The sequence below is a fragment of the Taudactylus pleione genome, unplaced genomic scaffold (genome assembly GCF_031769625.1).
Source record: "Taudactylus pleione unplaced genomic scaffold, aTauple2 ptg000012l, whole genome shotgun sequence".
Taxonomy (NCBI): Eukaryota; Metazoa; Chordata; class Amphibia; order Anura; family Myobatrachidae; genus Taudactylus; species Taudactylus pleione.
The window spans coordinates 19,614,806-19,758,984 of NW_028284415.1; the positions used below are offsets into that span (position 1 = coordinate 19,614,806).

The 144,179-nt window shown below is 43.2% G+C and overlaps 2 protein-coding genes across 4 annotated transcripts; one reads left to right on the top strand and one right to left on the bottom strand.

The window, feature by feature from the left end:
- Nucleotides 1-12,015: 12,015 nt before the first annotated feature.
- On the top strand, nt 12,016-15,021 carry LOC148542513 (E3 ubiquitin-protein ligase TRIM39-like). Its single transcript, XM_088468477.1, has one exon. It carries the CDS (start codon nt 12,016-12,018, stop codon nt 13,519-13,521), a length of 1,506 nt encoding a protein of 501 aa, XP_088324603.1. The 3' UTR covers nt 13,522-15,021.
- Nucleotides 15,022-34,880: 19,859 nt separating this feature from the next.
- Nucleotides 34,881-84,188, bottom strand: NDEL1 (nudE neurodevelopment protein 1 like 1). 3 transcript variants are annotated; one of them, XM_088468862.1, is made up of 10 exons: nt 84,002-84,186; nt 61,569-61,663; nt 60,784-60,937; nt 60,542-60,690; nt 52,847-52,983; nt 48,852-49,025; nt 48,204-48,295; nt 47,101-47,258; nt 44,860-44,894; nt 34,881-36,861 (listed from the first exon to the last, which is right to left on the bottom strand). In XM_088468862.1, exons 1-10 carry the CDS (start codon nt 84,158-84,160, stop codon nt 36,854-36,856), a joined length of 1,161 nt encoding a protein of 386 aa, XP_088324988.1. In that variant the 5' UTR covers nt 84,161-84,186; the 3' UTR covers nt 34,881-36,853. The 3 variants fall into 3 exon arrangements, with proteins under 3 accessions (XP_088324988.1, XP_088324980.1, XP_088324996.1); XM_088468870.1 differs by having other exon boundaries at nt 36,775-40,197; nt 84,002-84,188; XM_088468854.1 differs by lacking the exon at nt 44,860-44,894 and having other exon boundaries at nt 84,002-84,185.
- Nucleotides 84,189-144,179: the final 59,991 nt, after the last annotated feature.

Below are 144,179 nucleotides of genomic sequence, written 5' to 3' on the forward strand. Positions count from 1 at the left end.
GGAAGGTAAGTATAAACTAACCTATTCTACCCCCTAACCCTCCCTTAGGGGTGCCTAACCCTAACCTCCCACCCAAGTGCCTAACTCTAATCCCCCCTCTATGTGCCTAAACCTAACCCTTCTTCCCTGCCGCCTAAACCTAAGTCCCCGGGGGGGTGCCTAATCCTAACCCCCCCCCGGGGGTGACAACCCTAACCCCCCTTCCCCTAGCCTGACCCTAACTTCCCAGGGGGGACCCTAAACCTAAATCCCCCCCGGGAGCCCTAAACCTAACCTTCCCCACCCCGCGGCTGTCCGCGGCCAGCACCCGGCATCCCTTCAATCGGGATGCCGGGGGCGCTGGTCTCCCGGCGTAGGTAAAGTGACAGGCGTCGAGATTTCGATGCCTGTCATTTAACCCTTGCTGGGATTCAGCAGTCAGGAGGCCAGCGGTCGGCATTGCGTCCGCCGGCTTCCCGTCCCGTTCCATAATAATGCTGTACTTATAGAGTGCTAGATAATAATTATAATCATGAATATATATGTATACAGGTTATTAGCAGGTAAAATATCAAAGGTAGTATGTAGAATATAAAGTATCAGAAATAGCAATGGAATATATAAATTGCAGTAATTAGTAATCATATCTAACGGCATTCCCATTCGTTTCTAAGTAACAGAGTTAACAATACCTGCAACAAATATCTATAAATACAAGAGAAATGGCTTCATTTTATTCCCTGAATAAAGAACTATATATATGGGTTGTGGAGTGAGGAATATGTTATACACTTGTCTGATTATATATTTCAATTAAATCCTGGCTGTTAATACATATTTATGATTATAGACTAACATGAAGGACCGTGAAATTATAATGCCTTCACAACTAAGTGGGGGGAAAAAAAGCCACTCTTGCATGAAGCATGATACATTACTTGCAGAGATAAGATACAACTGTTTCAAAGTGTACACGTAGCTCTGAATATGAAACAATGTATCTCATTATAGGTCTGCTGCTGTGATATACACCACTGATTATAAAGTCAGTGAGGATGTTTGCTTAATAAAATAATTTTTATTTAACCTGAAACATATATTCCATTGCTATTTCTGATACTTTATATTCTACATACTACCTTTGATATTTTCCGTGCTAATAACTTGTATACATATACATGATTATAATTATTATCTAGCACTCTATAAGTACAGCATTATAATAGAACGGGACACTGAGACATATCGCAGACTTATTAAAAAAAAATGTCCTACTGACCACAACCTAACCCTAAACCCCCCGTGGTGCCTAAATCTAAACCTCACCCCCCCCTGCACTCAAAGCTAACCCGGCCCGCTATACTCACATTCGGGATGTCGGCTGTTGGAATTCCGGTGTCAGCATCTCAACTGATGTCAGGATTTTGGCGCCGGTGTTCTGGTCGCAGGTCGGGATTCCGGCATTGGGATTTCAACAGACGGCACCCTGTGCGGAGGTAAATTAACTACATCCCATACAAAAAACTGTATATTTAGTGCAATTACCTTCACAAAGTACAATTTCCTATTTGTATAGTGGAGTGAACGCCATACACACATCAAGCATATAGTTTGTTAACACACTTCCTTTTGTTGGTACTTTTAACTTAGATATTTCTATCAAACATGTGAGACTACACAGATTTTAGCTATTTTATCAAAACGTTTAACAGTTCTGGCAGTTTAAATATAAGGAAATGAGAGTTATCAAAAACAAGTATTCAAGCAACCAGACTATGCACTTAATTTACCTTATCTGAATTCGGTGTATCAACACAGATGGTTTAAGATATCGAACAAATTGTTCTTACCTTTTTTGATGCATCTTTCCACCCTTGTTGACACTCTGAAATCAGTGTGTCTATGAAAGAGGGATGAGAATGTTTTCCCCAAGACCCCAATAATTCGAATTGTCTGATCAGCTAACTTGGGGTCTGATTCAGTACCGATCGCAGCTGCGAATTTGCACATAATGCAGTTGCAGAAATATGCCGGCATAAAGACGCTCACTACTGCTTTCTCATATCCGTCCAATATCGTAACCATTGGTACCATCGACACCACATCAGCCACACAGCATTTACAACAGATCTGTCCAACCACAGACACTTCAAGTCTACACGCACGCAGTGAGCTTTCATGTTGCGTATGAATCACAGTGGCTAATTTATGCACACCCAGTAAATGGCATTCAAATGGACCGACACGCCCCTGTCACCACCCCCAAATGCTGTCACTCACTTTGCGATGCATTCCATTGTGCATCCATAGTCCAGGGGCTAGGTATCTATAATGGGTGCAGGGTGTGCGGGGTACATGGGCCCTTGGGGGCCCACACCACACACCCTGCACCCATTAGTCTTGTCAAAGTCAAATAATTGGATATGATCGCTGTACAATTATTATCTGACGATATAGTCGTCTATGGTCGGATGATGTGTTACAAGGAAGCTACTTTGCATCGGTGCAATCCAATGCGCACAAATGCGAATCCACAATACACATACACTGACGCACATAACGCACACACACACACACATATATATATACACACATAGAGATTCATATGTATACGTACATACATACACATAGACGCTCATATGCATATTCACATACATACAGACACATATTCGCTATTTCAATACACAGACACAGATATGCGATTGCATACAAATAAAATGGTTCCCACACATTATAGTTAATAACCAGAGTTATTAAAAGGTATTGTTAGCTAATAATTATGATGTGAGATGTACTTAAAAGAGATCTAAGGTTCAGAATACAGTGGACATGTCATGTTTGGTATTATACTAAATCCCTGTTTATTTGCAGACATACGCTTCTATCAGCAAAGTAGTCGCATCATGTGTCCGCTAGTTATGGATGATAGGGAGTTATTGAGTAGAATGTTATAACTTGTATGCAGTGTTGTAGCCAGTTTTAGCCAGTTGTTCGGCGGGAAGCTACACAATGTGACCGTTGGGACTGAGTCATACCCCTGATGACACCATATAAATTGACCAATGACCAGAAGCAAGAACCAATGAGAACCTGTCAATTTGTCCCTTTGTTAACTCTGAAACCTGTAAGGTATATAGGCTGTGTCCTGAGCTCAGTGTACAGACATTTTCTTGCGACCGCAGACTTCTGGATTGATGACTGTATACTGGGACCAGTGCGCATGCGTATGTATCGGGCTGTACTGTTTTCATTGCTTTTTACTCTAATTGTTAAATCTTACATCGTGTTACCCCTTTTTACATAAATAACTTTTTGTGCTTTGGAACCACACGATTGTACTGGAAAGCAATTCTTTCTTAAGCAACTTGCAGTGCTAAATAGCAACTTATAGGAATCAATAGTCTTATACTTACATGTCCGTAGTTCTGTGCTGCAGCGCCAAGCTGTTGCTGCAGAGCAGCAAAAATCACTGGGAAAATGGTGGCAGACATTTTCTTGGTGACCCGCGCATGCGCAGTACTGCTGTCCCCGGGAAAATGGAGCAAGTGCCATTTTCCCGGAGAGCCACACATGCACAGTAGATTCTGACACTAAGATAGAATCTACTGCACCCGGGGCACAGCAGCACCGTCGGAGATATGAGGGGAACCGCACTGAGGGCCTGATTCAGAGTTGGGAATAGAGAGAGATATCTCTCTCAACTGGTCATCTTGGTGAAACCATGCTGCACTGCAGGTGGGGCAGATTTAAAATGTGCAGAGAGATTTAGATTTGGGAGGAGTGTTTCCAAACTGACATCTACATTGTAGAGTAATAATAAAGCTGTGCAGTATTTGTGGGCTACATGCAAAATCAGCCAGTATTTACCTCACATGTAAAAAATGTATGTATTTACACCCCTTGCATTGCAATATGGTTTGTTCAGGTTCACAGTTGAGAGAGATATCTCACTCTGGGCCTGATTCAGAGCCGGACGCTATTTGCGGACGCTCGTTCAGAAAAAGGGGCTGGCTATTTAAATTGAGCGCTCGCTCTTTGCGGTCTGTTGACGCCTCTATGTCTGTACGAGCGAACGAAACATGCGCTCGCTATTTTGAAAAAACGCCCCCCGGACCGCTCGCATCATACGTCATCTCCGCTATTTATTAGATTAATCGAGTACATCGAAAGGTGTATGAACTGCTTGCTATTCTTGTGGTAGCATTTTCCTACCGCAATCATGCGAGCAGTTCAGGCTAAAAGACAACCAACTGACGTGGTCGATGACGCTGCTTTGTTAATTATGCACACCCTTAAAACGCCCGTTTTGACCGTTTGGCACACCTGCGTTCGGATCTCCACTCCCCGTTTTCAAGCACCTTCCCCTGTTACCACCCACAAACGCCTCATTCTGTCACTCAAATTAGCAGGCATTCGCTATTTTGCGAACACACGAATTCTGACCGCACTGACTGGTTCGTGCATGCGTATTACAACCCATAGGCATGAGCAGATAAGCGAACATCGCTCGGAACGAACGAGCGGCCGCTTACGAGCGGCTCTGAATCAGGTCCTCTATTCCCAACTCTGAATCAGGCCCTAAGTATGCACACGGACCCCCTCCTCTGTTAAAATGCCCGTTTGCAAACCAATCACTGCGCACGTGCAGTGTGGCTTATAGGCATGTGTGATAATAAACAATTGCTCAATGTGCATCCGTAATCGCACTTGCGTACGCTACTGAATCAAACCCTTGGAGTTCCAAAGTCCAAAAGATTTATTCGTACAAATAAATACAAAGAGTACCGCCAATACAATGCGCGGTTGGTACAAACACAAGGCTTCTAGTCTGAATGCACTGACTTGCAGAGTCAGTGTGGTACAATTTATACACAGAAAACTATATAGGAGTAACATTAGAAATACACAGTACAAGTAAGATAACCTGGTCACTACACAATAGGTTACAGTTAAAAACAATGCATTTGGTCAAGCTTCCAACTTCCTTCCCGAGTCATGTAACTTCTTGCATGTAATTATTATCCATGTGTGCTTATGTCCTCAGGCGATCGCCACTCAGAGTAGAAAAGTGGCAGGTACATCAGTTTACAGTTAAACACAGGTTCTTATTGGAAGCATATGCATTTAACAAACAAGCCATAACTACAGGCCGCCTTGAACAATTAAATGTTCACATATCTGTGATCACCTACAAAATCAAATATATTTCCATACATGAAATTGCGGTGCAATATTTACACAGTGTTATGCGGGAAATTGTACAACGATCATAAAGAATGCAAACATTAATATACAACAATGTGTGATATTGAAAAGGAATGTTCAAGTATATGGAAAAGAGGGGATGTAATTAGATAGGGAAGCTTATGTGGGCGGTTCTGGAATCTGATAAGCTTGGCTAAAGAGGTGAGTTTTCATGGAATGCTAGAAGGTTTGGAGACTAGAGGAAAGTGTTAGGGGTATATTTACTAAAGTGAGCATTTTTAGAAATGGAGTTGTTGCCCATAGCAACCTATCAGATTAACTAGCACCTTCTAGAAGATAATAGCTAGATCTGATTGGTTGCTATGAGCAACATCTCCAATTCTAAAAACTCTCATCTTAGTAAATATACCCTTTATTGTGTGTGGGAGGGCCTTCCACAGAGTGGGTGCAGCCCAGTAAAAGTCCTGTAACCATGAAAGGAAGTTTGAAAATATAGCCTCTGCAATAATTTGAATGAGATTAAATGTCTTATTCAATACTCAAGAAATAGTCTGAGGAATTAAACCTCCTATTTGAGAATAGGTGCATTTTAATACATTTTGTTATATATATGATATATGTGTGCATTTTGTCTTGTTATTTTCTCAGCTTTGAAGGGTCACTACCAGACTGTTTATAAAGCCTTTAGTACATGATCCCTCATTACACTTCATGATTTTTCAGCACATACTTTCACATATTTGTGGGTTTACTGAGTAATTATTGTTTTATAAGTGATATTTTATAATTACTGCTTTAATATTAATAAAAGTTATATTTTAGATACACTTGGCAAGTGTGCCCCTTCTGGTGAGTCTTTTCTCTACCCATATGTACGAAATGGGTATGATATCCCGGCTGTCGGGATGCCGCTGGTCACAATACCGACAGCGGCATCCCGACAGCCAGAACCAAGTAATGGTGAGTATTTTCCCTACCCCTACCCTAACCCTCCCTCCCCGGTGCCTAAACCTAATCCTCCCTTCCTAGTGCCTAAACCTAACCTACCCATCCCCGCACCCTAATCCTAACCTAACCCTCCCCCTAATGCCTAAACCTAACACCACTACCTAATGCTACCGTCCCCCTGTAGCCTGATACTTACCCTTCGGGATCCCGACTTGTCTGGATTTCTGTGCCGGTAATTAAACTGATGGCATCCCACACGCCGGGATGTCGACTACATCCCATATGTACTAACATGTTTACTCATTGCACCGCACCGCGCACGCACGCACGCACGCACGCACAGCATATATATATATATATATATATATATATATATAGGGCCCTTAATTCCTTTTATATTATATCAGTGGTATCTATTTTGTATGACTATATTGCTACTGTATTAGTCTCCTCTCTTTTTAAACACATTTATACATTTGTCATGTCTCTTGTTTATTTTGTTCATTGTGTTTATGTATGTGTAACTTTCAAAATGTTATAAACACAATAACAAAAAAAAACTTGAATTGTGGATAGCACCAATAACATCTAAGGCAGTGGTTCCCAAACTGTGTGCCGTGGCACCCTGTGGTGCCTTGGGACACTTGCAGGGGTGTTTCAGGTTGGTGGTCCAGCAACAAATCAAATTATTTCTTGTCAATTAAATGTAAATATGTGGACAAACAGAAGCGCAAACCTGTCCACCACCATATAATTGAACTTATGAATTAAAGGTCAGCACTGAATTTCTCAATAACAAACTCTGGGCTTAGGGGGTGCCGTGGTTCAATAAAGTTTGGTAACCACTGAGTTAAGGTTAACTAGGGAAAAAGGTCTCTTTATATGAACTGCAGGAATATTGAAAAAACAAATTGCAACACTGTTTATAAAGGTGTTGAATAATGACAATATGTATCCAAATGCTTGTTTAGCGATAGTGTCCAGTTTCAGAATAACACTGTATCAGTTCATTGTCAGATGCCATAAATGATCCCAGTACTGCAGCCAATAGTATACAATAGGTATAATATATAGAATAAAGTCTGTGATAGTGTTTTTCTTTGTTATTGCAGTTTTAAAGAAGCAGTGGGTGTATTTCAGTAATGACACGTTTTCCGGTTGTAAAGCATTATAAGAGCAGTACCTTTATTAGTCTCCCTTGTTAATGTATTGTGCCTCTCTCTTGGCTGCCCAGCTGTCCGCAGGTTGAAGCTGCATTGCATAATAGTAATAATAATAATAATAACTGAAAGCTGAGATTTAATTTTCAGCTTCCGTTAATTACAAATAAGAAAAAAAGTTTAAAAATAGATACATTTAAAAAAAAAGTAAAACAAAAAATATGAAAACCTTAATATTAACAAAAAAACATGCTTTATTCGAAGAATAAAGTTTTTTTTAAATGATTTTAATCTGTTACTGCCATCCTGACACAGTTTAAATAAGCTTCTCATTTTTGCAGGTAATAGGACTTAGTAAATCTACACTAATAAAATAAGAATGTTGTGTCTGTCGGATTGTTCCAAATTGGTGCAGAATCTACTGAACAGATTTAATGAACACTGCATCACTTTGTAGTGGACAGTCCTGGAAATAATCTGCACTTTGTTTTATCTCCATCCGTAAAGTTAAAGCTGTGCAATAACAAAAACAAGATTTATAGACATCATCAATGTAAGAGATAGGTGTGGCACCATGCTCGCAGCCGGTAAGGGGTGGGGGGAGAGGTGCTTTGGGCCTCGGTCACTTGAATAGGATAGGCTACATAGCAGTCTGTGCACAGGGCTGTGAACATTGGTGTGAGTGGTGGGTGAATAGGAGAGGCTACATAGCAGTCTGTGCCCAGGGCACACAGTGACATTGGTGTGAGTGGTGGGTGAATAGGAGAGGCTACATAGCAGTCTGTGCCCAGGGCACACAGTGACATTGGTGTGAGTGGTGGGTGAATAGGATAGGCTACATAGCAGTCTGTGCACAGGGCACACAGTGACATTGGTGTGAGTGGTGGATGAATAGGATAGGCTACATAGCAGTCTGCGTACAGGGCACACAGTGACATTGGTGTGAGTGGTGGATGAATAGGATAGGCTACATAGCAGTCTGTGCATAGGGCACACAGTGACAGTGGTGTGAGTGGTGGGTGAATAGGATAGGCTACATAGCAGTCTGTGCACAAGGCACACAGTGACATTGGTGTGAGTGGTGGATACATAGGATAGGCTACATAGCAGTCTGCACAGGGCACACAGTGACATTGGTGTGAGTGGTGGATAAATAGGATAGGCTACATAGCAGTCTGTGCACAGGGCACACATTGACAGTGGTGTGAGTGGTGGGTGAATAGGATAGGTTACATAGCAGTCTGTGCACAGGGCACACAGTGACATTGGTGTGAGTGGTGGATAAATAGGATAGGCTACATAGCAGTCTGCACAGGGCACACAGTGACATTGGTGTGAGTGGTGGATGAATAGGATAGGATACATAGCAGTCTGCACAGGGCATACAGTGACACTGGTGTGAGAGGTGGGTGACTAGGATAGGCTACATAGCAGTCTGTGCACAGGGCACACAGTGACATTGGTGTGAGTGGTGGATGAATAGGATAGGCTACATAGCAGTCTGTGCACAGGTCACACAGTGACATTGGTGTGAGTGGTGGGTGAATAGGATAGGCTACATAGCAGTCTGTGCACAGGGCGCACAGTGACATTGGTGTGAGTGGTGGGTGACTAGGATAGGCTACATAGCAGTCTGTGCACAGGGCACACAGTGACATTGGTGTGAGTGGTGGGTGAATAGGATAGGCTACATAGCAGTCTGTGCACAGGGCACACATTGACAGTGGTGTGAGTGGTGGGTGAATAGGATAGGTTACATAGCAGTCTGTGCACAGGGCACACAGTGACATTGGTGTGAGTGGTGGGTGAAGGCATTGCTGCCACCAGTCTGTATAGCACTAATGTCACATGGGCCACTCCCACAACAGGGCCACTATGCAAAGCAATACAACTAGAACACCTCAAATAAAAAATGTTGGCAGCAGTGATTTCATTGAGGGCGAAGCCGTGGGCAACACCTAGTACAATATAGAAATGTAAAAAGCGTGAGTATAAAATAGCACTTGAATAAATGAGTCAATATAGCCATCTACTGATACAAGTTGTTATTGCAGCTAATGCAACAATTACTGCATGAAAATTGCTGGCTAGAGAGTAAATTGTTTGCGATACACACTATCTGTAAGGTAACATGGAGGATGATTTATGAACTGTAATACTTACACGGCATAGCACATTTCCTATATTACTACAGGTTTCTACATCCATTTCTCTATACATCTGCTGTAATTTTGAAGGAACATTTAAAAAAATAAAGGAATAAGTAACAATTTATGCTCAGCCATCAGCTCCTTCCCTACCTGTACAGACAGAAGGAGGGTGACATTGGACCCACTTCATAATGCTTCCAAGGACAGCTTGTAAAAACAGGTGATAGTTCCCAAAAACAGGGGACAATTGTGCACTCTAAACTCCATGCCACAAATACCCCCAACAGGTCATGTTTACAGGATTTGTGTCTGTGGTAGCAGGTGGGATAATTAGTGACCCAGACAAATAGATGAACTCACTTGTGCATTATAACCTTTGGGGGTACTTGAGGACTGAAGTTGAGAATCACTACTCTAAACCAAACTGGTCACTTGAGTATGGTCTCTGGAGGATGCAGAGAAAGCATACAGCAACACTGGGCACATGCCTGAAGAGTCTGTGTGGCACATTTCACTCTGCATGCAAATTTGGATACTGGAATTTGGAATTCTCTGCAATATATAAGTAAAATGGTTATTTTAGCTGTGCATCAGCTATTCTTGATAGAAAGCCTTATGTATATATTGTTCACAGGGGCAGAACTATGGGAGACAATGGAGGCGCCTGCCGCCGGGCTCCAGCTCTGAAGGGGGCACCTCCTCCATTGTCCACAATATGTTCACCCCACTTAGGGATGTAACTATGTACTATGTAACATCATGGCCCTTCACGGCACCTGAGTAACCACCATACACTAGTGGAGAGCTCCATGTCAGACCATCAGCTGCTGTCTTTGTCTATCTATAGCCTTGTCTTCATGCAAATTGCTACATTACAGTGTCAGCGGCTGTGACAGGGGGTGCACCAAATTATAACTTGCCTCCGGGCGTCTGGGATGAACTTACGCCACTGATTGTTCACTTAGTGGAAGAACAGGCACTTAGCCCACTGTATTTACCCATCATTGTTCACTGTTGCCTTAGTGTGTCTGCTACAACTGACAGTTACCACAGTGGATGACCTGTTTCAGAGATGAGACAGACAAAACACAGTTTTTCTTCCAGGGTACAGAACATGTGAATTACACTGTGTTTGTGCAGTTCTGAATGCACAGATAGGCCCATATCTGGCACTGTACTATTTTTGGCATCAGAACTGGCTGCCGGAAAGCAGGTGACCTGTTTCATGGGTTGCAACAGGCAAAACATATGCGCTATGGACTATGGGACTGATTCAAAGCTGCGACTTTGTACGTAGCGACTGCAATAATCTGCATATGCGCAGTACAGATCTTCAAACATCGGAGTTGTATGAAAACCATCAAGTTTGTGTACAACTCTAAATCATGCTCTATGTATTCTATTCCTTTAGCCACAACAGGCAAGTTACACAAGCATTTCCGAATATTTTTTCTGCAGAGGGCGATTTTGATATATATAACATTATTCTCGGGCCCAGTGCAGGCCATGTCCCCTCCATGTGATGTCACACGGGGGCGGGGCCACAATTGCTGGTGATTACAGCAATGCCCGAAGCATACTGAGGATGCTCCGGGGAGCTGTAAGGGCAGCGGTGTGACTGTCTGAAGCATCCTAAGGACACTCCAGGTGGCACTGCTGCATAGATTCTTGCTGCAGTGTGCCATTCTAGGCACCCTTCTAGCTATATGAGGCTAACAGAAAAAATCTCAGAGGGCCAAACCAAATGATTCCGGGGGCCTTATACAGCCCCCGGACCTGAGGTTTCCCATCCCGGAGCTACAGGAATGGGCACCTCGTGTTGTTATTGCTCAGGTCAGAGTCTTGGCGCTATGGGTTACCGATTTCAGATGATGGAAAAAAGCAAATGGTGGAACCGTAATATAGTAAGAAGTGCGCTTTGCAGGAGAAAGGTGACAGATTGTGTCAATACATTTATATAATTGCAAATAAGGACTGGGCTGGGGGGTAAAATGTTGGAGATGTGAATAAAGCTACTGAATGTATGTTCATCAAAGATAGAGATGGTTTAGAATATATATTTCAATAATTGTTAACTGTGTGCTGCTACACACTAATACATTATACACACAGAGTTGTCACCAAGCCATCAAGTAGGGGGCTACAAGGTGACAGCCAGCATGGGACACTGCATTTCAGGGCAACAAATGTCCCAAAGTGGGTGGTGCAAGGCAAAACAACCTGATATTTAACCTCTATATTGTGTATCAGTCAATAGAAAGCATTTTGTACTATACAGAGGTCCCTATTGTAGAATAGTATTGTAGTCACCATGATCTACTGTATGTTATGTACAGAGAATATTAGATTGCTTTCTGAATGTTATATCCAACCTTCTAGAACACAGTTATTGTGACTTTTAAATGTAGTTGCATTAATACTGTATGTACTACAAAAGGGACATTTCTGGTGAAATATAATTCATGAAGGTGAGGTCTGACTGACAGGTCAGACTCACCCAGATTTGGAATAAGGTAAAACTAGCTCCACTAGATATTTGAGATACTTCCAGTTTGTCTGCAATATTTCTAGTGATGGCGTCTGCTGATGTGAGAGAAAAGCTGATCTGCTCCATTTGCCTAAACGTCTGTTCGGATCCTATACACCTGGACTGTGAGCATTACTTCTGCTGGGCCTGTATTAAGAATGTGTTGGATAAGCAGGATGAGCCTGGAATGTATACCTGTCCTGACTGCAGAGCAGAGATTCAGGAGTATCCAGCATTGGAGAGAAGCTACTCCGTGTGTGACGAGACTGATATGTTCTGTACTTACTGCATTCACTCTCCTGTACCTGCTGTTATATCCTGTCTGCACTGCAAAGCTCATCTGTGTGATAATCACCTAGGAGTACACGAAACGTCAGAAGAACATGTCTTAACTGAACTGAATGTTTTATGCTGTAAGGAAGTCAGCATGAATTACTGCTCGGGAGATGCTGCCTCTATCTATGTAAACTGCAGCCTGTCAGAAGAACATGAAGTACACCAGGGAGAACAGCTCAATCAGGCATCAGAGGGGCAGCAGAAAATACTGAGACATGTCCTGGAGAAACTGACCACAAAGAGAGAGGAGACTGAGAAAAGAGTCCAGAATCTACAGGAGCGCAGGAGGGAAGTACAAGAAAAAGCAGCCGGTGTGACAGAGAGAGTCGCTGGACTGTTCACAGACACCAGAGCACAACTGGATGACCTAGAGAAGAGAGTACTGAGTGACATATCCCGGCAGGAGGAGCAGATTTCACTCTCATTCTCTGATCAGATCCAGCAGTTGGAAATAAAGAAGAATGACCTGTGTAGAAAGATGCGTCTCATTGAGGAACTGTGTAACATGACTGATCCAATGACTGCCTTCCAGGGATGGAAGTTAATCAAAGATGAATTTGTTGAGACAGAGAAAGGACATAATGACGACACTGAGATAAATGCTATAAGAGATCTGGATGAGGGTCTGATATCAGTGACTTTACACTCTGCTTTATCTGACATGGTCACTGGTGTGAAAAGGGGGTTTTATGTCCAGCAGACACCAGACATCGTAATGAATGAAAACACAGCTTCTAATGATATATATCTGTCGGGTGACTTGAAAACTGCACTAGGATCAACGATAAACCAGAATCGACCCAAAACAGCAGAAAGATTTCAGTATACTCAAGTTTTAAGCACCAGGAGTTTCTCCTCAGGACATTATTACTGGGAATTAGAGACTTGTGACACTGGGAACTGGAGAGTAGGTGTGTCCTATCCCAGTATCGCTAGGAAAGGTTATCACTCAGTCATTGGATACAGTACTAAATCCTGGGGCCTGTGCAGATATTTTAATCTATATTTTGCTATTCATGACCGAAAAGTAATCCCTGTACATCAAAAGCCATCGTGTCAGAGATTAGGCATATATCTGGACTATAATGCTGGCCTACTAAGTTTTTATGAGATCCATCACCCAATAACACACTTACACACCTACAATGCCACCTTCATAGAGCCTCTTCATCTTGCACTTAGTGTATATGCAGGATGGGTAAGAATACGTAGTTAGTGCTTTTACTCTGCATAGAGAATTGGGAAGTAACTATGTTTACTTCAAATGGACTTTACAATATTTGTTTTAATTTAAGCAACAAAAAACAAATTGGAATAGTGAAGTTGTTGCAGAAGCAAATATCAGACGGATAGTTTGTTTAGAAAGGACTCTGATGTCTCTTGTTATATTACTGTTCCATGGTGAACTGATAGGCATAAAAATTCTTCTGAATATTGGCTCAGGCTACAGAATAGTCACATCCTCTGTCTGTAGAAGATGAGTAAATGTTACATGTTATTGTCATGTTACAAGTGTTCTACCATTTTTCATACAGATTTAATTACTAGGGCACTTTTGAAGACTATAGGTGCATACACACGTAACGATTTTTTGAAAGATTTAATGATAACAATGTCGTTATCGTTCAGTCGTTCAAAAAATTGTTCAGTTTCTGAGTTGTAACGATGAATGATAATTGTTCAAGCGCGCTCTGGTTTGTAATTTGTAGTTTGTAGTTCATCGTCCATTTCAGACTGTCCAACTTAATGATTTTTATTAAGGGAAGGAACATTTTTCGTTCATCATTGAAAAAATCGTTAAAAAAATCATTTACTTTTTCAAGTGTGTATGCAGCATATTAGATACAGTGCGTTACGTGTGCATGCAGCATATTAGATACAGTGCGCTACGTGTGTATGCAGCATATTAGATACAGTGTGTTACATGTGCATGCAGCATATTAGATACAGTGCCTTTACATGTGTATGCAGCATATTAGATACAGTGCGTTACGTGTGTATGCAGCATATTAGATACAGTGCATTACGTGTGTATGCAGCATATTAGATACAGTGCGTTACATGTGTATGCAGCATATTAGATACAGTGCGTTACGTGTGCATGCAGCATATTAGATACAGTGCGTTACATGTGTATGCAGCATATTAGATACAGTGCGTTACATGTGTATGCAGCATATTAGATACAGTGCGTTACGTGTGTATGCAGCATATTAGATACAGTGCGTTACATGTGTATGCAGCATATTAGATACAGAGCTGGCAGAAAGGCAGGATACCTGAGGCAACTGCAATTAGTCCAATAAGCATCTCCCATGGTACAACATGGACTGTGTTATTTACAACTGGTTCTCATCCACCACTAACCATGATGACAAATGATCATTTACTTTAGGGTGTTTTTGTTTACTTACATTCCACTTAAAGGGTCTGGAGATACTTTGGAGGAGATGTATCAAACCTTGGAAAGAGATAAAGTGGAGACAGTGTAGCAAACAATCAGCTTTTAACTTTCCTTTATCTAGCACAGTCTATTAAGTGACAGAATGACAGAAGCTGGTTGGTTGCTATGGGCAACTTCTAAGCTTTATCTCTCTCCAAGGTTTGATACATCTCCCCTTTATAAGTTATGGATCAGAACAATATTAACATTTTTGTTACATCTAAATTAATTTGAAAATGACTTATTTTTGTAATGGCATCAAAATAAACAACATTTTACCATCCTCCTCTTCCTCCTACTTTTTCTTCTTCACCTTTACTGCTTTGATAAAAAGTTGAGGTAAATGGTTTTACCTCAAGCCAGAGATTGAGTAAAACTAGAAATCAGTAATGGGAAACCGCCTTATTGCTTATCCAGAAAGAATGATAACATAAAATGCAGCTTGCAAAGTGTTAAGTTAGCGTTGTATACAGTAGTATAGAAAGACTGTAGAAATACACAGTATATACATCAGGTAACCAATAAATACTTTGCTGCAAGTAGATTCAACAGTTCAACTTTGTGGTGCTGTAAATACAGAAGACAATGGGTTTGATTGGAAGACTCCACAGCCACACTTTGTTTCTCTACTTTCTGGATCTGTGGGGCCTATTGGGCACAAATGTCACTGCTGTGAGATCTCTGCTGTGTAGCTTCTCCATCACCACTTTATGTGAATGTGCTAATGTTGTCTAGTGCAGTTCCCTCTGCTGGGCGTCTCTTAGCGTTATTAGGCTGTGCAATCTCACAATCACCACTGGTTTGGATTTACCATTTCACATGTGCAGCTTCACCATCATCACTAACTATTACTTATCTGTTCAGATGCACAACTATTTCATTGTGGGGTTAGTATTATTGATTTACAGAATCACTTCTGCATTTGTCGAGACAATGGGGCTCTACAGCAGTTTGCATTGTATATTTTGTTAAAATGTATTTATGTAGCACTAGCATATTTAGTGCTTTACAATTGCGATCAACAGTAATAAAACAAGACAAGGTATTAGCAGACAGACAATGGAGGTAAGATAATCCTGCTTGCAAGTGCTCAGGGGATTATAGGAGCCAGTCACAAAACAATGCTAATATGGGGTCACAGGGTTGTTTGAGCATAGAAAGAGAAAACATACTTCATCAGGGCCAAACACTGTCACACAATCCCATAAAAATGAGACACTCTTAAATTACACAGGTTCTGGGGCTGAAGTGCTGACTTCATACACACACTGTCACACTCTGGTAGGCTCATGAGCAGCTCAGCACTTGATAAATTCCACTCGATACAATCAAACTGTTTCAGACAACATAATCAATCCACAATCTTTCATCCTGGTAAAGCTTAGCATATGGAGATTACAAACAGCAGAAGAGGACCCTGCCACTATGGGCAGGCCGCCTTCTGTCCGGGAATGGGACTTCAGTACCGGCACCCCTTCCCCGATGGCAGCCCTGCTAGACATGGTCTTCAATGTTGGTCTGCAGACTGATTTCAGGGAGTGATACAGCGGCGAACGCAGTGACAGGGAACAATCAGATTCCTGATTATTGCAAATATGCTCATGCACCCGACTCATACTGTGCATGTGCAGTATGGGTGTGCGATCTTGCTGCATTACCACATTACTAGTGATTTTGGAAGCTATACTGAATTCTGTTCTGTAAGTTAGTCTGCTCCTGATATACTCCATTCCAAACAGTATGAGAATATGCCTGCCTGCATTGTCATTTACTCCTAATTTTCATAGTTACCCGACCGAAAGTCTTCCTCAGAGCAGTGGTGTATGGATGCCGTGTGCATACATTATGGAGAGGGACTGGGGTTATCCAGCAGCTTGGGAAGCACTGGGCATGCCCCCAGTGTGATAAAAAAAAAATTGGGGTGTGCCCAGGTGCGTAGGGAGACTCCACTGGAGCGCGAGCTCCGGGCGCTGAAGGTGTCAGAGGGCATCGAGCACTCCACCCGCTGGCTGAGGTTGGACTCCGTAAGAAGCTGTCAAATAGCAGACAGCCTGCCGGGTGCCATGCTCGTGTGTGTGACGTCAAAAACATCACACACAGGGAGAGAAGAGCTGGGATGCACCCAGGGGGGAAAAAAAGGAAAAGAGGTGTGTGCTGGCTGTCTAATTGTTGTGCACAGCACTATATAAACATAGCGGTTATATTACAGAAAACATACATATATAGTGCTGTGCACAACAATTATACTACGAGGAGCAGGAAAAGGAGCATGCAGGCCGAAGAGAAGAATGTAAGGGGTTGGCTGGAGTGATGGTTGAGGATAGATCCCCTTCAGTAAATGTACCCTGTCATCAGTTAATATGCACGTGGACATTGATTGGAAATTTGGTGAGCGACGCAACATAGCTTTAAGGGCATAGAACTGCACTTCTGCCCTCACTCCACGTCATGTCCAGGTACATTAACTGAAGGGGATCTACACACAACTCTGGTGTGACAGGGGGCTGAAGAGAAAGGAGGCCTGTGTGACAGGGTGCTGGTGTGACAAGGGGCTCAATAAAACATGGGCCTGGTGTGACAGGCAGGAGGCTGGAAAGATAAGGCAGGAGGCTGGAGAGACAGGGCAGGAGGCTGTAGGGGGGCACGAGTCTGGGTGAACCTCTGTTGTATGATGACATTGGTTACATTCCTACACAAACAGGCATCTTCCGGACCATGTGATTTTCTAAATAAAGAGTGAGTACCAACTAAAGACTGTTTGCCCAGAGAGGTTAAATTTATTTAGAGGTTCCCCATTGCAGAGAAACCACCATATAGGTAAGGTGTATTTTTATTGAGTACACACAAAACTGGATTTTATTAGCTGAATGACTTGGTTGGTTGGAATATATTTAGCTCTCTATGCCCCAGTTCAATGCTGCCCCTAATGCTATTTTTATTTCCCGTATATTTATCCCCACATGCTGGACACGCCTCTTCCCTGGCACACTTGGGGGGGTACCATAGCACGCACGTGCTCCGGGAGCCCTAGCCACACACTACACCTCTGGGTGTGGGGCACGCCCAGGCTTTGGACAGCCAGACAGGCTACACCTCGGGTTATGCAGCAACGACCCTTTTGCATGGCATGTGCACAATGCCCCACTTCCAATCTCACCTATGTTGGGAGGTATGTGAACATACTTTATATCTTCATTACTCATTTACCCTGTCAATATACTTGGGCAGCTGCATCATTCATTGATACAATATTAGGCTACGGGGCTCTCATAGCCAGGGCTGGATTAAGGTTTGTGAGACCCCCGTACACCACCTTCTAAAAATCCATCCACTACTATGCTGTGCCAAAGTTTGTCATCCTGACTCAGGGCCTGATTCAGAGCCGCTCATAAGCGGCCGCTCGTTCGTCCCGAGCGATGTTTGCCCAACTGCACATGCGTACGGATCATAATACGCATGCTCGAGCCAGTCAGTGTGGCCGAAAATCGTTTGTTCGCTAAATAGCAAATGCCTGCTAATATGAGTGACAGGAGGAGGCGTATGTGGGTGGTAACAGGGGAAGGTGCTTGAAAACGGGGAGTGGAGATCAGAACGCAGGCGTGCTTAAAGGTCAAAACGGGCGTTTTATGGGTGTGCATAATTAATACAGCAGCGTCACTGACCACGTCACTGAATTATTTTATAGTCAGAACTGCTCGCAAATTTGTGGTAGCAAAAACCAACCATAAGAATAGCGAGCAGTTCATACGCTGGTCGATGTACTCGATTAATCTAATAAATAGCGGACATGACGTATGATGTGAGCGGCCAGGGGGCGTTTTTATAAAAAAAACGACCGCATGTTTTGTTCGCTCGTTCAGACATAGAGGCGGCAACAGACCGCAAAGAGCGAACGGTTCATTTGAATAGCCACCCCCTTTTTCTGAACGAGCGAGCGCTAATAGCGACCGGCTCTGAATCAGGCCCTCAGTGCATACTGCATACTGCACAGTCACACTGACAAGTGTCACAGCATTATTACTTGACATCTGCAAATTTGAAATGCAGGGGCTCTGACTCAGGCAGGGGGCACTTATTTTTCTGTCCCAATAGGGTAGAGGTGCTATTTGTGGAGGAGGAACCCTGCATGTTAGAGTCCATTGACGATCACCACATCTGCCGTGCTGATAACCCTGTACTGCCCATAATCTATTAGAGCCCTGTAGGATTAATAGTGTGATTGTGAGTGACACGACTGAATAGGCCACAACTGATGCAATGTCATTTGGCTGATGTAATGTGTGGGTGAATGTGCCACTCAATGTCCTCCTTTCCCACCTGCAGTGCCCCTATCATTTAAATATTAAATGGAAGCCTCATTCGTAATAGGAGGCTTTTGTTAAATAATAGTGCCCCTAAACTGATGACTATCGCTAACTGTACCACTAAGCCACCAGGGAGGCAGGAGGCACTCCAGTCTAGACAGTCCCTGGTTCACTCTCCCCTGTAAATGAGGTCAAGTGCTCTACTTTCCGCTCATCTACTCACAACCTACCCCCTTGCAGCTACTTCCTCTTAATTTATCTGCTTTCTTTTCCCCACTGCATGCCTACCTTTAACCTACATCTTCATCCTTTATTTCCCCACTGCATGCCTACATTTATCCCACATCTTCACCCTTTATTTCCCCACTGCATGCCTACCTTTATCCCACATCTTCACCCTTTATTTCCCCACTGCATGCCTACCTTTATCCCACATCTTCACCCTTTATTTCCCCACTGCATGCCTACCTTTATCCCACATCTTCACCTTTAATTTCCCCACTGCATGCCTACCTTTATCCCACATCTTCACCCTTTATTTCCCCACTGCAGCACTATCTTGGCCCAGCCCATTTCTCATATCATCCTATTTCATTAACCCAATTGTGATTCAACACCTAACTAAAGTGGGTTACACACTGTGCAAGCCAATAATAGAGCCCATCAACCAATTCTCGGTTGCTTGGTCCAATCACCTCACAGCATGTAATGTAAGGTACATACCTCAACGATCCCATGCAGTATCCAGGGGTTATTGTCGCGTGCAAAGTAGTCGGATCCAGTGCTCGTATAGGACCTGCTACACAACATTTTAAGGCCGGGCGTTACTTACATTGTTGAGGTATGTATCTGGCATTACTTCCTCATGCCCTTCTCAGCTGGATATTCCGCTCCTAGCCTTCCACTGAGCCTGCCCTACTATCTCCTGTGACCAAACTTCTCTTCTATTCCAACATGGATATGTCAATGTTTAACATCTCCTAACCACAGATTATCTTCCCTCTGCCCAGTCACCACCTCCATATCCAGTCACTCTTGCAAACCAGTCACCTTTGGTCATAAAATATTGCTAGAATATGACCTTTATTAAAAAAAACATTTTGGTTGTATTTAAGGTTAAAAATACAGCATAGCAATCATCAGGTTAATCTTTATAGAATAATAATACATGTGTATATTTAGTTTAGGACTAGACAGAAAGGGAAGACATTTAGGTGAGTTGGTCAATTTAACATGTTTTGCAGTCTGTGGAACTAACATTCCCATGTTTTGAATGCAGATTATAGCTTTAATACAGGTTAAATACCATTAATAATGCCTCAGGTGAGTGCTGAGGATCCTATGTTTTTTGTTTATACAATGAGGTCACATTCAGTGCTGTTCTGCATAGTGAATGGGCAGCCACACATACCTGTCACGGTGTGCCCAGCATTGTAAGGGGGCATCTAGGGGAGGGAAATAGCACAGGGGTAATTCAATGTGTTTGGGGTGCTGAACACATGTATGTGATGCATGACCATGCCCCCTTTTCGTGTTCACAGTTGTGATGTGTTTGTCCACTAGACTGTTGGGCAATATGTGCTGGCAATGTCACGTGCATGTACATAATGATGTGCGTGTATCCACTCATCTTCATTGCTGCCCCCAGGTACCATGTCACCTTGTTACGCCTCCATACAAAACCAGTTTGTAAAACCAATAAATTAAATAATATGAGATATGGTAAGAACTTACCCTTGTTATCTCTATTTCTACGAAGTCCATAGGGTTCCACAGGATACCTTGGGGTATAGGTGTGACGTCAGTCGCAGGACACCAAAGAGTTAAGCTTTCAGCCTCCCAGGATGCACTAGGTCCCCCTCCTATACCCCGCCCCCGGGCCAAGGCACCTCAGTTAGTTACCAAGCCATAGGCCGGAGGAGGAGAAGGAAGAGAGAGAACAAAGATCTGGACACATACAAGAATCACATTCTCACCAGAGGGAGACGGAAAACCGGTGACCAGAGCAAAGCCCATCTGCAGCACAGGTGCGACAGGGCGGGAGTCCTGTGGAACCCTATGGACTTCGTAGAAATAGAGATAACAAGGGTAAGTTCTTACCATATCTCATATTTTCTACTTCAGGGTCCATAGGGTATCCACAGGATACCTTGGGGATGTCCCAAAGCAGTATCCTTTAAGGGTGGGGACGCTCCTGTGCAGAAAGGAGAATCCGCCGCCCGAAGGAAGCATCCTGAGAGGCGAAGGTGTCAAACCTGTAATACCTCACGAAGGTATGGACAGAAGACCACGTAGCAGCCTTGCAGATCTGAACTGCCGAGGCACCACGTCAAGCTGCCCACGAAGGACCCACAGACCTAGTGGAATGAGCCTTCAGAGAAGGAGGGACCGGTAGGCCTTCATGAAGATAAGCTTCAGAAATAGCCATACGGATCCAGGCTGCCAAAGTTTGCTTTGAAGCAGGCCAACCCTTTTTACAGAAGCCATAGAGGACAACAAAGCGTCCGACTTCCTAAACAAAGAAGTGCGGTCCACATAAGTCCTTAAGGCCCGCACAACATCCAAAGAGGCCTCACCCACGGAAAGACCCGGTGAGTTAAAGGCCGGAACAACTATTTCCTCGTTAACCTGAAACTGGGAAACAACTTTGGGGAGAAACTCGGGCCGAGTGCGGAGCACTGCCCTGTTCCCATGAAAAACCAAGAAAGGGGGTCTACAAGAAAGAGCCCCTAACTCAGAAACACGTCTGGCTGAAGCAACGGCCAGAAGGAAAACAGTCTTAGCTGTTAGCCATTTAATATCCACTGAGCCCAGTGGTTCAAACGGCGGTCCTTGGAGAGTCCTCAGGACCACAGCCAAATCCCAAGGCGCCACAGGTGGAACAAAGGGCGGCTGAATACGGAGAACACCTTGCATAAAGGTGCGCACATCCGGGATTGTAGCAATCCTACGGTGAAACCAGACAGATAGGGCCGAAACCTGTACCTTCAAAGAAGCAAGGCGAAGCCCATGATCTAGTCCCGCTTGCAGGAAGGCGAGAATCCGAGACAGACGAAACTCCAGCGGTGCATAACCTCTCGGTCGACACCACTGGAAGAACGTATGCCACAAGCGATGGTATATCCTCGCGGAAGACGGTTTCCGAGCTCGTAACATGGTACGCACCACAGAGCTGGCAAACCCCCAGGACCTCAGCATGGCCGTCTCAACAGCCACGCCGCCAAAGACAGCCGAGTCAGGTCCGGGTGAAGACAAGGACCCTGAGACAGAAGGTCCGGTCATAGCGGCAACCGCAGAGGACTGTCCACGGACAGACCCTGAAGGTCTGAGAACCAGTGCCGTCTGGGCCACGCGGGAGCTATCAACAGGAGCGTCCCTCCTTCCTGTTTGAATTTCCGGATTACCCGTGGAAGAAGGGAGACCGGAGGGAACAGGTATGCGAACCTGAACGTCCACCGGACGGACAGAGCATCCACCAGAGACGCCCCTTCGTCTCTTGTGCGAGACCCGTACACCGGCAACTTGTTGTTGTGCCGGGACGCCATGAGGTCGATTTCTGGAAGACCCCACCTGTCCACCAGTAGTTGAAAAACGTCCGGGTGCAGGGACCATTCCCCTGGATGAACGTCCTGGCGACTTAGAAAGTCCGCCTCCCAATTTAGCACTCCCGGGATGAAGACCGCTGATATGGCCGGAAGATTGCGCTCCGCCCAAACCAGGATCCGAGAGACCTCTACGAGAGCCGCCCGACTGCGAGTTCCTCCTTGCCTGTTTATGTAGGCCACGGTGGTAGCATTGTCCGACTGGACCTGCACCGGGTGACCCTGGAGAAACCGCTGTGCCTGCAGGAGAGCATTGAAGACCGCACGGAGTTCCAAGATATTTATTGGAAGCTCCGCTTCTGTCGGTGTCCACCTGCCCTGGAACAAGTGTGGACCCGAAACTGCTCCCCAGCCCCGAAGACTGGCGTCCGTTGTCAACAGGACCCAATTTGGAACCCAGAACGGACGTCCCTTGTTGAGGTGGGTCATCTTTAACCACCACGCAAGGGACAGGCGAACCTCCGGGGTGAGCACAATCGTCTGGAACTTCAGAGACTGAGGCAGCCCGTTCCACTTGGACAGGATCAGGTGCTGCAGAGGTCTAGAGTGAAACTGGGCGTATTCCACCATGTCGAACACCGACACCATGGAGCCCAGTAACCTCATCGCCGAGTGTAAGGACACCCGGCGGCTGTGCAGACAACTGCGCACCCTTGACTGTAAAGCAGAGATCTTGTCCTCCGTCACGAAGATCCTTTGCTGTCCCGAGTCCAATAAGGCTCCAAGATGCAGAATCCTCCGAGACGGGATTAGAGTGGACTTCTGCCAGTTAATTAGCCAGCCGTGCCGTTGCAGCAGTGCAATGGTCAGGTCCAAGTGGTGTAACAGGAGCTCTGGAGATCCTGCCACCAATAACAGGTCGTCCAAGTACGGCAACATGCGGACTCCTTGCAGCCGCAGAGAAGCCGCCATGACCGCCATAGCGTCCTGTATGTCCAATGACACCATGTAGTCCCCAGGTTCCAGCGCCAGAATGATGGACCGTAGGGTCTCCATCCGAAACTTCGGGACCCGCAAAGACTTGTTGAGTGCTTTGAGGTTGAGAATCGGACGATATGACCCATTGGGTTTCTGTACCAAAAATAGATTTGAATAGAAACCCTGGCCCCTCTGGGAGAATGGAACAGGCACTATAACTCCAGCCTGGAGCATAGTGTGCAATACCTTCCGCAGCTCCGTAGCCTTGTTCCGGTCTGATGGTAGACCCGTGGTGAAGAATCGAGCCGGGGGTCTGTGCCGGAAGGAGAGGGCGTACCCGTGAGAGACCACCTCCAGAACCCAAGTGTCTGTCGTAGTGAAAGACCAACACCGGGAGAACTGCAGCAGGCGGCCTCCCACCCTGGGATCCCCCAAGGGGAGACCCGGACCGTCAGGCCGCAGGCTTGTCATCTGGCTTGGGGGCCGGACGTCTGGTACTCCATGCCTGTTTCCGGGGCTTGACCGATTTCTTAGGGCCAGCCTGTCGAGGGAACGACTGTGGTTTGGGCCTGCCCTGGGCCCTAGATGACCGAAAGGACGATGGTCCAGAACCAGAAGGAGCAGCGGCCGACGGGAGACAAGCAGATTTGGCTGCCGCCAGCGTGGCCACAATCTTATCCAGATCCGGACCGAAGAGAACTTCTCCGGTAAATGGCAATGCTTCCAGACCTTTCTTGGATCTGCGTCCGCCTTCCAGGATCGCAGCCACAAGGTGCGACGAGCAGCTACCGCTGCTGAAGAAATTCTAGACACCAGAGTACTAATGTCTAGAGCCGCCTCGTTGATGTAGGTGGCCGAATCACGGAGATTGCCAATCAACTCCGCTTGTTCGGCCGGACAGTCGGATTCAAAAGAAGCCTCTAATGAATCCGCCCAGTGCTCCATCGCTCTGGCAACCCAGCAAATGGCCATAGCCGGCCGTGCTGCCCCCCCTGCAAGGGAATAAGCGGACTTCAGGCAGATTTCTACCTTGCGGTCCGTAGCATCCTTAAGGGAGGACATGGATGGCATCGGCAATGTGGCACTACGGACAAGACGGGTCACGTGAGAATCCACCTGTGGAGGGGATTCACACTTAGCAAAATAATTATCCTCGAACGGATAAACCACCGCCAGGCGTCTCTGCGGCTGGTATCTTTTGCCAGGTTGTTTCCACGCCTCCTCTAAATGGTCCACCAACTGACCCGAAAGAGGAAAGACTGTGGCATCGCCCTTCACATCTTTGAAAAAGGCATACTTAGATTTAGCCGCTGGGGGAACTTCGTCCTCAATCACCAAGGCTGTGCGGACCGCCCGAATAAGTCCAGGTATATATACTTTGGACTTAGCATCAGCGTCCTTAGTATGGAAAGGTTCCTGATCGTAAGGATCCAGAATCTCCCCATCATCAGACGTCCCTTCGTCATCCTCATAAGGAGCGGACAGAGACGCCACCGGCCTTTTATGAGGCCGCATCACAGACTCCCCTTGCAATACATCCGACAAGTGCTGTAAAGAACTCGTCAGGGAGTTAACCCACGCTGGCTCCTGAGAACCCGGGAGCGGGGAAATAGGGAGACTGTGGGGTACCACCAATTGTCGTGGGAACCCCTGCATGGGTGACGACACCACAGACTGCTGGGACAAACCCATCGGAGTAAACGCGGGCTGCGGAGCTAACTGGCCCACTAAAGCTGTTAACGCCTGAGCGAAACAAGCCCAGGACGGCTCCTGTACCGGTGCTGTAACCGTAATAGGCCGCGCCATGGACAACACTGCCGGCAAAGGCCCTCCGCGCTACCCTCCCCCTCCGCTAACGGTACTTTGCACGTGGTACACTGTAGCCGGAGGGGAAAATCACTTTCAGACATGATGGCACCACGTATGTGACCTCTCTCACCAATTAAGTATTAAATAGGCGAGAGACCACCCTGCAGCACCGCACCGCAAGGGCTTTAGCAGAAAGAACAGGGACAGTAATAAAGCTGACAGTTTAGAGAAGAATAGTTACAGGCAGCGCTAGCACAGTCACATACAATGCAGAGAAATAACAATTCCTGCACTAACAGCGCTGATCACTCAACTACACAGACACAGGGCCTGGTAGGACACAGCGCTGCATACACAGACCTGAGCCACAGCGGAGGAGAGGTATGCGGGGGGACCCAGACCACGATGCTTCCTTCCAGACTTCCCGCAGCGTTCACCATGCGCTGCAGAGAAGATGGCCGCCGAGGAGCAGAGAGAAGCTGGCCTGGGGGAGGAGCGCTGACACAGGACCAGTCAGCACAGTGCAGAGAGGGCTGTGTGCAGCGGGGGAGGCGCCGGCTGTGAGACAGGGAAGGCGCGCTCCCCTGGCATGCATTTAACCCCTGGGACGCCGCAGCGCTACCGCTCTGCTGCGGTCCGCTGTCCCAGGGGGTAGTGGAAGCGCAGGTTGGTCGCCTGGCTCCACGCTGCAGCCAGTCCCCAGGGAGCCCCCTGCCTGGGTACTTAGGACCATGTGATCAGCGGGGACCCACCGCGGGACCCCGCTGCTTACCTCTGTCCCCCTTGAATCCGGCCATGGTCCGGAGCATCTGGGGTCACCGCTAGCTGTGACCCCAGACGCCCACCAGCATCCCCGGATCAGTACCGGCGTTCTGGTACCGGCGGGGTGTAGGGAAGACAGCATGGACGTCAGGACTGACTGTCCATGCTGTTCATCCAGATGTGCAGCCACAGCTGCATGAAGAAAAAGCTTCAGGGGCTCTTCTAGCCCCCACTCCAACAGGTGCACCCGACTCCGGCCGGGCACCAAACTAAACTGAGGTGCCTTGGCCCGGGGGCGGGGTATAGGAGGGGGACCTAGTGCATCCTGGGAGGCTGAAAGCTTAACTCTTTGGTGCCCTGCGACTGACGTCACACCTATACCCCAAGGTATCCTGTGGATACCCTATGGACCCTGAAGTAGAAAAATGTTTTTCATACCTGGGAAATATTTTTTGGACTAGATCACAGTTAACCCTTCTTGCTATGGAAGACAGATTATTTTTTAAGGGCTATATTTCACCCATATGGCGGATGAAGAAATAATAACATTGATTTTTTTTTATCATATTCTGGCTGTCTGATATGAATAAAAAATTGTCGTTGAGCTTATTTTTTTTAAGGTTAGATTTAGGGAGTGTATCGGGTTTAGGATTAGGTTTTTGGGGGAAAGGTTAGGGACCCCGCCGGGAGGGTTAGGTTTAGGGTGCAGGAAGGGGGGCTTAGGTTTAGGCACCCCCGGGGGGGACTTAGTGCTAGGCGGCACCCTGGGAGTTTTAGGGTTAGGCACCCCTAAGGGAGGGCTAGGGTACTTACCAGGCGGAATCAGGATCTCCTGCTGTCAGGCTTCTCATGTTGGGATTTGAACAGGCACTGCTATTACATACTGATTCCATGATGAATATCAAGTGCACACGCACACGCACACACGTTATTGTACAATGGAAATTTTAAGTAAATGGCCAGGGGCCACCCAGGTCCCAAGAAGCTTTACGGATATAGATTGTGTGACATACAGTTTAGATGATATTTTTTTTTATTTTAACACTTCTGCCATCAGCTGAGATAAAATGTTAGGCCAATCTGATTTTTTTTTTTAATCTGTAGCCCTGTTCAATGGACAAATGTTCTGATCTGACCCTTGGTAGCCACTTTCCAATCCAGCCCCAGGATCTGTATAGTATATGGCATTATCGCAGTAATTTTTAGCTCAAACAATGCTGGGGGTTCTGCTGATTTGCAGCTGACGGAGCAAAGCCAATTAATTCTCACTCCTGCCGAGCAATTCAGAACCTCTAAGCAAACAACAAAAGGAAGAAAGTGCAAATTAATATTGACTATCAATAATATGACTATTAATAATACTTATCAATATTACACCTGATATATATTTCTACTCTGAAAGAAGAATCAGCTACCATTTCCATTACAGAATGAGCAGTAGCAGTTATTAAATAAAGAATATTACTCCTGTAATGGTTCCTCTTTAAAAAAACACATAGAATTGTAGCATATAAATTGCCAGGCAACCACTTTATATACAGTTTAGTGTCAGTCTAGTGACCAATATACAATACAGAGAGCATTCTAGTGACTACCGTACTATACAGAGACTAGGGGCAATATTTAGAAAGCGCCAGCTTTTGTAAGCAGATGCTTTTTAGGTTAGTTGGAGCTGATAATGTAAAATGGCACTAACATTCAGTGTAAAGCACCCTGGGCTTTACACCAAATGTTAGTACAGCTTTACCTTTTCAGCTCCAACCTGCAGAGAAGGGGTAGTTTACAAAAGCCACCGCTTTGTAAATATAGCCCTAAGAGTTCTGTAGCTCATGCTATGCAATGAAACAGTGTGGTAGCAAATCAGAATGCAGCTATCTCCCCGATTTTCTGCCATGCTGCCTGTATAAATGCTCGCTGGTGGTAAGATTAAAATAAGGATTTGTAGAAGGGGAAATTTTGGGGTGTGGTATCATCATGGACTGTGATCATCTGTTAAATCCCATGGGCCGCTAGCCAATGAGCAGCCGCTACATTGGCTGGTTACACGAGGGTCCCAGCCAATGAGCGGCCGCTACATGTAAATCAGCCACTCAATGGCTAGCGCCCCATGGGAACTAACAGATGATCCCGGTCATCAGTTATTTCGCGACGTGTAAGTATTATGTCACAACATATACTTGCACCTGTTTGTATGGTTAGTGTAAGTCGTTTTCTTATTTTGCCAAGTACGTGGATGCTATGGCGAGCAGCGCAAGGATGGAGGTGAGTATGGGATCTTTTTACCAGGTACACCCGTGGAATCTACATGGGACAAGATGACAGACCAGCTGGTACAATAAGTATGTGAGTGGGTTAGGTGTATGTAATACAGTTTTACTGTATACGGTGTGTACTGTGGTTTTTTAACTATTTATTTTACAGTGGGGGTACGGGTGCCGTCCACCTGTTGGCACTTGTAGTTCCACAAGTGCCAAAGGGCAAGCATGCTGGCACCTGTAGTTCTACTGTAAAATACAATAGTTTTCTACTATTTGACATTATTACCCTCGTACCCACAGCCCAGGGGCGTGGGGAAGAGCTCCAGGCTTCAGCCGAAACCTGGGGTTTTCGGGAGAAAGGGGACCCTTGGCCATGGAGACCCGGTAATAGGGTCTCCTGGCTGTGGCATTACACCCCGGTCGGTTTGGGTCCAGTGCTGGTTTTAAATATAGGGGGACCCCTACACATTTCCCTCCCCCCCTATATTTAAAACCAGCACTGGCCCTGCAGCCAGGTGCTGGTTCCTAAATTACAGGGGAACCCTTCTCGTTTTGTTCCCCATAATTTTTGGAACCAGGACTGGCTGACCAGTCCAGGGCTGGTTATGCTTTTGGGGGGACCCACGTATTTTTTTTTTTTTTTTTTTAAGATTTAACCCTTCTTTAACAGGTATAACAGACAAGCAGCCTTCACATATCTCACTGATATGTGCAGGTTGCTTGCTTGGGATAGTTTTGCAGAGAAAAAACACTGCAATCTCAGGAGAGTAATCTCATCTAAACTTGCAACTCGGGGGAGATTTCTCGATCTGCTTCACCATCGGAAAACTGACTTTCAGCTAAACTCACTTCTTAGTAAATTTGCGAGTTTAAGAGCGGGAAAATCACCCGAGTTTCGGCAATGCGAATAGAGATTTAAAAAAAAAAAAAAAAAAAAAAAAGAACACAACTCGAATCTTAGTAGATTTACCCTCAGATGTTGGACAGTCAAATAGGTCGAGAGGGACAAAAGGTCGACACTAAATGTCGACATGAAAGAAGGTCAACAGGTACAAATGGCCGACATTAAAATAGTCAACACGTGATTTCTTTTTACACTTTTTTTTTAGGGTTAGGCACCTGGAGGGAGGGTTAGGCACTTACTGGAGGGTTAGGTATTAGAAGGAACAGTTAAGGTTAGGCACCAAGGGGAGGGTTAGGGTGAAGATTAGGGTTAGAAAAAAAGAAAAAAAAAAACACGTCGACCCTTTGACACGGTCAACCATTTGTACCTGTCGACCTTTAGCGTGTCGACCTATTGACTGTCTAACATCTGGTGTCTATCTAGACATAGTCTACCTTTTTACTGTAGATCTTTTAATCCACACCCGTATGGACGTAGGTTCCCTGGAACTCTTATGGCACGATCACTGAATAAACAATGTCTCTCCCACAGACCAGCTATACACAGCAAACTGCATCTCAGATACGAACATACAGGGGTCTATTTACTAAGCTGTGTTAGGAGATAAAGTGAACGGTGATAAGGTGCCAACCAACCATTTTTTCAAACACAGCAGTTAGGAGCTAATTGGCTGGTACCTTATTACCGTTCATTTTATCTCCTAACACAGCTTAGTAAATAGACCCCACACTCTCTTAAATTTACTAGACCATGGCTTTTGCAAGTCTATGCTTATTGGCATGTTTAAGCCAAAAATTTCAAGCAAAAATTAAATTAAAAGCAAAGCATGCCATATTTTGCTTTTAATATTATTGCCATTTTAAATGTCAGGCTTTAACACGCTGAGAAACAGTGGCTTGCAAAAGTAAATTTATCCTTTAAGCTTTATCCCCAGGGAAAAAAAAATAAAAATGCTGGCCCTTCAAGTCACTGACTGGCTAAATGCGGTGGATGACGGAGATGTAAGGCAAGCACTGATAGTATAGATAGGATATGCCTTTTAAGTCTGGCACTTTTATCCCAATTACACCCAGCAGGCGCCTAACGGCTTGTAGTGTCTGCCAAATCAGGACCCCACCTTGGCGCCCAAGGCACCTGCTCCACCCTTATTAACCCACTGACTATAGTACCAAGACGTAGTAACAGATTTTTGTAAAACACACATCTGACAGTTTTCTTCATTGGAAGCAGAGCTGTAACTAGACCTTTTTGTGCCCTGTGCCAGAAAGAGCATTGGCGCCCCCCTCCTATTTTTTTAAATAGGGACATCAGATTGTACACCTGAAAAAGGGCCATGGCATCCTGAGAAAGGGCCAGGGAAGAGATAGAGGAGGCCAGGAGATGCTGGGGATAAAATAAGTGGAAGCTACAAGAGAGAATGATAATAAACAAGAAAACTGACAGGCTCAAACAGCACCCCCTGCCCTGCGGTGCCCTGCGGGGAGTGGTAATTTACTGGTGGACAAGGCCGCCTACCAGGTTAGTTGGAAGAGTAGCTTTGTTTAGTTCTGAGGTCATAGTTCTTGGCACGCTTATGTAAATCTCCAATGACGTATCCATGTGATGTCTTCCAGCAGACTATACAAACATCATCTCGCTAAATGTCTGCATGTACTTGATATGATTGAAATAATGACCTGGATGTGGAACACTTTGTTATTTTGATTAGACGGCCACTATGAAAGATAATCTGTGCAGTGTGTAGGTACAAGAACAAGATCTTTCCTTCGGATCAATAGGACAGAAAAATCGTAGGATCACAAGAAACAATTGTTTTATGCTATATAGTGAGCACGGAGGTTTTCCTCACAAGAACAAATCATGAGTTCATCACATCTAAAGTAAAAATTGTAGTGTGTACCCAGCTTTATTCCCCGTGCAAATGAACAGTCAATGTTTTTAAAGATTGCTATAATCGTAGATCAGATACAAGGAAAGAGCAATGTATTTTTAATAATGTTTATGTTCTGCAATGCTCTGTATTGTATGTAATTTTTGTGCACACTTCTGTACAGCACTGTAGACCCCTTGTGGCGCCATATAACTAGGGGCTAACAATTTAAAGAAATGTGCATGATATTTAAATCAAACACAAACTTTAAAGGTGCATTATATATTATACTCAATAATTGCTATTTGTATAATCTAGTATACGCACCTCTGTTCCTTTATAAACATGTAATATCAAACTTACACAGAACAGAAGTGGTGATTCTGCAGTTGTACACGAGAGGACAAGCTATAACTTGAAAACAGACTTTGCTGTTAAAAGTTATAGTGTATTAATCAATATAAGTGATTATTATGTATTAATGCTGCCACTAAATTACCTGTAATCAGTCAACTTAGAAATCCAATGAAAACAATTAAACAGATCAGTGTCTAAAACACATTTTTCTTATAACACCAGTGACAGCATGTAATAATATAATATCCATAAATATTTACATTGCAGGTCATTCTGCCATTTTAAATCAAACTATGGGCCTGATTCCAAGATTTACACAATGTAAATATTTATGGATATTGAGAGATTGTTGGCCATTGCGCATAAGCCACACTGCGCACGTGCATCGATTGCATTGCAATTACGCTCACCAAGAGGATTCACTTGGCAGTCTGACCATTTAAACACCGTTCCATGGGCATGTATAAATAAGCCATTGTGATCTCCTTCGTTATAGCGTGTCAGGAGAGACAGAGTGTTTGAGAAAGGTCAGACTAAGTGGCTGCCCGATGTGCATTAAGGTTACCGATGTTTACGCTGTTGTAGGTGATCAGACGTATATGAGAAGGCAGCAGTGGGTGTCCCTATGCTCGGCCGTGCTTTGGAAGGCATTAGCATATTTTAGCAATTGTGATCCATGAGAGATCTCAGGTGTGATTGCATTAGGGTAAATCTCGGAATCAAGCTTTAAATACATAAATTAATATAGAATAAAAGTAATGCTGGTAACACATTACTCTGCTGCTCAATCAGAGCGATAGGATCAGTTTCCTATATGGTTATATTACTTATGAGTGTGGCCTAATTACTACGATCCAGACATTTGGGCCAAACAGGAAGAAGTTTCCTGTGTCAACCGGAGCTCCATTCCCCTTGGGGAGAGCACAGAATAATACGGTGCACCACAGGCGAGGTACAGTCCTAATGGTTACTGGTTAGATACAAATTTTAACATCCATAGAATGAGGAATCAGATGAGTTTTCCAAACATGGGGGCTCATGATAACAGGTCTGTGTGTAAACAATAGGCCCCTCACTGACTGAATGGAACTCCTCTTCAGAGTTTTCTGAGATCCCGCAGGACACGGAATTCTCACAGTGTGACATCTGCCAGGCCTGAATAGCTGAGGGACGTACCACACACTGAACCATTGTGACATTACAGAATAATGTTCTGACTGATCTGTGACCCTCACAGAGCTAAACCACGTTAGTCAAACAAACAGACTACTGGACTCAATAGCACATATAAACAATAATAAACTGTACCCTGTCTAATCAGCAGACAAGATACGAAGCCTAAATTCTAGTGTAGGTGTTTTCAGTGAGATACAGTACTTACAATATCACGTGTGTAGTGGATGAACACTGTTCCCTTCTCATCTGGAAATTGTATTATTAAAAGCTGGACTGGACAGGAAAATACAAATGTAATTGTTTATTTCATTTTCAGATTGCTCGCTTTAGAATGAAGATTAGTGGTTCGGTATTAAAGTTCCATTTGTACATCTCAAAAGTAATTTTATTAACAAAGAAAAGGAAAAAATAGCTAAGTGCTGGGACTATTGCATTCAGATGTGGTTGTAATTACAAGAAATAACCAGTGTGACAAGAATAAAAAAAGTATTCATATTAGGTAGATCAAATTAAATATCAAATGTTTAATATTACAGCTCTGAATAATGACATACTTCCCTACTCTTCCAGAAGCTCCTGATATATCAGGTAGTACTCCGGACTTTCATTAGAGGTGAATCTCCCTCATCCTGACCATTTCCTAGTGAAGTGAGCAGAATGGGGAGAGAATACCAGGAATTGTGGTTCTGTTTGGAGAGGCCAATGACCCAATTTGCATAATTTTAGCCCCCATCTCACGATTCAGAGCATTTTTCCACGACAGTGGCAGGGCCTGATGACATTAAGAGCCCCAGAGTGGTCATCTGCATCTCAGATCGTTATAAAGTGAATGGCAAGTGAATTACCCAAGGTTCCCAGGTATGTGAAAGCAATTTTGCAGAATTGTTTAAAACAGTGTTTCTCAAATCCAGTCCTCACAGTGCATGTTTTCCATATCTACTTGTTGGAGCACAGCTATATTCATTACTGTCTTACAGTTGAAATGATCCACATGTGGTACTAATCATTTCACTTGTGATTCTGAGGAGACCTGGAAAACATGCACTTAGTGTGTCACAAGGACTGGATTTAAGAAACACTGGTTTAAAATAGTGGTGACATATATTCCATTTGTTAGATAGATGGTAGAACCCATATTCTTCTAACACTCACACTGAAACTGTGGAACTGGGAGTTCCATTCTACTGCAAATTGGCAGATGGCAGCCATGATAAAGTGGCATATAAGCTTGGTTTAATAGATTACGGTCTCAGGGGGACTTTTTGTAGCCGGTATTACTTATGCTGGGCATACATTATACAATTATCTGGATGATCTGCCTGATTGCTCAGATAATTCTACTATGTATTTGCACAACCACTCTCAAAATATGAATCAGTTGGACATGTCTAGCATGCCCGACGCGATACAATATTTTTGGAGTTGAAAGTGCTGCGACCGGCCAGACATTTGGTCTCCTCCTCAGGTGAGGAAACCAGATATTGTTTGGCCATCCCATGTGAAATATTTTACATTATGTGGCCATATTATATGCAGGGTTACAGGCAGTCACATAAAATGTATTAGCCGGTCTGACAGGCTTTTCATCTGATCGTATATATCCAGTATTAGGTGTGAAAGATGACCATATTATTATTACAATACTGCTGATAAATCATTTACAAGACTCAGCAACCTGTGATGTGAGGTGCACTTCATAGTGAACAAAATGGTTCTTGCATACAAAATGGCAAAATGCACCCCACCAACAACGCATTTGTATGGTTTAGCTCCATTCTACACCTGCATTATGAATTGTGAAGTGAACATATTCTGTAACTAAGCTGCAGAAAATATTGATGGTAAGTAAAAGAATTATTAACTTTACCCCACACACCATAGGACCCACCTAGTCATCAGAAATAAAGCACATCCTTTGCCAGCTGAAAGTAGTAGCAGCATCCAGCACTGTAGTGATTGACAACAGTTTAGAATCAGCTAAGATTGGAAAGGAGATGTGAATGTGTCAGCAACATTAAACATGGGATTTCTACGAGAGCATTAGTGCGCTTACCATATTTCCATATGCAGGTGCTGCTTTGCCATCATGGAGATTTTATATGGACTAACAGTTTTACAGAAGAATGATGGGATCACGGAAACTTACAATAACTACTCAGATAAGATTTTTTTTTTACATTGGTTTTTATTCCTTTCTAAAATTGCCACCGTTTCAGACAGACAGCTGCAAACCATGATAGACCGTTTTTGATTTCATTTGCACTATGTAACAGCTGTGAAACACCTACCCCTTCTTTAAACATGCCTTATAGAATCTTCAATAAATATATAGCTACATAGCCCAAGTTATGTACAAATATCTTAGGCAAAAAAATATTATGTTTACAAATTTATATACAATAAAAACAAACAGGAAAAAAAAATGTAAACAGTCATATCACAACTTCAACAATAAGAACATTGGGAAGGAGGAGGAGGGAATATAATCTTACCAGAATTTGGGTGGAGGGGAGACTGGGGGTGTTCGAATTAAGTGTGCTTCTAAATTATATGCATGACCATTTCATGTTACTACACAGTGAGAGAAAAACGCTTTCTCAGCAGTGGCTTTTAATTGAGAAAAGTATCCATATTTTAAACCGAAGCCCATTTCATAAGTGGGGTTGGGCATGCCCCCTAAAAGTGCTCATTGCCTATTATATCAGACAGCTGAAACTGCCTGCTCCACTCTGCTGCCAGTAAAAATGCAAGCATCCCTAACCCTTGCAGAATACTATAGAAACCAACAGAAAACGTGCAGTGATGTGCTGTAACCAAAGGCAACCAATCAGCTTCTAGAGCTTTGCTAACACTAGACTGTTAAACAGATATCTGGTTGGTTGCAGTGGATTAGCAGATCACTGCTCTTTGAATCATGTTCCTGAATTTTCTCTAGTAAAATCACCAATTCCCAATCTTACAAAAGGTCCTAGTCTGAGCTTTACATTACACAGCAAGGATTGGAGGGTGACCGGCACAACAGAAGTATTCATTTTGAGGGATAAACTAATATTGAGAATGCAGCCAATCAATTCTCTATGAACCAGTGTCTCACCAATATTTGCCCTTAAAGTGCCCAAGTGATGTCACTGGATCCCAGTGGAGAGAGTGGCTGCATGCTGAGAAATACTGGACCAGCACACAAAATGGCTGCCGCCACTGTCTAGGTAACAGGCACCCCTTGAACAAATGCCAGTGCCCAGTTCGATGGCACTGGGTAAAATAATGGTATGCTTTTTTTTTTTTTTTTTTAAGTGAACAGGCAAAAAAATCATGTGAAATACCGATGTACATATTAGGACTATTGTTGTGTATTGTGGTTCTTACATGTAGGAAGGGATTCACTTTCAGTTTTCACAAAAGGGGGCGTCCACAGGAATTGAGGTACAGAACAACAAGTGAGAGTTTGGGGATTTTAACACAAACATGTAGCTTTTCCGTTTCACAATGTACCACAGCCTTGCTGACACAGCAGAAGTTACATTGTCAACACTGCTTAGTTTAAAAAGGTGGTGAGGAGGGAACAGGGAACCAAGAAAATAAAAACATTCTGATTGATGCCAGCTCAGCTGCAACCCTGTAAAATAGATTAGAGGAAAAAGGAGAATATTCGGACTGGGTATCCCAGCCTGGTGCATCCTTGGCAGGTGAGTGACCTTATTAAATGTCCACTTTCTTCACCTGCTGCGTCAAAAAAACAAGGCGTTAGGGGTGTCTGCCGCAGTCATGTATCAAGGTGATGCCACAGCCAGTTCACAGTACTACAGCAAACCAGGACACAAGAGGAGGAACGTCTTAGAAGCGGTGTTACGAAGCGTCCAAAATGGTGGCGGCAGCAGAGAGTATATTGCGCAGCCTCATTTCCAGCTGATCTAAATATAATTTAACCCCTTCCCTGTATCGGGGGTCTGCTGTGGCATCCTTCCCCCAGGCAGTGAACAGGTTAAAGTGAAGCGTGTTTTGTTCTTTTGTAACTTTTCGCAGAGAAACCCTGAAGAATAAAGAACAGAGTCTGTCCTCTGCCTCCGATGCTCATACACTGAGAGGGAGCATGCCAGGCGGGGACGGAGGTCGTGATCCTAAAATACCTGGGGGGTCATAGCCGTTCACTGCCCTGCAGACACAAAACACAACATTACTACATTTATAACAATTCAATATTCTGCATTAAAAATAAAAATTTTCAAAACTGATAAATTGATTAAAGTTGGGGATAAGCAACTCCATACCATTACCGCCCCCACAAACATGCCAATTTAATAAGCAAAACTACATCTATAAGAATGAAAAAAATAAAATAAAATCACCATTTACATTTTTTATATTAACAGATTTACAATAATATTGAAAATTTACAAAGGATTCTGTCAGCATTGGAAACAGATGAATGAATTGGCGCTCCAGCACACGATATAGGATCCTGCCACTTGGGACAGCGTCAGAGCTCTATCACAGAGGTTAGAAGATCTCACACTACTGACTTATGGCCGCATTAATCAACATGTCCATTAATGGCTCCATCATTTTTGATGAAATGACTGTCTGTGGGGGTATTTCTGGGAGGGCACATGCTGTGGTGTCTGCTTAGTAATTCCAGTTTGTAAATGCCTATGTTTGAGCCCAGTCTAGTTTCTGTTATAATATTTTCTTAATGCAGCCAGAGAGTCTAGTAGACACAAAATAAACATTCTTACAGAAAATCTGGATCAATAAAACAAGCACATACTGTAACATCAATGTTTGTAACTCCAATATATATTATGCATTGTTGCAAGTTTCTACCACCAAACACTTTACAAGATCGATCAGAACTACACAGAGAGCAGCAGTTTGAATTTGAGCATAAATAACAATTACAAATTTGTAAAGAGGGTGACAGTCGTCTTAGAGTGCGCCTATATTTACACCAAGCAGTGCAAGTACTTGGTATGTGTTGTGAATGCCCCTTATTGATATATTACATACTACATGCAAATGATGCCGGTAACATGGGAGGGGAATTTACAAAAGTTTTGCCAGTTTGAAGAGAGAGAAACTAGCAGATAAGACAGCAGCATGGGCAGCTGGAGGCCTCGGGTACCAAGCAGATCGGTACGCTCCACATTCAATATACGCTTGGCATAAAAAAAAGAGAAAAATTATAGGTGTAGGCACATTCTAAAATTTGAAACCGGGCAAGTTGATCATAACAGTTGCTTATCCACAATATTAGCAACAGCAGTATATAAAACACCAATAAGTGAAAACAGATTTGCATAATAAACACCAAAATAAAATAGGTCAAGGTAAACCATATTTCTTTCTGGAATTCTGTAGTTTCACCATAACAGAGCTGTCTGTACATCGTACATAACTACATTTCTGTAAGTCAGTAATAGCAGGACAAGGATTCACAGTATAAATGGACAGTCACACTTAGCCAGTTATGTAAACTGAGCAGTGATTACAAGGGATGGGAGGAGGGGACTGTACGTATATCAGTACATCCTTGAGACAGTACCAGCCTAATCTGAACACAGAACGGGAGGGGGTGCTCTGTTAGAATGAAGTTACAGAACAGTGTGCATTATTAGGCACCACAAAGAGTACAGGAAATTAGTACGCCAGACTATCATCAGCCTACTACTTCTTAACAAAATGTAGAACATAGACCTAGAACGTAGGCAGCTATTTTGTTGGTTAAGTCACTAAACATGAGACAGCTGTCCCATCAATGCACTAGGCCAGTGATGGCACGGATGCAGCACACATTTTGGCATACAGTCACTAATTTCAAGTAAATTAATGACTATTTAATAACTACACTATGCCTGGGTGACCAGTATACATTTAGGATCATAATTTATTTTCTGTAAAAAGTTAATTTTTGAAATTACTTTTTGAAAATATATACAAGTTCCAGGAACTTGTTGGAAGTAAACAGGTTGCAATAAACCTTGGAAACAATTGAGGAGGTGACTGGATGAATGTGTTATGTTACGTTTAGAGGAAACAGAGATATTTACAGATAAAGATAAGTTATGAGAACGTAAGAATTGTACATAGCACTTTTAGCCACAAAATATAGTTATAGGTTACACCAGTGGTTCACAAACTTTTTTGAATCACGGCACCCTAGACTACCAGCATTATTTTCTTGGCACCCCTAATCCAAAAGTTTGTTATTGAGAATTCAGGAACAAATGTAGGAAAACCGTAAAGTGAAGTAAATTGTGCTTACCTGTCCTCCTGAGGTTCAGTTATGTGGTGTTGGACAGGTTTATGCTTCTGTTTGTCCACATATTTACATTACACTGACCATAAATAATTTGATTTGGTGCTGTACCACCAACCTGAGGCACTCCTGCATGTGTCCCGAGGCATCCCAGGGTGCCACGGCGCAGTGTGGGAACCTCTGGGTTACACATTGACTCAACCAGTATTCACTAATACCCTTCAGCCACTGTATCTCTTGCCAAACATCAATTATAAAGCTTTCACTAGGCATAATCGTAGCCAAAATATTAATGTAACTGGGCTCAACCAAAATTTTTATACATACCCCCTAGGCATTACCGTATGTTGATTTCTTACCTCTAAAATACCAGAAAGCTATTTTCAAGTGTTTCATTTGTTTTAGAATTTACTTGGAAACATTTTATATAGTCTTTAAACCTCCCCTTATGTTAGCCATTTCCTCACCAACGACACCAACGTATCTAACCACTAAACTGACGTGCTCCTATGGGATGCGAACGCAGCCAGCTGTGCTTCAGCTGATAAGGTGTGACCGCCTCGTCCCACTGTGTTTTTTTAAGAGGAAATTTGTTCTACACATGTGCAGAACGGATCTCCCGGACTCTTCTGCAGACCCGGCTATCGTCACTTAAATGGTTAATACAATTATGCAACACTTAAGGGGATAAAACAAGCGATAGAAGCAAAGGTGGGGCCAGGCTCTAAGCAGACAGCCAGCTGTCACATGTATAAATCATGCTCAACGTTACCAACACTTCTGCTGAATTTATAAACCCTTATGTTACAGCACGGTCACATTGCAAGCACTCCACTGTCTGAATTCTCAGGCCTTGTTTAAACTTGATAATCCTATTAAAATAACTGCTGCAGAACACAAGAGCTGCCAGACTGAGCCTAAATGTTCACAATTTGCATGCAGAAGGGTAATATAATGCTCAGCAGCAAATTACACACTTGGGAAGGACGCCAACACCCTGCGGAGCTTACACTCTACACTTCCTCTATTACTACTTCCAGCTACTGTCTAAGAACCAGTACATTTGAAATTAATGTGCTCTCATCAGCTGTTAATGACAATGAAAATGAAGACAAAGACATACCCTTTCCTAAAATGTACTGTAGGTTCCATTTATGGCTCTGGTGTTTAATGGATATGGTACAGTACAAGTAAAGGGCTGCTCCACTGACAGTGTAACTGCTGCTCTGTAATCAACTACATACATACATGAGAGAAGGGAATATAGGGGACAATATTTATACAATGACCCAAATGTGGGCAGAGAGCACCAGTTACCATTGTACAGCTTCTTCCCCATGCTTAATACTTTGATGACCGTGCCACATCTCTAAAGGAGATATTAATACCATTTGGATGTAACTGTCAAAATTGTAAAAATTAGCAGCGCTTCCAACACACCCATGAGGAAATTTCTGCCCGTCGCACTCTGCCGTGACGTGTGACCAAGACCCCAACCACTCCAGTAGGCATCCCGAAGCAATTGCAACCCCTATGTGAAGTTTTCCTCAAAATCCATCCAGTGGAAGGCTTAGAACAGGCTCCCCGGGACTAAGTTCTGCCCAGCATACACCAACTGGAGGTCTGGCCGGGACCCTAACCCCCTAAAATCTGCCCAGGATTCAACTGGACCACCTCACGTTGGTTTCATCCCAATCGGTGCAGGGGGGTCAGAATGCATTACCAGATAAACAAGCCAATGAATTGATAAAATGTCAGTCTGCAATATTTCTGATACATAAACTCCGTCATGTAGGTTCTCTTTCTTGTTGTCCATAATACGGTTTACCACATAGCAGCACATGGATGTGCCTGCACACATACATCGAGGAATACTCAAAGTGATGATCAACAACTCCTCGACCAAAGTATCTCAGAGCAAGAGATTTCATTCCCTACCAAATGTTGCCACTGCTTTGTCTCCCTCATTAACAGAGGCTCGGAGACAGACACCGGTCACCCTTACTAACACACACACAGGATGGATGGTACTCAACAGGAAAATGGCAGAACATTGATTTCTTATCTTAAAAGAGGAAAGTGGGACTTGTTTGTAAGTTAAATATATTGTAAGTTTATATTTCTAAAAATGTTTAGTAAAGGTTCAAGTTATTTTGCATAGATAACCTGTTTACTCTGAATACTGGAACTTAATGAAGATATTTTTTACATACAGTACATGCAATGGATTAAATTCCCTAGGAAATAGGGACATTTTTAGTTTGCAAGGAAAACTTGATAGAGCATGGACTACTGTAAAAAGTATTTAAAAAAAAAAAATATTGCATGTCCTGTGACCCCTGCTTAATACGTACTTGCTTGTCAGGTGTATAGTGAGGGTGGTTCCATTGGATCATGAGCTCCGGGCACCAAAATGGACAGAGGGCACCATCCAGGGTTCCGGAATTCATGGGGCGCTGCACAGTACGACGGCCGCCTGTTAGTTTTATCTTGGTTTGTTTGCTCTATATCCTAAATAAGTTACGGATCTGAGATCCATTTCTACATTTCATGCTCCCTCAAACTGCCCAGATTGCCTCCCCTCCGGCCCTCCCTCCTCTATGATCATCTTCTGTCACCTCCCCTTTCCTGTCAGATTGATTACATTCACTTCTCACCTCTTTATTTCCCTCCCCCCCCATGCATGACCACAAAGTGTAATTTGAAAGATCTATTAAAAAATATTAGAAGACCTGAAATAATAATAATGGTGGTAGACAGAACATGATTAGTAGTAATCACATTAATATAGGTGCAATGTATATTTGCGAAGTAGGAGCATAACTGAGAAGGGAGCTTCCCATAGGTGTTCCCACTCCAGGAAAATGCTGCTTGGGGCAGTAATTGCAGTAATAAGCTGTGCACCCTGTGGAATCTCACTCTAGCACATGTATTCTGTCAATTTAAGTTAAATGATCAGAATATACAGTGCATCCGGAAGGTATTCACAGCGCTTCACTTTTTCCACATTGTTACGTTACAGCCTTATTGCAAAATGGAATAAATTAATTTTTGGCCTCAAAATTCTACACACAATAAACCATAATGACCACGTGTAAAAAGTTTGATATTTTTGCAAATGTAATTAAAATAAAAAACTAAGAAATCACATGTACATAAGTATTCACAGCCTTTGCCATGAAGCTCAAAATTGAACTCAGGTGCATACTGTTACCACTGATCATCCTTGAGATGTTCCTACAGCTTAATTGGAGTCCACCTGTGGTAAATTCAGTTGTTTGGACATGATTTTGAAAGGCATACATCTGTCTATATAAGGTCCCACACTTGACAGTGCATGTCAGAGCACAAACCAAGCATGGAGTCCAAGCAATTGTCTGTAGACCTTCGAGTCAGGATTGTCTCGAGGCACAAATCTGGGGAAGGGTACAGAAAAATATCTGCTGCTTTGAAGGTCCCAATGAGCACAGTGGCCTCCATCATCCGTAAATGGAAGAAGTTTGGAACCACCAGGACTCTTCCTAGAGTTGGCCGGGCGTCTAAACTGAGTGATCGTGGGAGAAGGGCCCTAGTCAGGGAGATGACCAAGAACCTGATGGTCACTGTCAGAGCTACAGCATTCCTCTGTGGAGAAAGGAGAACCTTCCAGAAGGAAACAATCTCTGCAGCAATCCACCAATCAGGCCTGTATGGTAGAGTGGCCAGACGGAAGCCACTCCTTAGTAAAAAGCACATGGCAGCCCACCTGGAGTTTACCAAAATGCACCTGAAGGACACTTAGACCATGAGAAACAGAAGATTGAACTCTTTGGCGTCAATGCCAGGCGTTATGTTTGGAGGAAACCAGGCAACGCTCATCACCAGGCCAATACCATCCCTACAGTGAAGCATGGTGGTGGTAGCATCATGCTGTGGGGATATTTTTCAGCGGCAGGAACTGGGAGACTAGTCAGGATAGAAGGAAAGATGAATGTAGCAATGTACAGACATATCCTGGATGAAAACCTGCTCCAGACCGTTCTTGACCTCAGATTTGGGCGACTGTTCATCTTTCAGCAGGACAACGACCCTAAGCACACAGCCAAGATATCAAAGGAGTGGCTTCAAGACAACTCTGTGAATGTCCTTGAGTGGCCCAGCCAGAGACCAGACTTGAATCCAATTGAACATCTCTGGAGAAATCTGAAAATGGCTGTGCACAGACGCTTCCCATCCAACCTGATGGAGCTTGAGAGGTGCTGCAAAGAGGAATGGGTGAAACTGCCCAAAGATAGGTGTGCCAAGCTTGTTCATAAAGACTTGAGGCTGTAATTGGTGCCAAAGGAGCATGAGAGACTTGAGGCTGTAATTGGTGCCAAAGGAGCATAAACAAAGTATTGAGCAAAGGCTGTGAATACTTATGTGCATGTGATTTCTTAGGTTTTGTTTTTTTGTTTTTTAAATTAAATTTGCAAAAATCTCAAAAAAACTTTTTACATGTTGTCATTATGGGGTATTGTGTGTAGAATTTATTCCATTTTGGAATAAGGCTGTAACATAACAAAATGTGGAAGAAGTGAAGTGTTGTGAATACTTTCCGGATGCACTGTATACTACAATCTCCTCTATTGACTAAGAACAATGATTCAAAGGAGATCAAAGTCAGATCCTCTGTAAAGTAATGCCAAAAGGAGCTACCCCTTAATGCCAGATGCATCACCAAAGAATTCTATTCCCCCAATGGGACCACAATGCCCAGCGTGATACTGACACAGTCTGACGTTTTTCTCTTCACTTCAGTATTCCCCCCACAGGCTGGCCATACCGCAATGGCACAGTTCAGTACAGGGGGCTGACATGCACTTTCTCCGGGCGCCATGGTTCCATGCTACTCCTCTATCGCTTGTGTGTGGCCTCAAGGCTTTTGGCAAACCTCGTGTAGAATTCACATCAAACGTGTCATGTTCACAGGAGATACTGATTGCGCAAATTCACTGCAACCATGTACAAAACAAGTCATTTGCTGGACTTGTCACACTGCCAATCAACGCATTTCAATTTATTCCCAGAATAGGTATGTAACGCCGATGGCTGAATAGCCGCTGGATCAAATATCGAAAGGCCAACGGATTGAAATCCCTACGGGGGTGGTAAGTACCCTAACCCACCCCTCTCCCTACCCTAACCCTCCTTTAGTGGTGCCTAACCTTAACCTTCCCCCCGTTGGTGCCTAAACCTAACCCACCCCCCTTCCCGCACCCTAAAACCAACCCTCCCAGGGAGGTGCCTAAACCTAACCTCCTCCCAGGGGTGCCTAACCCTCCCTTCCCCTAGCCTAACACTCAGTCCCCCCGGGGGTTACTAAATCTAACCCACCCCCCTGTGACTAGAACCTAAAACACCCGGCTTACCTTCGTTCGGTATGCCGGGTGTCGGGATTTCGTCGTGGGGCTAATGATAGGCGTCAGAATTTCTACACCTATCTTTAGTCCTATGTCGGGCTTTTAGTGTCGGGATTTCCTGGCCGCCGGTATCCTGACTACAACCCGTCCTAGTCATCATCTATACTGTGTGTATCTATCCATGAAAGTGCTTCAGAATGATATGCAAAATGGCTTGCATAACAGAGAAGCTAACTACATTCACATGCTAAATATGTAATGTTTCAGGAATTTCTGCACCTCTACAACACACCAAATACCATACTATCATACTGACTGGCTGCTGCCTCTATACCGCTACAACCATGGTGCAAACAGAGTCCCTGACCGCTGTTGGATAAGCTGTAAAAAGAGCTATGAACATAATGTCTACAGAGAGCCATCCCATGCGGTTAGTCTGGACACACTAAAGAGGGGTTATTAATATGCCACCCAGAGGTAAACAGTAGCATGCAGCCTTATTACTATGTTAAATTACCCATGAACAACGTGGGAAAAATGACCTTTTCCTGCCTAATTGGGGGAAAAGAAAGACAAATTATTCCAGCCATCTGGATAAAGTTAAAATGCTGCACACCTCCACCTTATGGCCACTTACCTGTACTGGGAGACAGGTCTGAAAGGTAAAATACTTAAACAAAACACTTCTACTGACAATCTACCAGTTAACCAAGTACATTACAAGACAAAGAGGGGAAAATGTATGTCAGATAGTAAGGATACAACGTAAGGACATACCTATGCGTTATTCTTCATAGAAGAAAGGCTATACTTTTACTTTTAAGTGAAGTTCAGTCAGGCAGCAGTTTTGTCAATAGGGAAAGGGGCTGCGACAACCCCTCTATTTTTTAATAAACCACATTAGCTGTGCATCACTAGAACACTGGAGCCCCCCAGGGGAAAGCAGGAACATGGTCAAGTAAAATTGTGTATTATAGTTATAGGATTTGAGTACACAACCGTAGTTAATTCAGTATCTTCTCCATTCTGCATTTTTACTGGAACGAAGACCGAGGGGGAAAATTCAATCAGCCGCGGTAATTTATTGCGGCTAATAGATCCCCCAGGGGCTATTCAATTAGGCATGAAGCTGGCGGTCCTCAGGAATTTTTTTCAGCTGCTGAGGCAGGTGAAAAAAAAAAATCCCTGATAAGCAGCAGCCCCGTTTTCACGATCACAGCGGTAAAAACACATAGGACCCATAATAAGGTCACGGACCTACTGTATGTGTATTTGCCCGTAAACGCATAATTTGTCTGGCGAATAAATTCCCCCCTGAATCTGATACAGAGTCCATTTGTCTCTATGGCGAGCACATGGCTATCTTTTTAAAGTTGATGACCGAATAGGAAAAAAGAAAGGATTAAAGTCACAGGTGCTTAATAGGATAAGATATGTTAAAACTGTGTTTCCATTGAAAGAGGATTTATGAGATGGTGGGGGTCCCATAAGCCAGATCACTCCATCTAATTGTGGTGATTCATGACTACAACAGAAACAGTGTTTCAATATGATTTATTGCAACTGAAAGAAACAGAGCTGATAATTGATTTTCAATATCTGATCTTATGCTGAAACACACTACATTTAGACATCGAGACAGACACCTGTCTATTTGAATTATTTATTTTTTAATGTTTATTTTCATTTGTATATGTTATATAAATATATAGAATATCAGTAATAAAAATATGAGTATTGAATGTTTTATTTAAATAAATATAAACATTTTCTACTTTGAATCTGTAACTCTTTGTATATATTTTTTGGAAATCAGATTATGCACTGTGTGTCATAGCGATGTTAATTTCTTTATTTGATAACCGAATAGGGCCTGTGCAAAGGAAAGCATGTTCTATTCCCACCCCCACAGCAGTTCGGGCAATGATTTTGGGGAGATAGCTGTACGCGCTGTATTAGTGACTTTCCATAGAGAACAATGATTTCTGTATCAGGTTATGTCTCTTCTCCAGGCAAAAAATTTAATTAAACGCATATATGAAAAAAGCACTTCTTGTTTGGTTGAATACTCAGAAGCACACTGTCACAACCATACTGATGGCAGTTTGTGGAAAATGGATTCCTTAAACATATAGCCATGAACATATTCATGTCCAGCCACCTTTTCTTAGGCCCTAACCATTCCAATTACAGCAGTGAAGTCCTGAGTTGTTGAAACACCCGAAAGTGGCAGTGCCAGTATTTGTCCCAAATCATATTCCCTCCAATGCTAGGCAGTAAGGTTTGAATGGTTATTGATGTTGCTTTGGAAGGCAGAAATATTGTGTTTCTGAGTATTCAACAAGCAATTTCAGGCAGAAGTGTTATTTGAAGTGTTCAAGAACTATTCCTGTTATTGGTAACACCCAGTAAGGTAATTTTGAGTGAGGTTCTGTTTAACTAACGGTCATGTGCACAATCTTCGACTTAATGACCTTCTTACCAAACCGAAATAAATAAATATTTGGTTAGAACAATTCTGTATGCTTGTTGTACAGAGTACACTATCGCTTTACATCTTTGACTTTTCTGACGGGTGTTTTGATTTAAAAAAGCAACTTATTTACAGACAAAACTGCATAAACAGGAAGTGACAGAGCTATAGTGGTTTCATGGAAGTAGTGCTCCGCTATATCATGTTACATACAGAATAGTAATGAAAGAAGAAACTTGAGGATAAACGGACCATCACAATCAATACACATGCTTAAAAACGTACCCTTTATCGAAGTATGTTGTGTGCCCCGGATAGGTATACTTTGTTCCATTGTTTAATATGCTGCTACTGCTGCTGTTCAAGCTCGCAGGGACGTAGGATTTCCGGGAGGCCTGGTCCTTTGCAAAGTTCCTGCATGCTGCTAGCTTGGATTCTAAGGCCTGCAGAAAAGTGCAGGAAGAGAGGTAGGAATAATTAAAGGTTGCACATATTAGGAATGTTCTTTAACATAGCCCTTGACTGGTCTTACCAAACAAGCACCTTTAAATGTTGCCTATACATGGGTTGGGTACGGGATGCCGGCATTCAGGATCCCGGCGGTCAGAATCTTGACAGGGTTAAGATACAGACATCTGTTGGTAAGTATCCTAACCCTGTCCCTTCCTGCCAACAGCCTAAGCCTTCCCCCTCACGCAGCCTAACCCTTACTCCCCCCACCCCCCAGGCCTAAACTTAACCCTCCCCTCCGGACTGCCTGACCCTCTCCCTAGTGCAGAGGCTCCCAAACACGTTCCTCAAGGCAATCAACAGTTCAGGTTTTAGAGATATTCATGGTTGAGCATAGGTAGTTAAATTAAATTGACAGGCACTAATTAAGTCACCTGTGGTCAAGCATAGATATCCCTAAAACCTTGACTGTCAGCGTGCCTTGAGGACTGAGTTTGGGGAAATGTGCCTTAGTGTCTAACCCTCCACCTAACCCCAATAACAGGATGCTAGCAGTCGGTATGCTGGAGCCCCGACCACCGGGATCCTAACTACATCCCCTTATACACAGTGGAAACAGCTATATCATGGGGGAACCATAAATGTCTCAGTGATGATAGCCTGGGAGGTCATGAATACTGGGTCAGTCCATAAAATAGCTGCATTTCCTGTGTTTGCGACACCATAAAGATTTGATACTACCAGCAATAGGCTCTGCTCCATTAAATAAGGACCATAAAAACCTAAGCAAGCAAATTACTGCTTTGCAATGACCTGGCATTATTAAAATACCAGAAAACTAAAAAAAAAAATAATTTTGAAAACAAACGTAACTTACTTTATTGTATGATGCAAAGTTTAAATAATCACTCTCGAAAAATAAGATCTAGAATACTTACACCCACTTTTCTCAAGAGGTCCCCCACAATGTTAAGTGCAGATATTCTGGCGGACGGAGTAAGTGGGGTGGTACCAAAGCCATTTGGTATACCTAAGAGAAGACAAAAATGCCATTTCATCTGCAAAACGTGTATATTGTTGAGCAATCGGATTTCAATAACATAGCACAACTTTGTCTAGAAGACTTATTTTCATGAAACCTGATAGCTGCAGTCTATTAGAGTATGTTTATTTCTGACAACTGTAAAATGAGTAAATATTGTAGCCAAGTAACAAGATAAGGCTAGAAGCATTCTTGGCTAAAGAGGCAGAAGGATCAGCAGGAGGAAGTCTTCATTCTATTACTGTATGCAAATCTTATACTGGTTTTACCGCATTATGTTTCATTTTGGACAACTCACCCTTGGGACTTTTCTATTATCAATGACATAAAGGCTAGCTACATAACAAACAGAACTGTGCAAGTTCTGAAGGACAGAAGTTACAACCAAAGGCTTGTCAATTAAGGGACATATTTTGACAATGGGGACTGTAGTCTGAACCCTATGTACTAAAATGTGAATCTTGGTCCTGAAGGCTACCGCTTAAAGATCAAACAAGACATAAAAGAAAAAGAAATGAGGTGAATGTGCATGGGGAAGACCTACCTTTCATAGAGGTAAAATTGTTGTCTGAGAATTTGCCCACAGGAGTGGCCGGTAGAGAGAGCGAGGCCTGGACGGCAGAGTCTGTCTTCTCACAATCTAATGTCGGGGAGCTAGGGGCGGATTTTCTTGTTCCATCTGTCTGTCTTTCTCGTACTGCCAATTCTTGCCTTAAATCTAATTACAAAACACAAATTATTAAAATGACACACGTATAGTCTGTACCATGCTTATGGTAATTACATGGAAACATTTCATACAATCACTCTTTTGGAAATGGTTTCATAATGTAAGAGCCATTTATTAACTTTTTCCTAAATACCCAAAAACTCCAGTACTGTGGTCACTGCCCTTCCCCACCACTTACAGCTATACTGCAGGCGAGTCCAGGAGAATGGTATGCTATTTCTATCCATATTAATAAACTGTAGCCAAAATAACTAGCATATATTGAAAAATAATTATATTGCTGTCCAGATTCTGGTTTGTCTTTTGTAACCATAAATCTCATGCATTGCAGGTATGGTATGTTCAGTAAACTACAGATGTGTCTACATACATCTATCGCCCGTGCGCTACAAGTTGTGTTACATATAATGTGTCTTGTGACGCGGTAGCGCTGAGCGTCTTTTTACCTTCAGATGAGTCTTCTTTGCACAGAGATGCGAATAGAACGCATTGGCATGGCGCGATTAGAAGGGCTGTTTAATGCGCAAGGTGGCTAGAAGTATGTGCACCCATTTGTATAGGAGACCAGATAAATTGTGCAACGTAGCAATTCCAGTTATAGGTTTTAATTTTCTGGGCTAAATAATAGATTTAAAGGGGAGGCCCACTCTCAGAGAACCAATTCTCTAAATTATCAATACCTTCCAGAGTATTCACTAGTGAGGGAACCCTGTCACTGCCTTATTGCAGCAATCGGTGCAACCCAAATCTAGGCCTTTGATTTGTTTAAACATGCACAGGTGATTTATGTCTCTTTGTAAAATCCCCCACTGCTGACCACACCCCGACTGCTCCACACCCATATCGCTATTGCCAACTGTGCGCTTTACATTAACTACCTGGGACTTGTATGAAGCTGTATCATCTACGCTCCTTCCACCCTTTATTGTTCCCTCTTTGGACCAACCCCGCTTTAGCCCCAGGCCTTGACCACTGACCATTTTATTAGTGGACCCGTGAAAAAATTATTTTTCCACTCGATATTGCACCACTTCACACATGCCTGACTTCCACAGCCCACAGTCAGGCACTCTCCCCCATATAAGGTTTTCTTCCAATACTTACAGATAAGGCACATTTACCACTGCCATCACCAAAACTCTGCTCTTACCACATTTACATCAATAGGAACCCAGACGACGAATGGACTCTCTTCCATCTATCAAGTATTACTCTCCCATAACCAGCCCCAAAATGAGGAGCATGCATTGGCTTGGGAGCAAGATGCGGGTGAGACTGAGCCCAGAGGCGTGTTCTAAATTTAGATTAGCAGTGGCTAAGAGTTCCATTTCCATCAGCGGTAAAGAAAACTCCTATTTACCCTTCTCCATTTGATCTATTCTGCTACTATATTTGCAGTTATGCTGGCAACGAGGAACCCTGCTGCATATTTGCTGGTCCTGTCCCCTTATCCAGCCTTTTTGGATGGGGGCTCAAGATTTAATCAAGACAATCATAGGACTACAAATGCCAACCTCCCGCCTGTTTTCTGTCAACCTAACCTATTCCACACACTTCCCGCCCATTACAAAAATTAACTAACACATAAGTATGTGCTGCAAAATGTCACATAGCAGCACAGTGGAAGTCACCCAAACCCCCTTCACTATCAGCCATGATCAATGTGATTGGCCTACCTATCTAACTGAAAGAATAACTTCCATATTATTCGACACCAATTCCAACTTGGACGCCATGGATGACCGCTCTTACCACGATATATAGCTCATACCAATCTTGGCGACAGGCACAGACTGGTCCCCTCCCCCAATCCCCCCTCCTCTTTTCCCCTTGCATCTATCTTTCTTTCTCCCTCCCACCAACTTCTTACTTCATATACAGATTACCCCTACACTTTTGTTAGATATGAGTCCTGTTAAACAGCCATTCTCAGGAGATTTGCCACCACAACTCAGCGTGTCATTCTAATCCAGATAGTCTTTCGTCTTCCACTCTACATGACTATATTTAACCTAGTTTCATCTGATTGTAATGTCTTACTGACATGCCATTATCTGTTTTTCCTGTTTTATTTGTTCTTCTGTTGTAATCTATGCCTATGTAATTTGCTAATATGTCTAAAAAATACCAATAAACAGGTTTTTTTTTAAAAAAAAAATTATAATAAAAATAAAATCCGCCACTGCTTAGTCTACCTGTCTGTATCCGTAATTATCCTGAAAACATGAGCTGTTGGGGCTACATGAGTACTGGATTTGGGTCAATGGGTGGAGCAGAGGCATTTTGCACAGACCATTCTATGCAATTAAACAGCTAGGATGGCAGGCATGTACTGACTAGATGGACACGGCTCCTGCTCAATCCAGGGGCACATTTAGTACACATCCAACATCCATACTATTTGGAATCTCACAGCTCAGGCACAAGCTATGACAGGGTTCATATACATTGAAGTAACAAAAGCCATGGGATAGCAGTTTGTAAAGGTAATGGTAGGTGGCGTCACCGTCCTGTGACGTCTTGGAAATGCTCAGACGTGCACCAGTCGTAATCCGACATTTCGTGAGTCAGTTTAAACAGCGGCTCATTGCAAGGTGACGCAAATTATCAGAGTCCAAACGGTGCATGACAGTGGGTGCCTGGCAAACAGGACATTCCATTTCCGAAGTTGTGCAGACATTCAACATTCCTTGATCTACGGTGCCACATGTACTGGGAATACTTCATGGAATGCCATTACGACTCACCGTACACAGCGCAGTGGGCTTAATGATCTCGATGACCAGCGGCGTCTGGCCAGAATTGTCCATGGTAACAGACAAGCAACAGTGGCTAAAAATCACATCCACATTCAATGCAGGAGGTACCAGATGCATATCCAGCAGGTCAGTGCAGCATTCTTTAGCTTCCACGGGATATGGGAGCAGAAGACCTACTAAAGTGCCCCTGTAAACACAACGACACAGGACAGCACCTCACCCAGGCTCGTCACGTCACTAATTGGACCATGGAGGACTGACAACTTGGGGCATGGTCCAATGAGTCACGGTTCCAGTTGTTTTGGGCTGACTGTAGGGTTCAAGAGTGGTACAGACCATATGAGGCCATGGACCCCAGTTGTCAACAAGGCACTTTGCAGACTGTTGGTGGTTCCATAATGGTGTGTTCGAGGAGCATTCTGGAGAGTTCCGATGAATGGTGTGGCCACCACAATAGCTTGACATGAACCCAATCGAGTATTTATGGGATACTGTGGAGAGGTTCATCCGCACCCAAGATCCTACACCTACAAATATCAGGGAGCTGTTGGAAGCTATCAAGACGGCATGGGCCAACATCTCTCCAGGTCGTCTTCAATCCACTTGAGGAATCAATGCCACGTCGAGTTGCTCCACTTCACCATGTTAGAGGGGGTCCTACACGATACTAGACTTCCCTCTCATGACTTTTGGCACTTCAGTGCATGGAGTGTGAAGGATTAGTTCACGTAATAAGATACCATTCAAACCTTCATACAAATTTACATTTGCTGGTAGGCAACACGAGCACCAGTATGGCTGAACACAGCGGGGCAAATTTTGTCATTATCCTTCAATACTGACTTTATGGTACTTATGAAAAAAGGGAAAAAGAAAAAACAAATAAACCCCAGTAACAATCTATATTTATCCACTTTGTTTGAGGATAATATATCCCTTTAAATAGACTCTGGCAACATATTTGGGTGTGTGCATGAAAAGAATAACATACAAAAAAACATTTTGTCCACAATGAGAAAAGGGTAATTATGATTCATTGTAAAATTATACCTCGTGCCTCATCCTTTAATCTCTGTACAGACACCATCAAAGACTCCTTTTCATCAAGTTCACTCTCTAAGAAAGCGTTTCTTTCAATCGCCTGATTCAGCCTTTGCTCAAAGTCTTCCAATGACACGATTGTGGCCCTGCACACAGGTGGATAAAAGGTTTCGTCAGCAGTTTGCACCTTCAGAAATGTTCTATACAATAGGAAAGGAAGAGACTTATGCTGCCCATCCACTACACGACATAGAAACGACAGCACGATTACGACATTGTAATCGTGCAGTCGGTTCTATGTCTGTGATGTGCCTACACTGAATGAACAGTCGTTCAGTGCAGGCGCAACCAATCATCTGGTAACATGCTGAACCTGACGTTATCGTCAGGTTGACCAGCATGTTTGCCCGATGATAGATGTCCAATACGACCAGCGTGCACCCGCATCGCTGGTCGTATTAGACATTAAACTGCACGATTTGCGGGCGATTACCAAGCGATTGAGCGATAACGGCGGTCGTTATCGCTCAATCGCTAGGTTTAATTGCCTAGTGGATGGGCAGCATAAGATGTGTTCCTACGTACATCTTTTTTATGCCCATAAACTTTTAAGACTTAATTTGACATCTCAGGGTGAAGGTCTAACCTCACTTTCTGATGTTATTAATCACAGAACCCGCAATGCGTTGTGAGCCAAACAACGACATTACTAACTTAATAGCAAATGACTAGCTCACATTATGCTGCTTCCTGGTAACTGGACCTCATCTATCCAAATACAGCTTCTAGGGACATAATGTAAATTTGCTACATGCTAAATGAGGGACCAGTAGACCTAAATAATTGATTCCTATCACCTTAGTCAATAGACACTAATGACCCCTCTCTCCAGTTTGGGCAAGGTCTCAGAGAGAAGCCTTGCTGGGGAAAGGTTAGCTTCTTAATAACAGAGGTTCCACCTTTGGATGTCCCAGGTTTCTTACACAGCTATCGGCAAAATCCTGCAGTGTAACAATAAGTGATTAGAATATAATAAAAAAGGGCCTTTCGGCAAGGTGACTAGATAAACAACATTACCCTTTGGTAGCCAAGGCAATTAATATAATTTATATTTTTGCTCCTACTGGAGTGGGAATAGCAGGGTCTCACATACGGGTGCATTAAAAGAAATGTTTCAGCTCTGCATAACGTAAAGGCATTCTACAGGAGAGTTCAATAGAACACACTTCTAATATTCTGTTACAGGAATGACTACAGCACAAATCACCAAGGCTTTTAACGTTTGCGTGAGAGAGCCCTAAAACTTTAGACTGCTTTTTGTAGTATGAATCCCTCCCCACACACTGCACAAGGCCTGTTATAAACGGCATCGCTACTAGGAGCGCACTAGTGAACAGCAATAGGATAACACTAAAGCCTAGCACATATTAACACACCTATTCTTTCTACCTTTATCTCTCCTAGTTCTATTTACAAGAACCATAAAAGTGCATATACTTATTTCTTTAACATTTATTCATATAGCGTCAGAATATTCTGCAGCGCTATAACGTGAACAAACACTAATAAAACAAGACTGGGTAGTAACACTAACAGACACAGAGCTAAGAGGTCCTGCTAACAAGCTTACACTCTACAAGAGAACAGAACATTAATATAGGAGGTTAATGCTACAAATTGCATATTGGGCCAGACAGATTGCAATGGTATAGCGTGCTTAGAATGGGATTAGCATAGGAGACAGGAACAACAGATTTGTGAAGGTATAGAATCAAGAGGAGTGGTAGTAGAGTAGGAAGATAAGAAGACTATATACTGTATCTTCATTTGTGGGTTCAAATAAAGAAAATGCACCAAAGGAAAGGAATTGAGCAAGCCGCTGTTAGAGTATACTATTTCATGAATGATTTTTTCTCAATCAATCTAGTCCTTAAAGTAGGAAGCAAGATCTTGGGCACTGACAGTGATGAGAGACAAAGTATGATTCTCCAGAGCATTTTTGATAGGAGTGGTAGATAACCTTATATGTGAGGACGTCATTAGAAGTACAAGATTTATGCCAATGACATCCTACTTTGCAACAAAGTTTCTGAAGATGTCATGTTACTTTGGTGCGTCACAGCTGACATCGAAGGTGATGGAGAGTGAACAGCAGCTGGAGCCACTTTATCAAGGGTACTGCAAGGGTTTGGTTGCTAAAAAGTGAACTCTGCAAAATATCTACTATCTATTAGAGATGAGCGGTTCGGTTTTGGCTCAGATCTTCCCGCCAAGTTCTGACCTCAGATTGAGGCAAAAGCGTCATCTTTCATGGATATCTGTACTGTCGTGTCCGTGAAAGATGGAGTTTTGCCTCGTTCCGAACTTGACGAGAAAATCCGAGCCAAAACCGAACCGCTCATCTCTACGATCAAAGAAACTATGTAAAGTCCGTAAGAGCATTCATTACTTGATAAGTACAGTATATTAGCAAATACAAACAAACATACACAGGATTAAATCACCTTTCATAACCTATTTTTAACCATAACCTGCGGTCGACCAACAGTCACATATCACAGGAAGAAACAGAAAAGATAAAGGCCACAATAATTTATACACCACCTCAGATTATTTTGCTTGTGTTTAGGTCTTGCCAATGGTAAATCCTAATCTACAGAACATAACTATATACTATTGTAGTATTTTCTATACATCAAGAGTATATATAAAATAGTTAATATATCCATATAAGAATTCTGAAGGAATTGGCTTAAAATGTCAGGAAAGGTGATTCTATGTATGTTTAGATGTTTATTTACTGTAATGACACAAATGGCACTCGTGTTGTTCAGTTTTTTTTTTTTTAAGGGGGGGGGGGGAAATTGTATTTGGATTTATTTATTACCAGTTATTTATATAGCGCACACATATTCCGCAGCGCTTTACAGAGAATATCTGGCCATTCACAACAGTCCCTGACTCAATGGAGCTTACAATCTATACGATCTATAGCAGGAGCAGGCATTGATCAGCCTCTACTCAACTAATATTTGATGTATGAATAAACTCTGAATTGGGATATTTTTCATGAGAATATTGGAAATCTGAATGTGTTTTAGCAAATGGTTCTTTTAAGATTCCTTAAATACGGTAGTCATTTTGAATTCTATTGCTGTAAACTGCAACTTTGCAACTAATGACACTGAATTGAAGGATTGATCACGATATGTGATACTATGGTCATTTTTGAATTTGTATGGATGTAAACTGCAACTATTGCAATGATGTATACATACTGTGCTGGAAGCACTTTTATTTATATTTTGAGACTTTAGTGTATATCAAGAGAACACAAGTTATAACACTGTGCCAATTGGAGCTTATACTCCTGTGTATATAGATTCATCAATATTAAAAATATACACAAAAATATACAGTTTTTTCTTAGTAAAGAACATGTGTTTTTCATTTTATGGGTAAAACAGTTTTTATTAAAATTGAACTTAATCAGTTTAGATCTTAAATGGGCCCCATAAAACAGCCTACGGTCCTGGCTGTAACATATTTCACTTACAGCACTGACTAATATAGCTGTATTCCCTACAGTCCTGGCTGTAACCTATTTCACTTACAGCACTGACTAATATAGCTGTAGCCCCTGCGGTCCTGCCTGTAACCCATTTCACTTACAGCACTGACTAATATAGCTGTAGCCCCTGCAGTCCTGGCTGTAACCTATTTCACTTACAGCACTGACTAATATAGCTGTAGCCCCTACAGTCCTGGCTATAACCTATGTCACTTACAGCACTGACTAATATAGCTGTAGCCCCTACAGTCCTGGCTGTAACCTATGTCACTTACAGCACTGACTAATATAGCTGTAGCCCCTACAGTCCTGGCTGTAACCTATGTCACTTACAGCACTGACTAATATAGCTGTAGCCCCAGCAGTCCTGGCTGTAACCTATGTCACTTACAGCACTGACCAATATAGCTGTAGCCCCTACAGTCCTGGCTATAACCTATGTCACTTACAGCACTGACTAATATAGCTGTAGCCCCTACAGTCCTGGCTGTAACCTATGTCACTTACAGCACTGACTAATATAGCTGTAGCCCCTACAGTCCTGGCTGTAACCTATGTCACTTACAGCACTGACTAATATAGCTGTAGCCCCAGCAGTCCAGGCTGTAACCTATGTCACTTACAGCACTGACCAATATAGCTGTAGCCCCTACAGTCCTGGCTATAACCTATGTCACTTACAGCACTGACTAATATAGCTGTAGCCCCTGCAGTCCTGGCTGTAACCTATTTCACTTACAGCACTGACTAATATAGCTGTAGCCCCTGCAGTCCTGCCTGTAACCTATGTCACTTACAGCACTGACCAATATAGCTGTAACCTATGTCACTTACAGCACTGACTAATATAGCTGTAGCCCCTACAGTCCTGGCTGTAACCTATGTCACTTACAGCACTGACTAATATAGCTGTAGCCTATTTCACTTACAGCACTGACTAATATAGCTGTAGCCCCTACAGTCCTGCCTGTAACCTATTTCACTTACAGCACTGACTAATATAGCTGTAGCCCCTACAGTCCTGCCTGTAACCTATGTCACTTACAACAATGACCAATATAGCTGCAGTCCTAGCTGTAACCTATTTCACTTACAGCACTGACTAATATAGCTGTAGCCCCTACAGTCCTGCCTGTAACCTATGTCACTTACAGCACTGACTAATATAGCTGTAGCCCCAGCAGTCCAGGCTGTAACCTATGTCACTTACAGCACTGACCAATATAGCTGTAGCCCCTACAGTCCTGGCTATAACCTATGTCACTTACAGCACTGACTAATATAGCTGTAGCCCCTGCAGTCCTGGCTGTAACCTATGTCACTTACAGCACTGACTAATATAGCTGTAGCCCCTACAGTCCTGGCTGTAACCTATGTCACTTACAGCACTGACTAATATAGCTGTAGCCCCTACAGTCCTGCCTGTAACCTATTTCACTTACAGCACTGACTAATATAGCTGTAGCCCCTACAGTCCTGCCTGTAACCTATGTCACTTACAACAATGACCAATATAGCTACAGTCCTGGCTGTAACCTATGTCACTTACAGCACTGACTAATATAGCTGTAGCCCCTACAGTCCTGGCTGTAACCTATGTCACTTACAGCACTGACTAATATAGCTGTAGCCCCAGCAGTCCAGGCTGTAACCTATGTCACTTACAGCACTGACCAATATAGCTGTAGCCCCTACAGTCCTGGCTATAACCTATGTCACTTACAGCACTGACTAATATAGCTGTAGCCCCTGCAGTCCTGGCTGTAACCTATTTCACTTACAGCACTGACTAATATAGCTGTAGCCCCTGCAGTCCTGCCTGTAACCTATGTCACTTACAGCACTGACCAATATAGCTGTAACCTATGTCACTTACAGCACTGACTAATATAGCTGTAGCCCCTACAGTCCTGGCTGTAACCTATGTCACTTACAGCACTGACTAATATAGCTGTAGCCTATTTCACTTACAGCACTGACTAATATAGCTGTAGCCCCTACAGTCCTGCCTGTAACCTATTTCACTTACAGCACTGACTAATATAGCTGTAGCCCCTACAGTCCTGCCTGTAACCTATGTCACTTACAACAATGACCAATATAGCTGCAGTCCTAGCTGTAACCTATTTCACTTACAGCACTGACTAATATAGCTGTAGCCCCTACAGTCCTGCCTGTAACCTATTTCACTTACAACAATGACCAATATAGCTGCAGTCCTAGCTGTAACCTATGTCACTTACAGCACCGACTAATATAGCTGTAGCCCCTACAGTCCTGGCTATAACCTATGTCACTTACAGCACTGACTAATATAGCTGTAGCCCCAGCAGTCCTGGCTGTAACCTATGTCACTTACAGCACTGACTAATATAGCTGTAGCCCCAGCAGTCCTGGCTGTAACCTATGTCACTTACAACAATAACCAATATAGCTGTAGCCCCTGCAGTCCTGGCTGTAACCTATGTCACTTACAGCACTGACTAATATAGCTGTAGCCCCCGCAGTCCTGCCTGTAACCTATTTCACTTACAGCACTGACTAATATAGCTGTAGCCCCTGCAGTCCTGCCTGTAACCTATTTCACTTACAACAATGACCAATATAGCTGCAGTCCTGGCTGTAACCTATGTCACTTACAGCACTGACTAATATAGCTGTAGCCCCTACAGTCCTGGCTGTAACCTATGTCACTTACAGCACTGACTAATATAGCTGTAGCCCCTACAGTCCTGGCTGTAACCTAGTTTACTTACAGCACTGACTAATATAGCTGTAACCCCTACAGTCCTGCCTGTAACCTATTTCACTTACAGCACTGACTAATATAGCTGTAGCCCCTACAGTCCTGCCTGTAACCTATGTCACTTACAACAATGACCAATATAGCTGCAGTCCTAGCTGTAACCTATTTCACTTACAACAATGACCAATATAGCTGTAGCCCCTGCAGTCCTGCCTGTAACCTATTTCACTTACAGCACTGACTAATATAGCTGTAGCCCCTACAGTCCTGCCTGTAACCTATGTCACTTACAACAATGACCAATATAGCTGCAGTCCTAGCTGTAACCTATTTCACTTACAACAATGACCAATATAGCTGTAGCCCCTGCAGTCCTGCCTGTAACCTATTTCACTTACAGCACTGACTAATATAGCTGTAGCCCCTGCAGTCCTGCCTGTAACCTATTTCACTTACAACAATGACCAATATAGCTGCAGTCCTAGCTGTAACCTATGTCACTTACAGCACCGACTAATATAGCTGTAGCCCCTACAGTCCTGGCTATAACCTATGTCACTTACAGCACTGACTAATATAGCTGTAGCCCCTGCAGTCCTGGCTGTAACCTATTTCACTTACAACAATGACCAATATAGCTGCAGTCCTGGCTGTAACCTATGTCACTTACAGCACTGACCAATATAGCTGTAGCCCCTGCGGTCCTGGCTGTAAATAGTTATACTCACAGCTTCACAGAGTTCCTGGGTTGTGTTTACTGGTACCTACAGTATAATGGAATGTGTGTGTTGTGGTATACCATGAGAGCTCATTGTATGTAAGTTCATATTTATGTATTTTAATTAACTAAAGGTGGCCGAGATACCTAAACACATGGAAAAATAATGCTAGCATAAAGGCTCACAATCAGAGTCTGCATCCTAGCATGACCACAGTAGTAAATTAAGTATGCCCGCCAGATCATAAAATATGGTAAATAAGGTAGTCTGTAAATTGGGATGAATAGGTAAAATAAAAGTATTAGGTTGTGATTCTCTATATACACACACATCTTTACTACACAAGGACTAGAATTTCAACCCTGGCAGCAGAGCACAATTATTATTCCAGCAGTTTCAGGAATCCTGAATAACAGTTATTGTAAGATGACAACCTGTACAAAATAGACTGTCCTGAAACTATAACTTCCAATATATATCTTAAAGCAGTTCCAAATGTGACCAGACTTTCGCAGAGAAGGGAAGTGTTACTGAGGGACAGTTGTTATTCACACCACCTAAATAGCATCAAATTTAGGTTGCTTTAATCACACAATTTCACAATAAACATTCAACCTTCGCTGAAGCTCAAACTCTCTTAACACAGACCAGCACAGAGTGTAACTCACCGTTTGGCTCTTTCCAAGTCATCGTTGGCCTGTTCAAGCTCCCTGACGTACTTGTGGAGCTGGTCTTTGATACTCCGAGCCCGGCCCAGCTCATCCTCCAGAAGAGAGACTTGTTTGTAGCTCTGCGAGTAGTGATGTTCAAGCTTCTCCTGTCGAGTGGGATAGTACCAAAATGTTTTTAGTTTGGCAAGATCAGCAAGAAAGAAAACAAAAGAACACAACAGACACAGTCAGGTTCACACCTTTAAGGTTTCCACCTCGAGTTTAAGTCTTTGGTTATCCGATAGCAATTCTCTGTTCCTCTGTTCTGCCTGCACCAGCTGAGTCTCCAGCTCTGCCTCCAACTCTCTGCTCCCTTCCTGAAATTCCACCAGTTCGTCACGGGCTTCCTGGTAACTAAGAATGAAACAGCTATTTGATGGCATGCTTACAATAAATTAAACTGCAAGGAGAGGAAAGAAATTTACATAGAGCCAAACAATGACATGTGTAGTTGGCAGTAATATGTAATTAAGGGATGCAATTTCGTACCCATGAAAAAGTGTGGCCTAAATAGAACATTGCACAACTGAGCTCCAAACAGCTAACAATAGTTACTTCTGCCTGTCACTCTCTGCCATGACGTGCGATGTCCTACAGGCCATATCTGTATTTAAGGAAAATGTTATGTGTACAAACTAATTTGCTTATTCAAGAGTCTTTCATTTATAAACAAACCTCTACAGAAAAACTCTGCATTGCTGATAAGTGTTTAACTCTCCTCCGAGCACAATTTACAGCCATGGGAGCCCTTTCAGAGGTTTGTGATTGGGCTGATGAAAGGAGAAAGATGACTGGCCTTTGGCTACTGTAGAGATATTACAGCAGCATGCAATCACATGGCTCAGAGACCATGACGTCCAGAATTACTCTGAAAGCTGGTGTATCCTATCGCACTATTTTGATAGGTATCAATAATCTTTTTCCATTGCTGATGAAGCGTCCATATATACACAGTGTTGCAGAGAGTACATTAATACAGACATACCTCTGTTTAAAAGTCTTAGACAGATCTCTCCAGTAGATTATTTCTTCCTTGGGGCTCAGAAACTCCGGGACTTCATTGTCCATGTTTAGGAGAATCTAGAGAGAAGAAACCTGTATTTTTAATGTAGAAATAGATGCGTGTGGACATGAATGAACACGAGAATAACAAGAACACAAAGCTGAATCCCCATGATGCCGAGAAACTTTTTTTGTTATGTGGAAATAAAGTTTTGCTTCTTTATTATTAATGAAAAAGACTTAGCAGGATGTACTTGAGCCGGAAAGACACACATGAACAAAAAAACAAACAAAACATCCCAATTAGGAATACCGCCTGCTTCTCTAGCCTGTGGTAGACACACAACGTGTTGAGAAGTCAGAAACCTTTTGCTTAAGTTCACTTCCATTGCGAGCTTCAGCCTCTGCCCTTCTTTTTTCTTCTAAGTGGTTTTTATAGGAGCATAAAAGGAATAAAAATATCAATATAACTTAAAAAGTGTTGCTTGCAGAAAAGTAAATGGCAAAAGAAAAAAAGTATGTGATGGAGCTGCCAATGGTATGCAGAGGTTAGCTTTTTTCACCAATAAGTGAACAGTGCGGTTTTGGACCTAAAAATAGTGATGTATAGAGAGGAAAGGATGGCACTGCCAGTATTCGCTTAGGATACCAAGGGGACCAGTTATATAGTGACAAACACGTTAATGATGCAGCTGGCAGTGCGTTTAGTAATGTAAGTACCGACAGCGCAGTTCTCATAGTGAACAGATCATTATTTTGAGAAGCACTATGGCTCTAGTGAACGTAGCGCATGGCAACATAATGCAGGCAGGCCTGTAACCAACAGCGAGAACAAGCTCTCACTTGTTTTAATGTAAAAGTAAAACACAGAAGATATCGGTCCTTTAAGCATCACTTAATGCTTTAACCTGGTTAATGGTTTGTGTTTCAAACCTACATCTTATGGACACCATAGTATTAAAAAAACACTAGAGATATAGTCATGAATAGGGACATTTAATGCAACATTTAGAAAGCAGAACTTGAATAAAGGGGGCATACCCAGCTCAATTTAATTTAAATCAAAATATTAATAGAAAATATATATTTTCTGCAGTTGCTCATGGTATGCTCCAATATGTACGCAGAGCACGATACACATGTACAGCAGCCATTGTGCTAACATGTACAGATGTGTCTTGCTACATCTTTGCCGATCGTGCTACAAACATACACACGCATTGCCTGCAGCAGCACACACTACAGTACGCTATGGCGCGCACTGCGATCGTACCAAGCAATCCTATGGAGGCGCAGGTGTGAACGCAGTGCGGTATCCGCTCGCGGGCACACACCTCGCGCCATTCGTGGTGCAATTTGCTACGTACACAGCAACGATGTAACAGGACACATCTGTAAATGCCCTATTAGACAAATCACTGTCTAAGGCAGTGGTTCCCAAGCTGGGTACCACAGGTCACTTGCAGGGGTGCCATGGTTTGGAAGGCCATCACCAACTGAAGTTATTTTATTTTATAGTCAGAGTGATTGGCAGCCACCAGTACTAGTTGCTGCCAATCATAAAATATGTGGCCAAACAAACGCACAACCCTGTCCACCAACATATGATTGAACCTAAGTGTGACAGATAAGCACAATTTATTTAATTTAATAATCTTTGCAGAATTGGTCAATAAGAAACTTTTGGTCCGTGGGTGCAATGAAAAACATTCTGATACACTAAGGGGGCCATGATTCAAGAAAGTCTGAGAACCACTGATCTAAGGAATAATCATTTTAGATTACAGTTCTACAAGCTAGCAATCAGCAACCTTCCAAAGCAGATCCAAGGACGATCACGAAGGTCAAGTAGACTTTACCCTATAAATAAATCCTTTGCAACCAGATGCTCTTTAGAGGAGAATTCTAAAAATCCTCACATGGAGACTTATCCCCCTAGAGAATCATGAAAGCCATAGCCAGGAATTACGGAACTCCCAACTTTCACATAAGCATAGGCAGTAGGAACAAGTGTTAGAAGGCATTGTATAAGCCACATATAATAATTTCTTAGGCATGGGGCTACACAACTGCACAGCATAATAATAAAGCAGCTCATACATAACAATGACAGCATTTAAGCTTCGATAACTTGACATTAAACTTTAAAAATCTGTGTTGACATGAGGACATAAAATCGTCTATACTCACCAATTCCTAAAATGTTATAAAACAATGCTAACAAACAACACCTAATAGATTACATGCACAATCATCATTTATTCAACAGAAACTAAGCCAACACGTAGAATCCTTGGGGGACACAATTAAGTACAGGAGTAATACACCAGTCTGGAGGGGGGATTTCATGCCAACACACCCTTGTCTAATATTGTCCAACAGACTCAACCATACAACTTCATTCAATGGATCTACCAGGAAAGCTCAGAGCAACATTAGGATTATGACCCTCATATCCTACATTAACAAGCTAAAACCCCACTCCGTAGTTCAGGTATTGCCTTTGATAAGCTATCTATACTATTTAGCTTTCAGAGTTTGAGATATTTGGATTTCACTACAAATTTTACAGGCTATTCAAACCCCTATGACCAGTCTTGACCAATGGGCTTTGTTCATCTATGATTTATTTGAACTATTGCACTAGACATGGTTGGACATACAGCCCTTTAATTTAATGGTATTTGAACGTCTAGCTGCCAAAATTAGCCTCAACCTGGATATAGAGAAAACTGAGATCGTCACAAAGAAATCACGAAGAAATACAAAATCTCACTATTCATGGATGACTTATTAGCTCTAGCAAGGACCCAATCCTTGCTTCCTACCTGGTTTGCAGAATTAGAGATATATATGGATCCTTATCGGGATAGAAGGTAAATAGTAAAATCAGAGGCTTTAACTTTTCATACCACAAAATAGCTGGAAATCAATTATTTCCAATGCAGACCTCTAGCTATTTATTAATTGGGCATCTAAGCACTAAGCCGGTTACACACAGGAGCGCTGTCTGGTCGATATGTCATTACGAAACGGCATATCGCCTATATCGCTCAGTGTGTACTGGCAATTGCGCGCTCTAGAGGTTGCTAGCAACAGTTGCCAGGTTTGATGCGCTGCACAAGCTATATCGCTAGGGGCCAGTGCATTGTTAATGAATGACGTAACGATGATCGTTCCGTTGTTCATTAAAGTTGTGCAGTGTAGATGCACAATCACTGTTCACTGGCATTCATTCCGATGTCAGAACGAATGCCTGTTGCTCCAGTGTACCCAGCCTAGAACTACAACCAACTATTCCAAGCTAATACTTCCTTAATAGCCCATATTAAACTATCTCTAAATACATGTAGACTTATTTATATGTTGTGCTTTGGCAGAGTCCATGCAATAAAAATGAATGTTCTAACCAGGCTGCTATATTTATTTCAAACATAACCAATGTGAGTTCCATCTCCCTTTCTCAGCCAGGTTACTGGAACTGCATATTTTTGAAAGGTATTACAATGTGATGCAATTAAGCCAGATACTTTCCTGTCATGTGGGCCCATGACAAAAGACATTGAGGAGGCTTTGTTGAAAGATCTAGGATTTAATTTTCTCCCTTGTGTTCCCCTCGAACCTATTACTGGGTACACACTGGCTGATCAATTGATCAGCCAATATATCTGCTGGGCTTCGGCCAGTGTGTACAGACGATATGTCTATGAACTGCTTTGTTCACAGACATATCGCATTGGCTGTGCTGCACAGCCGATGGGCAGATATGTCTGCAGACATATCTGTCCATCGGCAAGTGTGTACGGGCGGTCTGCAGAGGAGGGAAGGGGGGCGGCCTGACCCGCCTCCCTGCCAGCAGGACCCGCGGCTGCCGGATAGATGATGGTCGTTCAGTGTCTATGAACGACCATCATCTAAAAATATATCTGCAGATCACTTGATCTGCAGATATATCCTTCAGGTGTGTACCCACCTTTAGCTATGCCAACTATCAAGTTTAGTTTGGAGACCTCAGATAAACTAAACAAAACACCAGCAGGATATCCTTCTCCATTTACAACTTTTATCATTCTAATGGTAAGATGTATCATCAGAAGATTAATGGGGAGATTCAATAGCTTATAGCTCCCCTAGATCCCATCTAAAGTGACTGAAATCTATTACATTGTTTTGGGCGACCAGCACCACGGTTGCACTTATCGTGGATTTCTATATGCACCCTCCTGAGGTGCAAGCAGAAATCCGTGTAAAGTAGGGTTTTGGGCCTGGTTGGGAGTGCCAGACATGCTTCAACGGCAGTTCGCCTGGCACTTAGCGTTGGGAGAAGCTGCTTAATCCCATTAGGGTATGAGAATGCGGCCGTCATGACCAACGCATGGCTGGTCGCATAAACAAGTGAATCTACCACTAATAGGGGTATTCAATATGGGAGCGATAACATAATTTTTGCGTTAATATCGCACTTATGACATCATTATCGCAGGTTTTAGTTTTACACAGTATTCAATTTCAAAGACTTATCGCAGTTTTGAAAAGTCTTTGATAAAAAACGGTGATAACTTTTCACCATTGAATAGGTGTCGAAGAAAAGTGCAGAATTGGGGTTCAGGGCTATTCTGCAAGTATGCGGCAGGTGTTTTCTAGAATAGATTTATAGCGGCAGGTGCACTATTGCAGAATTTTTAAAAACTTACTTTAGGGACATCAAAATATGCTAGTACCCATTTTCATGTACCCCAAATTTGATGGGACCACTTAAAAAAACGAAAAAAAAAAACCTAAGTACTCTTCTGCATCACTTCTTCAATGTCAGGAAAAAATACCTGCTGCGGCTATTTAAATTCCCGACTTTCATTTAAAGGCTAAAACGGGGGTACCCATAGTGATCCCCCATGTTTTTACAACTTTAGGGGGGGGTCTTACAATTTTTTTAAGGAAAAATTTGTAACTTTACGCAAATCCAACTTCGGAGGCTCCCGTTTTCGTTAATTTTATATTGAATACGGGGATAAGCGGGCGCGCGCCCGATACTTTAACGCAGGTAAAAACTCTGATATGAAACGTTAACTTCAACAGTGAAGTTAACGTTTCATATTGAATACCCCTTTAAGTGTCAAATATTCTAGGTTCAGCATAATCTGACACATCGATCAACAACATTTATTAAAGCAGTTACCATAAAGAAAATCACTTTTCTCTATGGTCTCTGCAATACTTGTACAAATATTTCTGTCGATATACACTAAAGTGCCAAAAGAGTGATGGGATAGATGCCTACTATCATGTAGGACCCACTCTAGCCTAGCGAAATGCATCAACTCGATGTGGCATTTATTCCACAAGTGGCCCGAAGACCTCTTTAGTGATGTTGACCCATGCTTTCTGGATAGCTTTCCACAGCTCCCTGATATTTGCTGGTGCATGATCTTGGGTGCTTATGGACCTCTCCACCATGTCCCATAAACATTCAATTGGGTTCACGTTGGGCGAACACGGTGGCCACACCATTCTTCGGAACTCTCCAGAATGCTCCCCAAACCATTTCTGTACAACTTGGGACCAATGACACGTTGCATTATCCTGCTGGAATATTCCATTGTTGTGGGGGTACATGAAGTCTATGAATGGCTGCAACTGGTCATCTAGCAATGCAACATAGCATTTACCGATCAATGACGTTTTCAGGCGGACCAGCAGACAGGACCCATGCCACGTGAGCACACCCCACACCATTATGAAACCACCACCAGCCTGCATGGTACCAAGATAACAACTGGGGTTCATGGCCTCCTGGAGTCTAACCCACCCCCAAACCCTACCATCAGCCAAAAACAATTGGAACCACGCCACATGTTGCCAGCCACCATAGTCCAATTAGCCACATCATAAGCCCAGGTGAGGCGCCGTGTCCGGTGTCTTCGTGTTAACAGGAGCACTCAGGTGGATCTTCTGCTCCTAAATATCATGGAAGCTAAAGAACACTGCACTGACCTGCTGGGTATGAGTCTGGTACCTCCTACATCGAATGTGGATGTGATTTGAGCCAGTGTCTCTTGTCTGTTACCAAAAACAACTCTGGCCAGACGCCACCATTCACGATCATTAAATACTTGTGGTCGGCCACTGCACAGTCCACGGTGGGTGGTAATGGCTTCCATGAGGTATGTTGAATGTCCGCACAACTTCAGAAATGGAATGTCCCATACGTCGGGCACCCACTACCATGCCCCATTCGAACTCCGATAATTCACGTCGCCTTGCCATGAGCAGCCTAACCGGTGTTCAGACGGACTCACGAGATGTCAGATTACAACTGATGCAGGTCTGGGCATTTCCAAGACATCTCAGTATGGTGGCACCACCTACCATTACCTTCACACACTGCTATCTCATAACTTGTCACTTCAGTGTAGTGTTGTATGGCAACAGTATTGCGGTAGCACTTATTACAAAACAATAAAGCTCACTTTTATGGATTATCAATATTCATATATCGACATGATTACCTGCCTGTATGTGAACTGAGAAAAGTGGTGGCAGACTGCCAACAGCGTTGGCGCCTGTCTGCATATGAGACCTTGTGGTTTTTACAAGATCTCATGCATGCGCATTGGGGGCAGCCAGGAGGCATGATATGCATCAGCAGAGATCGCCAGAGGGGGAAGTTTCCTCTCCCCCACTCTGGCAGGCGAGATGTTAATACATCTCAGCATTATTGCTTCACCTTGATAAGTGACGAAGCAGGAGCAGGTTTGGTGTCATGATATATGCCTAAAAATACATCTCCCCTAAGGGAGGAATTCAAGTCCCTGCATCGCGCTCTGCCGACATTGCAACTTTTCCCTCGCACGGAAAACTTGTGATGTTGGCACGACTATAAATGGCTGACACATTGTGGCGATGAACTTCCTTCTCCACTACGTATACACAAGTGAGAGTTATTGAGCAGTTCAGAAGACTCCATATTATGTAAAATTTGCCCCCCAACCGCTTTGCAGACATTTGTGAGAGCTACAACGTCCTATAGCAGAAAAGCAGTATATGAATATTTTTTTTTTACTATATTCAGGATGAAGGGCTTCATCCAATCCCAGATGAAATCAGCCAAACTAAAGAACTTAAAAATGGATTGAAAGTTTCTGTTCTTCTAATAAACACGATTCTCTCCACTAGATCTCACATTACAGACTTCTTTAAAAGTAGCCTGGAAACAGAACAGGACAAGGATGGCCACTTATCCATCACGCATAGCCAAAGCCTCAATTAGCTATGTGGGTGTGGCCTATTATGTCAACATTCATACTGTTGACATGTAACATATCGACACTGTAAATGTCAATAATGGTATTTTACATGTAAACCAAATTATGAGCCTAACCCCAACATTGTTAAAGTCGATATTCTGACTGCCAACATAACTACATACCAGTTATGGCCACGGGCACCGAGAGGGGGGTGGGAAAGCGGGCTCTAATTACCCGGGCCCAGATGGGGGCCTGGGTCAGACGCCGTCCTCCCTCTTACCTGTCAGCAGCCCAGCAAACACTGCTGTGTGCTGGACTGCAGTGGGAGACCAAAGAGACTGCTTGTCACCTCTGAGCAGCAGCAGCCTCTCCTCTGCCTGTGAGGGGGGAGCAATCACACTGATCGAGCCCATCCCCCGCCCCGGGCTTGCGCTGGGCTGAGGTGCTCTTAGCTCCCCCTTTCCAAGAGCGGCGGCGGGAGTAAGGACATGCCTTCTGCGATTAGGCCACGCCCCCTGGTTATGTCCATCAAAGAAACCACATAGAAAATCAATCTACAAAAATATACATTATCTGCCTTTAAATCTTCTAATTTGTACAAGGAAACTATGAACACACAAGTATGTTTTTATACCTTTGGTGGGACTGCCCACAAATTTCAAGATTTTGAAATGATTTACTGTCCCCAATTTCATAGATTATCAATGCCCTATTCATGATATATGGACTATTACTTTGCCACTGCAATTGATAAGCCTCCAGAAAGGTGAATAGTCGGCTTGTGGTCTGCATGGGACAATTGCACACACCCGTACTGTGCTCATCCAATGTGGCACCCATCCTCTATACTTTGTTCTGTCTATCAAATGGAAAGGAAGGACAAGCGCAAAATTTGTCCGAATCTACATACAGTATGCAAACATACAAGCATATTTTTTGTGCACATGTGCAATGCAAAAAGAGGTTTAATGACTAAATGTGCACTGGAAATGTTTTACATGTTTTAGTTTGTGCCTTAAAGCACATTACATATTATAGTATATTATTTATGTTCTTTATGTGTAATCTGCTGCTGTTAATAATGGAGGGATTAAAAAAAAAAAACACAACACATTTTTTGTCCATGTTCTGGTTGTAGTTTCCAGTTGCCATGGCGACCAGACTATCTATAGCCTCCACTTGTGTAATACATAAGATAGCTTATAAAAAAAAGAAATAAAAAAAAAAAAGAGATACTTAAATTTTACAAGACTATATAGGTACATTTTTAAGCTTCAAAATGCTTTTTCTCAAAATTATTTTTAGAAAGCTGTGGTAAAGGGCAGTGTTTGTGGAGATTTTCCTAGTTCCTGGCTGTAAATCCATTGATTACAATCAGCCATTTTTGACCTCTTATCAAATCTCCTAGTTAAAAGGAGGTTTACATTTGTCATTTATAAAAATAATGCTATTCAGTCATCAACTAGCTGCTAAATGAAGCCCCGCGAGTCCCAATTTTCTCAATTTCAATTTATATTTATAGTAAATAGCCATTATTTGTGCTAATATATATTTTAGGTTTAGCAGTGCTTTAAGTTTGTGGCAAGTGAAAGCAGTGAAAGTAAGCTGAGAGACACAAAGAAAAGATATACGAGTCACAGAAATCCGTGAGATGTTTTTGTTTAAATTTACTAGACTGTGATCACTTGATCATTTTACAGGATTGCTATAAGAAATAACCCAAGTGGTTATAGCATATATGTAATCATATGTTTTTAGGTAGCAATGTTTTTTTTTTATTTTTTTTTTTAAACCCTATAATAGAAATTAGTAACTGAAGTACCCAGCACTGCCCAGGTTTAAATTTTCAAGTTATTACATTTTATCATGTGATATTGTCCAAATCCATCCAGTGGAAGGCCCAGATGCCCGATGCACTATGCTGTGAGGTCCGACTGGGACCTCAACCACTCCATTAGGCATCCCAGACAAACTGCCACCCCTCTGAAGTTCATATCCAAATCCATCCAGTGGAAGGCCCAGAACAGGCTCCCCAGGTCAAAGTTCTGCCCAGCATACATCAATGGGAGGTCCGACCAGGAGCCTAACCCCCCTAAAACCTGGCCAGGATCCAACTGGACCCCTTGCATTGGTTTCATCCAAATTGGTGCAGGGGTGTCCGAATGCATTACCAGATATACAGAAGCAAACAAACAGAGCAATGAATTTTATATGCAAGAAAAAAAAAAAATATATATATATATATTGTTATATATTGTTGTCACAATATAATAGCTAATAGTCTAATAGTTATTTAGTACCGAAATAGTAAGCTATCTAAGATTTGACAGCTTTACCTTGAGCTGTGGAAGATATTCAACAACAAAGAAACAACATTCTAAAAATATATATATATATGTTCCGCAGAAGTGCGGCACCCAGGTTCCATAATAACTGCAACGCGGTGAAAGTATCTACGTTTCAATTCATAGCAAATTGTCTTCAGGATCTGTTGTTGAGACTATAAATTGAAACATTGATACTTTCACGGCGGATTGTAGTGAGTACTAAAATGTGGTGGCACCGGGCCAAGGTATTTATCTTTATTGAGAGTGCCGGGTTATGGAACTTCATATACAACAAATATATATACACACACATTATTTATATATATATATATATATATATATATATATATATATATATAAATGAGAGAGAGAGATAGAGAGAGAGAGAGAATTTTATAGATTTGTTGGTTTCATCACTGTAGAACTGAAATCAATTGAATTTTACAAATAATTCCCAAGTTTGCCCACTTTACAACACAATCTGATTACTGATGTTGTGGAGAATGCCAAAAATACAAGAATAACCTCACAGAGTGACAAGGTGAGAGAATTATCACTAGGAAACTTGCTCTTACAGAACAATAGTGGTTTATTCCACAGATTCATTGCCTGGAAGGAATAAGTGTTGTTTCTTAAGGGGGGCATCCACTACACGATTTTGAACGTTATCGTTCAAAAATCGTTTATAAATCGTGCAGTGTTTGGTCGTTAACGATCAACGATGCGCGCGCCTGCTGGTCATTTGATCGTCTCGTCAGTCGACTGAACATGCAGGTCAATTTCACTTGATCTATTAAAGATAGTTTGTAAATGTTTTGCAAATCGTTCAGACTGAAAGATAAAATTTCAAGGGAAAAAATCAAGGGAAAATCGTTTAGAGATTGGACAGGGAGTAGATCGTCTAGTGGATGTGCCCCATTACACAAAGAGAAGTCTGAAGATAATTTCTGGTCAGCATTTCCTTTTCCAGATTCCCTTCTGTGTGTTACATCAGCCAGTTGGAATTTGCTTTAAGAAAAGAATGAGCTGTTTGGTAAACCCAGAGTGATGTAATCTGAGAGAACTAGAATCCTTGTACAAAGCGCTTCACTCAGGAAATTGGATACATCTCGTTTAATAAACTGGACAATGAAACCCTTAGCGCCTAGTGTGCTAGAAGGTCCACGGAACTGAGGAAATAGATTTCATATTACATACTATAGGTATAATAGAACTACTGAAAGCCCCAGTATTAGGTTTATCATGAGACTTCGCAATTATTGATGGCTGAGGTTGGCAAAGGATCACTGTGAAACTGATAGACAGGGCACAAGGGGGGCAGCCTGACCTGGCTACCATAATAGAGCAGAGTGTGGGAACATTTCACAATTTCGGCATTCACAAGCACCAGCCTGGAAACGTGCAGCAATGAGCCAAGAATACAAACAAAAGACGTTAGGAACTCCCGGCTCCTGTGTCTGTAACATACCACTACAGTTATGTTTGTCCTTTCCTTGCCATCATTATTAGTGATGTGTACCTGCAGTGTTGTAAGTTTATGTTGTTCAGTATCAAGCTCATAAGCAGATCTAAAGAACACAGACATCTTCAAAAGCAGAATTTAAGTTATATAGAAATAGGTTATAGCCGTCCTTGTTGGAAAAAGACATTGCAGGCCAAAATGACCAGAAAATACTTATGTTAATAACCCTTCGGTTGCGACATCCAGTCATATAAAATGTTTGCACTCTTAAACAGCCTTAAGCGGAACAGCACAAATGACAATCCTCCAATAAGATGACAGAAAAGTACAGATTTTCAAAATACTGAAACCCAAAATAGTTCCAAAAGGTGTAGTCATTATACATATATAGGCATGTTATATTTGACAAACAGAGCCGCTGAATAACGCTGACACGCACATATTTATACAGAATATGCTGTCAGTATATAACCTGTAACTACTTGTTACATAAGCCTGAAAAATCCCAGACAAAACACGCAAGCTTTTCTATGGGACAAATGAACTAATAGAAATATATTTGATGGACAAAGGACCTGTAATACAATGGCAATCATTAAGGGGCAGAAACACAACAATGTAATAAATGACCTTGTGAGAGAGTAGAGTTATTTAAGGTGCAGACTCCGGTACAAGGGACTTTCCTAGTCCTGTTGTTAAGACTAAATCTGAGTACACACTATACGATCAATCGTACGATATCTCATTCTGACGCGGAATTAGCGCATTGTATTCAATTGTCATTATTATAAACACACATTACTGTCAAGTAACTTGCAGCTAATCAGTGACCTGTCAGCTCATAACGGTGTTAGTCAGGACAAGGGTGCATGTGACAGGGGCAGCGTCATGATGTGAAGAGGATGATGGAGGACGAACGAAATAACCTGGTCCCCAAATACACCGAATAAATCCTGTCACACAGAAGCTGGCAGTTTGTAGGGTTAAACTCACCTCTATAGTAAGCAAAGCTCAAATTGTCACTACTGTTATTGTATTCACCCTGCAATGCTGACAAATTAGCCCAATATTGCCACATTAACACAAAATGATAACTAAACAGGTTACAGAAGAAGAACTGCTTGTGCAGAAATGAAGAACAAATGATGTGCTCAACCAGTTTTGGGAATAGGACCCTTCTGTGCCAGTGGTGGAAATGGTAAGAATGATCAAAATGAATATTATCTAACTACAAAACAATTATGCACTGTCTGACAACAGCAAACTGTGGAATTATACTCATCTCCAGCAAGTCAGTGAGTTTTTTTTGTTCCACTAAGACTGGGTGGAAATGACAACTATAGGGGTGTGTAGTATACAAGAGAAGTGATGGGTGACAGGTGAACCTATGACAGGGGGCACGCATTACTACTGCTCAGAGTCATTTCCCCTCCTACTTGTGAGTTTGAGATCACAGAATGAGTTCAGGGCAAAGCATAGGGTAAATCAGTATGTAAATGGGTGCCGAGTATTTCTCACCAGCTTCATTAGCCAGCCATAAGAATGTTGTCAGCTTTGGGCTATGTGAAACCGTCAAGCACAAGTCCTAATCTCTTAATGTTATCTGAAGTTTCTCTGCAAAAGCTATAATGCGACACATCGGTGGGACCAAGGGTCACTCCTGAGGCCCCTAAAATATAGTCTGTTGTCCACCAGTGCTACAAAGTATACTCATCACCACAATGGGCACTAGGAGAAGGTGCACTGCCACCTCCAAGGCTGATAAGTAACCATCACACGGCACTGTTCCTTTAGCTGATACAGGGAAATATGACGCATGATTCTCATGCATTCTTGAAATAAAAAAATAAAAAAATGGAAACTACAAGACAAAGTTTCTCAAATATGGTTAAAACCTCCCAATTGAATTGAAGAATAACATGCCTAAAGGTAAATATGTTCAGATCTTAAAATAAATATTGCTTTGTACTTTTATGTTCTGAAAATATGGGGAGGGGGGAGGGGGATGGGAGGGCATCTTATGATTCTGAAAACAACTAAACTAAAGTTGGCACATATAAGACAAGTTGTTAAATAGGACTATTGACCATATTGACCGTCACCCCAGACAGCTTATACTGTGATAGGGGAAGGTTTTTTTGAGGGGGTGGGGTGGGGTGGGTAGAGACTAATTTATGAAACCTGTGTACTGTAGCAACTTTAAGGTTAACATAACTTTTTTAGGGTGCGGGGAGTGAAGGTTAGGTGTAGGCACAGGGGACGAAGGGTCAGGGATAGGAGTAGGGTTAGGGGAGCAGTACTTACCTTTAAGTATTGGCATTGTAACCTTGTCGGGATTCTGACCACGGGGATCCCGAGTGTAGGCGTCCTGTACCCAACCCGTCTGACAGTAGTCAGAATCGATAATAATGGGGACTGCGGTCTGCAACCCTAATTAGCCTTTTACATTACATTTCTATGAAATCTCCTGAATTAGGCTGTTATTATATAGTGGGAATTCTGCATAATTGTATGATAAATGGGCTTGATAAATATGCCCCATAATCTCTTATGTGATCTGATAATTCTCTGCAAATGGTATATTGTGTGTTGTGTGACCAAGGGCAACATGTAAGTACCCTGAAATAAATTCTGATGTCCACTATTGGTCCAGAGTATCTTTATATCCACCATGACCATCAACAAGCCTGTTCAATCAACAGTGGGATAATCAACGCTTAACTGAAACAGAGAAATACAATGTATAATGCAGTGGTTCCCAAACTGTGCGCCGTGGCACCCTGGGATGCCTCAGGACACTTGCAGGGGTGCCTCAGGTTGGTGGTCCAGCATCAAATCAAATTATTTATGGTCAATGTAATGTAAATATGAGGAGAAACAGAAGCACAAACCTGTCCAACACCACATAACTGACCCTAAGGATGACAGGTAAGCACAATTTACTTCACTTTACTACTTCACTACATTTTTTTCTGAATCTCTCAATAACAAAATGTTTGGCTTACGGGTGCCGTTACTCTAAAGGCACCGTGATTCAAAAAAGTTTGGGAACCTTTGGGATAATGCATTGTTTGCGCAATAACGTGAAAACAAAAATTTTAAAAGGAGGAAAAAAAAAAACTAACATAGCAGCTTCTCAGACGTGGTTAAAATGGTACACAATTTAAATAAAAAACACAGATCTTTAATATTTTCCAAGTTATGATAATAATAAAAAAAGCTACATCTCATATGATCCTGGATCTATTCAATTAAATGTGGCACATGTTGGCATGTGTCACATGGAGTGAAGGTTAATGAGAATCTTTTTTTGCTACCTTCAGCTATTAAAATAAGAATCAATCTGTATAAGGGTCCCCGCCTTTGTCTCTTTCTGCTACATGCTTGGATCATTTCTGACTGGCTCAGCAAGCTATTAAGTATCTTGGAATCTACATCCCGGCTAATATCTCTAAGTTGTATACGGTTAATTTCACCCCAGTGATAGCTGACATAACTAAACTATTGGACATTTGGCGACACCTTCCATTATGTCTCCTGTGCAGAGTTGCATTGTTGAAATCTGTCATATTTCCTAAACTGGCCTATCCTATACAAAAGTTGCCAATACGATTAACCCGTTTCGATATTACTCAAATTACTCGCCTATTTTTTAAGTTTTTATGGAGGGGTGGGAAATCATGTATATCTAGAGCTAAGATGTATTTGGGGAAATCTGATGGTGGATTAGCTGTTCCGCATGTCTCTGCATTCACCAATGCAGTATTTTTTCGATATATACGCGATTGGTTGACGGGTTGTGAAACATATACCCATAAATCCCTGAGGAAGAAATAGCTTCTCCCTATTCTTTGTCTGCTCTACTTCATACTCCCAGATCATTTCTCCCACCATTGGTGCGAAATAATATTCTATTTTTTGACACTTACCTAGTCTGGTTACAAATAAACCGAAAGCTTCACAGGCGCCACACTGTATCTCAGTATAATACGTTCTGGGGTAATCATATGTTTATTCCTGGCCTAGAATACGCTGAATACCTGGTCTGGAGGGTGAGGAGTATCGCTGCCATTCGTGATGTGTTTGATCCAGGGGGCCAAATGTATTCTTTTCAAGATTTGAAGTCTAAATTTTTTCTTACTAATAGAGACTTTATGTTTCTGCAACTTCATCAATTTATACAATCTTTAGCCCCTCCTATGTTGAGGGAGGAAGATGATGATATTTTACGGCCCTTATTTAATTTATCCAATGCTGGGTATTACAAGACAGGGTTGTTATACCCCTACTTGCATCCTGAGACAGCTGAGGCTCTATGGGAGAGCTGCATCCAAAATTGGTCCTCAGAAATACAACAAGTAGACTCCCCCAATGTTTTATTAAAGCATAATGAGAAGACTAAGAATTCTCCATTCAGCTATTTGGCAGGAAGTACATGTTAGAACCATTCATAGGACATATATATCCCAGAGTCAGAGGAAACATGTTGTTGAGGAGGAGTCAGGCTGCTGCCCGAAGTGTAAATTTTCACGAGCTACTTTCTTCCATAATATGTTTGAATGTGGGAAAATTAGAAAATGTGGGGATAAGATTATGGTATTTCTAAATAACATATGCACCTTACATCTTATGAAGGACCCATTGGCTATGTTATGCACTCATTTTATAAATTGGGACCTGCAAAGTCATAAAATGGAATTATTGCCCTTTCTTACGGTGGTGGTAACTGTGGCGAAGAAAGCTATCCTCCGTAACTGGACAGTTTTCACAGCACCATCTCTTCAAGCAGTTAAAACCATATTGCTACAAATACTTTATTTTGATAGACGAGCAACTATACCTGATGTTGAGAAGGGGGTGGTTCGCCGTTACGCTAAATGGGATATATATACATACACATACATACTCGACTCCCTGGATTCTGATGTTAGAACTCAGATTATTTGAGACTACGAATTGGTCTCTACTTCGTAATTTGGAGTGATGTTATATATTTAGATCTTTAAATTCTATATTTACGTATCAGGGGATAAGATTCCTTGTCTCTTGTAGAGGAACAATGATATTTCCTCCAGTGTAGGAGTATCTGATCAATGGAAAGGGAACAAGCTGCACCAGGGTTTTGTATGTGTTTATTTTACTTTATACATATATAATTTGTTTTTGTCTTCTGTTATTATGGTTCTATTTGAATTATATATTTTATCTCTGTGCTTCTGTTTAACAGCCATTTTTGACTAGCTATATCCTACAAACAAAATGTATTTGTTTGACGTTGCACTTGAACGGTATTTGTTTACACAGTTTGCAGTTCTGTATATATGTGTATATGGATTCATGTTATATGTCTGTATGTTAGTATAGATATACATGTATGTTTGCACTTGTGAGTATATAAAATAAAATAGTTTTTTGAAAAAAAAAAAAAGAATCACTGTTACACCAACCTACAGAAAACATGTCATATACTGCACTGTAACTATGACAATTGAATCAGGAGTGCTCCGTTTAAGTCTTGAAAATGAAGGAAGGAGGAATGTCACATAATTCTATAAAAGGTTAATGTACAGTATCACATAAAAAGCACATTTCTTATCCAGTTAGGGTTATATAGTATGCATCATAGGGAGGGAAAGTTACATTTTACTGTTCTGAGTTATTATAAACGGCTTCATAGTTCCCATTGATTGTCACCAAAGCCTACAAAAAAATTGCAATCATATACTACCTGTAACTAAAGCCGACAGCTGGGGGGCCCTACAAATTCACCTGACACCTATGCTGTTAGGTAGAAGGTATGAGGACTTTTTGTATCTCAAAATGATGTAGACTTATTATCTTTTTTGCTTCTAGTTGCCTGAAATTATAGCATGACTTATCTGGGACCAGTCTCAAATACATGAGATTACAGGCTTTTCATGAAAAGTAATGCTAACTTTGAGATAGAAGAAATAACTGAACAAAAGCATGGGGCCATATATGTTTAAGATCAAATATACATGAAGCAATGCATATTCTAATGTGAGATAATTGTTATTACTGGTTGAGTCTCCCATATCCAAATATTCCAAAATACAGAGTTTTTTGTACCATAACTGAGATAGTGAAACCTTTGCTTTTTGTTGATTCAAAGTACACAAATTTTATTTAAGGCACCAAATTATTTCAAATATTGTATAAAATTACATTCAGGCTGTGTGTGTATATGAAACATAAATGCATTCTGTGTTTAGATTTGGGTCCCTTTCCCAAGATTAATGATATGCAAATATTCCAAAATACCCCTTGTCCCAAGCATTTTGGATATGGGAGACTCAACCTGTACTATTACAAACAGAATGACTGAAGGCCCTTATTTGGGATCCATACTGTTACACAAGGAGTGTGAATCAAACAGTCTATTCTACTGGCATCAGGTGGCATTGGTACTGTATCAGTGGAAACACTGATTGGTCAGTTGACCATCCAATTAGATGCAGCTTACACAGTTCAGCCACCGTTGTAAACTGTACAGCCATCAATAATAGAATATTCTATACACTGCACATTGGTAATAGATCAAGGTTTTGTATATAACAGCATTTTTTTTTTTGCAAGTCTTAAACATTTGAAAAGTCTGGGCAGCCATAGAAAAAGTGTATAATACTTGTAAAAGGTGCCAGTTCTTTGATATTCTAATCATGCTGACATTTCATCAGTGTTGACATGAAGTATGTTGACATGGAGAATTAGCGTTCACTCTAGGTCCAAAGCCGGATCTGGAGAAAGGGCACTGCAGAGCGCACCAATGGCGCACACACCCAGAAAGGGGGCGTGTCTTTAAGACATGCCCCCTTATCATTACTCTTGGGGACGTCTCTCCCTTCTCTGTGAATAGATGCCAGGTGCATGCACCCAGCATCTATTCACTGGCGGTGACGGCACCCACAGGTCGTTTTTTTAGTGGGGCTCCACGAAAAGGGGCAGGGTGCATTCTGCCCTTTTGAAATCGGCAAGGGCGCTGCACCCTGCTTAAACAGCCTAGCGGGAATGGCAGTGAATGTCAACATTACAACCAGGTCATCAAAATATACCCAACCCATCCTCAAAGCCAACACTTGGTCATTCTATTAACAAAAGAATATCTTAACCATATGAGAAGATCTATTAACAGAAAGGTAATTTAAAATAATTTTTGGAAATGTTTTATGGGTAAAAAACTGCTGATCTATGAGAAGGCAGAACTAGTATTTATTCTAGAACCCTGCACCTGTCACAAACCGTGCAGCTCCTGTTTCCTGCCTTGGGTGTCACTCTGGTGCTTCTAGCATACTCAGCTGATGCAACAAACTGCTGATATACAGACCAGTGTGTGCTAGAAGAACTGGAGCAGAGCGACACCCCAGGAAAGAGGAACTGCACAGGTTGTGACAGGTACAGTGTGCTAGTATGATGACTAGCAGAACAATTACATTATAGGCGATTATAAACGGCAATTTTTCAAACAAACATTTCTAGATTATAGGGGACTGTACGCTTTATAACTAACACTGAGGATATCACTAATACAGACGCACCATTGATAAGGCATTTCTTTATTTTATCAAACTGCATTAAAATACAAACCAGTTAGCATACGAGTTATCAGCACTAACTATATGTGATGCTCCCTAACACAGAATGGTATTATCCAGAGTATCATAAGGGAAAGCGACTTAATAAAATGCAAGACAATTGTGTCCCGTAGCACAGTGGCATTTGTAGGCATGTTAGATCTATTACAACTATATGAAAACACATTTGTGAAGATTGTATGTTTGGGGATTAGGTATGTTGCATAGTCCTGGTAGTCAGGAGCCAGCTAATGCAACAGAAATAAATCTGGCATGTTCAAATCCCTAAGAAAATAGAAATTCAGTGCAAAGTTTTCATAAAACAAACATGAAACCAGGGTAAATACAGAAGGGTCGTATTCAGGACTCTAAATGTTATTTTTTTGAATACATCCCTCTAGACAGGACAGGGGGACACAAGATATTGTCTCTTTATGACAATTATTCCATATAAATTAGTTCTAGAGTTTACAAAGAGCTTTGCTTTCTGCAGAATCCGATTGCTGTAATCACAACAGGCAGCAACACAGTTCTCTTCAATATTAAAATTAATTTGTAAAATTCTACATATGTGACGGTTGTACAGTGCAAAAGATTTTACGGCATAAATAAAACCCACTCATGCAGATATAATCGATAATTTGTGTCAGTCAGTGCGCATGAATAATGTACAATGGAAATCACACTAACTCACCAAACTTCTCACTTCACAATAACTTGTTACTGCAGTGTAAAACCAAGTCATTAAAAAGTGGACCCATCATAGTAGTGAAGGGTGATAGAACACTTTAAGGAACTTCTAACTTTATATGGTCAGTTTCCTTGAAATGGCAGTGACTAAACCATCAACACAAAGGTTACAATAATTTGTTTACAACCAGCAAAATATTGTAAAAGCCACACAAAAGGATCACATTAAATCAAAGAATCTGGGTGGAACATGATTAACAGGCTGCAACACCAAGAATCACAGCTATTACCGCTGCTTGCAAGCGTTCACAATTATCAGCACATTTTAGAAAGGGTGAGAAAAAGGGATAAGAGACTTGTAATTACGAGTTAATCCTTCAAAAGAAATTTCAAGAAAACAATAACACAATGAAGCATTTCTCTAAGAGTCATACACCCGGACGTTACATTTAAGGGTCTAATGTGTGTTTCTAGAGCCCGTTAAATGCCCTTTGACACTGTTAGTCCAAAAGCTAATGTAAATGATTGGATCTGTATACAAGTACTTTCTGGCAAGCACATATTTTGTGTCAATGTTGCCATAAAATAGCAGTGCACATTAAGTGCATTGTACACTGTCACAGGGAGGCTTTGAGTACACACTACAGGCGCCCTGTAAATGCAAGGATGTGTAAGAGCCCTATCTGTTAAACAGCCATATAAAAGCAGTTACAACAATATGAGATCATGAAAAGGTAATGGGAATAGGGAACAGTTCTTGGAAGTCAGTGAAACACAGCAAGATATTGAAAGGCATCTAAAAGCAAAACAAACCTGGGAATATGCTACATCTGTAACAAAGCAGCACACACTCAAAACACCTGGGCTTATGGGAAAAATTGCTTTCAGAAGCTGTGCTGACAGATCACACCATCAGCTACCATATCATCCCAGCAAATGCACACACCCCTCCGGTGGGGACAGAGGGCAGGGACTGTGTAACAGACGTGTATGTTTACAGCTATGGCCACAGACACAACACAGGGAATGATGATTTCAGTCACAGCCGATCATTGCTATGCAATGTCTACACCCTATGGGATGAATGTGGTTGGTGCCAAAGTGAAAGATTTCAGAACCACTCACCCTCCCTACTCCTGATGGGAAATGGTACACTGACATAATACAGGTGACAATGTAAGAGCCTAGTAAACCGATGCATAGCAATAATTTCCGCAGCAATTATTTTTCAGGGGGAACTAAGAACATAAGCTCATATCAGGCAACAAACTAGTCTTGAAAAAAAAGTCACTCACTATGTCAAGGGGTTGACTAAAAATATTTGAAACAAATATTATAGCCCCCTAGATAGTAAGCTCCTAGGAGCAGGGTCCTCCTCCCAACTGTCTCACAGCCTTCTTCTCTAGCACTTCAGTGACAGCCTTCACCTTCCCAGCTGTACTGTGTATGGAGAATTGTGTTGCTAATTGTTACTTGTGCTCTGTTTATATTTTGGTTTCTGTATTGTAATATAATGTTTTGTGTACCCTGTACTGTCCTACTGTTGACGTATGTACAGTGCTGCAGACCACTTGTGGCACCCTATAAATAAAATGTAATAATAATAATCTATTTTCTGCTATATACACTGATTCTGCTACATTGCAGTGTTTGAAAAACAGTATTGTTGAATGCAAATATAATCCAGCAAGGCAGAGTTATACTCAGTCACTTCAGCAGAACAACCAAGATATATATACAAACTCAGTTATCTGTTTAATGCCAGCTTTGTCACTTCAAACCATGATAACATACATTCATTTAACAGACTTAAACATACAAAATCAGTCCCTAGATCAGTTATATTAACCTACTATACAGGTGCACACACAGCCTCAGTGCCTCATTTCAGAGTTAGATTTCAGCCCTGTTACTTATTACTCATCTCAAATATGGTGCTGCCATCACACCTACATGGGTAGACAGAATTGCATCCCAAAGGATCACGTAAGCCTGTCATTCGTGATAATATACTATAATAAAGTATGTATCTAAAAAAATATTATGTCTCATCTTCATCAAACAAAATTCCAATTCCTGATTGCACATCATTACCAGGTGCAGCCTCCATGCTTCATCACTTACATTGTACATGCTGCATTCCATGCGCCATGTCCTCCTAATTTCATCTTTCCACCACTGTTTCTTGCTGCACCATTTTAATAATGAAACTTCCCTATCCCAGCGCTATTCAAAAACATACTGTTAGTATAATGTTAGCGTGTCTGTTGGTACAGAAATTAGACTGTGAGCTCCACTTGTGAAGGGACGGACATGAATGTTTAAATCTTTGTAAAGTGGTAAATATTATGTTGGCACTATATAATGGCCAATTTTATTTCCGGTTTTAAAAATGTGGCAGATCCATTTTCAGCCCTTGTGCCTCACTATATGCAGCCCCTCCAATATTTTCCTGTATTTCCCAATTTCAGCCCCATATTCTCACCCTCAATTGTCTCCTACCTGCACCTTCCCCAATCTATGCTACCCCCGCCCCATTACTACTGCCTGAAACAATCTCGGCACCCCCATGGCTTCTCCCCCAATCTACTGCATTTGCCCCTAATCTCAGCCCCCCATCTCCTGCCTGCATCTCCCATAAACATAGCCCCACATCTCCTGTCTGTCTCCCAGCAATCTCAGAGCCCTGTCCCCACAATCTCAGCCCCCCATCTCTTGCCTGCATATACCCCAATCCCACATGTCTATCCTAACCTCAGACTGTCTCCTTCCTGTGTCTTCTCTAACCTCATCTCCTATGTGTCACCCCAATCCCAGCCCACCATCACCTTCCTGTGCTTATCCCCCAATCTCAGCCTCTTCCTGTATCTCCTCCCTGTCTCCCCAATCTCAGATCTGCGCCTCCTCCCTGTGTCTCCCCAACCTCAGCCCAGCAGCGACTCCTCTCTGCGTCTGGACCCTCTGTATCACCTAATCGCAGCCCCTGTGTCCTCATGTCACATATGTCACAGTCCGTATTCCCGAGTGGATGAGGCACCATATTCAGCGATGACGCCCCGGCAACCCTCACATCACACTACGCCCCAGTTCTCGGTGCTCACCCAGTCAGACAGGCCGCTCCTCTCTCCCGCTGTCCCCGGACTGGTCACTGGAGCGGCGGCAATTTCCGGCAGACACGAAGCGTCATACGTCAGCAGCGGCAGCGGCGGCGGCGGCCTGTCTCTCTCTGCTACTAACACGGGGGCGTCTCCCGCCGGCATCACGTGACCTGCTCCCTCCTCCTGCTGCTGCCAGTAGTACAGTACCATTGCCTGTGCCTAGACAAGAATAAAGAATGACTGTCACACACAGATACAGAGCACTGATTGCATGACTGTACACTACATGCATTTATAAACTAAACTCTTGTGATCAGCCATTGTGGAGAGCCCCAGCTGCTGCCTGAGGCTGCAGAGATGTGCTGCGCTGCCTTCAGACATCTTGCTGCACCTTATAAATGTCCTCCACCTTATAAATGCACTAATACATACTGTATTGATTTGTATTAAAATGTGCGATGGAGTAACAAATTATTACATGTAAGGATATATATATATATATACATACACACACTGTATATATATATTTATCAACCATTTGAATATAATTGTCAGTGGCTATTATTTTCTGAGATAATGTAGTTGAGGATTGTCAATTATAATTATATATTGTTAATTTCAAAATGTTTTCCCCATCTCATTCAACTTCAGTTATGCTGAATATAAAATTCAATATAACATGCTTATATTTGACTATATACCCCTCTTGGGGAGTGTAATTATCAGGGCTAATTATTTATCCTTCAATTATTAATCCTTCAACTGGCAGAAAGTATTAAAGTGCAGCTTTGCTGGTCATAGTCACACGTGTGCTCCCCACTAGTAGTCCAGTGTCTGTCTTTCAGTGCCATATTCAGCATATAATAGAAAAAGAATAATATTGTTGTCGTTAGCTTTATTTAGCAAAAAATATATTTTTCCTTTATCGGTTGCCACTGTCACCATCTTGAGGTGGCGATAGTTATCGGATAACTACGGGTACTTTTACTGACGCTATCCATGTTAAATATTCAATAGATAGCTTCACCATGCAAAGTGTTGGGAAGCTATGGATGGATGTGGCTACCTTCACCGATACTCGGCAAAGACACTGCTGGCATAGGGTCTGATTCAGAGCTGGAAGCTATTTGCGCTCGCTCGTTCAGAAAAAGGGGGTGGCTATTCAAATGAACTGTTCGCTCTTTGCGGTCTGTTGCCGCCTCTATGTCTGAACGAGCGAACAAAACATGCGGTCGTTTTTTTAAAAAATACGCCCCCTGGCCGCTCGCATCATACGTCATGCACGCTATTTAATAGATTAATCGAGTACATCAAACAGCGTATGAACTGCTCGCTATTCTTGTGGCTGGTTTTTCCTACCACTATATTGCGAGCAGTTCTGACTATAAAACAACCAAGTGACGTGGTCAATGACACTTCTGTATTAATTATGCACACCCATAAAACGCCCGTTTTGACCTTTAAGCACGCCTGCGTTCTGAATTCCACTACCCGTTTTCAAGCACCTTCCCCTGTTACCACCCACATACGCCTCCTCCTGTCACTCAAAATAGCAGGCATTCACTATATAACGAACAAACGATTTTCGGCCGCACTGACTGGTTCGCGCATGCGTATTACAAACCGTACGCATGCGCAGATGTGCGAACATCGCTCGGAACGAGCGAACGGCCGCTTACGAGCGGCTCTGAATGAGACCCATAGTTTGCTAGATTAATAGTATAGAATCATATTTTGTTATTGTTACATATACACTCTCTGCTAGAGAGTTTCTAATATTAACTGAAGCTGTGGGACCATAAATACTTAGGGCCTTATTCAATTTTGAGCAAAAAGTCCGTTTCGGCGATACTTTTTTGCCGATGACGTAATTTTCAGCAATTTCATTTATCCCCGTATTCAATTTCAGCATCTTTTCGCCTGCGAGATAGCGCAATGCAATGTAATAGGCGAAAAAGTTTTGCCTATGAATACTCGTCGATAAAAAGTGCAGAATCAGGGTTTTGGGGTGCAAAATTGCGCAACCCCCTAAAGCCTTTTTACACCCCCCTTGACGCTAATTGCGTCAAAAAACGCAAAAAACCCTACAAAAGACACCCAAAAAAGCACTTTGAAAAAATGGGCGAAAAAAATCAAAGTGGGGGTACAAAATAAAAAAACTAGCGAAATGGCCTTTGGGAGGGTCTGGAAGAATGGGGGGAGGTGTTTTTTTGATTGCAGGTGTTTGCTGAAGGTGCGTTTTGGGCGCTTTTTAATGTTTGAATTTACTCATTTTAAAATATGCTTGCACCCATTTTCATGTACCCCAAACTTGATGGGAATACTTATTTTCTCCAAAAAAAGTAGCAAAATGCTATTCTTCACCACTTGGTGACAGACGCTAAATAGCGCCTACTGAGACCATTCAAAGACCCCAAATACCTTCAGCAGGGCTAATCGGGGGTACTCATAGTGAACCCCCACGTCAGAGCATCTTTTGGAGGGTGTCTGGCTGATTTCCCCAAAAACATCAGGACTTTTCGCCTGTTTGAGTTTCACTGCGTCCCGTTTTCGACGATTTGGAATTTAATACAGGGATACGCGGGGACGCGCGCAATACTTTTTTGCGCAGAAAAGCGGCAAAGACGGCAAAAAGTCCTAATTGAATACAGCCTTAATGTTGATGTTGTTTCATACACCATTAATGAATATAAAGACAGATTTTAACTGGATGACAGTGACTAAGGGTCTGATTCAGAGCCGGACGTTATTAGTGCTCGCTCGTTCAGAAAAAGGGGGTGGCTATTCAAATGAACCGTTCGCTCTTTGCGGTCTGTTGCCGCCTCTATGTCTGAACGAGCGAACAAAACATGCGGTCGTTTTTTGAAAAATACGCCCCCTAGCCGCTCGCATCATACATCATGTCCGCTATTTAATAGATTAATCGAGTACATCGAACAGCGTATGAACTGCTCGCTATTCTTGTGGCTGGTTTTTCCTACCACTATATTGCGAGCAGTTCTGACTATAAAACAACCAAGTGACGTGGTCAATGACGCTGCTGTATTAATTATGCACACCCATAAAACGCCCGTTTTGACCTTTAAGCACGCCTGCGTTCTGAATTCCACTCCCCGTTTTCAAGCACCTTCCCCTGTTACCACCCACATACGCCTCCTCCTGTCACTCAAAATAGCAGGCATTCGCTATATAGCGAACAAACAATTTTCGGCCGCACTGACTGGTTCGCGCATGCGTATTACAAACCGTATGCATGCGCAGATGTGCGGACATCGCACGGAACGAGCGAACGGCCACTTACGAGCGGCTCTGAATGAGACCCTAAGTTCCTGTTTATTGTCTACATGCAGCACTAAATAACCGGATAACAGGGCCTATGTCCTTGGGATATAAACTGAATATGAAGCCTGTATTAAGTAAAGTATAATATTGTATTACAATTTACAGGTCCTCAATAGTTAGGTACTGGGGCCCTGGTCTATATATTGTCAGAATATATTGTCAGCACATATTAGCTTTTAGAGCACACACCGTGGGATGACTGCAGATTTTGCTGTCTCTGGTTGTTCATTGCGATGTAGCCTGATCTTGTTGGCAGCTCAACAACCGAATGAGTCATACTGTAAGTGGTGAAATGTTATCGTCACTTGGTAAGTCATATGATGCTCACTGACAGGACGGAAAATGAGGAACCAGGCTTTAAGAATAATTCCACTTTCAAACAAGTAGCTTCAATTATATATATGGGCCTGATTCAGCATGGATTGCTATTGCGATAGCGTACACAGACGGCCGATTGTTGCGTACTGCGAATGCGTATGCATCGCAGTGTGCATGCGGGAGTTAGCATTGCGATCGCTCTGCGTTCACCTACACAGATACAAAGCCATCACAGACAGAGGGACGGGACGTCAGTGTTTGGTGATGGGGGAGTGCTTGGTGAAACGCAGACGTGTCTGTTAGAACGCCGTTGCAAGGGCGTGCATAAATTAGCCACTGTGACGGCATACGCAGCTTGAGTACTCGCTGCGTGCAACGAGGTTAGCAATGTCTGAGTAAGGTCAGACCTGTTGTAATTGTGCATGAGGGGCCGATGTTACTCGATGTTCCTGATGTATACGCAGGATTGCAAAGTATTATGGATGTGCGAAAGCGGTAGTGGGCGTCTCTATGCTGGCTTTGGATGTCTCTATAATAGCTTTGCGAATTGCAGTCATTAGCATATTTTCGCATCAAACCTGCGTGCGTAATCACAGCTGCGATCGCAATAGCGATCCGTAATGAATCAGGTCCTATATCGGGACCAAACATACATATTTGCTAAAACAACTTGATACAGTACCTTTCAGATTTAGTTTAGAAGATACAATATATGCCCACCAGTGCAGTAATATAATTTAGTTTGGTTGCTAGGTGTACCAGAGTCTGATATACTGTATGTAGCTGTCTGACTGCCTTGCTCTATATTTTGTATTACTTTCTTTGTAAGTCTCAGTCAGGACTCGGGGCTTGATTCCCTACCGATCGCATTTGCGATTGCAATAGCGATTACGCACGCAGTTCAACTGCGATAGTATGCTAATCTATTGCAATCGCTATGCCGTCGCAGCATAACATAAGGACGCCCACTTTACCTTACACACATCCATAATGTTTAGCAAGACTGCAAAACCATTGTTAACATTGAGTACAATCGCAGCCTCATGCACACTTGCACAAGCGCTGACTTTACTCAGAAATTGCTAATGTCATCGCACGCTATGAGACCTCAGACTGCGTAAGGCATCACAGTGGCTAATTTATGCATGCTCAGTTCAAACGCACTGGCACGCCTACGTTTCGCTGACCACCCACAAACGGCACTTCCTGTCAATCACTCTGCGAAGTGTCTGCGTGGTCACTGCGATCGCAGTCCTGATCGCAGTGGCCGATTCATGCACTGCGATGCATACGCATGCGCAGAACGCAACAATCGGCTGATTGCATGTGTAATCGCAGTTGCGTTCGGTAATGAATCAGGCCCTCAAACAGCTGCTACAACCGCCGCTTACCATAGTTACGGCATTTTTATATAACTTTAAGGGACACATTGATGATGAAAAATGAAAATACATGCTGTAAATTTGCATGTAAATACACGATCTGTGGTGCAGACAAGCAGACCTTTGTCATTGTAACCTTTATCCTAACATGTTCACTGTCCAGAGTTATAGTCTAATGTTTGAGTATTTACTGTGCAACAAACATTACTGGCGTTTTGACGCCGTTGTAACAGCAACTCGCCCCCTCATGGCTATTTGAATTGATCCCAATGATTGGACACAGGGCATCAGTGTGTTTTCATCAACAAGTAGATCTTACTAACTACTCAGTTTTATGACACGGCTCCCTGAACACGCGTCCAGTTTACCACTGCGTAGTACGCGTCCACTTTACCGCCGTGCTCATAGGTGCTGCTTATCTCCCTGAAATGCTTTTTCACAAGTGGGCAAGTATGATTTGGATGCAGAGAGAGACAATTTCACTGGGCGTTCCAGGGTGGTAACAGGTGGGTGCCTAGCTAGTCACGGGAGTTGCAACCAGCGACTTTGTTTTGTAGTTGTACTGGCACCAGCGGCCATGTTCTGACGGACATTCTGAGCAGCTATAGGGCTGCTCTAATGTCCGATGGTACGATCAATTTGCATCCGATGTTGGTGATGGTGGGACTTATTACACAAAGCGCTGATTTCAGTCACAGCTTGTGGGCGTCTCTGTATGAATCCTGATGGCAGCGGAATTAGAATAAACATACAGTCACGCTGCGTATAAAGATGCAGTCGCAGCTGCATTAATGTCCACCTCTAAATCAGGCCCGCAGTGCTGTAAAATCACTGCATGCTTCACCTGCCTAACTAGAACTGGGACTCACAGAAGCTCATATACAAAATGTATTTGTAGAACAAGAACAATATACGTTTGCATATGAGGCAGGAGATGTACTGGGGCGTGTGGTGGTGTGTAAGATTATATATGGTATATGGCTATTGGTTGCATAGCTCCCTACTTTCCCAATTTGTAGTGAATGCTCCCGGAAGTGCAGGCACCATACCACATGACACCCACTTACCTGGTTATATGGGTGGTGACGGAGCTTGCTGCGTGATTCGGCGTATATAACCCAGCCATGTGACAGAGCAGAATGATGTGACACCACCTTTGTCCCTGCTTTATTTATAGACTATAAATTCCAGATCACTGGGGCATAGACTGGTCTTTAGAGGACCAAACATATAAAAGAACACAGGCAAAGTAGCAGACACAACTTCCTGAGACGGAAGAGAGATAACATAAACCATAGTACAACATATACTGTACACTTCTTACTACAATTAAGTACCAAAATGTTGGTGATCACAGTTCCTTTACATGGTTTAGGGATCTTTCATTTCAACAGATGTGCGAGTGTTGATAAACAGCAGTTTTCTGCAACGTATGAAGCAACAGTCTAGTAAGGCAGGAAGTGGGGTGTAGAGTGGGGGAAAGTGATTTCATAGGAAGAGTTAATAGTGCGTTTGGGTGGATCACAGGAAATGTAGAGAAGACAGGAAGTAAATGAAGCAAGTTTTTTTTCTGTCAAGAATAGCTTGAACCTCCTTCCTCTGTCTGCAATCTTAATGCTGTGCTATTTTAGAACGTTGCAGGGAAATAATATATAATTCTATTTGGAGTGACAGTGCTCTATAAACTTGATATACATTTTCTTATGTATCTCAAGATGCATATAACATTATTATCTTAAAGTGAAACTGTTAACCTACATGCAGGCGATCCATCCATTTTGTGGCCTAAACCAGTATTCAAAATAATGTAGCCTATCAGTTCATAGTATCCAACTCCTGCCTATCTCAATTTATGTGAGAGAATCCGACTGGGAAATATTTGTCCCATCATGTGTGGAAAACTATGAATATGTTTTAGAATAGAGAGGAAGTACGGGGCAAACCTATCACTTTAAAAGTAGTAGGCACTCCCCTGTGATCATGACCATTGCAATGTAACCACATACTCCGATTCACAGAATTCAAATTTGAGAGGTATGATTCACTAGGATATGTTATATCACTGGGGCACAGTGTGTGTCGATGTCCCTGACCCTGCCCTAGCTAGTTGATAAGGTGCATTCTTAGTGATTTTGCTAGTTCCTAGTAATAGCATACTTGTCTACTCTCCTGGAAGTTGCGGGAGACACCGGAATTTGCAGGCAGTCCCCCGCACCCCTGGAAGAGTAAACTGTCCTCCCGCAATCTGCCCATTTCCTAACGAAGTGGGCACTATGGGGAGGTTAATGACGCAAAACGCGGGTAAATGGAGAGAGGGCGGGGCCACATTACATGTTTCTATGCAAATCACATCATGTTGGTCCCATCCCTTCACGAGCGATCTCCTGGAGGAGAGAGCTGAAAAGTAGGTAATTACAGATGTGTTCTCATACATCTAGGGGTAAATTTACTAAAGTGAGAGTTTTAGAAGTGAGTTTTAAAAGTGATGCTGCCCATAGCAGCCGGTCTAAATCAGGCCCTAAGTTCGGCAACACACCACATGCATAGAAGCCTTAAAGGTTAGCGGATTAGCAACCCAGTTCTGTCAGCATGACGTCCTTCTTCAAGCACAGATGCCATGCTTCTTCAATTGTCCTTCTTTTAAACCCCATAACATCCCACTCCCTCCATCTCAACCAATGCCATTGATCAACACTCCGCTGCAGAGACTGGAAGTTGTGTGACAGAAGTGACATTTGTGTGTTACGAACTGTGGAGCCGGAAGTTAAGGGGGATGCCTGCGGGTTAGTCCAAGTATCTGCATTTCACTATTGCAGGACCGGAGAGTCAGATCGCTAACTTTTGTGCCCAGCTTTGTCAAGGTTTCTTTTTCCTCTCTCTTCCCCCCACCTTCCCATCTCTCTCCCCATCTTACTCCCCCCACTCTCTCTCAATCACCCCCACCTCTCTCCGTCTCACTCTCCCTCCCTGTTTTCTCTTTCACCGCTCTTTTCTCTATCCTCCTCTCTTGTTTTCCCCTCCTGTTTCCACTATTGTGTGCTTCCTGCTAAGTGACTGTAGAGCGCATGATGGGGAACAAATTACATATTAAGAAAGTTTAGGAGGCAAGTGTGTGTGTAGGTGTGCTGGCCAAGCTGACCAATATTGTGTTTGATATGGCCATGGTTTTCCTGTGCGTCCTTGGCGCCAGTGGGAGCTGTAAGCAAGGGAGTGTGGGCCACAATCCAGCTCTAACTGCAATTGTCAGGAATAGACAGGATATATGTAAGTAGGGAATCCAATCCAAAGATCCTGGCCAGTTTGAGTGCCCAAATTCCCCAGGATGTTTGGCACCGTATTAATGGGATTCTCGTGATCACTGAGGCAGCCACTCGCAGTGACTGCCTACAACCACATCCACGGGCAGCACAGTTCCGGCTGCAGAGGCTGAGTGTGTGACTCACATGCTGCCCTGCTGCCGCTGTTACTCATTGAAGGTGGAGGCAGCGGACTTCAGCCAGCGGGAAATGAGTAAATGATGTGCTTAGTAGTATATAAAGCACGCCACTACCTCCTGCTGCAGCTTCTAAGCTTGCTAGCTACCGAGATAAATGGTCACAGGAGTATGCTGTACAGGCCCAGCAACAGGGGGGGAATGCAAGGGTGACACTTGTCCCGGACCTTTGAGATTCTGAGGGGCCCCGTCCTCTCAGGAATCTCGGGAGTCCAGTTCATGTTCATCTTACCAGTGCCATTGCATTATTGAGGACACAGGAGCCGCAGGGAGAGAGCTCGGCGGCAGGCACAATAAAGTTTTTTATGTACCGGCGCAGTGTGCGTGACATCATGACATCACAATGCTGAAAAAAAGAGGAACTGAGCTGCCCGCAAAGAGGAGCAGCAGCTTCAGCAGGCAGCAGGAGGTAAGTTTACACTGGGCTGTTCTGGAGAGACAGGGGTCGGGTGGGGCGGAGGCTGAGATGAAGTGACACAAGGGGGAGATGGAGCTGAAGACATGGAGCTGGGCAGATACAGGGGGATGTGCTGAAGAGATATAGGATGATGGGGTTAAGAGACCGGAGGGGGGTCCTTCCCTGACTCCTGCACACCCTGCACCTCCATTCCTGACTCCTGTACACCCTGCACCTTCAGCCTTGACTCCTGTACACCCTGCACCTCCATCCTTGACTACACTGACAGGGAGATCGAGGCAGCCTTTGCATTGCCAGGAAGACTGAGGCAGCCTTTGCATTGCCAGGAAGACTGAGGCAGCCTTTTCATTGACCTGCACTTGTATTAAAAAAAATTAAAAAAAAGCACAGAAAAAACAATTTCACAAAATAATTGTATTAAATTTGTTGTGCACTTAGAGACAAATTTTAAAAAATAATAAAAAATAACAGATTATATGATATCTACAGTATGTATATAATAATAATGTTAAAGGTGTATCTAATAAATGAAAGCACACAACATTTTGTCGTGCATTTGTCATATGGACCTCTTCTGCTACTAAAAAATATATGAATATTGGCCCTCATTCAGAGCCGCTCGCAAAAAGCGCATAAGAGTGGGCGCTTTTTTTTTTAGCCGGCCTCCTGGCCACTCGCTAAGCTGTGCGTGCCCCACCATCAACACGCTTGGGAGCGCATAGCGCTTGCGAGTGGGTCTGAATGAGGGCCATTATCTTAAGGTCCCCATACATCAGTAATTGAATGCAGCAATTATGCAATTTGCAATCGATTGTGTATAAAAATCTTTCCCTTTTTCAATCGATCGTGGCAATTCTGCAATCTGCAATCGATTGAAAAAGGAAAAGATTTTTATACACGATCGATTGCAAATTGCAGAATTGCTGCAATCAATTGCTGATGTATGGGGGCCTTTGGGCCTGATCCAGACCCCCTCGCGAGCGCATAGCTCTCGCAAGCGGGTTGATGGTAGGCCATTGCGCACATGCTCCATGTGCACATCGCTCGCTACAAGACGGGGCGGGTGTTGATGTTTTGTAGGCGGGTAGGGGGGGTGGCTGGACAAACGGAGGCGTTCCCAAAGGGCGGCTGTCGATGTTGATCGACAGCTCGCCCAGTTTTGTAGGCAGATGGGGGGTGGCTGGACAAACGGAGGCTGGTTGTGGGCGGCCCTACTGACATCATTCGTGATGTCAGTAGTGGACTTCCTGCTCTATTAGAGCAGGAAGTCCACTGGGGCTTGCGAGACCTGAGACCCTACCACAAGGGTCTCCTCGCAGGCCCGATGGTCGCGATAATCGTGACCATCACTAGGCCGCCCGCTAAAGCTGTGGGTGGGCGCCCACAGCTTAGCGAGCAGCCTGGAAGCCAGGTTTTAAAAAAACAAAACGCCCTGATTCAGAGCGTGCGCTCACAAATAGCGTGCGCCTCTGAAGCAGGCCCTTTATGTCATGTCCATTTTATTGCAAAATTGAGAATATTACTATTTTGCCTGTTATGGTTGTAATAAACTAGATATAATACTGAGTATACAGATAATACAAATAATATTACTATTTTAATTTAATTGATACCGATCAAGTTCCCCTCTTTTAGGACTCGGAGGGTAAGGTTTCTTTGTACTTGTTCTGTGTTGGTTACTTGTGTGTTTAAATGAAGTGGCCAATTGTGGCTGTTTGTTTGTAAATATGAAAGATGACTGCCCCCTCTAGTGATTTAGAAATAGCATTGCAACTTCAATTAAAAAATTTAAATTTAGATCACAACTTGAGAAATTCCCATGTCTTGACCATATCTTTGCTATGGTAAAAAAACAAAACAAAAAGCTTCACAGCAAGTCTTTTTTTGAATATATTCCCCCCCAAAAAATGTTTTCTTCTTTCATTAAACTACAAGAATGCCAGATATCTCCTGCCTCTCATTTGCAAGCAATGCTTCTGACAAATGAAATACAGGGAGCCAGAAACGTAGCAGACAACTTAAGGTGGCTTTTTCTGGAACCTATGGAAAACAATATGCTCTGGTAGTTTGTCATATAATAATACAATTAAAAAAATCATAACTAACATATAGGCTCAGTGAATAGGGCCAGGCAGTGTGGGCAAATTACGATGGAAAGTGCTATGCTGCCCATTATCTCCATTGTTTGTGAGAATGTTGCATAACAATTACATTGGAACCAGTGATGTCACAGGGGCACTTTAGGTAAAATAATTATGAGACTAAGAGCTTGATTCAGCAAGGACCGCACGCTAGCAGATGCACGCACCCAGCCGCTGTGAGAATATGCTAATCAATGCATACACACCGAGACCGCAGTACAAGAAGCAGACACCCAGCAAAACATAAGCCGCCCACCTATGCCGTGATTGACAGCGTAAACATAGGGAACATCAAGTGCCATCGAAGCTCCGTGTAAGCTAAGGGTAAACCTGACCGTGCCGCAGAACTTGAGAGATTCCTGCATGCAGAGAGGCGCCTTGCTGCGTGCGGCGCCGCTGAGATTAATTTATGCACGCCCCTGTAACGGCGTGCGAACGCACAGGCACGCCTGCGTTCCGCCGACCACCCCCGTTACCACCCACAAATGGCACTTCCTGTCAATCAACATCGAAGGTATCTGTGGGCTCCCTGCATACTCTGAGAGAGCCTTACCATACTCAGCGGCCTGTTTGCGCACGCGCAATGCGATGCATATACAAGCGCAGTTCGCAAACATTGGCTCGCACCGTGCGTTCTCTCACTTGTGTTGCTTGCTGAATCAGGCCCTAAATCAATAATCAACAGGCACTGGTTTCTAGTAAATACATAGGTTACATTCTAAAGAGTATTGAGTTAACCCACAAAATGGCTATAACCAATGTATACAGACAAAGACATCTTTTGCTAAAATATGGAGTGCGCTATCTCTATGAATGCTCCTTACTTGAAGCATTCTAATTTACCTAGATGGCCACCGTTTAGTATTCTGCACATGCGCAGCCCATCTTATCACTGTGTTTGAGAGGCGTATAGCTGCATTGTTACCCTCATACATCACTGGCTAGTGCTCTGTACGTTTCGCTCCATCCAGATTACTAAGGGGCATATTCAATTAGCCACGGGGTTTACCCCGCGACTAATTGATGCGCTTGACGGGATTCAATTAGCGGGGATTCTATGCGCGGGTGTCCCTGTGACCCCGCGCGCGAGTCCCCGCTGTTTGATTTTACCTCACACCTCATGTAGATGCGAGGTAAAATCAGCGTGAGGCCACCCTATTCGGCCTCGTGCGAGCAATATTAACACACTGATTCCGCAGTTCTCGCGGAATCAGTGTGTTCTCACGTGGAAGTCCTGTTTTTTGGACGCGGGGAAAAAGCTATTGAATAGCTTTACCCCGCGCCGCGGGACTTTCACCCATCAATTACTCGTGGGAGAGGTCCCGCGGGTAATTGAATATGCCCCTAAGTGTATGACTGTGAGTACGGCTTTAAAAGCAATTTCTACTGCATTTCAACAACCTTACACCTAGTTAAGTACTTGGGCTGTCCAATGCAACTGGAGTCCGCTTGTGTTGCTTTATAATCTACATTCCACTACCAATAGCAAACACAAATCAACATGGATGCAGCTCCTGTGTACCCAGGCACACAAACTCAAGGCACCTAGATACCAGAAGACATATGTCAGCACAGAGTATCACTAAAGTTAACCAGACAAGTTAATAAGAATGCTTAACTGTTTTCAGTGCACAGCATGTACACAGGAGCTGCATCCATGATGGGTTTCATTAAGCTGAAGGGTTCAGAGAATTACACCACATGGATATTTGCAATGGAAATGCAACTAAAGCATGAGAGGATGTGGAATGTTACAGTTGATCCAGGTAACAATCCAAGCCCAGATGATATAGAAAAAGCCTTGGGAACAATAGGCTTAAGTGTTGAACAGCACGTTTATTCTATTTAACATGGGAACTTGTCATGTGGATAACCCTGCAAGCAGTATATGAGGATAAGGGTCTGATGAGAAGAGTCAATCTGAGGCAAATATATTATATAATACCAAGTTGAATGAATGCAAATGTATGAGTGACTACATTGACAAAATGATGTCCATATCTCAGCAGATAACATGTATAGGAGACAAGATGATGGCGAGGAGATCGCTATGACGATGCTACAGAACTTAACGCCTAAATTTGATCTATTTTTTTTTGGTAGTAGCGTTAGAAGCTAATTTAGCCAAGCTACCTACAGAAATTGCCAGGACAAAACTACTACAACTCTAAGAACATGTGTCAGCTTAATTAAATGCTTAGAAGCCCAGAAAATTCAAGTACAATTCAAGTCCAGAAAATTCAAGTACAAATGTTATGTATGTCATAAAATAGGACATAAAGGTTCTGAATATAAAATAAAAAATGTGAATGCTACACAAAGCAAAAAATGCAGTGGCAAAGTTGCACTAAGTGTAACAGACAGTCACAGAAAAGATTAGGTTAGAATATCGACTCAGGTGCCACAAGACATTTCAGTTGCAATAAACAGTGGTTCACTACATTGAACATGTGTGATCCAATAAGAATCAAAGTAATAGGGAATGAAGTGGTTACAGCTACAGAATTGCGACAATCACTACCTTCTTGAAAATAGGGATGAAAACTAAAATCACAGAAATTCAAGATGTGCTTTATGTACCAGATATGGAGACAAACTTCATAGCCATAAGTATTCTAGAGCAAAGAGGCTACAGAGTCCAGTTTGCAAAGCAAAAAATGCAACAAAAGAGGGACTGCAATAGCAACAGGTACCTAGTGCCATCAGGTATATGTCATTGACGCACAACAGTGTTATGCGGTGATGACTTCAGCCTTACAGTGTATGGAATTCTGGCACAGAAGGTTAGGTCATCTTGAATATAACAGTGTCCACAAACTTCTAGATGGGATAGTTACAGGAATATCAGTGACTGATACAGAAAAACCCATGTGTGAAATCTGTATAACAGGCAAGCAAAGCTATAGTTCATTCCCACTATCATCAAGAGCTGAGGCACCCCAGGAATTGGTGCATACAGCTGGAGGTTAAATCAATAAATGGATACAGATACTTCATAACATTCATAGATGATTTCACAAGAATGACACACATTTATTTCATCAAAGAAAAGTGTGAAGTGATAAACAAGATTGGTGACTATAAGAAATCTTTCTGAAAAAGCATGGCATTGAGCATCAACTGACCATTGCATACACACCAGAACAGAATGGTGTAAGTGAGCATGCAAATTGTACCATAGTGGAGAGAGCCCAATCTGTGTTAAAAGATGCCGGCCTAGACAAGTGTTTTTGGGCGGAATCAGTGTCTATGGCAATCTATCTAAAAAATCATGCTCCCACAGTTGCATTGAAGGACAAGACACCAATAGAGGTGTGGTCAGGAAGAAGACCAAATATCAAACATCTTAGAGTGTTAGGTTGTACTGCATAGTCACACATCCCTAATGAAAGAAGACGTAAGCTTATTCAAACACTGTACATGACCGGAAAAGGAAATTACAACAAGACACAAATTCAGCATGAAAACTTTATTAAGCTTAAATCAATATACACATCTGTTCCTTTTCCTTAAAAAGATAATTAGTAAATATACTTTTAGTTTTGTTAATCCCATTGTAATAATGCAGAATCAATATTACTATAATATTAGCCTGAGTAGTAGTCATTATCGTATATCTGTGTTTGGCATTAGGGGTTGCGCACCCACAAGTGATCCACCTCCAAGCGGGTGCGTCTGCTTCCTTCTTTCTTTTCTTGTCATCAGCATGGGATGCTTTACTGTACTTTAGCCACACCTACATACACCCCAATCCCCGTCCTGTCCCCATAATGCTATGAATTAGAGCCTAAAATGTATTTCAGTCAGCATGGTATCAGAAGTGTAAGAAATTTTGATGTCCAAATGTTTGGGAAATAGTGTAAATGCATTTACATCCAACTCAGCATGATATTAAACTGAGAGCAAGACTCAGAGTAGTTACTGTAGAGATTAATAATCTTTCATGTGGAGGATGTATATACACTTGTTGTGACTTATATAGCATCTGGGTCCATTCTGATCAAGCAGCAGTCACTACAGCCTAAATATCTGGTAGATAGAGATCATTGGGCAGGCGGGACTGACAGTGCACACTATTTTCCAAACAGACTTACTATGAAAACTGCTAATTGTTTTTAAGGAGAATGAATGGCATTTATGCCTGACTATTGGTGGGTACACACTGGGCGATATTACTGAGTGACTGCACGATTATGACATCGTAATCGTGCAATCGCTCAGTAATCGTGCACAGATCGTGCATTTTTATGTCGGAAACGACCAGCGATGCGCACTCCCGCTGGTCGTTTCCGACATTGTCCATCACCTGAACATGCAGCACAATCTGCCGATAACGACAGATTGGCATGTTCAGGAATGATGGACAGTGCCTGCACTGAACGACTGATCGTTCAGTGCAGACACTACACGGGATCAGGAACGACGGTACGATTACGATGTCGTAATCGTACTGTCTTTCCTGATCGCCTAGTGTGTACGCACCTTATGGGTGATATGTATGTAAGTGATAAAAAAGGATTTTCGGCGAATTCTCACTATAAATAAGGGTCGTGGGAATGTAAGAAAGTTTATCGCTATAAATTTCGCAAATTTTTTCGTTAAACTTTGATTTTCGTTTTTTTTTTCCTATTGGAAATGAATGAGGGGGTCATTCAGACCCGCTCGCGAGTGAAGGTCGCTCGCTAGTGGGTCGATGTTGTGCGAATGCACACGATGGAGGGAGCTCCGTCATGCGCATGCGCGAGACACGGTGAGCGACGAGGAATACGTCGCTCGGGGTCTCGCACCAAAGGGGGCGTGCTGTCGATGGTGACTGACAGCACACCCCCTTTGGTGGGCGTTCCGGGGGCGTGGCTGCCAGATGGAGGCGTTCCCAGGGGAACGCCTACCGTCTGAGTCCGGCCCACTGACATCACTAGTGATGTCAGTGGGAGTGATTTTGGCTCTGATAGAGCCAAAATCACTCCTGGGCTTGCGGCAGCGTGACCCTACCGCAGGGTCTCGTCGCAAGCCCGATGAAGACCATCGCGACCATCAACCTGGACGTTCGCATAAGCTGTGGGTGGTAACCCACAGCTATGCGAGCGTCCAAAAGGCCGCTCCACATTTAAATAGGACGGCCCTGATTCAGAGCGAGCGCTCTGGTCAGAGCCTTCAGCTCTGAATCAGGCCCCGAGACCTTTATGTATCTTTGTTTTATCATGAATTTGTTACGAAACTTATCAATTTTTTCGGCAGCCTTTGCTGACTTTAATTGTATTAGGGCGTAAAATTAATTTCAAATAATAAGGTTCAAACAATTAAACAAAATGGAGTTGTTTTCATTATGGTGAGCTCTGTGATATATACTGTATATATATATATATATATATATATATACACACATACATATATAGATATATATCTAGTATATAAAATTCATTAGTCTGTTTGTTTGCTTTTGTCTGTCTGGTAATGCATTCGGACACCCCTGCACCGATTGGGATGGAACCAATGCAGGGTGGTCCAGTTGGATCCTGGCCAGGTTTTAGGGGGGTTAGGGTCCTGGTTTGAGCTCCCATTTGTGTATGCTAGGCAGAACTCTGAGCTGGGGAGCCTGTTCTAAGCCTTCCACTGCATCAATTTGGACAAAAATTTCACAGAGTGGTAACATTGGATCCCAGAAGACATACTAGGGGGTTGAGGTCCCGGTCGGACCTCCTGTTGGTGTATGCTGGGCAGAACTTTGACCTGTGGAGCCTGTTCTGGGCCTTCCAGTGGATGGATTTGGATATGAACTTCACAGAGGATTTGGACGACATCACTTGATAATATTTAATAACCTGAACATTAAAACCTGGGCAGTGCGGGTACTTCAGTTAGTCATTTCTATTATAGGGTTCGGTATGTAATATGGAGTTTGTAGTTGCAATCACAGTCTAGTAAATTTAAACAAAAACATCTCACAGACTTATGTGACTCGTATATATTTTCTTTGTGTCTCTCAGCTTACACTGCTGTCACTTGCCACAAACTTAAAGCACCGCTAAACCTAAAATATATATTGGCACAAATAATGGCTATTTACTATAAATATATACGGACATTTCGGCAGCTTTTGCTGGCGTTAATTGTGTTAGGGCGTAAAATTGGGATGGCGGGGTCGGTGTTCTGGCGTCGGGATTAAGATGGGCGTTGGCATTTCAACGTCTATCTTAAGTCCCTTGTCGGGCAGGAGGAGTCGGGATTTAGACTGGCGGCATCGCGTCCGCCGGTCTATTAATGACATCCCTTTTGAAGAACCACTAGAATTACGCTCGTCACTCATGCAATGCGCATGTCCAAAACTGAAACAGTTGTTAATTTTTTATCAGAAAATGAAAAAAATCAACTATGCAGTTGTTTTCCCATAATCTAATCGAAAACTAAAATGCAAAAATTATCACAATTAAGTAGGTTTATCACATTCCTATTTTTGCTAAAAATACAGGAAACATAAGACGATAAAAAAAGCGAAAAGATGGCGATAAATACATGACGTCTGACAGAAAGAAACAGGATCTTTTCTCAGTTTTTGATACATCAACCCCTATGAGATATGGAGCAGGAAACTCCCGGAGTTTGATGAAACACACACGCACCTAGTGGGTCCCTTATGTCTTGTTGCGGAATGGGATTGAAATGCTGGCAGATGCCCGACAGGATCAAGATCCCGACAGGGGCAGGTAAGTACCTTAACCTCCCCTGTCCCCCTCCTAACCCTCTCTTAGTGTTGCCTAACTCTAACCTACCCCCGGGGGTGCCTAATCCCAACCCCTCCCTGGGGTTACCTAACCCTAACCCTCCCCCCAAGGGGTGCCTAACCCTTATCTCCCCCCCCCAAACCTAACCCCTGCTAGACTCCCTAATCCTAACCCTCCCCCCCGCCGCAGGTAACGCTAAGGGCGCCTCAGACTTATCTTCGTTCGGGATGTCGTCCTCTGCGTTCCGGCACTGGGATTATGATAGGCATTGGTATTACGACAACTATCATAAATCCCTAGCCGGCATTCCGCTGTAGGGATTGTGACCGGCGGCTGACTACATCCCCTTGTAGCAGTGGATCAGAACAACATTCACCCTTTCCGCAGTGCTATTCGGCCACCCCTTGTTTGTCTTTCACTATTAAATAAGTGTTGTGACCTAATTTTACTCATAACCATTTCTCCAACTCTTTATCTATTATGTGGTGTGTGTGGGCTAAAGCCCAAATAAAGAATTTCCATACCTTTTCACCTACTATGGGGTTTCAAAGAAAAACAGGGGAATTTGTCATGAATTCGTCTCACGGGACCAAACTCGCACCTAATTGAATTATCCCCAAAGAGAGAAAGAGAGACCTAAAGGGAAAGACATTTATTCTGCTTGGGCCAGAATAAAGGTCGAGAAGGGATGAGGAAAAGGGAGCGAAAAAGGAAGTGTGAAGCTACTCACAATATATAGAAAGGTGAGGCACTACATAAAAATGCTATATAATCCCTCATTTTAAACCAGAATTTTCTTATTTTAAGGCACTGCCAAACATCATGTATATATGTAGCCAAGGATGCTTTACATTTCGGGCAGGTAGCAGACTTATCCAGGAGCATAAAGTGCCTTTGGGCCTGGGAAACATATGCTCAATTGAGAAATGTAATATGTAGTTCTTATAATTTAGCAGAGCTAACATGGTTTGTCCCATAGATTATAGCATCCGTTCTGGCTCTTCCAGCTCCGGGAGGTCCCGGTACCAGTGCTTAAAGTGGTCCAAGAGACGTGGTGGAACTCACCCCCAATGTCCCCCCCCCCCATCCCTCTAGCTACTCTACCTGGGGGTGCCATGCTGCTAGCCCTTCCCCTTCTTGTCAACCTGGCAGATGACATGCTCCTAGCCCCTCCCCTTTTTGCCCACCTGACAGGTGCCCAAGAAAAATAGAGTTAGCCACATTTTGACTGTTAAGCTGTGCAAGTTTTAAGCTGTACAAGATTTTGGTTGCAAGCACTCTTGCAACAGAGGTGCATCATTTCGTGAAACATGCCATATCCCAGGTCACCAGAGCCTAAAATCTTTTTGCAGCAAAAGTCCATACACACACACTAACACCAAATAACTATAAAGTGTGCTTCAGCAGACCAAGAAAAAAAACTAGCAATGACAGAACATTAGTAACAAATGCCCATTGCCTGTCTGGACTCCACAACACAGTGACAGCAGGTAAACACAGGCCGCAAGGCAGAGTCACGTTTTTTGTTTCAAAGAAATGATAATCGGCGTCCACATTGGGTGGGTCCTTAGGGTGGCCGGTTCCTCTTCACATCAGCAGGAAAGACAGACGCCCAATGACGTTACTGCGTCGTCTCGTTCCTGCCGCCGGCAGCACTGTGGGAGGGGAACTTACTGGGAGGGTGAGTCCGGCCAAGTGACTGACCCTTTGTAGAGCTGCCCACCCGTGCAGGCAAGTCTCTCTTCGAGTCCTCTCCTTCATAATCAAGCGGTAAAAGGGTGTGGTCTTGTGGGTAGGGACGTAGTCACGCAGGTAGGGGGCATGACATCGTGGCCCGAACCCCCATTTTAGTTACTATGGGGGTCCAGTCTGTGTGTAGTTTCGGCTCCCTCACTGTGTCACGAGCCGAGTGCTGCACGTAATGCTACAGTTCAGCACCTGGCTCCTGTCACTGAGGAGGAATTGGCACTTTGGTGTTACCCCTCAGCGCGTGACACCCGGGTGCGACCCGCAGCCTCCGCATTCCCATTGTGGCGCCACTGGGGGGGACAGGATGGGATTTGTAGCAATAGGAAGAGAGGAAGTATTGGAGGCAGTTTACTAAAAGTATAATGCCTAACTTGAAGATATATATATAAAAAAATGGAAATTAGGTTACTGTATATATCTATGAGGTGCTGGAAGAAGAATAATCAAACTCCAAGATCAAAAACATTACAGATTGCTGCAACCCCCTTGGTTCGCCAAACCGAGTAGTGTGGTGGTCTGCAGTGAGTATAGGGAGACTGCCTCTGCCGCTGATCACACCAGCAGTCTCCTCTGCCTGCACCAGACAGGAGGGGGAGAGCGATGGCGCACCACCCCCTGAATCTGCCCCCGGCTGAAGAGCAAAATGGCGCTCCTGGCATTACCCAGGCTCAGCTCTCTATGGCCCTCTCTAGGGCCCTGATTCTGAGTCAGGTGTGGACAGTTGTGGCATGCAGATTTATTATTTTATGCTAATGTGAGTATCCTTACTTATTCATGTGTATGGTTGCTCCGCCCACTGCTTATCCCTCCACACCTTCATCATTAGTATTAGCACTTAGTTATACCAGCCCCATGCTGAATGCAAAAGATCCATTAGAAACAGGCATCGTTTCTCCGTATGTATGCCTCAAACTAGCTTGGTCTTGAACATGCTTGGAGCCAACTGACCACTCTTGTATTCTCCACCAAGGGGTATATGCATGGAGCGTTGCATGCGCAGTCTGCAATTTCTGTTTGAAGCTTATGCAAAGTCTGCTGATAATCACCAGAAGTGGCCACAAGCTGGAGAATCTATCCTATATTAGTTTAAAATATTTTTCTTTCACACATGTGACTCTTTTTGATAAAACAAAACAAAACTTCTTGCAAGTTACTACAAACTTTTTAGTAGAAAATTTGCCAATAGTATTTCTGTGAGTTGAGATCATCTGACCTCACTTTGTCATGTGAAAGCCATTTGTATCCTGACCACTTCCAAAACGAACCCACTGCAAAGTAAGAGGGTCTCTGTGGATAATAGGGTTATCAGTGCTTACAGTGACAAGCCTTTCCCCACGCTGAGAAGGGAGGGATGCGCCAGCTTCTCCCTCTATGTTTATATGTAACTTGGTTCTGAGTGAGCCTCTAACAAAAGTGTCATATAATAGTGGCATTCATCCCAGACAGCTCTCTGTGTGTCTACATGGGGTGCTTCAATAAGAAAGCATGCTGGCTAGTCTTCTACTAATAATAAGATACCACAGGTGACATAATGAAGTTACAGCACTTTTACCAATTTCCCCTCTCTCCAGCAGAAAACATGATCACAATACAAAATATGAGCCTATTGATATGTTGATGCTTGTGTTCCCTGATATGTTCAGTGAATATTCCTACAATTATCATATAACTTAATAAAGCTGTTTCATTGGTAACTTGTCAGTTATTTTCCAACATTTCACAAAAACTACAACAAAAATGTTGCCATAATTTTTGGCTATTAATTAAAGGCCAATGGAGAGTGCATCAAACACCATTTTACCACACATATCTTGTGTGTTTTCACTCTGCTCGTGTTTCTTTATTAAGTGTATACAACTACTCTGCACCAAAATGTAGCTTCTATATGTCTTGGGAAAAGCATATCTTTGAATTTATAAACATTTTGTATATATTAATAAGACTGCATCATCTATAGTATAAGGTTGATATAGTGTCCTGTGTGGATAGAAACCTTTTCCATAATGGACTCTGGGCCTGATTCAGACACGTTCGCTATATGCGTGCGCTCGCAAGTGGCCCAATGTTCTGCGTACATGCATGTGCACGCTTCGTTCTGCGCGTGCGCAAACTACTCACTGCGATCGCATACTGCTCGCTCGCCCTGCAAAGACAGCCCAGTGTAATAAGTGACAGGAGAGGCTGTTTGTGGGTGGTAACAGGGGCAGTCCAGCAAAAACGGGGGTTGGTGATGCAAACGCAGGCGTGCCTGAGTGTTTCAATGCCGTTTCAGAGGCATGCATAATTAACATGCAGCGTCATAGTACATGTCACTTGGCTTTTTTTTACACTGAAATCCTCGCAGTGCTTGCGGTAGGGTAAGGCTACCACAAGTACTGCGTTCACATCCGATGGTCCTCGATGTACCAATGTTTTCATACACATCCTCGAGATGACGTGTGCCAGTGGGCGTCTCTACATACACTAAGGGATGTCTGCATACGCAGAGCGAACGCTCGCACAGCCAAAGTGGGTGTGCTTATGCCTTGGGGAGCGATCGCCTCCCATGATGTCAATTTGGAAAATTTGCATTCGCTCAGTGCGAGCGTACACATCTAGCGACCAGGTCTGAATAAGGCCCTCAGTTTATATGTAATCAGCTACTGTTTGGCTGCAGTTATATCGACTCCTAAGGCTCATTTATTAACATTTTTTATGTAGAATTTCACTGAACCGCAGCAACCAATCAGGCACTTGCTTTTATTGTTTAACTTTCACTAGACAGATAGAAACTAATTGCTCAACGGTGGTTGTGGTTCAGTACATATTTTCAATCCAATGTAAGAAAATAAGATCTTTTGGGGGCTATTTCTGAAAGTTCAAATTGGTATTTACATCTATTTACTTTTTGCACCCATGTATGAAAATATACTGTAGTGTATGTAGGGTACTTTACTACCCTTCCGATTCGGCCGGGAGCCTCCCAAAAATCAGGTGCCGCTTCCCGCCCCCCCCCCCCCCCGGAAAGACAAGCAAGCCTCCCGGCAGTTTCCGACCCCTCGGGCCACCCCCCACGATTTTAAGGGTAATCCCCGCATCGGGAGAGGCCGATGACGCAATTCACGCTGAATCGTGTAATTTTGGCCCAGCACCCTGCTTCACAAGGCCGGTAATCTAAGCATTGTGTAGTGGGGGGCAGGGCCAAAATAACGCGATCGTGTGGCCATGCCCCCGGCTCCACCCGCAAATCATGTCCGGCCACGCCACCTGCAATGCCGATCTGTAAGTGTGTACCTAGCTTAACACCATCTGCAGTTATGGCACTCGAAGGAGATAATCTTCAAGTTCTTAGACATGACTATAAAATGGCTATCATTGTTGCCAATCATAGAAAAAATGCTAAAGTGTTGGCCCACCATAAAATCATACTTTGAAAGCCTGGGACAAGATTAATGTCCTTCTCTAATATGGAAATACAATGAGGATGTGACCAGAGAAAAGGACTACAGTAAAACGCTGATTCTCTAAATCGTTGTGAGGATCTTTGAAGAGACCATAAGGACTATATAGAAAAGGATGAATTGAAGGTACCTTTTTATTAAATTATGTAGTTATTATTTAGTCATATTGTATTACATACAGTTCTGTATCTTGTATACAATATGTATAGTCTTAAAAAGTTGAAATATGTAACAAAGTATTCTAAGAGTAAAAAACTAAAAATAGTAAAATTATAGTCTACATTTACAAATATGTTATGCCTTCTGGAAATGGTACTGAAACATTTTTACATAGTATTTGATTTTTTTGAACAGTAATTTGGATGTAGAAAGATTATTGAATGTAATGTTAAGGTATCTGTTTTTTTATTTTATTTAGAAAATAGGAATATGGGTAAATACAAAAGAACACCTATATTCGTCATTTTTATACAAAAAATGTTTTTAAACAACTTACAATACCATTTTAAATGCCAAATATTAGTGTATAGAATTATTCTACTGTAGTGTGAGTACAAGGACTGAAATAAAAATGTTAGGAATATAAGTGAATAATTAATAAATCTGTTTGGAAGAAAAAAATTCAAGAGCCAATATCGAGGGCAAAATGCAATAGGGTCCAAGTTTGTAAAATGTGTATAGAGCTATACTCACACAGTTTTACCCCTCACCCAAATTACTCATGTAATAGGGTGCGAGAACATGCATTCTCACTCCCCCACAACTCGCAATGGCAAAACAAGCATCCAGATATTTTGCTATTGTGAGAATACAAGTCGGCCAATGTAATAGAGAGCAAGTGTTTAACTCTCACACTATTACTGTGTGAAAACTTGAGAAAAAACAGACCTACTTCAGACTAGCGAGTCTAGCCTGAGCAGGTCCGAGTTACATAGAAACATGCACAGATCTGTGAGATCCGTGCATGTTTCTGTGTGTAACAAAAAAAGAAACTGTTTAAAAAAAAAATTACATGCCACTCCTTCCCAAGCATAGGCAGTCCCGGGCTCGGTTGAGCCTGTTCTGGTTCTTAAAATACAGGGGAAAAAATGCATAAGGTTCCCCTGGATTTTAAGAAGAAGCCCCAGGCTCTGTAGAGCCACCCTGTTGAGAAAATACGAGGGAAATATGACGTAGGGGTCCCCCGTATTTTCATCAACTAGCACCCGGCTCTTTCTAGCTGGAGTGTAATGCCACAGCAGGGGTACCCTTTCACCAGGTCCCTTGGCCAAAGCATTATACCTCACCACTAGTCAGCACAGGCTGGGGGTCCCTGGGGAGGTGGAGACCCTCCCAATAAAAGGGTTCCCCCCTCTACAGAGGACCCCACACCTGGAATGATAGCCCGATACTATCCCCGGCACCCCTGCATGGTGGGTGCTGGGTTGATTGTGTTATCAATTCCTGCCTGTCTATACCTTCTAAAATTGTTGCTATTTAGCGTTATGAGTCGCACAAGGAATAAATGCTTTCAGACTTTGAGTGTGGTTCCAAAGCACAAAAAGTTATTATTCAATATAAAAACAGATGGTTACATGCTGTGATCTAAATACAATTAGCACAAATAAATTATACAGACCGAAGGTACAGTTGTTACATACGCACGCGCTCTGGACCCAAATACCGGCATTGAAGTAGAAACCTCCATCAACAGCAAAGCAAGCAGACTGGCATCCAGGTTTAGAGAGCCCACATATATACTCTTACAGAGATAGGCAATACAATAGAACAGTTTGGCATGATTCCATTGGTTCTTCTTCCTGGTTCTTCTGTTACAGTACAGTTCATAGGTCAATTCATATGGACACAATCCAGCCTCCAACAGCTTTTTGTGTCCTGTTTCCCGCTGCATAATAAATCTAAGCTGGCTACATTACAGAGTACATTTTAATGTTTAACTCTCTATGGTCCATAGTTTGCAGACACATGTTGCAATCTTCTCACCGATGGAACCGGAAATCTGCAAAGACACAGTGGATCAGTACAACACCAAACACGGTCTGCTTACCATGTATTAAACCTTAGATATCAAATTACATTTATTTCACAACATTACTAATACTGAATAAACCTTGAATATTACACTTTAATGCTAGGGAACCTTTTATGTAAGTGTGCAGTGTGTAAGTATTGGGGTTTTGGGAAAAGTTGCTAGTTAGCGTTTTGCGACTACGTGTTTGTGGAGTACACCATTTTATGTGTTTTACAGGGTTGATTTTATATGTTTTAGTGACTGTCTGTATTTATATGGTGAGGACTTTTAACTTCTTTCTATTGCGTGGGAATCGCACAACGCTAAATAATAGCATCGCCGTATGTACTTATAATGGACGAGATTCACTAAAATGGCGCTGAGCGGCCAGTCTCAAAATGGCGTCTCATTGCCATTCGCAAAATGGCATCGTGCAGATTTAATTTTAAACCGATCCTGTCTCAGCCAATTATCCGGCTTCGACAGTGTAAATATGTGTAAAAAAAATAGAAAGAATAATATTGACTTTTACTGGAATACTAGAAGACCCAGCAAGCCCCCCCGCGCATGCTGGTACTTGGAGAACCACAAGTACCAGCATGCGGGGCATTAAGGGCCCGCAGGTACCTCTAGTTCACCTGCAAATTAAATATTAAAATAAAGACAAGACTCACACACAGTGAAAGTAAAATTTTATTGAAACATACATTCACACGGGAAGCAATCGGGAAGCCGACTGCCTAAATACCGGCAGCCGGCTTCCCGACTGTCATATCCCGGCAAGGGTGAAATGCCGGGCGTCTAGACGCCCGCATTTCCCCGACGCCGGGAGACCGGCGCCCGGCATCCCGATCGTAGTGATGCCGGGCGCTGTGAGCGGACAGCCGCGGGGGGGGAGGGTTAGGTTTAGGGCTCCTGGGGGGGACTTAGGGTTAGGCACCCCCCCCGGGATGGTTAGGGTTAGGCTAGGGGGAGGGAGTGTTAGGGTTAGGCACCCCCGGGGGGGACTTAGGGTTAGGCACCCCCCTGGGGGACTTAGGTTTAGGCAGCGGGGAAGGGGGTTGTTAGGGTTAGACACTTAGAGGGGGGATTAGGGTTAGGCACTTGGGGGGGAAGTTAGGGTTAGGCACCCCTAAGGAGGGTTAGGGTTAGGGGGGTTAGGTTAGTCTATACTTACCTATCCACGATCGGGATTTCCAGCGCTGTCGGGCTTCCGCTGCTTCGAACTCTGCTCCTGTCGGGCTGCCGCTGACGGGAATCGTCATACCCATTCCATTCACACTCACACTCTCGCATACTCCCCCATAATCCCTGTAGCCATTCACGTCCACTTGTCCAGTAGCATCCACGACACCTGTAAAAAAAAAATTCCGTACTCACCTATTCCTACTTCCGAATGACCAGGACATGCGTGACTCCTGCCATTACAGGAGCCGGCAGCCAATCAGCTGCCCATTAATGGCCCTGAGCAGTCAGCCTGTCTGTCACATACATAAAACAGGTATTTTTTATGTATTTTAAGTGTTTTTAATGAATGGTCAAGTCATCAATAAATAATGTGCAATACATTTTTGCTGAAAAGACATGAGGTTTGACCATTCACATTATTGTGACTATCATTGCAGTAATATTTATTTTTCAAATAAAAATGTATAATTGAAAACTCCTGTAACAGAAGGTATAGCACCATTTAGTGTTGAAGTAATTCCATTAATTATATGTTCTACAAGGGAGTGAGGTGTTTTCTCCCATCCACTTTGACACAGACTGCACCATCTGTTATGCGCTTTTAAGGTCTTTTACCTATTTTTCTTGTCTATATATTATATGGTAGTTACTATATAGTGGTCACTGATATTCTGCATTATATGGTGGCTGCTGATGGCTTCTGTATTACATGGTGGTCACTGCTGCTCTCTGTATTATATGGTGGTTACTGATGCCCTCTGTATTATATGACAGACACTGATGTTGTTTGTATTATATGGCAGTAACTAATGCTCTATGTATTACAGTCAGGTGCATAAATATTGGGACATTGACAGAATTTTCATATTTTGACCTCTATTCACCACCACAATGGCTTTGAAATGAAACAAACAAGATGTGCTTTAACTGCAGACTTTCAGATTTAATTTGAGGGTAATTACATCCAAATTAGGTGAACGGTGTTGGAATTACAACGGTTTCTATATGTGCCTCCCACTTTTTAAGGGGCCAAAAGTAATGGGACAAACTAAACAATCCTAAATCTAACTTTCACTTTTTAATACTTTGTTGCAAATCCTTTGCAGGCAATTACAGCCTGAAGTCTGGAACGCATAGACATCACCAGACGCTGGGTTTCATCTCTGGTGATGCTCTGCCAGGCCTCTACTGCAAATGTCTTCAGTTCCTGCTTGTTCTTGGGGCATTTTCCCTTCAGTTTTGTCTTCATCAAGTGAAATGCATGCTCAATCGGATTCAGGTCAGGGAATTGACTTGGCCATTGCATAACATCCACTTTTTAGCCTTAAAAACCTCTTTGGTTGCTTTTGCAGTATGCTTCGGGTCATTGTCCATCTGCACTGTGAAGCGCCGTCCAATGAGTTCTGAAGCATTTGACTGAATATGAGCATATAATATTGCCCGAAACACTTCAGAATTCGTTCTGCTGCTTTTGTCAGCAGTCACATCATCAATAAATACAAGGGAACCAGTTCCATTGGCAGCCATACATGCCCACGCCATGACACTACCACAACCATGCTTCACTGATGAGGTGGTATGTTTTGGATCATGAGCAGTTCCTTTCCTTCTCCATACTCTTCTCTTCCCATCACTCTGGTACAAGTTGATCTTTGTCTCATCTGTTCATAGGATGTTGTTCCAGAACTGTAATGGCTTTTTTAGATGTTGTTTGGCAAACTCTAATCTGGTCTTCCTGTTTTTGAGGCTCACCAATGGTTTACATCTTGTGGTGAACCCTCTATATTCACTCTTGTGAAGTCTTCTCTTGATTGTTGACTTTGACACATACAGTATACACCTACCTCCTGGAGAGTGTTCTTGATTTGGCCAACTGTTGTGAAGGGGTTTTTCTTCACCGGAAATAATTTTTCTGTCATCCACCACAGTTGTTTTCCGTGGTCTTCCAGGTCTTTTGGTGTTGCTGAGTTCTCCGGTGCATTCTTTCTTTTTAAGAATGTTCCAAACAGTTGATTTGGCCACACCTAATGTTTTTGCTATCTCCCTGATGGGTTTGTTTTGATTTTTCAGCCTAATGATGGTTTGCTTCACTGATAGTGACATCTCTTTGGATCTCAAATTGAGAGTCAACAGCAACTGATTCCAAATGCAAATGTCACACCTAGAATCAACTCCAGACCTTTTACCTGCTTAATTGATAATGAAATAACGAGGGAATAGCCCACACCTGTCCATGAAATAGCTTTTGAGTTGATAGTCACATTACTTTTGGCCCCTTACAAAGTGGGAGGCACATACAGAAACTGTTGTAATTCCTACACCGTTCACCTGATTTGGATGTAATTTCCCTCAAATTAAATCTGAAAGTCTGCAGTTAAAGCACATCTTGGTTGGTTCATTTCAAAGCCATTGTGGTGGTGAATAGAGCCCAAAATATGAAAATTCTGTCAATGTCCCAATATTTATGCACCTGACTGTATATGACAGTCACTGATGCTCTCTGCATTAGATGGTTGCCACTGATATTCTGTTTTATATGGCGTTCACTGATGCCCTCTGTATTACATGGCTGTCACTACTGCTCTTTATATTATGTGGTGGTCACTGATGCTCTCTGTATTACATGACATACACTGATGTTGTCTGCATTATATGGCAGTAACTGATGCTCTATGTGTTATATAGCAGTCACTGATGCTCTCTGCATTATATAATAGTCACTGATATTCTGTATTATATGGTGGGCGCTGATGCCCTCTGTATTACATGGTGTTCACTGCTGATTCCTGTATTATATGGTGGTTAATGATGCCCTCTGTATTATATGACAGACACTGATGTTGTCTGCATTATATGGCAGTCACTGATGCTCTCTGTATTATATGGTGGCCATTGATATTCAGTATTATATGACAGTCACTGATGCCCTCTGTATTACATGATTGTCACTACTGCTCTCTGTATTATGTGGTGGTCACTGATGCTCTCTGTATTATATGACATACACTGATGTTGTCTGCATTATATGGCAGTAACTGATGCTTTATGGTATTGTATGGTGGCCATTGATATACTGTATTATATGGTGGTTACTGATGCCCTCTGTATTACATGGCGGTCACTACTGCTCTCTATTTTATTTGGTGGCCACTGATGCTCTCTGTATTATATGGTGGTCACTGATGTTCTCTATTTGATATGGTGGTCACTGAAGCTCTCTATATTATTATGTTGTACAGATGGCAGTCACTGCAATGCTCAATGTCTTGAAAGATGGTCACTGTGATGTTCTCTGCATTATATGGCAGGTATATAAATAGAGGTTGACTCTTATCTACTGGATGGGGAAGAGGGTGCTGAGCTGAGTCTTTGCCCTGTATGACAGAAAGCCTACACCCATGGGTGTAATAGAGCTACAACAGTGGTCAGAACAGGGCTAAGACCCAGGACTTGGTAAATTATGTTCTCTGTCTGCCCAGGATTACTGAACCCTGAGACAAGCCCAGAAGACATGTAGAATATCTGCACTGCACTTGTGTCAACCTCTGCTCTTTTCCAGTCATCTCCTTCTACAAAATAAGATAAGATGGTGGTTGCATAATGGGTATGATGATTGGTTAGTGCTGATGAAGGGCACTACTATTATAATGTTTAGGAACTTGTCATATAACATTGTTCAGTACTGGTATAATAGTAGGCACTTCTGATGGTATGCAGACAGGAAGCCGACGGTCAAAATGCCGACCGCCGGCTTCCCAACTGTATGATCCAGACAGGGGACTAATGAAAGGCGTCAAAATCTCAACGCCTATCATTATCCCTACGCCGGGAGCCCGACACCCGGCATACCTAACGAAGGAAAGCCGGGCGGCGGGCGCAGATAGCCGCACGGGGGGGGCTTAGGTTAGGGGCTCCCGGGGGGAACTTAGGGTTAGGCACCCCCCTGGGAGGGTTAGGGTCAGGCTAGGTGAAGGGGGGTTAGGGTTAGTAGGGTTAGGCACCCCCGGGGGGAGGTTAGGGCTAGGCACCTCCCCGTGAGTTTTAGGTTTAGGCTGCGGTGATGGGGGAGTTAGGTTTAGGCACTTAGAGGGGGGTTAGGGCTAGGCACTAGGGGGGAGGTTAGGGTTAGGTACCCCTAAGGGAGAGTTAGGGGTAGGGGGGGAAAGGTTTAGTAATACTTACCTTAATTCCCTGTCGGGATCTTCGCTGCTGCCAGTCTTTCCGCGACGGGATTTGAACTGCCGGACATAGGTCCGGCCGTATTTCATACCGATCCCCTTCTGATATGATAGTGAATATTGCTGGTATGTTTAGCAATGATAATATAATGATGGGCATTGCTGGTAGATCAGTTTACTGACTTTACTGATCTTAATCTGCTCAGACAGACCCAACTGAAATTGGCTTCTGAGTGCTGGATCATTCCATCCAGATTCAGTAGCCCAACATCTGAATTCGGCAGAATAATCTTCTACTGGCCTCTGGCCTCACTTGAAAGTATGAAGATTGGCCTTTGCTGGTGTTACTCTGTCTGGGTTATCATAGAGCAACCCTAGCTGTTGACTGTGAGTTTACTTGAATAAAGGATATAACAATCCCTATTTTGTTTCTGCTCAAACCAGGTAAATTTTGATCTTAAAATAAACTTTACCACTCAAGAGGATTTAATTTGGCTTCTAGGATCCCCAAAGCAGGGGTCTGATAATCTCTGGTAAATCATCCTGAGCCGTAACTGTCAGGATTTATGAATGGTTAGCTAGTATCTGTGCTGCACTTGTCTCCATAAATATGGCTGGTTATAGGGGGAGATGTATCCAACCTTTGAAAGAGATAAAGTGGATAAGATGCTGATACCTTCGGCAGCAGCGAGAGTATGCATCTTAGCGAGCGGGTCTGAATTACGCCCTGAGTGTATTGCGTGGCAAGCTTCTAACAGTCAGTAGGTACCCTTAACCTATTAAAGATAGTTAGTAAGACAAAAAGAGCTGTAGCGCTCAACCTAGGTGAAATATATTTCAGAAAAGCACAGTGGTATGTAGATTGATGTTTGTATCCTGCAGCAAATGTGATCCAATTAGCCAAGGTGTATATAAAACGGTATTTACTAGAAAATATCACAAGTAAAGTATAGTACAAGCAAAGTCATATAGGTCCTCGCTAGTCATCTCCAATGTACAGTGTTAAACTGGTGAAAATTACGTCAACTGTATGAACTAGTTGTATCAATTGCAGTAATTGTCCTAGTACAGTGCTATGTGAATAATCTGTCACATATAACATACATATTTTATAATGAACTGTATGAACAATAACAATATGTACAGTAAAGCGTTTAATCATAATGGTCAGATTAACCACTATATACGATAGTGGACCTGACTCAGATATAACAACGGTAGATGCATCTTTATATAATCACGGTCAAGGATTCCAGTGATAATAGATGTAGTTCAAGGATTAGTTGGCTTAATAAACTGGTTAGAAGTTATAAAAAAGAAAATCAGGGGAGTCAAGTGCTCCGTATGTAAATACAGCTTATAGACTCCTGCGTCCCGCTAGTCTAAGTCTACTGATGTATAAAGATGGACCTGTACAGATAGTTCTTAACTCGGTGCCCGGGGTGGTCTTCCTAGGATGGGAAGCTGGGGTCATGGGGCATGTAACTCACCTTCAGACACCAACCTCTTGCTCTCTGGTAATGGATGTCCGCCGTATGCTTGTCGCCAGTCATACAGCGGGGTCCGTATCCAGAGGTGGCGGTCAGTATCTGGGTGGTGCAGAGGGTCTCCAGTCTCTCAACGCGTTTCAGCCCAGTATGGGCTTCTTTTATTTACACCTTGGCTATTTTGGTAGATTAGAACAATAGGAAAGCAAAAGAAAGAAGGAAAAAAGAGGAAAGAGGAGAGGGGTGGGCACTACAACCTAAATGACAAAATATGTGTCAGGATAATAACCAGCAGTGACCTCAGAGCTGTGTCATAAATATAGCTGCTATAGCTGTGGAAGCAGATGTTATGTAGTAGTTTCAAAAACTTTAAATATTTTATTCTGGTCAGCTGTTGGTAGAGAAATGATATAAGGTTCCCACTTCCATGAAAATTGTTGTCCCCAGTTTTCTTAAACGCTGCCCGTCGCTGCCCTTAAACACCAGCAGCCTGTCAATCATGCTACGAGCGACATCGCAGAAACAGATCTGCACATATGCAGTGCAGCCAAGTCGGCATTGCAGGGGGCGGGGCAGAGGTGGATGGGTCTGGGGGTATGCAGATACGATTGTGTCATTGCAGCCCAGCCCCCCAACTATACAATATCGCGATTATCAGCATTGAGGAGACACAATAACGCAAACTGAGTGGCTCCAGCCCCTGGGACACTTGCCCATCTTTCCAGGTGGTCAGGAGTGCCACCTGATTTTCGGGAGCCTCCCTGCTGTTGCGTCAAGGTAGGTAAGTATGTGCAAGGTACAGTATCAGGATTTAATCATTTTCTGTTCTCTATGGACCAATTACACAATAAATTCCTTATTTTTCTGTGTGTTTTATGCAATTGTTATTAAAAAGAGGAATTTAAAATGATGGGACAGTGGGCCTGATTCACTACGGAACACAACTGCGAATGCAATAGCGATTACGCATGCAATTCAACTGCGATAGCATGCCAATTCATTGCAATGCCACCGCTGCACTACATAAGGACACCAACTTTACCTTACACACATCCGTAATGTTTAGGAAGACTGCAAAATCATCAGTACTATCGGTACTATCAAGTACCATCGCAGCCTCACGCACACTTGCACAAGCCCTGACCTTACTCAGAAATTGCTAACTTCCACACACACTTTCAGGTCTCAGGCTCCGTACGGCATCGCAGTGGATAATTTATGGCGTTGAAACGCACTGGCATGCTTGCGTTCAGCCGATCACCCCCCATTACCACCCACAAATGGCATTTCCTGTCAATCACTCTGCAATGGGTCTGCGTAGTCACTGCAATTGCACTCCCGGTCGCAATGGCTGGTTCACGCACGCGCACTGCAATCTATAGGCATGCGCAGTACGCAACAATCGTTCGATTGTGCGCGTATTAGCAACTGCGTTCCTTGCTGAATCAGGCCCAGTGTAAGCTGTTTGTATGCACTGGCTTGGTACATAAAACAGGATTAGGAAATGCCATTTTATCCAGACTCTGCATTTACAGGTCATTTAATGTGTAATACTGCCATCCTGTGGACAGAAACTGCACACTCTGGTTTTACAGAGTAATATTGGCCACTTAAGGCCACTTAAGGCCCGTATTCAATTTGAGGCGAAAAGTGCTGGACTTTTCGCATCCTTTGCTTGTTTTCCAGGTGGAAAAGTATTGCGCGCATGCCCGATATTCCCCAAATTCAATTTAAAAGGATGCGAAAACGGGACCCAGCGAAATTTGGATCCGTGACAAAAAACAGGAATTTTTGGGAAATCATCCTGGGACCCCCCTAAAGATGTCCAGACATGTGGGATCACTATGAGTACCCCCGTTTTGCATGCAGAAGGGAAGTTGGGTTTTTAAATTGCCGCGGCAGGTGCATAAATGCATCTTTGAAGAAGGTGATGCAGGAAAGTATTTAGCAATTTTTTTGGTAAAAAATAACTATGGCTATCAAATTTGGGGTACATGAAAATGGCTGCAAGCATATTTTTAAGTCCCTAAAAGGATTTTTTAAAATTATTAAAAAATGCACCTGCCACTACTCCCCGCAATGAAGAAAACACCTGCTGCATACTTCTGAACCCCTCTGGAATCTATTTCAGTACTTTAGGATGTGTTCCCATTTTTTTTTTTTCAACCCCAAAATGTTTGGGGTGTCCTGATTTTTTTTAATATTATTTTCACACAGATTGTTTTTAGGGGGCATTCCCAAGGGTGCAGGCAAATTTTCTCTAAGCCTGCACCCCTAAACCCCAATTCTGCACTTTTTTTCGCCTGCTAAAGGCTGGCGAAATGTTATCCCTGTTTTTTTACATTGATTTTTCGCACCGGCGAAATGTCAATGTAATTGAATACGGGGATAATTGAAATAGGCGAAACTTACGTAAATTATCGCCGATAACGGGTCTTCACCTCAAATTGAATATGGCCCTAAGACGGTCATACACCTTAAGACCATCTGTCCTTCCAACTAGTTGGCTGGTTGGAACGAAAATCTGGTAATATATGGGGGCAAATAAGAATCAACCATTTGCTCCAAAATGCAAGGAAACAGACAAAAAAGGTTATTAAGATATATTGGTTAAATCAAACGGATTAAATCAACTTGTCTAGACAGCGATTATTGTCCAATTTCCAATGTTTGGGAGCAAATGGTTGATTGTCATTTGCTCCCGTACATTACCAGATCTTAGTTCCAACCACCCAACTAGTTGGATGGTTGGAAAGATTATCTTAAGGTGTATGGGCAGCTTAGATCTTCCTCTTATGGGTATATTTACTAAAGTGCGGATTTTTAGAAGTGGAGATGTTGCCCATAGCAAACCAGATTCTACTTAACATTTATCTAGCACCTTCTAGAAGATAATAGCTAGAATTTAATTGGTTGCTAAGGGAAACAGCTCTACTTCTAAAATCCTGAGCTTTAGTAAATATACCCCTTATGCTGCATACACACTAAGCGCTAAGCTGGACAATATGAACGATAACAATATCGTTATCGTTCATTGCGTTAAATATCGTCCAGTGTGTATGCAAGACATCGATGCTCGCTCCCGCGGATCCTTAACGCCCGTACTTGCACGGCAACCTGACGATATCTTCAGGTTCTGCAAGTACAAGGATGAGGGAGGGTGCGTCCCTGAACGATATTGTTAATGATATTGTTCAGTGTGTATGCTCAATGTCGTTAACGACATTGTGCCCGGCAGTGCAGGGGAAACACTTAACAATATCGATCATGGAGCATATCATTAAGTGTGTATGAGCCTTTAGTCACAATTCATGGGAACATTTCTGTAATCATCTTGAGTTGGAGTGATGTATTTTTCACTAACTTTCTTCCTATGCCAGCACTTTAATAAGATATTTTAAAAATGTTGCAAAGTTCTGTAGTTTTCGATGACTGGGAATAACTTTAGCTTTTGCATGATAGGATAAATCAGTTAATCTTGTGGTGACAAACTGCAATTCTTTTGAGAATCCAGCAAAATACCTGTCTCTTTCTTGTATCAAAACAAACCTTAATTTTATTATTAATTTTGTACTATAAACTGCCATACACTTTTCATTTAATCTTGGGCAAGTGCAAAATGGCACACCCACACCCTAAATGTCTCTAATTGCCATTGGTTCCACTGTCCTTTTAAACTTTCCCCACTGATTCACAGTTGTATGGTGTTTCCATTTTTCTATCTGGGGGTACTCTGGCTAAGAAAACATAGTCCCACGATTAATTGGCAAGACTAGACAAGGGGTCTATTTACTAAGCCTTGGATGGAGATAAAATCGATGGAGATAAAGTACCAACCAACCAGCTCCTAACTGTAAATTTTCAAACACAGCCTGTGACATGGCAGTTAGGTTCTGATTGGCTGGTACCTTATCTCCGTTCACTTTAGCTCCATCCAAGGCTTAGTAAATAGATCCCCAAGTCTCTTTCAATCACAGCTTTGTACCAAGCAATGTTTGTCACCATAATGTGTGGAGCCTTAGTCCCTGAGAAAGAAAAATTACTCAAAATCTAAAAAGAATTCGTCGACATCTTGACAAGAAACAGGTGGAAACACTTCCGTCTCATTGGCAATACGACTGTCCTATTGACGTCATGCCTGGAGTTCCAGTCCCTCTTGGTAGACTATGGCCCTCATTCAGAGCCGTTCGCTATTTGCGGTCGTTCGTTCAAAAACAAGGGGTGGCTATTCAAATGATCCGTTCGCAAATTGCAGTCTGTTCACACCTCTAAGTCTGAACGAGCGAGCAAAACATACGCTCGTTTATTTGATAAAAACGCCCCCTGGCCACTCGCACCATACGTCATGTCCGCTATTTATTTGATTAATCGAGTACATCGTACAGCGTATGAACTGCTCGCTATTCTTGTGGTTAGTTTTTTCAACCGCTATTTTGCGAGCAGTTCTGAGTTTAAAAAAACCAAGTGACGTGGTCAATGACGCTGCTGGATTAATTATGCACACCCTTAAAACGCCCGTTTTGACCTTTAAGCATGCCTGCGTTCGAATTCCACTCCCCCGTTTTCAAGCACCTTCCCCTGTTACCACCCACATACGCCTCATTCTGTCACTCAAAATAGCAGGCACTCGCTATATAGCGTACAAACGATTTTCGGCCGCACTGACTGGTTCGCGCATGCGTACTAAAAACCATACGCATGCGCAGATGTGCGAACATCGCTCGGAACGAGCGTACTGCCGCTAACGAGCGGCTCTGAATGAGGGCCTATATTCTCATTTTGGAACAGAGCGGAAGGTCTTAAAAAATACATTGAGGATAACCTAACCTTTCATAAGACAATCTACATCCTCAGCTAAGGCACCTATATTCTTTGTGGAAAAGAAAGATGGGGGTTTATGGCCATGTATAGACAACAGAGCACATAGTGCAAATGCCGTCCAAAACCGCAACCCATTGCCACTCATTCTAGATCTTTTTGAGAGATTACGATCTGCTAATTTATACACCAAACTGAAGGCTCCAGTCACCTTCCAGTTCTTTATAAATACCATCTTCATATGGAGCGTACACACGGTCAGATTTGTCAGACTTGTCAGATTTGTCAGATGAACGGCTGAACGATTAAACGATTTGAACGATTTGGACGATTTGACCAAAGTTTTGAACGATTTGAACGATTGAACGATTTTTGACTGCATTAAAATGAATGGAATCGTCCAAGTCTGACTGCAAACCCATCAGATGTCAGATATCGTTATCTGACAAACGGGAACGCGCATCGTTGATCGTCCATCGTTCAGGCATGTCAGATATGAACGATTTTCCTTCAGATATGAACGACTGAACGATTTTTAAATCGTTATCGTCCATATCTGAAGAAAAAATCTGATCGTGTGTATGCACCATTAGACATCCTAGACAAATTTGTGGTTATCTTCTTATTTTATATACTTGTGTACTCTAAAACGCTGAGAAGCATGTGGTCCACGATGAAACCATTCTAAGAAAACAATTGAGTTCTTAGGACACATTGGGTCTGCTTCAGAGTTGGATGCTAATGCAGTGACTGCGCCTTTATGCTAATATCACAGCCAATAGGGTTCATACAGAGACGCCCGGCTGCGGCGCTTTGAGTATTAAGACTCACTATTGAACATTGCACCAGCCCTATGGAGGTGCAGAATGTCTGTCTGAAATAAATGCAACTGCATAAAAAGTCACTATCTGCGATACCGCCGCAGCATGCCCGCATCTGTCTAGCTGCCCCCTGTTACCACCCAGGAACTAAATTTTGTCTCTCTCTGTATCCAAATTCATTCTGCATCCCCTCATCAGCAAACATCAGAATGCATGCCAGTGCAACGCAGACGCATGTGCAGACTGAAACAAATTGGCCACTTGCATTCGACATCGACACTGTGTCCACTGCTGTATCTAGCTTGTTGTATTATCAGGAGGACTCAGCATGGATCCCAACCAGGGCCGGCTCCAGGGCTAATAGTGCCCTTTGTCGGCCAAGTGCTCTTGCGCTCCCAATTTTGAGGCACACATGACCGAAATTGGGTTCATGGCCTAATTATCATAGGCCACGCCTCCTTATGTGACATTATCTGAGGGGCGTGCACGCATGGCACGCCTCCAAATAATGTCAAGCTGGGGGTAGCCTCACTAGCTGGGTTTCCCCCAGCCTTCTCACGGCACTGAATGGATGCCACGCACATGTATCCATTCAGACTCCGGGGTCCCGGCACTGCTGAGGCCTTCACTACCAGTGTACAAACTCTGGACCAGTGTCGAATTTTACCTAGGGTCTGCAGGACTGCAGCCTTCCCCAGTAAAATCCACTACCCACAGGGAGTGGCAATGGCTTCCCATTGGAAGTACTCTCTGCTATTCACAGCCAGAAGGGCAGTCCCAAAGGGAGGTGTTTTCTGTTCCCTGCTATAATGGCAGCCCTATCTGCGGCGGTGGGGGTCCCCAACCCCCCTATTTGACCACCCGCAGGCCACTTCGGCCCATGGATGGAACAGCGGGACAGCTGAACTCGGGATGCTATGGAAGGGTGCGCCCTCTATGGGTGGCGCCCCTGTTCGAGCGCTCAGGTCGAACACCCCTAGAGCCGGCCCTGATCCTAGCAATACCCAAGTGCTTCAGGTGTAGCCAGCACCACAAGACATTAAAGCTGTGCAGAGGTTTTTGGGGTTTGCCAATTACTACAGACGGTTCATCAAAACTTTTCTCAGATTGCCCAACCTTCCACAGAACTACCCCACAAGAAATTGCCATTTCTCTGGTTTTATGCTGCTCTGGAAGCTTTACAATATCTAAGACATTTCAGCTTGACACAACGCATCACTGTCCCTCTCTATGAGCACCTCAGACTCTGAATCCATCACCATTCCTGCACTGAACTTTGTTGGAGAAACATCTCTTCATTTGGCACCTGCACTTTGAGCTCCGCAACTGCAGGTCTGTCCTGTGAATACTATCGCTATGGAGCCTAACTGGACATTGGGCGGGATGTACTAAACTAAAAAATGCGAAAATGCTGTTTTCTGAGGTTTTACTTGTTAGGATCTGAGTTTGTTGTGGACCTGGGGTAGTAACAGGAGAAGACACCTGAACAGACTTAAACTGAAAAGTGGGTTTTTTTAATGGGTGAACTTGAAGACATGTACACTGATAATATAAAGTCCAGAATATAGATGGGGAGGTGATGACTTGAAACTGAAGTGAAGCAAGAGTGGGTAATGTCCAGGTAGTGACAGAAACAACAAAAGTATTTGTAATCCAAATGGTTACTGCGAGGCTGCAGACAGGATATTAGGTTAAAAAATGGATACTGGTGTGATGAAATCCAGAGAGGTTATGGAGTAGTTGAATAACTGATGAGTAGCACTGAGATGGCTCAGTGTAGAAACAGGATAGCTACAGAGAGCTAGGTAACTGGAGGCAGTGTAGGGACAGGTTTAACTGCACACTCAGGTCTTTAGGCAGGGAGAGGGTTAATGGAAGGTGCGGGGTGGTTCCAGCAGGAGACAGGGAGCAGGCAGAGCAATACAGGCTGCTTGGAAGCTGGGATCCAGCAAGAGCACAGGTGAGCATGGAACAGGAGCACAGGAGCTGTGAGAGAGTTCCAGGAGCACAGGAACTCTCTCACAGCATATGCTGTGAAACACATTGCACTGGCAACTATGAGGAGCTCTGAACTCCCTTAAGTACTGAGTGCAGGATCGTGAATGGTCGGAGAGAACATGTGACACGCCAGGATTGGAGCAACTAAGTCACATGACCAGAAGCAAGATGGCGGCACCCATACCATAATGGAATGGAAACACCACCAGGCTTACCCCAGCCACAATGACACAGTGCCTGCGGAACACCTCGCACAGCCAACGCTTGCCGCCAGCCACCAGCTCCTCCTGCCAGAAGGACCACGCCACAGTGCCCTCACAGGTAATGCCCGTCGTCCCCTAGGCCGGGAAACCCTGGTCGTGACAGTACCCCCCTCCTTACAAGTGGCCTCAGGATACTTACCAGGCCTTTCCGGTTGGGCAGAGTGAAACTTCCTGATGAGCGTAGGAGTCTGGACGTCTTGGGCATTAGTCCAGCAGCGTTCTTCCAGGCCATAACCTCTCCAATCCAGAAGATACTGTAACTGGCCTTGTTGAACATGGGAATCCAAGACTTGGGATACTTCTAATTCCACACCTCTCTCAGCTTGGACACGGGGAGGAACGGGCAGGACTTTGAGGAACTTGCTGAGAATCAACGGCTTGGGCAGGGATATGTGGAAAGAATTAGGGATTCTTAGGTAGGAGGGTAGTTGGCGACGGTAAGAAAATGGATTATTTATTTCAGTAATGGGAAAGGGTCCAATGAATCATGGGGCAAACTTCATTGATGGAACTCTGAGATGCAAATTACGTGTGGAAAGCCAAACTTGACTCCCGACTTGCATTTGAGGCACTTTCCTTTGCTTCCTATCCACCTGAATTGTAACGTAGGGAGGTCTTCTCTAAATCTGTGCATACTTGAGCCCACATTGAGGCGAACTTCCGTACAGTGTTATCCACAGCTGGTACATCAAAAACAGGCAGACTCTGAAATTCAGGGATTCGAGGTGAAGGCCGTACACAATAAAAAATGGAGTTTGATTCGTGGAGGAATGATAAGAAGTGTTGTGCGCAAACTCAGCCCAGGGAAGAAATTCAGACCAATTATCTTGAGAGGAGGACATGAACATTCTTAAAAAGGTCTCGAGATCCTGATTTACTCTCTCAGTAGATCCATTACTTTGCGGATGATAGACCGTAGAGAAATTCAACTTCACTTGTAAAACAGAACAGAGAGCTCTCCAAAATTTTGCTACAAACTGAACACTACGATCCGAGACAATCTCAGCAGGGATCCATGAAGACGAAATATGTGATGAACAAAAAGATGAGCCAGATCCGATGCAGAAGGTAATTTCTTCAGAGAAACATAGTGAACCATTTTTGAAAACCGGCCTATCACAACCCAGATGGTGGTATAGCCATTAGAATTTGACAAATCTGTCACAATATCCATGGAGAGATGTGTCCACGGTCTGGATGGTATGGGTAGACTTAATAGTTCACCAGCTGGAGATTGACGAGGAGACTTGTGCTGAGCACATGAAGTACAGGAAGAAATTAACTCCATTATGTCACTTTTCATTGATGGCCACCACTAAGACCTTTTTAGGAACTCCAGAGTTTTCAGAATGCCAGAGTGTCCTGCAAACCGTGAAGAATGAGCCCATGTAAGTAGCTGCTTCCTTAACTCCAGGGCAACAAAGGTTTTCCCGACAGGAGGTTGTAGTTTAATTGTAGCAAATACTTTTGAATCTAGCACCGGGTACTATGTAAAATCTCGGAATTGTTATCACAGGATAGGGACCTTGACAAGGCATCAGCCTTTTGGTTGAGAGCACCTGAGTGGAAAGACAAAGTAAATTGAAAACGAGCAAAAAATATTGCCCAGCGGGCCAGACGAGGACTCACGCACTTGATATTTTTTAAGAAAAGAAGATTCCTATGATCAGTGAAAACAGTAAAGGGGAATTTAGCCCCTTCCAAAAGGTACCGCCATTCTTTTAATGCCAACTCAACGGCTAACAGTTCTTGTTCACCTATGGCGTAGTTCCTCTTGGCTGGAGAGAACTTCTTAGAAATGAACCCACATTGATGGATTTGATTATTCTCAAATTGTTGGGAGAGGACAGCTCCCACTGCCTCTGAAGATGCATCCACTTCTAATAGGAATGGTCTATCCAAGTCAGGTTGTTTTAAGATTGAAGATGTTATGAATGCCTGCTTCAGAAGTTGGAAGGCGGTGTCTGCCTCAGGAGGCCACAGAGCTGGGTTGGTATTTTTGTGAGTTAATGCTGTAATGGGAGCCATTAAAGATGAAAATCCCTTGATGAAACATCTATAATAATTGGCGAATCAGAGCAGTCTCTGAACATCCTTCAATGTCTGAGGTCGAGACCAGTCCAGAATCGCTTGAACTATTTTAGGATCCATTTCCAGGCTGGAACCGGAGATTATATATCTAAGGAATGGTACACTTGAAACGCTGAAGACACATTTTTCCAATTTATAGTAGAGACGGTTCTCCCTCAGATGAGACAAGACTTCTTTACATGCTTGTGGTGGTCCTATAGTGATGAAGAAAAAATCAGAATGTCGTCTAGATAGACAACAATGGAGATGTATAACAGATCTCTGAAGATCTCATTGACAAAACCTTGAAAAACCGCAGGTGCGTTGCACAACCCAAAGGGCATGACAAGATATTCGAAATGTCCATCCCCTGTATTGAATGTGGTCTTCCACTCATCTCCGGTGCAGATATGAATAAGATTATAAGCCCTGCGTAGATCTAACTTGAAGAATATGATAGATCCCTTGACTCTATCAAATAATTCCGTAATCAGTGGGAGTGGATAACTGTTCTTAACCGTAATATCATTAAGGCCTCTGTAGTCTATACATGGTCTTAGCCCACCATCCTTCTTAGCAACAAAAAAGAAACCTGCTCCAGCAGGAGAAGTGGAAGGTCGAATGGAACCTTTTTTCAGACTCTCCCGGATATACTCCGACATGGCTTTGGTCTCTGGCAGGGACAAAGGATAAGTATGACCACGAGGAGGCATCTTATCAGGTAGTAGATCGACTGGACAATCCCATTTTCTGTGAGGCTGTAAGACATTAGCTTGTTTTTCAGAAAAGACAGCAAAGGAATGATATTCTTTGGGTATTGCTGGAGATACTAACGATGCTATTTTCCTCACAGGTCGTACTTTGGGAAGACAAGATTCCTGACAGCTTGTACTCCATGAGAGGACCTGCATTGTGCTGTCATAACCATGGAAATCATAGAATAATTTCATGGGATGCCTTGGGTATAACTAGGAACCTAAGATGCTCAGAATGGAGTGCTCCAATACGAACCAAGACTGGCTGGGTTTCCTTAGAGACGGTTCCATTTAAGGGAGGGCACCCATCTACAGAGGTCAGGGAGATAGAGTGTTGAAGAGATGTACAAGGAATTTGTAACTTGTCCATAAAACTAGAGGTCATGAAGTTTCCTGCTGCTCCAGAATCTAACAGAGCAGTGACGAAAACAGGTTTAGGCGTAAAGTCTAAAGCTACGATTAAGACTGAATCTTTACATTTTGGGGACGGACTTATTACTCCTAACTTGATGTCCCGGGACCAGTTAGGAACGGGCATTTCCTGACTTATGGGAACAGGAGGCCACCAGGTGATCCGAATCTCCACAATATAGGCAGTGGTTTTTTACTATTCTTCTCTGTCGTTCCTATTTGGAGAGATGGGTATGATTCACCTGCATGGGCTCTTCATCTGTAGGAGAAGGAGGTAGGCGGGTAGGAGAGGACAGTGGGAGTGGCTTGTAATGGTCAGTTCTATGCTTCTCAGCCTGACGTTCTCTAAAGCGTAGCTCTATTTTATTGCAGAGAGAAATCATATCATTAAGATTAGTAGGAAGCTGGATTATCTGTCTGCAAAGTAAAATGCACATCACACTGATTAAGAAATCTGCGGCAAAGCTTGGGACTGCCGTCAAATTTGTTTGGCATAGGTGGGTGCAGCCAGGGGGATGTCCTGTAACCTGTATTATCAGATGGAGGAGCAGGTGTAACCACTGTTACATTTGAAGTAGCCAAAGAAGTTTGCAGAATATCTTGACATTTAGTCATTTCTTGTAAAAACTGGGCCATTTGGTGCTGCATAGCTTCCAGGTTTTCCAAACGGCCTGCTATGCACCCAATTAAATCTGTTCCAGACTCCTGTCCCGTGGCCGAGTCCATTGGGCCAGTGAGTTTGTTGTGGACCCGGGGTAGTAACAGGAGCAGACACCTGAAAAGACTTAAACTGAAAAGTGGTTTTTTTAATGGGTGAACTTGAAGACATGTACACTGATAATATAAAGTCCAGAATATAAATGGGGAGGTGATGACTTGAAACTGAAGTGATGCAAGAGTGGGTAATGTCCAGGTAGTGACAGAAATAATAAAAAGTATTTGTAATCCGAATGGTTACTGCGAGGCTGCAGACAGGATATCAGCTTACAAATGGATACTAGTGTGATGAAATTCATAGAGGTTATGGAGTAGTTGAATAACTGATGAGTAGCACTGATGGCTCAGTGTAGAAACAGTATAGCTACAGAGAGCTAGGTAACTGGAGGCAGTGTAGGGACAGGTTTAACTGCACACTCAGGTCTTTAGGCAGGGAAAGGGTTAATGGAAGGTGCGGGGTGGTTCCAGCAAGAGACAGGGAGCAGGCAGAGCAATACAGGCTGCTTGGAAGCTGGGATCCAGCAAGATGGCGGCACCCATACCATAATGGAATGGAAACACCACCAGGCTTACCCCAGCCACAATGACACAGTGCCTGCGGAACACCTCGCACAGCCAACGCTTGCCGCCAGCCACCAGCTCCTCCTGCCAGAAGGACCACGCCACAGTGCCCTCACAGGTAATGCCCATCGTCCCCTAGGCCGGGAAACCCTGGTCGTGACAGTACCCCCCTCCTTACAAGTGGAGCTAGATAACTGGAGGCAGTGTAGGGACAGGGTTAACTGCACACTCAGGTCTTTAGGCAGGGAGAGGGTTAATGGAAGGTGCGGGGTGGTTCCAGCAGGAGACTGGGAGCAGGCAGAGCAATGCAGGCTGCTTGGAAGCTGGGATCCAGCAAGAGCACAGGTGAGCATGGAACAGACAGGTCTCAGGAGCACAGGAACTCTCTCACAGTATACACTGTGAAATACATTGCACTGGCAACTATGGGGAGCTCTGAACTCCCTTAAGTACTCAGTGCAGGATCGTGAATGATCGGAGAGAGCATGTGACACACCAGGATTGGAGCAACTAAGTCACATGACCAGAAGCAAGATGACGGTGCCCATACCAGAACAGAATGGAAACACCACCAGGCTTACCCCAGCCAGAATGACACAGTGCTTGCAGAACACCTCGCACAGCCAATGCCTGCTGCCAGACACCAGCTCCTCCGCCGGAAGGACCACGCCACAGTGCGCTCACAGGCAAGACCCGTCGACCCCTATGCCGGGAAACCCTGGTCGTGACATTACTGCTTTCCCATATGTACTAATGGGTAACGCCATCTTCGGGTGGCATTACCCAATAGAGGCCTATGGGCTTCTTTTCAGGATGCCCCCCTGAGAGGGATCCAATCAGATCCCTCCCATCTCCCCCCATGGCACACATCCTTCTGCGCATGCATAGAAAGACACTACATGTTAAAGCCGGAAGTCCCGAGAGCATTGCAAAGGACAGCTCTTATCTGGAGATTTTATTTGCATTTATAAGTACATACCGTAGTAATCAACCGATGTATGTACCCGATAAGAGGAAGGATGTACCGTAAGCGGATGTGATGCTTAGTACATCCTGCCCACTGAGAGCCAGATCACTGCCACGTGTGTGCACTCTGGCAGCAACCCCATCTGTATATTGTATTAGTACTGGTGTGTTTGTACATGACCTTATTATCTTGCCTATATTGCTCATCTCCTCCCTCTACTCTATATTTTACATCTCTTTCCTACCTTATTCCCTGCCAGTCCGCCTTTACCTGACTCTACTTCTACTTCTACTATTTTGATTGATTATCACACACACTGTTATTCATACCAGGGCTGTAGGTGTTGATGGTGTATCACCTAGGGGGACACTCGTTAACATATTTCTCTGTATTGCAAACTCCTTTAACCTGTGTGCTGCACGTATACCGTATGACCCGTTTTATCCAGTTTTCTTTTTCTGTGTTTTTTCCAATTTAAGAAACAAGTCCTAATACACCCAGATCCTACCTAGCCATTTGTATTAGAAGTGGACGCTTCAAGTTCAGCTGTGGAAGATATTTTTGGGCCCATTTATTAATGGGCCCCTCTCTGTAAGTTTTGTGATATGTAGCCCATTGACTACAATGGGCTAATGCCATCTGCGGGGTTCAATATCCTAAATGCATCGCGTTCATTCTGCCCTGTGGTAGACTGGAGTATGAAGGGCCCACAGGTGAGTGCAATAATAGAGGTCCACAAAGGGGTGTGGCAAGTCACTGAAGGGAGTGTGACCAACTAGACTGGAAAAAGTATTGGTATAATCTATGACCCTCATCTTATATATAAAATTAATTGGTCTGTTTGTTTTTTTGTTTGTCTATTTGGACATCCCTGCACCGATTGGGATGAAAATGCAAGGTGGTCCAGTTGGATCCTGGCCAGGTTTTAGGGCATAATGCAAGGGCTCCTTAACCCCTTCATACTCACTACTACCAATATGCACTACTCCACTGACACCTTCTTACCAAACACTATTTCTCTGCACTACCTCCCTGACCCCTGCATACTCACCACTACCACTCTGAACTATCCCCTTGACTCTTTCAAACCAAACACTACTCTCTGCAATCTCCACCTGGCTCTTCCATGCCAAACACTGCACTGCCTCCATGACCCATCCATGCCCACCACAAACTGCCTTGACTAAATAACTGACTGCCATGCCTAAAACTATCCCCCCGCACCCTAAACCTAACTCTCCCCCCTTATTGCCTAAGCCTAACCCTCCCCCTAACCCCAGTACTTATCGTCAGGATGTCAGCGCTTACAATGCAAGCGCAAGAATCCCCACACCTGTCAGAATCCCGGCACCGGCATGCCGACGGTAATTACTGGGGTTAGGGGGATGGTTAGGGTTAGGCACTAAGGGGGAAGGGTTAGGTTTAGGCTGGGGGGGGGTTAGTTTTAGGCACTAGGGGGTGAGGGTGGGTTTAGTCAGCGAGGAGAGAGGGTTAGGGGTAAGGAGAGGGTGAGGGTTAGTATCCTAACCCTGTTGGGATGCCGGCGTCAGGATTTTTTCCTCCGGCATCCTGTACCCAACCCACTCACAGTCACAAGGTTGCAACTGCTGTGATGCTCCTGGAGAACCTAGCGAAGGATCACTTCCATCAACTGCCAAATGTCCACAAATGTAGATAGAGCAGGGCACTCACCACTCTTGTGGCAATGAAAAATTCTCTTTATCCATACATTTAAAATGCAGCCTGTAAAGCCAATGTTTCGGTCCAAGCATGGACCTTAACCATGGCATGCATCAATCAATCATGGCTATTATTTTGTGATGGATAACTAAAGATATTTTTTTATTGCCACAAGACTGGTGAGTGCCCTGCTCTATATATGTGTACATACTGTATACATATATATATATATATATTTATTTATTTATTAATTTGCAGCATCTCAACTTCTATTTTATAGTATTCTATTTTAGTATATACTAGCTGAAGTACCCGGCGTTGCCCAGGTTTAAATCTTCAAGTTATTACGTTTTATTATGTGATGTTGTTCAAATCCATTCAGTGGAAGGCCCTAAGCAAAGTTCTGCCAAACACACTCCACCGTGAGATCCGACCAGGACCCCAACAACTCCATTAGGCATCCCAGACAAATTGCCACCCCTCTGTGAAGTTTTTGTCCAAATCCATCCAGTGGAAGGCTCAGAACAGGCTCCCGGGTCAAAGTTCTGCCCAGCGTACACCAACGAGAGGTCCAACCAGGACCTCAACCCCCTAGTGTGTCTTCTGGGATTCAATGTTATCACTGTAAAGTTGTGACATCATCCAATTCCATCTAGTGGAAGGCCCAGAACAGGTTCCTTGGGTCACAGTTCTGCCTTGAGCACTCTGCCATGAGGTCTGACTGAAACTCCAAGCACACCATTAGGCATCCCAAACCAATTGCCACCCTCTGTGAAGTTTTCATCCAAATCCATCCAGTGGAAGACCCAGAATAGGCTACCCGGGTCAAAGTTCTGCACAGCGTGAACCAATGGGAGGTCCGACTGGGACCTCTACCTCCTAGTATGTGTTCATGTCACAGGTCATACACCATGGCAAGACTGAGCACAACAACAAGACACAAGGCATCAGCAAGGTCTCTCCCAGGCAAAGATTTCAAAGCAGACTGGGGTTTAAAATGTGCTGTTCAAGCTCTTTTGAAAAAGCACAAAGAAACGGGCAATGTTGAGGACAGTAGATGCAGTGGTCGACCAAAACCACTTTGTGCATAAGATAAAAGACACATCATGCTTACTTCGAAATCGGAAGATGTCCAGCAGTGGCAACAGCTCAGAACTGGCAGAAACCAATGGAACCCAGGTACACCCATCTACTGTTCGGAGAAGTCTGGGCAGAAGTGGCCTTCATGGAAGAATTGTGGGCAAAAGCCATACCTTTGACGTGGAAACAATGTCAAGCAAATAAACTATGCACAAAAACATAGGAGCTGGGGTGCAGAAAAATGACAGCAGGTTCTCTGGACTGATGATTCAAAATTTGAAATATTTGGCTGTAACAGAAGGCAGTTTGTTCGCCGAAGGGCTAGAAAGAGGTACAATAATGAGTGTCTGCAGGCAACAGTGAAACATGGTGGAGGTTCCTTGGAAGTTTGGGGCTGCATTTCAGCAAATGGAGTTGGGGATTTTGGTCAGGATTAATGGTGTCTTCAATGCTAAGAAATACAGGCAGGTACTTTTCCATCATGCAATACCATCAGGGAGGCGTCTGATTGCTCCAAATTTATTCTGCAGCAGGACAAGGACTCCAAACATACAGCCAATGTCATTAAGAACTATCTTCAGTGTGAAGAAGAACAAAGAGTCCTGGAAGTAATGATATGGCCCCCACAGAGCCCTGACCTTGACATCATCGAGTCTGTCTGGGACTACATGAAGAGACAGAAGGATTTGAGCAAGCCTACAGCCACAGAAGATCTGTGGCTAGTTGTTCTCCAAGATGTTTGGACCAACGTCCCTGCCGAGTTCCTTCAAAAACTATGTGCAAGTTTACTTAAAAAAATCATGCTGTTTTGAAGGCAAAGGGTGGTCACACCAAATATTGATTTGATTTAAATTTCTCTTCTGTTCATTCACTTTGCATTTTGTTAATTGATAAAAATAAACTATTAACACTTCTATTTTTGAAAGCATTCTTACTGTGCAGCATTTTTTTCACACCTGCCTAAAACTTTTGCACAATACTGTATATATAGTGATAAAAGCCCTGGGGAAGTTAGTGGTGCAAAGTATATACTGTATGTCCTTGGTTCAGTGTGCAATCATCCAGGTAATAAGCAGTCTTGCTTGCCAGACCACCTGAGAGAGGCTGATAAAAGGTGTGTCAGTTTCTCTGCTTAGTCTCTCACTGCTTGGGGGAAGTAGGCTGAAAGCCTGCTGAGGGACAATGTTATTGCTTGATGTATTGCTGTGCTAAATTGCTGTTTTATTTGTGAGTTGTGTTAGTTAGCAGTGCGCTTCTGCACTGTCTCCTTTCTGGGCATACATGCTTGGCTTTAAGACCCAGAGTCTGCAAGGTTCTGACCTCCAACCTTATATGCTACTAAACATGTGCAGACTGTAGCCATTTTCGTGTAGCGTGTCACATTGCTGTGCAGATGCATAGCAGTTAGCTCCTCAAGGGATAATACCTGTTAAATGCTGAGAGCTCAGTTCCGATTGAGCAGTCTGTACTAAAAAAGCCGTCAGAGGGCTGAGGCACATGCCCAGCCACAACAGCTCCTCCGAAACGCCTTTGTGGAGCTTGTGAGTCACACCTCATGGCTCCACCTCAAGGGTCAGGAGCGCTGGCCAGCCAAGAGCAATAAAGCTATTTTTATTCAGTCAGGCTGGTCTGGTGCAGCTGCACTGGATAGCAGAATAGAGGAGCTGCAAATAAGAGGAGCACTGCACCCAGAACAGAAGACAGACAGAGAAGGAAGGTAAGCGTGGACTGGAGCCAGAGAAAAACAGGCAGGCTGTAGAGACACTAGAGGCCTGGAGAGACACAAGGGGACCTGGAGAGACACAAGGGGACCTGGAGAGACACAAGGGGACCTGGACATGAAGTGACAAATGGGAGCCTGGAGAGACAAGGGGGGCTTGGGATGGAGAGAAACAGGGGGGCCTGGAGAGACACATGGGGGCCTGGACATGAATAGAAACAGGGAAGCCTTGAGAGACTCAGGGTGCCTGGAGAGACACAGGAGTGCCTGGAGATTGAGAGACCCTGGGGGGCTGGAAATAGAGAGACACAGGGAACCCTGGAGAGACACAGGAAGCTTGGAGAAACCCAGGGAGCCAGGAGAGACATGGAGGGGGCTGGCATACACAGCTTGAGTACTTACTGCGTGCAACAAGGTTAGCAATTTCTAAGTAAGGTTAGGGCCAGGGGCAGAACTATGGGAGACAATGGAGGCGCCTGCCACCGTAACTATGTCTTGGGCTGTAACTATGTACCTTGAGTGTACCGTCACGGCCGCCCAATACATGACACTTCTTCCCAGCACCTGAGAAGCCACCATACACGAGTGGAGGGCTCTGTGTCACACCATCAGCTGCCACCTCCGTCTATCTATAGCCTGTCCCTACTCATTCGTGTTGCTGTTCCTTAGCAGCTTCTTATATATGTGTGACTCATCCGGCGCCCCCCTCACCCACATCTCTCTGTCTTACTCCTCCCTGGCGGCAGTCCTAGCCGCAGCAGAGTCCTGGGTGGCTGGCCCGATGATAAGCATGGCTGCAGATCTTCTTCCAGGAGCTGGATGTCAGCAAGGATGCATCAAATGGATATGCGGGTAAGAGTGCATGGTAGGCGGGGGCTTGGGGCACCAGCGTCTGAGTCTGGGGAGTAGATCTTTGGTGAAGCAACTTCCCGGCATGTGATGCAGTCGGCAGTAGACTGGGTATTTTATGACTTTTAGTCCCACCACAGTGGCAATCTTACAGTATCTTGATTTAAACTCCTCAAAGCCACCGCATCAGATAGTTTTCCCCGCCATCAGGGGTATCAGTAGGACTCCCCACCCCACATGAGGTAACTTTTGCCTCCATCACTCTGAGCCTCATGCTAATTGCACCATACAGGTAACTACAGTATCTTAACTGTGACTAATGCATACAGATGTGTCCACATCTATCCTCTTGCTAGTGACTCAGTAGTGCTGAGCATTATTTTGTGCAATTTTTCCCTCAAATGCATCTTATTCGCACAGCAATGTGAACAGTATGCACAAGTAGCTTCTGCTGATTAAAACGATCTGTGGCATGCCTATATTCTGTGTGCCACTGTGGCTGTGTCTGCATATGCTACAGTGTCAGTGGCTGTGACAGGGGGCACCAGATTATAACTTGCCTCCAGTTATTTGGGATGAATTTACGCCACTGGTCAGGGCTGCTGTAATTCTGCGTGAGTGGCCGATGGTACTGGATGGTACCGATGTTTATGGAGGTGTCAAAGCTGGATTAGTGGCTGAGACGGAATCAGGGTAAAAATTAGCGTGCGCGACGCCATCTTGCGAATGGCAGCTAGACTCCATCTTAAAAATAAGAATCTGCAAGACGCCATTTTGCAACCAGCGCCATTTTAAGTTACAACTCACGAGCTAAGTACAGATGGCAATGTTTTTGATAATCTACCAAAAACAACTAGAAAAACAGCCTCCTGAAAAAAGTAAATAGAATAGACAATACACCAGAATACTGTGAGTGTTTTACATACAAATTGGGAATCCCTGTATATAGACAAGTATAGTTGTGGCAATTGTAATATAACCCAGACATTGATTTACACAATTTAATTTGTCTGAAACCTAAACAGGTTTTAGTCTCACTCCCAGACAGAATGGCCCCAGCTTCACAGCTGGGGGTAACACATTTGCATTGCAGTCTGAAACTGTAAGTAAGGAATGAGATATGTGTGTGTATGTGTATATATATATATATACACACACATATATATATATATATATATATATGTTAAGTCCATCATAGATAGAATCTCATGCATAAACCCCGCACATAACGCACAGTTGCGCTGCTAACATGACGCTCAGTAGCGAATGCACAATATCCTGCATGCGAACGCTGTTTATTAGCTGCATGCGTGCACATCTGCCCCAAATCAGATAAATCTAACTAGCGTCTTTTCCCATATCCCTAATATTTACATAATGCACACTTACACAAAAGGTTCCATAGCTATAAAGTAAAAGATCCAAGTTTTATTCATTTATTACAAATGCTGTGAAATAAAGACTATTTTGGTATCTAAGGTTTAATACATGATAAGTAAGCCGTGTTTAATATTATACTGATCCGCACTTTATCCACAGCTTTCCGGTATCAATGGTGTGAAGATCGGAACATGCGTTCGCAACTTATGGACCGTAAAGACATAAAGAACCAAAATGTACTTTGTAAAACCAACAGTCTAGATTTGCATGAGGTGGGAAAACGTAGGCAACAAGCTGTTGGAGGCTGGACTGTGGCCATTTGAATCAACCTGTTAAATGCCCTGTAACAAATGCACCCGCACTGGGAACCAATGGGATCAGCAACAAACTCCTCTATTGTGTTGTCTATTTCTGGGGGGGTATAAATATGTGTGCTCTGACCCTGGGTTGCTAGTCTATTCTGCTGATTGCTGATTGACGGAGGTCTCTTGCTGATGCCGGAATCTGAGCCCAGAGCGCTTGCGTATGTATGACTGTATCTTGGGTCTGTATAATTCTTTGCACTAAATTGTACTTAGATCACAGCATGTAACTGACGGTACTTTACTTGAATAATACTTTGTGCTTTGGAACACATGTTCAAGGTCTAAAGTCTTTATTTTACTGTATGACTGCGTATGCAAATAGCGTCAATTTTAGACGTTTATAGGCAGGGTTTAGAAGGTATAGGTAGGTGCGTATAGAGGTTGCAATCCAGAATCCTTAGATGGGGCTCATAGTGAAGTCACGTACCTAATCACACGATATATACACGGATATCTATATCTCAGCAAAGGGTGGATAGTGGCCACAAGCAGTCTTATCTGCAACCATTCGATGCTGAGAAATCGCTACCCGTTATCGTGTGACCAAGAGACGCTGACTAGAATCCAGTGACAAGAGAGGAAGAAGTTTGTTTTCCTTTGTTGATAGTATTTTGCGTTTAAAAGGGGTATCGCAGTATTGCGCACATGGCTAAGTCACATTTTTGCGCGCAATAGGGACGCACTTTTGCGTACGCAGCTAAGGGTATGTCATACGGTGGTCGCATCATTGTGTATGCGACCAGTCGCACAATAGCGTATACACATTTCCGGTTGTGCTGCCACGTGTTTAAACAAAGCCATTGAGTTTACATTATCAATTGTTGCTAATATCTGGGTTAACGTGTATTTTTCTGCGCAGGAAAAAAGTGTGTATCAGTGAGTATTTGTTTAGGGTGTAACATGGGACCTAAATGTTAAGGGTATCGTAGGACCCTTAAGTGCTAGGTGCAGGAGTTGGCCTAGTGACTCGGTAGCAGCTTACTGTTTACTTTACACAAAGCAGGTGTATTGGTTGTTATTTTTGTTAGGGTTCGGCCCCCAGCGTGATTATAGTGTTCAGTAATCAATGTGTGTGATCTGTTAGGCTTATTTGAATTTGAACACTATAATTGAACCGCATAATTTTGGTTAGATTATGATTGTGAGCTGGTGGGAGGGTGGACGAAATCAACTGGAACACAAAGGGTACTTTGCTGCCCCCTAACAGTTGAAAGGTAGTCAAAAAGGGATTGCTGAGCGGAAGCGGCCTGTACTTCCGTAGGTGAGTGGAAGCATCTAGAAGTCCTCCATAGGGTTTGCGGATACACGCTTTTTCCAAGGCGTTTGCAGGTAAGTGAAAGTATCTTAATTGTCTTTCTGTAGTTTACATTTTTTTTTAAAAACGTAGGAGTTGTCCCAAGATGGGAGCCGCGCAAACAATAGAAATGTTAGACAATGATGTGCTGCTAATGGAGATGCCACTTGGATCGGCCCGTCGTATTATGCATACTAAGGGCCTGATTCAGAGCCGGACGCTCTGAACGAGCGCCCGCTCTGAATCGGGGCGTGTTTTTTTTTTTCATCCGCCCTTTTGGACGCTCGCATAGCTGTGGATTACCACCCACAGCTTATGCGAGCGACCATGATGATCAAGACCATCGCGACCATCGGGCTTGCAACGAGACCCTGCGGTATGGTCTCGGTGACCGCAAGCCCTGGAGTGATTTTGGCTCTATCAGATGTCAGTGATGCCAGACCCAGACGGTAGGCGTTCCCATGGGAACGCCTCTGTCTGGCAGCCACGCCCCCGGCACGCCCGCCAAAGGGGGCATGCTGCCACTCACCATCGACAGCACGCCCCCTTTGGTGTGAGTCCCATAACGACGGCTACCCCGTCGTTATTCGGGTCTCGCGCATGCACACGACGGAGCTCCCTCCGTCGTGCGCATGCACATTAGGGCACCATCGACCCGATTGCGAGCGCTCAGCGCTCGCGAGCAGGTCTGAATCAGGCCCTAAGTACGGAACTTATGCAATAAGGTATTGTGACGCATGGTTTAAAATAACGATGAAGAGTGTTAGACCGTTTCCCAGAATTGGTAGTTTTGATAAAGATGTATTGGATAATGTCCGGGATCACATCAGTCTGATGCGTTCTCGAGAGAAAAAAGTAAAATATTATGAATGTTTAAAATTGTGGCAGCATGAAGGGGATGCGTGGCTTAAAAATGTGCAATTGACACAAACTAGCGTTGCGAGCGCATTGCCAGCAAATACACCCACGGCGCTGGATTGCAATGCCTGCGAGCCGCAAAATGGCGTACATGTGTATGGCAAGGTAGCGTTGCGGAAGGTATTGCTAGTAGTTCACGCCACCACCGCCACCTTATGTGGATGGAGGTGCAGATACAGTCATGAAAAAAACTCATAAAAATGTAACAAGCAACTTGTACCCTCTCTTAAGTAACCATAAAGAAAATGTTTATGATGTGGATGATTAGCCTATTGTTATGTCTGCCGTTTCCCATGCTGTGCACATGTTAGATGCGACACCACGACAAGCTCAAGTGGTGCCACCATTTCCATCTGTAACAGCACGGGAAGTGTTAAACTCCTCTGCGTCCGTGGAGGAAGTTGTTAATACCATACGTTGCAGCAACAGATTAAACCCCCAGCCAGGTAATAAGGTCAAAGGTAGCACTGCGGCCCGTCTGCATCCCATTCGGACAATCACTGTTCCGAATGGGAATGCGGACGCGAACGGAGTTGTACCTACAAGGGATGTGGTAATGCATTGTCCTTGGTCAAGAACAGAGCTAAATTCCATCATAAATGATTTCCCCGATCCCAAAAAGGAATTAGCCAAATGTCAAAGATTTTTGAGAAATTTGTGTAGTTCTCATGAGCCCACCAATAAAAATTGGTGGGTGATGTTAAGGGCCTGTCTACCACGCAAATATCGACGTGACAAAATTTATCACGGATTGTGTATTGGATGGTGACGTTCCTTTAACAGACCAAGTAAACCAAGGTAATATTTCCCGCATTATAACTCAATTGGGTATATATTTTCCAGTAGTAGTTAACTGGAACAAAATTTTCACCATAAAGCAAAAGGAGAGTGAATCTGCAGAAGATTATTGCGACCGGGTTCTGCAGGCTATCACCCAGTACACTGGGTTAGGGGATATTAAAGATAGCATTCACCACAAGGGAATGGTTGTCACCATACTCATGGATGGCCTTAAAGAGAACCTAAAAACCCAGGTTCAGACCTCACAGCCTGGCTGGAGGGGAGTCACAATAGATACCCTCATAGAATCCGCCATAGAACATGATAAAAACATCTCAAAGAAGAGAGAGACACAGAGCGAGAAACTAATGGCTGTCAGTATTCAAGCTCTGGAAGGAATGACGGTAACATCACAGCCAGCAGACACACCTGCACCCACACCTGCACCTGAACAGTTATATGCCCTTACTAATCCTACACCACAGCAAACACAGCCTTATCCCACTTATCCTACACAACCACAAGTCTCATACTACCCACAAGCTCCATACCTCCTACAATATCCTTTTCCTCAATATCCTTACCCATACCCACCACCTTTCTCTCCTGCTCAACCCACACTACAATCCTTCCCACAGAAGTGTTTTAATTGCAACCAGCCAGGACACATAAGTAAGAGCTGCACGGCAAAGAGGGCAGGACCCCCATACTAGGGAGTACCTGGATATCCCCATAAGGGATATGCACAGAGACCGGCAAATGTCCAACAGGCACCAGCTCCAATTGTGGCCGTTAATGCTTTATTGGAGGGTGAGAGCCAACGCTAGGAGTCGGGTCATACTTGTGGTCTGCAGATAGACAGGTTGACGGGAAGTACTAGGAAAAAACTGGTAATGGTAATTGATGTAACTGATACCCAATCTCTGTTCTGCTTTCTTCCCTGTGCCCTAACACCCTGACTGTCAGTTTTTTTTCTTTTCCCACCTAGGGGGAGGTGTACACTACACATGGACACGAGTGTCCCATGGGTTCATAGACAACCCCAGTATCTTCTCCCAGGCCTTATATGACTGTTTACAATCTTTTCAACCTGCCAATGGATCTGTTCTAATGTAAAATGTGGACGATTTATTGTTGTATTTAGGTCATGTTTAAATGATATTAAACTGTTGTGCTTTATCTCTCACACACAGGACACAAGGTCGCTAAGGACAAACGGCAGCCATGCCAGGCTAAGGTCAAATACTCAGAATACTGTCCAACCCAGGTGCCCAGGCAATATTTAGAGCAGTAGATATTGATAACAGAATTTAAATTGCAGGAATTTGTGTACAAATACAGTATCCCTAGAATAATTGAATATAGGAGGGATACTCATTTCACAAGTAATGTCTTCTATAACCTGTGTAAGGTGATGGGTATTAATATCAAGATCATCCCAGACCATCTGTCTACCTGTCCCCCTTTGAGATACTGTTTAACAGGCAGCCTCATGTGAAAATATGATAATGAGGTTACTGTGCAGTGTCTCACGAAGATGAGTAAGAACAACTGAAATTGAAAATGTTATTAACTAACATGACTGAAGCAAACTCTCATGATGTTAAACCTGGAGAATCCGTTATGATCCAATAATTTCTTATGTTCAGGTTGCCTGACTGATCGGTGGAAAGTTCCGTATCTGACGTTGTTGACAAAGTATCACATTCTCAAAGGGTGGCCGGGGAAGATACGTCGGTCCATTCCACTCACTATACGAAGGTTAATCAACTGGGGAGATACAAGGCGGATATGAGGCCGATAACGTGGACCTGTCGATCGCGAGCTTGTGCCGGGAGGATTCAAAAGGTAACAGTGAGAAACCTTAGCTAAAAGAAAACTGTAGATCAGTGTCGCAGCAAGGGATTATTCTGCTGTGTTCATTTTTGTATTCTTCTTCCAGAGTTTCCGTCATCTTGGTTTGTTTGGGGATACCCAATTTCTATGATGGAGGACCGATAGAGGAGATGGGAGCTGATGGCAGTGCTGATGGAGTGGAGTCAGGAGGAGGAGTGCTATGCCAAATCAGGGGAGTGTCTGACCAATCTTAGTACCGTAATTGTTATGTTATTTGGGAAGACTACTTCCAGAAATTATGACCCTTACACATGGTGAAATGCTTGGTATTCATAAAAACACACCATCACCATATCTTCACACAGTATGAACACAGAGACCAAAGAAATATGATACCTGGTGACATGCATAAAGCCACTCAGTTAATTAGTGAGACAACTGGCTTTCAAGTTTTAGTAGCATTGGATCCCACCAGGATCGCTCGGGGTACACTAAATTTTATATATATTCAGGATCTTGCTAAATTGGTAGATAATATCACCGAGATGTATGATGACACTTTCAGGTATACAGGTAGAGAATTGCAAGCATACAAGAAAGAACTGGTGCAACACAGACTAGTGTTAAATTATTTACCCGCTGTCACTGGACGATATTGCGTAACCTTGGCCACCCTATTTGGAGTGAAGTGTTGCACCTATGTCACCAATGATACCAGCGACCCCAAAGAGGTAATAGATCGAAAGATGGATGAAATTCTGCAGCTGAAATGGGAATTTCGGAAGAACCATAATGCTTCAGTGGCTGAAGTAGAGGAAAAGGTAGAGGAATGGGTGTCATGGTTGAACCCTGTAAAATGGTTCTCAGGCCTAGGGAAATGGGCCCAGGAAATGATCGCAAGCGTAGGCAACTTCCTGATCCTTATACTGGTCATCATCATAGTAATTGGCATATGTGTCCAGTGTGTTCCTATTGTGTTGAAGTGTGGAAAATGTAAAAATAAAATACATCGGAAGAGCGAAATTATGATGGTGGTTAGTAGTACCCATATGAATACTGAGGTAAATGTAGAACTGCATTACAACCCTGAACTAGAAATACCATCATCTAATGTATTATATTTAGATGTGCATAAAAAGTATTATCAAAATGTTATTTTAAAAAACACATCAAATAATGTAAGTCCCTAATTCCCCATCAAAACTTCCTTTATAGCACAGGTGCATTCCCACATCTTTCGCATGATCTCCCAAGGTCCACGGTGTGCGTATAATGGTAGCTTTATGTCCCCTCCTAAAGACACATTATTGATGGAGTAAGAAGCACCTTGTGCCATCCCCTAATAACATTAAGTAATATATATAATTGTATGCCTAAATTAATTTTAAATCAGGGTGTGATAGCATGTTGTTCGCTATCAAAGGGTGGACTGTCAAAGCTGGATTAGTGGCTGAGACAGAATCAGCGTAAAAATTAGCGTGCGCAACGCCATCTTGCGAATGGCAGCTAGACTCCATCTTAAAAATAAGAATCTGCAAGACGCCATTTTGCAACCAGCGCCATTTTAAGTTACAACTCTCGAGCTAAGTACAGATGACAATGTTTTTGATAATCTACCAAAAACAACTAGAAAAACAGCCTCCTGACAAAAGTAAATAGAATAGACAATACACCAGAATACTGTGAGTGTTTTACATACAAATTGGGAATCCCTGTATATAGACAAGTATAGTTGTGGCAATTGTAATATAATCCAGACATTGATCTACACAATTGAATTTGTCTGAATCCTAAACAGGTTTTAGTCTCACTCCCAGACAGAATGGCCCCAGCTTCACAGCTGGGGGTAACACATTTGCATTGCAGTTTGAAACTGTAAGTAAGGAATGAGATATGTGTGTGTATATGTATGTATATATATATAAATATATATGTGTGTATATACTGTATATATACACACACTTGTGTATAAATGTGTATATATATATATATTATATATATACACACTTATATGTATATATGTGTGTATATATATATATATATATATATATAATATATACACACTTATGTGTATATATGTGTGCGTGTGTATGTATATATGCATATACTGTATATACACACCACCCCCCCTAAAGCAAGAGTCTAGATCCGCCCCTGGCTGGAAGTAGGGACTGTCTAAGAAAAAACAAGGCTTTTTAAAGGTATGTTTTATGCATACAGAATTATGAATGAAAATATACAATGGCATATGAGATACAATATGCTGTAGTAAAGTATAATCTCATATATATATATGTTAAGTCCATCATAGATAGAATCTCATGCATAAACACTGCACATTACACACAGTTGCGCTGCTAACATGATGCTCAGTAGCGAATGCACAATATCCTGCATGCGAACGCTGTTTATTAGCTGCATGCATGCACATCTGCCCCAAATCAGATAAACCTAACTAGCGTCTTTTCCCATATCCCTAATACTAACATAATGCACACTTACACAAAAGGTTCCATAGCTATAAAGTAAAAGATCCAAGTTTTATTCATTTATTACAAATGCTGTGAAATAAAGACTATTTTGGTATCTAAGGTTTAATACATGATAAATAAACCGTGTTTAATATTATACTGATCCGCACTTTATCCACAGCTTTCCGGTATCAACGGTGTGAAGATCGGAACATGCGTTCGCAACTTATGGACCGTAAAGACATAAAGAACCAAAATGTACTTTGTAAAACCAACAGTCTAGATTTGCATGAGGTGGGAAAACGTAGGCAACAAGCTGTTGGAGGCTGGACTGTGGCCATTTGAATCAACCTGTTAAATGCCCTGTAACAAATGCACCCGCACTGGGAACCAATGGGATCAGCAACAAACTCCTCTATTGTGTTGTCTATTTCTGGGGGGGTATAAATATGTGTGCTCTGACCCTGGGTTGCTAGTCTATTCTGCTGATTGCTGATTGACGGAGGTCTCTTGCTGATGCCGGAATCTGGGCCCAGAGCGCTTGCGTATGTATGACTG

Excerpts from the sequence above, each read along its gene's own strand:
- NDEL1 (XM_088468870.1), bottom strand. The coding sequence starts at position 84,160 with ATGCCGGCGGGAGACGCCCCCGTGTTAGTAGCAGAGAGAGACAGGCCG. Across the intron at positions 60,691-60,783 it reads TCGAGGTGGAAACCTTAAAG|GAGAAGCTTGAACATCACTA; the intron begins GTGTGAACCTGA and ends CCCACTCGACAG. Across the intron at positions 49,026-52,846 it reads ATTAAAGGATGAGGCACGAG|ATTTAAGGCAAGAATTGGCA; the intron begins GTATAATTTTAC and ends TTTTGTAATTAG.
- LOC148542513 (XM_088468477.1), top strand. The coding sequence starts at position 12,016 with ATGGCGTCTGCTGATGTGAGAGAAAAGCTGATCTGCTCCATTTGCCTA.